Here is a 131,479-nt window from a genome sequence, read left to right as displayed (position 1 = left end):
ACAAAAAGCAATGGTCTTACAAGTACATACTGCCATGCTCCTGCACAATAAAATCCTGATTGTCAGTTTAATTCTTAGAGTTAAATTAACACTCAGGATTTTGCAGTGTGCCATTTGAGTCTTTTTTGGGTGTGTTCTTCTACCTACGTTACAGTATGTGTCATTGGGCGATTATTACCATCGCTGTTCTTACTTTACATCAACAAATATGGGCAATGTGGCAAATATAGGTTTACATGCCATTTTACAACTGACATAAATAAATTACAAGTATATTGTCAATAACAACGTTTCTTATGTCAACTTCCTCAGACATCCCTGACAAAATGAAGCCAATTAAAATGGTAGAATCCAGGAATTTGATCATGAAGTTTCCTACTTCAAATACCCTGCAGAGCAGAAAACCTAAGATACCTTGTCTTCTTGACCTGCATACCCATGCACGTAAAGCATTGGGTCACTGAGAGTCAGAGAGAGAAAAAAGGGGAAGCAAAAACATGGATGACTCACCTCCACAATCAGCACATTCTGTTGATAGCAAGTTGGAGAGAGAAGAGAGGGAGGATATCAAACAATTAATCTAAGCTTAGGAATGTGTAACAAGCAGTCTCTAATCAACACACAATACCAAGATAAAACATACAGAAATCCTCTACTGGGACTGTTGTGCAGAACTGAAATACTGAAGGGATTATACACTACAGCTAGACTTAAATTGTAGAATGTTATCCACTAATATAAATCTCCCCCATGCTAACCTGTTCTGTACAGTAAATAAGCATATTAATTGCATTGATGACATCAACTACTGGATGTCCCAAAACAGCTGAACAGAGACAATACTGAGATCCTAGTAGTACCGGTAGGTGCTAAGGGTCACCTACACCCAGAGAGCAAGACAGAAAACTGACAGAAACTTCTGGTCTCTGTCCAACTCTGGAAAAAAGGTCCATTCATTTCTAACAGGTTAGATTACTGTAATGCCCTCTTCACTGGACTCCCCCAAAATACTCCATAGGGTAGGTAGTCAATCTCGTAATATTGAATCAAAGTACAACTTATTGTTTACAAGGCTCTAAGTGGTTTTGCTCCAGAATACATCTCTGATATTCTAACTGATCTCCTGTGCCTAGAATGAAGTCTAATAAACCTGGTGAATGTGCACTTAGTCATTATGGTCCTACCCTCTTGAACAAACTGCATGATGACCTTGTGATCGGCCACCACAGTGTTTTAAGACCTTCATATTTTCTCAGGCTTTTTGCCAACTGTGTGTGTGTGTGTGTGTGCGTGCGTGCGTGCGTGCGTGCGTGCGTGCGTGCGTGCGTGCGTGCGTGCGTGCGTACGTGCGTGCGCGCGTGCGTACGTGCGTGCGTGCGTGTGCGCGCGCGTGCAGACGCAACACGTCTATATGCATGCATGCGTGGGTACGTGTTGTTTCGAATTGAGTAGAGAATAGAGAAATTAGAAATTAGAATAGAGAAGTATGTACTTTCTTCCTTTTTTAAGTTGTTCTTTAACATGAAGTACATTTATTTACTCTACTGTGTATAAATTATCCTATATGAATACATTTGACTGGACTTTACGATTAAAATTTGCCAGGCAATTTATACTATAAAAGGACAAAGGGATATTTGAAAGATGGAACAGCTTTCCGTCCTGTGCAGCAACATGTAACCAATTGAAAAACAACGAAACAAAACAAAAAAAGAAACATTACATCTGAGTGAGAATTTTATCATCTGTAATGGATTTACAAAACTTCAGATGGAAGTGTTTTGAAAGGGCTGAAAACTGAGTCATACATAGCTGTGATCCACCTCCCAAGTTCATTAATGGAAAAAACATGTTTGTCAGTGAGGCACAAGGAAATGGCACAAGGAAATGAAAGCCTCGTACCTCATTTGAATAGGTGCAATGTGTGTGTAATCATTCCAAAACAACTGGGCAGTTAAAGGATCTGAAGCCTAACCCTAAACTCAAACCTAGAAAAACAATATTTAAATTGACCAATTCACTCTGGGGTCACTTCTTTTCAAACAATGCATGCTTCCAGGCATGAGGTCATAAGATATGCCTTGTCTAGTCCTCATTATCATTCCTGAGTATCCATTAGATTAGAGTACAGTATCTCTGTCTACATACATTACTTTGGAATGAGCAATTTAGTGTCCACACACTGTAACTATAACTATATGTGAAGAACTCCATGGGCGTAGGCCTCAACCTTGTGTGATGTTTTCCACTTCACTCAATATGCTCACTTCTCAGACTGCACTGTGACATCCAGTTACCAGTGGATGACTACATTAGTAGTACATTACAGGAAGGAAGCCAGCCTTAAAATACTCAGTGAGAAAAGCAACGGGCAATGAGTCAGACATACCTCATAACTCAGAAATAAATCTATGCCACGCCTGACTACAGAGTGTATCAGTTTGTCAGCAACTGCATATGACTAAGCGTAATCACATCAGCTGATTGATAGAACTCTTCCTATTGACCAATGAGAAGTGAGTAGTATGCCCCTGCAGAGCATACATGTATGTATCCATGCGCGTGTGTGACGTTCACACACGCGCGTGCGCGACGTTCACACACGCGAGCGCGCAACGTTCACACACACACACACACACACACACACACACACACACACACACACACACACACACACACACACACACACACACACACACACACACACACACACACACACACAGACCTTGGAGGCCTTGGACACATAATTAATTCGATTTATATATTTAATAATAGAAAGCTGATTCTTAATTGCTTTAGTATTTACAATGGTATATACAGTAATGAATTCTTACAATGACCATTTTGTTTACTTGTCAGATGATAAAAGGATATGCTATTGCTATAGCTATAACTGTACTGTAAGTTGTACAATCAAAATGTGTTTTCCCTTGGCTTGGATCATGATCATCCATAAACAGCCCTAACCAGTTAGTTAGCTTGGTCAATAACCAATAACTTTATACTCTGACTTCTGCTGCACGAGTAGTGAAACAATTCCTCAAGAATGAGGGGCGTGTATTGTTTTGTTTTATTGCTTGATGTTGTTTCTTCATTGTATGCATTTACCGTGAGCCAGAGGATATTGTTGTTGTTGTTGTGCTGTCTATTAGAAAAAACTTTAACCAAAAAAACAAGGAATGAGCAGTGTGAATGAGTCTGGAAACGTCAGAGGAGCATGTCAAATTCTAAGAAAGGCTGCCCTCTTGAGGACGATATTAGACATTACATGACAGTTTGCTCCACCTATTTACATAAAAATCTTTTTTTAAATAAACATTGAACAAGACTTCATAACATCAGCTCATTCTCCTCAGATATTGTCACTTCTTGGTCATAAAAAAACAATGATTCAATTATTCTTTGAATTGATAATTATTAATCATTACCTTTCCACCCAAAAAAGACAAGTCCTCAGCTCCAACAATTTGGAGATCCTCTGTTGATTGGTCATTCTGCAAGAAACAGAAGAGAGAGCAAAGACAGTTTGTATATGTCAGAATAAATAAATAAATACGGTACACATATTCGTACCATTGGTATGAGTGAACACTGACAGTGACAATTCTGATATGTTTCACTCTCTCTGTTATCTCCCACCTACACTACAGACAGTTGTAGAATTCTGTACTAAATCTAATCTAAAAACTAAAATCTTCTCTTACTGGGGCCTTTAGTACAACATATTTTCAAATGGGGGACAGCGGCCTAATACGTATTAATTTGGGGGTCCATCGTAGCCATAGGAGAGGGCATAGTTAAAGCCACAAGGGTCATGTTGTGATATTACAACAGCTCCAATTCAAGTCTCAATCCTCAGTCTTGTGACTGAACCACTATGGATGATAATCAAGCAGTGAAACGAATTTGTCTCGCATCGGTCAGTCAGCCGTGAAGTCTGTTCAGTAGCCAGCGTCTCACCAGGTAGCTCTTGAGTCGTATGAAGTGAACCCTCATGGGGATGGATTGGTTGGAATTGCGGCTCAGTGCCTTGATCCCCTCCACCAGGTCAGCGCAGAACTGGTAGCCTCCTTTTAGCACGCACAGCACCACTATGTCATGATCACCCAGGTCAGCCATGATATTCCTAGCAAGACGTTCAGTCCTGCAAATAATAGGGTGTGAGAAAATATCGACACACTTGAATATCATGATATTATTATTATGTTATGTGATAGGCCAACTGTATTTATTTATTTTTAAACACATGGATGGCACTCAGTTTGCACACATATTTGCACTCAAAGGACCAAAATGAAAATAAGCTCTCAAGCTTTCTTTTGACAAATATGTACAAATATATGGTCATGTATGTATACTCTTGTCAATACAAATGTCAATCAATCAAATTCATCAATCAACCAATCAATAAATAAATAAATCAATCAAATATGTTCATGTCACCCCTGACCATCTAAACATATTTAGAGCCATGGATCCCATAGATTTAGGTTGTTGAAATGTTTCAAAAATATTTTAAAGTTGTCATCTGAAATCAAAACATTGCTTGGGGTGAGATCTGCTATTTTCAAATAGCTGATGCAGCCAGTAGGGTAGCTGATTCTGATTTTGCTGAGGACTCAGTGCACAGTCTGCACACCAGTACTGAAACCCCACTCAAAGACGCGTGTTCTCTGCAAGAGAAGAACGTAGTAGTAGCAGGCTACAGGTAGTCTACCTGTCCATTATGACTCCATGAGGGATGTAGACACACTCTAGATCCCCAGCGTAGTGAGCAGGATAGTTGAACAGGTCTAAACAGTAGCCTGGCCAGTCATCTTTGATCTGGGAGGAAAGGATGTAAATGTTATAACTTTGATGATTATGAATGCAAATATGCTCTAGCTGCACGCATTCAACGTCGCATCGATGTAATAAACCAGACGATCCGAAGTTCTTGTTGCAACAACATGCAGAATGCAGATGCATGCACATGCACTGGTTGACAACGTGGGCGAAACTTTGTGCATGAATGAATACGTTTTCGCAACTTTTCTTGCGTGTTGGACACGCTTCTACGGCTACGTCGCCCACCAGCCACCACCACCTACCACAACTCCATCGCCTCTTCCCACGGACTGGACGGCGTTGTCTTCCATGTTGTTTTTTTCCAGGACAAGGGGTCTTTAGTTAGACGACCACCAGCTTCTTTTCTTTTTCTCTCGTAAAGTAGTGGCAGGCAGTCAATGAGGAGAGAGTAGGAGGAGCATAGTGTACAAGAATGTAGCTAGGTCTGCAGTGACTGCCTACAGAATCTGAGTTTTGTCAAACTGATCTGCAAACGTGTAAATTCAAAACTATTTAAGCTCATTAATAATATATTTTACCCCCTTCTTTTAAACATAAAACGCATGCAGTCATGTAATTAGGCAACAAATCAGATTGTTAATTATGGGATGGGATGCCGCCTGGTAGCTGGTGAACGCGAGTGTCGGTTCTTCTACAGAAACATCTTATCTCTCTCACAAGTTTCTATTCTATTCTCTTGGTTTCCTGTCTCTCTAGTCTTTAATATCTGAAATTGCTTAAAGCCTACAAATGCCACAAATATCTCTTTGTATTGAATTAATTAATATCAGATAATAATACACTACTAACTAAAGTCCCCATGGCTGTTATACGAAATGTGTCCCATCGTTGCCATCTTGTGGCAAAGTAGGTCTAATCGTTGCGAATAGGAATGGCCCATCTTGTGCAGAATCAAAACTCTCCTGTCTTTAATTTATTAAAGAACATTGCAAAGAAGCCCTGGCTATATCATCACTGCTATGTTAAGATATATTCAGAGAGAACGGTAGGCCTACTTATGTTTATCATTAAGGCAGCATCTTATTTTAGAACTAACTCTGTTCCCCTAGGGGGCAGCCTTATCTCTTCACAACAATCACCTCCTCTACATTCTTATTATAAAATGAGGCCAAGATGGGAAGATTTCTCTGTAATCTCTCATGGTTCTGATATTTAGCCATTCCTGAAAGGAGACAGGAAAGTGATTTGGGATGAGCAGGTCAAATGATGCAGGAATCAAAGCCAGGACTTAATTAGTTTCCACCTATAGGCTACTTGGTCTATTCTATCATCAGTTTGAGGCACCAGGGCTTCCTGAGATTTGAAATGTACTACCAGAAGACACATCTAACCAGTAAACAATCCAAAGGTTTTACATGCTATGATCTGACTGCAGTTAGTTTAGCACCACCAGCCAGGGTACACCCTGAGATCATGTCAGTGTGGCTCCACATCAGGGCCATCTACTGGGGGCTTCCTAAGAGGGTTGGACAAGGTGTCTGGACCACCCACCGGAGCCCATCCACAGCAGCTGTAATTAAACAGGGGTGCGATGACAGCTGGGGAGCCAGATGTCAACAGGAACATTAGATTTCCATCAGACAGCAAGGGCCACCTCTGAGGAATGAAGAGGTGCAACCTCCTTTTCACGCAGTTTCAGACAATTGAGCTTGGGATCGCAAGAATCTGTTCAAATTAGACTGTCTCTGCAGTATGTTTATTTTGTATAGAAGTGATGACATTTTCTGTGCTACGGTTAGGGTTTGTATGTCTGCAACAGGGTCAATTATGCAGGATGTGGATGTAAGTCAGAGCTATTCACAAACATGGTTTATCATTTGTCGTATGACGTTGTCACGTGGCAAAAATAGCCTAACAAAATGTTGTCTATAGTGGCCTATATCATCAAGGGATGCCTAGTTTAAAGTGGTTAATGAGAACCCTGTGCTGGGTACACCATGGGTAATATTGTTGAAGGGAGACGGTTTGGGTCAATGACGAAGACTCTTCAAATTGTTTTGATGCCTGAGCTGTTGGCTAGAGCAGGCCTGTTTGTTGTCTGCCCTCGGGCCAGGGAGCAGTCCATCTATGGTGTTTCACCATCACTCAGCAGTCAAGGCCTGTGACCATCTACAGCTTTTATACTCGCTGAGCCTCACCCCTATATTTGGGCAATTATAAATATTCAGTTGTTATGAACATAATTTTGGCAGACATGCCACTGTCCAGCCAGATAATGTCAGGGCTGCTGTTTGCAGCTTTTTGGAAGAGAGTATCTCACAAGGACATGGCCATTCCTCTCCCTTCCAGTCAGCTTTTCATACTGTATACTGTGACAACAAAAATAAATGATCGTCCAGATGACCTAAATTATGGATAGCGCACTGAACGTCTTACTGTCTGGGTCTCTTTCTCCAACAAATACACACATACACACACACACGTGTACCATTGTGTGTCTTTTGCATCAAGCATTTAAGATGAATTTGTTGACTCACTAGATACCGTATGTGCAGCTGCGTGCATACGCGTGTGTTTGCGTGTGTGTGTGTGTGTGTGTGTGTGTGTGTGTGCGTGCGTGTGTGCGTGCGTACGTGCGTGTGTGTGTGTGTGTGTGTGCGTGCGTGCGTGTGTGTGTGAAACTAAGTGAATACAGTATACACTACAGTAAGGTCTTGGATAGGTGCCATTACAGAGAGAATGACCTTCAGTCAGAGCAGATGTGACTGTGACAGTAGCATCTTCCAATGATGGCAACTACCCACCCCACTCATAAATGCAACAATACAAATGTTGATGAATTATATAGCAGTATTACATAGCATTTTTAATGTGTTTAAAACTTTTTTTTTTTCAACAGAGCAAGTCAAGCACAATGGTGCACATAAACAGATGTTGAAAGTTCGTCAGCTAATTCACATGAGAATTGGAAAACAAAAGGAAACAGCCTACTTCATTAAGCACACCATTTAAAAAATAAAAAAAGAGCAAACATATAGTCCACGCAACATAAAATGCCTACAGATTATTAGACCATTCAGACGAAATAAAAACAAAAACATTAATCATTATCTGTGATAAGTTGTCCCTTCTCAAGATGTTTATGGTTAACATTTACCTTTAAAATTCGTGAAATCTTCATATCGAAACAAGTCAATGAAATAGTGTTGAGAGATGCATGAATTCAAATGTCTAGGACTAGGTTTTGGTATCAATTCTACAGTTACTGAACCAGAGACAGCAGAGAAACCTAGTATGTGGAATGCATACAGAAAAGGTGAGTATTCAGTCTAGTAGAACATAATAAAATGGCCCAGTGTTCATTTATACACCGATCTTACTGTGTCGTGATATGATTGGCTCTATTCTGAAATGACCCTCAGCAGCAACTAGAAAGCACAGTTGCACCTCTTCAGTATTTCCTAAAAAACATGTAACAGTATTATTCTGTTATACAGATTTAAGGGTATTTGCTACCTGCTTCAACCAGGGCAAGGGTTTGCCGTAAGCATGTCAAAATTCTATTAACATAATGACTTCCTTGTTTAAGTGGATTCTGATTCAATGTGCTCAAAAATAAACTCAGTTATGCCATCTGTGACATACCTTTTCTCAGTAGAAATTGCATTGAGTATTGGACTTCTAAGCATTCTTTTCCCTCCTTTCACAGATACATCCTTATTCCCCACTTTATTTTTCATGTCTGATTGTAGCACCAGGATTAAGACAGAAATACAGCTCTATATTATTTGTCCTGAAAGAAATAATGCAAGTATAATTATGTACTATATATAGTCAGAGCCTATTGGAATGATATATTAAGTAGCAACAACAGTAGTAGCATGATGAAAACTTTGTCTTGATGTGTTTTGGTTTAACAGCAGTATTTTGGCAATATCAAAATGTTATCACTGTACGGGCAACATCTGAAGAGGAAACCCCAAAGTTGAGCTGATAAAATAGCAAATAATAATACATATCTGTATGTATACAGTATCTGATTCAAAAATTAACACTAATTCCTGCTTTTGTTGTAGTGCTGTTTCTGTCACTCCACTTACACACAATGCTGTCACTCTAAAGGGTGATTAAAATGTAGTTGCGTGTACAAATACACACTCACAATGTGCCGAGCTTATAGATCTGCTTTTTGGCGTGCAGCAATGTATAACTCAGGCTTAAACCACAGGTTGTTTTGTCGTATGAAACCCACAACGGATGACCAGTGACTAGATTGTGAGTGAGTATCCTTACTTTAATGAATAATGTCAATCAAAGTTGTCTGAGTTGACGACAAGTATTTGTTTTACGGATAACATATTTCACAGGGTTGGTTTACCTTAGAGGTATCGCCAACAGAATTGTGTTTTGACTTGTCAGAGATAGAGGGTAAGATGAACATACTTTATCAAGCACACATTGTAAACAACTGAGCAATATTTAAGTTTAAATGGCGTACCATAGAATAGGTGAGAGACAACAAAACATAAGTAAGAAGATGTGCCTCTTGCTTGCAAAGACAAAAAATCTCATTTTTACAAAACAAATAATGGTCACTGACATTTTTTTACCTACTTATTTAGTTGCCGAGAGGTAGAATGAAGCGTTTTCAATCAAAATTTATGGGTTGATTTATTTATCTTATCATCAATATCATAATATCATCAATATGAGTGAAAACATCACAAGTGAATAAAGTAACCCCAGCCCTCTGAATATAATGTGAAATCTGTACAAACATCTCCATTCCTTGTAGTATTGTTTTTCGTTTTCATTCTGATACTTTTAGTTGGTATCTCAAATGTCCAAGAGCAGAGCAGAGGAAAGTTTCTTTTTGTTTCTTCTTTTTCTTTTCTTTTTTTACATTTTCTCTAGTTAGGATTTCACAGCACCCCTCCAAACTATGGGACAGTGAATCCATTTTACTCTTAATACTGTGAATGGCACGGCCAGTTCATGTTTTTGTGGATATGGTGAGGAGATTGGAATATTCAGTTGGAGGTATCCGAATGAACACTTCCGGGTCCTTCCGTGGGGGAGGTCACTGACGATGGGGTTGGGGCATCCTGCCAGCCTCCATTTGTCTGCAGAGATAAAGAAAAAAGGTTTAAGCTTAATTATCTCATGGAAAATTAATTATTATTTATCTTTTGGCACATGAAAACCATAATCATATACATGTTATCAATAGCTTAGCAAAACCCTGTCCTCTTTTTTGTTTTGACTGGGTTTTAGAGGCAATTAGGGTCATATATTAATTAGTGTTACTTGAATGGAAAGTATCAAGTAAACTTTCAGTTCATGTCAAAACATAACAAAACCGGATTGACAATGCTGATGATAGTCTAATACACTGAAAGCCTAACAGATATCGCCTTATTGACAGATACAGTATTGCCAAGAATATTCTGGATCACTTCCATCTACCTGTCTTTCCAAAATGGCTGCCATGATACAAGACAAACGACGGCGACGCTACACAGAACAAACAGACCTTTCATAAACCTTCCAAGATGGCCCTGAGGTGGTTGATGAAGGAATCAATTATAGCAAATTATCACACTGGCTATTGGGGAAAAATATAATGGCTTTGTAAAATGGAAGCCTTCTTCAATCCCGGAGATAGGTCGACTAAAGACCATTAGGGACATTAATGGCAATTTCCGTGCCATCAGTTGAAAGCTGAAAATGGGCTTTGGCACCCTCTTATTTTCAAACCCTGTTATTTCACATAGAAGCCGTCTATCAGCCTATTCAGAACCACAAGAGAGAAGAAAGAAATAGAGTGTGATTTCCCCCCCTCTTTTTTTTAAAGCAACACCCACCATCAATTTCAAGGGTGTAATTATTGTTAAAGGAGAAAGGAGTAGAGCTGCACCACACAAATTCTCTCTTCTGACTCAGTACAGGCTTTTTTTCCCCTTCTACTTTTTAGAATATAAAAATGAGACAATATTGTTTGGCTTAAATAACAATGTGCCAACACTGCATCCAAAACTCCCATTGCTGTGTCTTTTCAACAGCTTTGAAAAGGGGGTCTCTCTGCAAGGTTTTTATTTTAATTTTGTTTTTTTCACTTAAAGTTTTCTATTCAAGAATAACAAATCACATAGACATACAAACCCCACAAGACATACTGTACAGTAAACAAAAAAGTAACAAAATGACACATACACAACTATAAATAAAATAAAATACAATAAAATAAAATAAAATAAAAGGTGTCAACTGTTCACATTGCAGTTCTTAAAGGAGTAGTTCACCCCCAAAATGACTTGATTACTCACGGCACGCCATGGAGATTTGCATTCAATAATACTTTTTGTTTAATGCCGCATTCCTAAGACAAAACATTTATTACAATACATGTTATTACCCCCATTGATTCCGGAAAGGGACCCAGATGCATTCGGGTCCCCCATCCCTCTTCAAGTCTCTGTGGTGTGAGTAATCAATAGAAAAAATGACATTTTGGGGTTGAACTACTCCTTTAATTCACATATATTCCATGGTACTCGACCCAGGCTCTTCCCTTGTTTCAAGTGTTGCAAGGTATGTTTAAGAATGAACTTTGTCCTCTTATTAATTATTTTCACTATAAAGGGCATCATTATAATTTTTGATTATTGGCTTTCATATGATCCTATATCAAATAATACAGTAATACAGCAATATAATACATAATTCACTGAAACAAATACAAAACAAAATAAGCTATTTGTTTTCCCCTATATCCCAAAGCCTGAAAGTAGATATAAGTGCTGTAGCAATACATATATTTAGCTAATTTCCATTCCGGTGTGCGGACTGGACAGGAAGTTGATGGCTCTAATGTAGGCTTTGCCAATATTCTTATTTTCAGTGGTTTAAAATAACTACTTTTACTTACGTAATGTACTTAAGTACAATTTTGAGATATTTGTACTTTACTTGAGTATTTCCTATTTCCAATACTCTTAAGGGCTTTGCAGACAGGTGCGATTTTTCGTACGTAAAAAACGGACGATTTTTTTTTTTAAGAAACCAATGATTCTCTATGTCCACATGCACACCTGCTCTGAATTTGCCGTGCGGCAAGTGGCTGCGGCAGTGCGTATTTCTTTTTTTTTTGTTGATTTGTGCGTCCTTTCGCATGCGGTAAAAATTCAATGACTCCTTTTATGACTTTTTGGATCCGCAGTGAGGATTCCACACTACATTGCACACCAAATCCAATGCGTTTTAATCATGCAGCAAAAAAAAAAAAAAAAAAACGCAACAGGCCTGTGTGCAAAGCCCTTGACTTCTACTCCATTACATTTTGGATCCAAATATTGTACTTACTCTAGTACATTTATTTGAAAACGTTAGTTACTAGTTACTTTGCAGATAAACATACATAAACCACTTTAGCCCTATTTTATACCGTAGCTATTTGAAAATAGCTGATATACAAGCTCACAATGCGTCGACCTGATATTTTCAAATATTCTGTACTTTTACTTTTGGTACGTTAAGTACATTTTGATGCCAACACTTTCGTACTTTTACTCAAGTATATAGAATATGAGAGCACTTTTTGCACCACTGCTTATTTTAGCATGAAGGGGTGTTCCAGGCCTGGCTGTCAGTGTCACTGCAACAGTGGACGGATGATCTGACCAATGTGCTTAGACTGCTTGCCCAAAGCCCCACTCATTCTGCCCGCGTGACTGTCGTATTGATTCCGCTCAGTCCCGCGCGGCCTGTCGCTACGGATCGACATGCAAACGCACCGCCTCCAGTGTTCCCTGCTATGCCTGGCCTAGCCTGAGAAGACCCATGAAAAATGGGAGCATGCGCTCACACACCGGCTAGCTAGAGTTATTTTAAGAAGGAGCAACTGGGACTTTTTTTTTCTTTTCTTGAAGCCAATTTCGGGCGGGGACAAGGATGCATGTTTTGTCTTCGGGTGCCAATGTGAGAGGAACGCTGGGAGGGAGGATGACACCTGTGTCCTTGTTCCTGTCGGCTGCAGGTGCCTCGCTAACACTAATGTCCTCCGACAGGCTAGGAGCGTGTCCAGCCACTCAGCCGCTGGCCGCTGCCTCATTGCCTGCCACCCAGGGCATGACTGGAGCAGAGGAGCAAATGCCTGGACAACAGCCCAACCCCAACAGACTCTGCTAAGTGGCATCCCGATACCACTCCCACCCACACCATCCTAGCCCTTAACCACTTCTTTCAACCTGGCGTCCCTATTTTGGGCATGGCATTATAGGCCATAAGACTTTTCAAACATTTCTAAACATAAACATTTTCTTTGTTTTACTTTAGCGAAAATAGCTGATATACAAGCTCACAGCACTTTGCGATGCAACTCTTTACGAGCTTGCAGAGCTGCTATTTTTGACTATTTTCGATCAGCTATATTTGCCTTTCAATGCAGTATACACACACACACACACACACACACACTTGCACACACTTGCACGCATGCACATACACACGCACGCACGCACGCACACACACACGCACACACACACACACACACACACACACACACACACACACACACACACACACACACACACACAGTACAATCCTCAGTGAAAAACTTAACTCGGGGTCCGAGAGTTTACTACAAAATATACATTTGTACACTCTCAGAGTTAAATTAATCCTCAGGATTGTGAGCAGAACACGAATACCAAAAAAACTAACAACAACAAAAACAAACATTGAGAAGGACAGAAGAAGGTTGTTTACAGGTCTTACGTTGATGCCCTGTGGACTGTACATCTGGCTGGCTGCGAGGCTGTCACTGTATCCGCCGGTCTGGCTGATAACATGGCGAAGGGTATCCACCTGCAACAGCCAGGACACAAACACAGAGACAAAGGCAGCTGGTCAGACAACGGCTCCGGGTGACAAAGAACGTCATGCACAGGGAAAGGTCAGACTGATAATAAAAGGGTACCATGCGTTGGAAAAGGTTACAAAGTGTGAATTAAAATGATTTGGCTGCTAATGGAGACTTGATAAGACATCTCAGTATAGGACAAAGATACACAGATGCTAACAAATTGAAAAAAATAATGTATAAATGTATTTGAAGGCAATATGGAAACCACAACAAGGGCAAACTTAAAAATGATATTTTACTGCAACACATGTCTACATAATATTGTATTTTATATGGAAAAGTAACACTGGTTTGTGCTCTGTAACTGTAAGATATAGTATGGAACAACATTTCAGAATCCGATGATCTTTTGCATTTGTTATTATGAGGGCACTTTGAAATTCTCAGGCAAAAGACCATTGAGGAGGACAGTAGTTTCAATTAAATATCAATATAGGATACATTCTAGCTGATTTTAAACAGAAAGTGTGTGCGTGCGTGTGTGTGTGTGTGTGTGTGTGTGTGTGTGTGTGTGTGTGTGTGTGTGTGTGTGTGTGTGTGTGTGTGTGTGTGTGCACGCGTGCGTGCGTGTGTGTGCGTGCGTGTGCAAAGAATCACGCCCAATTGCCCAAAGCACTGATATCAACTGAGAATGCTGCTATAGCTCCCTAGTCCATGGTGAGAGTTGTAACACTCCTTGTACACTTGAACAAGGTCAGAGTGCTAGACTCCACCGGTGGCTATGAGAACCCTTGTCAGGGAAGTGCTGATGAGTGTTGCACCATTTTCAAAACTGTCTGCATTCGTCTAGTCATTTGTGCGCTGACAATGGGCTCCACATTAGTACAGTGCTTAAGGCCAAGTGTGACCTCTGTCTCTCCAACTAGGTCAAAGGAGAAGCATCTATGCTCCTGTACGTGGTCAGACAGGCTCAACGACATCAATAGAAAGCAACTGTGAGTCAGAGGTTTGCAATGTTCCAATCACGCCAGACAACTAAGTCTGGAGAGGCGCCTACCTGGGACTGTATGTTGGCCCCAACCTGACCCCCCTGGTACGAGTCCCCATTGAGGGATTGCACACTCATGAACAAGTCTCCGGAGTTTGACATGTTAAAAGAACCAGCAGAACCTGAGAGGACAGTCAGGGAAGGAGGGAGAGAGGGAGGGAGGGAGGGAGGGGGAGAGAGAGAGAGAGAGAGAGAGAGAGAGAGAGAGAGAGAGAGAGAGAGAGAGAGAGAGAGAGAGAGAGAGAGAGAGGAAAAACAGCAAAAATAGGACAGTGCCAGGTAGAAAGAAAGAAAGAAAGAAGAACAGGGAAGGGAGAAGGGAAGGAAGGAGAGAGGGAAGGAAAGAGTAGTTAAAATGACCATGCAACTGCAAAAGTGCAATAAGTGAGTTAGTGGAGCAGGGCAGCAGACATATCATTGCTGTAGGGCAGAGAAACCATGTACAGTGTGTCCAAACGTATAACTTTTCAGGGAAAAAAAATAACCTGTGTTTCATTGGATCCAATGTAGTTATAATTTGGTCACAAGCTCTTGTTAATACTTTTTATTTGTTAAATATCTATAAACCCCACAGGCTTATTTAACCACTTTCAACCTGGCGTCCCTATTTTGGGCATGTCATCATAGGTGAAAAGTAAGAAAGAAATCATAAAAAAAATACACACAAACACAAAAACAAATTAGCAGATCTACAAGCATGTGTAAGCTTGTAGGTTGGCTATTTCCGCTACTTTTGAACACTGTCATATGATGAAGTATAAAATAGGGCAATTATAAAACATGTAGCTCGCTGGCATCCTTCAAAACCGCCCTGAAAACTCACCTATCAGGAGGCCAGAGAAGGAGGTACTCTCCCATAGAGGCGAGAAGTGAGCACCCCCCCCCCCCCTTAGCCCCACCCCATTGTTTCCCCTATCATGTACATAGTGTTTTTATAACAATATTATAGCAATATTATTGACTGTTTTCTTGCTTGCTATTTATGTCCATGAATTAAATACAGAGGGCTTCCAACGTAAAAAAGACTGAGGTCTTATTTGGTATGTTCCTTTTAGGCAGGGTGTATAACTGTACTTGTACTGTACTACATTTCAATTGTATTGACTATACTCCTACTGTTCTCCATTTTTGTCTAATAAAATAATCAATCAATCAATTCATTTATGAAAAACACAAAAAAGATGATGAAATATGGAGATACAAGGTTTCTGCCCAACAGCAACAATATGCAAAAGAACAAGTATCAACAAGCCATAATGAACAAAAACAAATGCAAAACTGCATACATCAAGAACCATAAATTGCATTATAATCATAAACTCACAATTACTAAAGTTCACGGACAAAGACAGATGGACGTTGAAGTTGCTTGCTACCGGTGGTTCATTAAGGAAGTGCTAAATGACCCACAGGAAGACCCAAAGAATCCTCTTTGTCCTTTAATGGACCCAAACTCCCCAGATGTAAAGAGAGCACAGCGTAACTTGATTTCAACACCCGGTCCTAATCCAATACAGTTGGGAAGTCACTATGTGACAAAAGGCTTGGCTTGCCCTCTGAACAGCTTAATGGCATGCATGAGGTCAATCGGACAAGAGGCAGGATGAATTAACATCCGTAAGACCAAGGGGTCAATATGGGAGAGAGAGAGAGAGAGAGAGAGAGAGAGAGAGAGAGAGAGAGAGAGAGAGAGATGAAACGGTGCAGGAAGAAAAGGAGAAAGCCATATCATATTATCGGGTTAGTCAAGGAAAGGTACAGTACACTCAGGTTTTGAGTTATTTGGGAGCCTGTGAAGCTGATAGCCCTTAAGGAGGGGCCTGAGCTATCATGAAAGCATACATCTGTGGGGGTCGCTAATACATTAAAAACAACAATTATTTTATTCAGAAAGTTTCCCCTTTTTTTCAGAGTAATTTACAGCAATGAGATAAACAGGCAAAAAGTTCTTCAAGAATAACTATTTAACTAACCATATTCTCTTGTGAATGACACAATGAATGCACATCACCACAAATATACCGTGAAGCGCAGTAGAAAATTGCACAAACTAATATGCTGGCTGGAAAAGATGTCTGGATTAATGGGACCTAGCTGTGCTCAAAAGCAGTTGCGCAAAATGCTCATTTTATTTAAGGAGACAGTTAGCACATTCAAGGCAGCCTATGTGCTCGCTAAAGAAAGTAGGTAGCCTCATACAAAATTGAATCCCATTATTAAATATAATTACATAAATGGTGCGAGAGCCGGCCCTGCTCACCGATCCAATCATTCAAGTGCCCAGATTTTACAGCACATTGCAGAAGAGATGAAAAATAAATTCATTTCTAATGTCAAATCGCTTGATTCCCGTATTAGCATAAGATAGATGAAAGTACAGCTCTCAGGCAGTTTCGGGTTGTTGAATGTACTTGATACAAATCTTTGCAAGTGGTGGGATGCTATGTGTGTGGGTGTGTGCATGTGTACATGCATGCGCACGCACACATGCACGTTTGTGTGTGCGTGCATGGCATGTGTTCGTTCATTCGTGCGTGAGTGTGTTTGAAAGTGTTGGACCACGTAATGAACAGTGAAGTGTCTCTCTCTCACAGAAAGCCCAGATGTTGGGCTATTATTTATTTATTTACCTCTGCCCGTAACGTTAGTTATTGTCGAGACCTCCACAAAGTTCAGAACCCTGACTGCCAAATGAAACTGTACCAGTGCGCCTGAGACCAAATCCTTGAGTTGAGGTATAACCAAATAATTTACAGAGGTTCAAGAGGACTCACCTGCTGAGTTGGGAGTGGACGGGGAGTTTGCCTGGCTGCCGTGAGCTGACACACTGGTTGCGGTGACTGCCGTCTTTGCGGCATACATGTTGGCTTCTTCTTGGAACTTTCCAATGTTTTTCTTGTATCGGATTCTCTTGTTTCCAAACCAGTTTGATACCTGTGCAAACAGCAGAGATGTCATAAACAGCAGAGATGTCATAAACAGACATGTAGTTTTATTAGTAAAGGATATGGCTGCCAGTAAGCCTAGAAGCAAATGGCAATTTATCAATTAGTATTTTTAACATCAGCATTCCTGTTAGCATTCCCATCTCAAAATGCATAGAGTAGGTATACTGTGAATAAATCCTATTCACCAGGGCTGTTTAAAAGTGAGATTCCAGGCCTGGTTAACCACTTGAGCCCTATATACTTCATTAAAGGACAGATAAAGAAATAGCCAATCTACAAGCTCACTGCAATGTATTGTGACTGAAATCTTCAAAAAGTTTAGCCTATACAGTAATTCCCAAAACAGGGACAACAAATTGAAAGTGGTTAAAGGACAAATTTTCGTTCTTTTTTTTTACACACCCGCGCGACCTCTCATGAGCTTACAGTCATCAAACAAGGTAAAAGAACGGCCGTTCGTGTTGGCAACACGCAGCCGCCAGAATTGGGACGAATGTTTCGAAGCGGTAAAAGAGTAAAGAGTAGTCAAATATGGTGGATCCGGAAGATCCCAATTTTAGCCACTAGAGGCGAAATTGTACAAAAATGGCATACAAATGGTTGGTGAAGTCTGGTGGCAGCTCTCATGAACGTCCTACGTTTACTGTGGCTAAATCTCGTGAGAGTGTGTTGCTGGGACAGACAAAAGTCAATAACAGAGTTGGGTTTCTCCTTTTTTTGTGTCAGAATGTTAGGAAGATTGTGTGGCCTGTGGTGATTGGATCTAATATTTAGTTCAGTGACCAGTGATCAGCTACATCATGCAGATATGGAAGTAAACTGGAGATGGCGGGTCTTGCTTTGTCTTGGGAGTGGGGTTGTAGATAGAGGCATGGGCGTCACAAGGGGGTGTAAAGTGGGGCTGGGTTACTAGGGCCCAAGGTGGGGGGGGGGCTGGAAATATTTTATACTTTAGCTATTGAAAAATAGCAGATATACAAGCTCACAGCACGGCACTCAGTGCCGCGCTGCGAGCTTGTAGATCTTTGTTTTAAGTCGTGAAAATGTGCGCAAGTCTTTGCCAAATACATATCATTTTGGGGGTCCTTCACATGAAAATGTTTGAGCACCACTGACACAGAAACGTAGGTTTTTCAAAAAACCTTAGAAGGATTTGAAATATTCAAAGACTTGTAGATCTTGTATATCTGCTATTTTTCCAGTACCCAGGGCCCAGAATTTGGAGCAACACCCCTGGAAAGAGGGTAAGTGATGTCATATTGCTGGGCTTGTAATGTTGTATTGAATAAATGACTGACATCGGTTGTGTACTCAAAGAGAGTACAATTCTGCAATTCCTACGGTAGAATACTTTTGTTTGTGTTGGTACCTGTGACACTGTGATGCTGCATTTCTTGCCCAGTTCTTCTTTGGCCTCCTCACTGGGATATGGGTTACTGAGATGGGAGTAGAAGTACTCATTTAGGATCTCTGTCGCCTGTTTGTTGAAGTTCCTCCTCTTTCGTCTGTCGGGAAGGAAAGTAGGTAGATGCGGAGAATAGCAGAACAAAATAAAATCAAACACCAGTTTCACTACAATGAGACATAATAATACAAATGCACACATTAATTAACCACAGTAACCCTTAAACTTAAAAAGAAAAACGAAATAAAACAAAGAGCAAGGATATTTTTGCCTATGACAAAGTATAAGGCCTAAATGTTTAATGAATAAATATGCATTCACCAACACACGCAGCCATACAGACCTGGCATCAAGGAAGCGTGAGCGCAGGATCATGACAGCCTCGCAGGTGCTCTGCTTGAGCTGCATCTGGATGGAACTGAACTTGCGGTGGATAATGTTCACCATGCGTTCGATCTCCTTGGGCGAGATGGGCCGCGTTCGAGACTGCTCCCGCAGCAGGTTCATCACATGGGTGGTGAACTCGTTGCACGCCTGCACACAAAGACAGAACACATTAAACAAATGGGCCTCAGAGTGGCCTGACAGCCTCACACCCCACAGTACCGAGCAAACAGCGGAAACAAAATTGCGTGCTCCAGGAGCAGAGCCTTTGCTGAAAGGGCGACAGGGATAGAAGCAGCACTGATTGACAGCGTTACAGATGCCGTACTAATAGGGACGGTGTGAATTGTAGTAGCAGACGTAGTGACGGGTTACGCCCGCGTTTTGCGGGGAATAAAGGGATGCTGCGATGAGGAAGCAGCAAAACTCACGGCATTTTGAATATTAAAAAGCCTTTTCTTCAACAGACGAAAGAAGTGATGTGACAAGTGAAGAGAAACACAAAATGACAGAAAGCGTTCAGTCTTGTTCACGTTCAGGAGGTTTAAACTCTCATTCTCCTTCTCTCTCTCTCTCTCTGTTTAAGCCCTTTCTGTCTGTCTTTTCACTCCATCTTTCAGTCTACCTTGTTCACTATGTCTGCATCAGTCACTGGATATGACTGCATTCAGAGTCAAGGTGTCTGTTTCTTGTCAGCACCAGGGTTACGTCAGTCAAAATGATGCACGGCGCCAGCCGTTCTGCTCGCGAACACATGCCAGACGCCACTCACTCACATGCTCGGAAGGTGTGTGTGTGTGGCGTTGTGACACGTAAATGCTCAGGTGTATATTCACAGTGACAGTTAGCAATGACTAGCCTCACTGGAAGAAGATGACAAACCCACAAGCGCTTTGACATCGGCGAGCATGGCAACACATTGCAGTTCCTTGGAAGAGTGCCGGTGTGTGACTGATTCAATGGATGCTTTGCCTGCTGAAGACATCACAATTCAACGCCCGGCTTCTCATGGCTTTGACCTTTTAGGAGAGCCTTTTTTTGTGAAGTAAAATCTAAGTTATGAATTCAGAAGGCTTTTGTTTTAATAAAGAATTGGTTTGGTGGGGGGGGGCACTAAGTACTGCACTAACTTCAGGCATCTACAGGCCCATGCATACTCCACTTTTAGGTGATAAGGTTATCTATCACCTTTTAGGTGAAAACCTTATCACCTAAACAGTCATTTTGACTCAAAATCACAGTGTAGGGGAGCTAACAGTTGTGTGTTTACCGGTACCTGCTCGTACTTCTCCAGTTCTGTGTGGTAGATCTGTCTGATCTGGGACAGCTTGGCCCGGTAGTCGGAGTGCTCCGCTGAGTTGTCAGGGCCGACGCCCCCCGCTGCGGCGGCGGCGGCGGCCGCTGCCGCCGACCCTCCTCCCTTCTCCGGGCCTGACACTCCCTCCGCCAGCAGCATGTTGTCCAATCGCATGAGCTGGGCATCGGGAGGCTCCTCCTCGTGGGCACCGCGAATACTGAGCACTGTGGGCGTGACGGGAGAGAGGGGCGTACAACGTCACCAAGCAGTCCCATTTAGTTCATTTAAAAAAAAAGAATACACTTTTTAACCCATTCAGAACGGGTACACATTATTGTGTATCATTATTGTATGCTTTAACTATTGAAAAATAGCAGATAATAGCAGACAAGCTCACAGCGTGGCACCGAGTGCCGCGCTGCGAGCTTGTAGATCTGCTATTTTTTTTAAATCGTGAAAATTAGAATTTTGACCCGATTCTATAAGTGTATTTTGAATCCTTCTAAGGTTTTTTGAAATACCCATGTTTCTATGTCAGCAATCTGGCTAGCCATCGTCAAAGAAAAGGTCCTTTTCACTTAACTGGAGCTCAGTTAGTCTGTTCTTGAGAGACTACTATGTCAGTGGTTCTCAAACCTTTTCACGTGAAGGACCCCCAAAATGATATATGTATTTGGCCACGGACCCCCATCTCAAAATATCTAGTTCCAGGGACCACCCAGAAGCAAAATTTGAGTTACAAACGTTTGCTTTGAAAATACATATATTCAAAGATTTGCACACATTTTCACAACCTTTTCAAAAATAGCAGATCTACAAGCTTGCAGTGAGCTTGTATATCTGCTATTTTTCAATAGTTAAAGCATTCAATAATCCTAGGCCTAAATGGGAGGCAAAATTGTCTATTATCCTAAAAAAGAAGAAGAGACAATCGGAGTGGGAAAGAATGATTTAATTGCAAACATGCACAGTAAATTCAGTTAACTGTTTACACTCTGAGACTTAAATGAACACTAGAATTTTACTTCAAAGCAGTCCTAAATAGTGAGCCTAGAGTATTTTAATACCATGAATGACGAGACTAAACTACTTCATCCAGTAAAATCTACCAAGTGAACTGTTTGAAATACGGCCATCCCTTTAATAGCTCTGTGCCATAAAAACATGCAGCCTCGCAGAGTCTGGCAGCTAAGCAAGATAATAAAACTATCATTTTCATCGATTTTGAATATCATTCCAAATAATTAACACAGCCTTCCGCCAGAGTTCATTTTTCTTTGCTCTTCTTATGAGCAGGCTATGGTATTTCCTTCATAGTGGCTTCAAACAAAATATCCTCTCATCAAAATGTTATCTTCAAGATAATACAAGATAATACCACAGGCATATGATCATATTAATGCCAAGATACTTGTTATACAAATTATATGGTTTATATTTGTCAGCAAACTTACAAACAAGCCACACTTGAAATTATATAAATATCTATAATTCAAACATAAGATACCAGTGCACCTGTTTCCTACAATGCTGTGTACAGCAACACACATGCACGCACTCACACACACGCTCGTACACAAACCACAATCACTACTAACAGTGCCTCCACCTCTACCATCAATATGTACAAAAGAAATACATGACATTGCACAAGAAATCCACTGCTGACTCCATTAACCATTACTGAACATTGCAGACACATTGCAGGAAGGGGACATAAAACAATTTCTTTGCGGAGCTCTGTTTCCTCATAAAACCTTTTATGTCAGCCATATTGCCGTCCCTCTGTTTACCACTAGGAGGCTCCCTAGGTAAAGGAGCGAGCTGTCTTTTTGTCTCGGGGGAACTGAAAACAACCAAGCATCCAACCAGGTGTAGCCTTCCATTCCATCCACGCTGTCTTCAAGGACAAAAGACAAGCTGCACTGGCAGTACTGTGCCCATTTCTTACACAGAATCTAATTCATGTTCCAGTCAAAAAGCTCCAGGAAGACCATCTAACCTCATGTCTGTTGCGTCTGTGTATAACGACCGCAGACAATGACAGTAAATGACAGAGTGGGGGGCCGAGGGTATAGGCTGGGTGTCAGTGGGAGTGGTGGAGAGAAGAACCAGGTCATATTGTACCCCACACGGATTGGTCTACGGGTCTTTTGTAATGAGAATGTAAGGTTGAGTCGCCCTATGACCTTTCTGGCGAGTGTAGGGCTGAAGATGGATTCTTGGGGCATAGTGTGCGTGTGTGAGTGTGTGTGTGTGCGTGTGCGTGTGTGCGCGTGCGCGTGTGTGTGTGGCGGGGCATCTACCTCTCTCTCTTGCTCTTGTTTTTTCACCCTTTCTTTTCTTTTTATCTTCCAGCGCTAACATCATCACTACCCATCAGCCTCTGCACGTGAGCGCGCTCAGCTCAGGAGGCAAATGTCAATGGCTATCAGACAGCTAGAAAAGGTCAGCAGTTCAGATGGCGAGCAGGCATATTGTGTGCATATATATATATATATGTACAATATATATATATATATATATACTGTATACCAGGGGTCTTCAACGTTTTCAGGCCAAGGACCCCTTAGTTGAGAGAGAGATGAAGCAGGGACCCCCACAACCTTGTCATAGATTCCATATCGTTTCATTGTTTGACAGCACAGTCATCAGTGTATTATGGATTCATGTCAATTTGTGTTCTCATATATTTAACCACTTGAACTGTCAATACTTCTCCCCTCTACACCAAACCTCTTTGTCGAAAATAGCCGATCTAGCCGATCCACTAGATCGGCTATTTTTGGCTAAAGTTCTCAGAATCTGGTTAAGAAGCTGGCTAAAAAGGAGATTTTATTTTCAGAGGATGAATATGTAAACATTTTTTCATGTGACTCACACCAGTGGGGAATTATAAAGCTCACCAATTCAATTCTGACAAAAATAGTGGCATCCCAACTAGAGGGGAGAATCTAATGAGCCTAAGACTGATTTATTCACAACTCCCCCCAAGTCCTCCAGTGCACAACTAAAAGCACAAAATGGATTAAATTAATACAATTAATAAGGATAATCAAACAACTCACGGTGCTGTGGCATAATTACCCTAACCAAAGCCATCAGCTTTATTTATTTCTCTTCAGTAATAGCGATGGAATCGATTAGACCTCAATGCCGGTCAGACTTCTCGTCGTGAACTCTGTCGCCCCGGACCATACATTATCATAATCACCTGGCAGTAGGGAAGTGGTCCTCATTACAATATATCATGCAAATACTCCCCGCACCTTCATAATAATACCACCATGTCTGGTCTCGCAAGAAAAGCAACGGGATGACGGCGCTCTGTGATTCCCTCGTCCCAGAGACAAGCACAGAGTGGTATCTATAAAAAGGAAGATGGCCATCATTTCATCTTGATCATTACAGACAGACTTAATTGAACAATGAGAGGACACAACCCCCCTCTCTTCCTCCCTCCCTCCCTCCCCTCTCCCTTTGTGTCTGCTATTGTATAATTCAACTGTTCTCCCTCTCTCCCTCTCTCTCTCTCTCTCTCTCTCTCTCTCTCTCTCTCTCTCTCTCTCTCTCTCTCTCTCTGAGCTGTGGGGCAAAGGCAAAATATAAAACATGAATATGTATCATAAACATTATTCCAGGCATTATCTGAATAATGGAATAGAAGCTGTATTTTGTTATTGACAAATGTAATTAAATGTTTTAGTTATTTAAGAGCTGGCTCACTGCCCTACTGTCTGACAATTTATAGTCTACCGTACGATAGAGTCATTAGTCCAAAAATAGCCAGATCTACAAGTCCACAGCGCATCGTGGCATCGTGAGTCGCGACACATTGTGATCTTGTATATTGGCTATTCAGCTGCGGACTCCAGCGTTCAACCATGTCAAACTACAAATTATAAACTGGACTAATGCCAGTGTAAATAAACATGACGATTAAGCCACCCACCCAAACAGTAACACCCGCTAAGATGCTTACGCATGAACGTGTGCGCACGCACACGCATACACATAAACACACACACACAAATAAATAATACACATCTACCGGTATGCATATTGGCGGAATACCCATAGCACCTCGGCTGGTGCCCTGCGAGCGCGTTTTAAATGAAAGCATGTTTAATTAATGATGTTGAAGTATTCTGTCACAATTAGGAAGATGTACGGTCAAACAAGCCAGCAGTGATGTCCCTGACAGTCATGATGAAAGTTTACCCTCCTTGCCCCTGACTGGCAGCTAGCAGCCAATGTTGGACCAGATCCATTTCCCGTCAATACAGTAACACGATACACTCTGCAGTGATGTGGCACTGTGTGTGTGTGTGTGTGTGTGTGTGTGTGTGTGTGTGTGTGTGTGTGTGTGTGTGTGTGTGTGTGTGTGTGTGTGTGTGTGTGTGTGTGTGCTTCTATTACTGTACTTGTGAGGGCTCAAATGTCCCCACAAGCACAGTATAGTAGAATTTCGTCACTGTCGGGCAGAAACCTTGTATCTCCAAGTTTCAAATTTGTATGCTTTTTTTGCAAAGTATAAAGCCCTGCTTCATCATATCAGACTGTTGCACAAAACTAGTGAAAATAGCAGATCTACAAGCACACAACGCTTAGGTGTTGTATGGTATGTCCAAAATGAACGGTTTTGGACATTAAGGTTTCCACCCGACAATGACGATTTGAGAAAGGGACGTTGTGAGGACAATTGTTCCTGGTCCTCACAAGAGAAACGGTTATGGTGAAATTCAAGTTGGGGTTAGGATTAGGGTTAGACATTTAGAGGTCAGGTTTGGCTTTAGAGTTTTCCCTATTTTCTATTTAGTGGTGTGGCGTACCGGTACACGCAGGAGAATAGCCGATCTACAAGCGAACGTGTCGCAGCGTTGCACGCTGTGAGCTTCTGAAAATGCTTATGTCCTCGAAAGTATTGTAATACAAACACGCGTGCGTATGCGTATGTGCTTGTGTGCATGTGCGTGTGCGTGTGTGGGTGGGTGTCCTTCGCTTCCTAGCTCTCATAGACGTCACATGGTCCAGACAGGGCCAGGCAGTGGCTGTGCTCTCTATTGATTGTGTGGGCACACGTTATCTAGGGTTTCAGCAGTTAATAAATCAGGCCTGTTCCTGACATAGTCGTGTGTGCGTGTGCGCGCGCGCGTGTGTGTGTGTGTGTGTGTGTGTGTGTGTGTGTGTGTGTGTGTGTGTGTGTGTGGTGTGTGTGTGTGTGGGCCTGTCAGTGACGAGTCAGCGGGAGTGAAAGCGACAGCCACATGATAATGTAACATCACCACCATTCATCCCTGCCACACAGCATTCTGGGACAAAACAACAAGAACCTGGGAACCTGAAGAGGGGAAAAAAAAGCAGTGTGATTTACAGCAGACATGACAAGTATCACAAGTATCACTAATACAACCCCACCGCCCCCCACTCCTCAAAGGGCTGTGACATCCAGCATTCATCTGCTTGTAATGGAAGCTCGGCCTGCAAAAGACACAATATAATGTCACTGTCACTCAGTATTAGCAAAGACGGCCGATCTACACGCTCACAACGCATGGGATTGCGATGCATTATGAGCTTGTAGATCTGTCTGCTCATAGAACTTGTGGATCTGTCACCATTTTAAAGAGCTAAGCAACACCATGATGATTCGTGAGCACATGAAATGCCTGTGTATATCCGTTTAAATGGTCATTTCAGCTTCCAGCTGCTGCCGAACCAATGCTAAAAATGTGCAGCGAAATTGCAAACTATTTTAAAACACAATAAAGACCAAGCCGCTATTATCAGATTTTGTCATGTGCTTGGCAACTGCAATATCCGTAACATTTTCTGTACTGTAACTAGAAGGCCAGACTCATGGGAAACTTTCGCAGACCCAAAATGTTCTCTCCATCACCAGATAATGGGAAGCAGTACAGCCTCAGTACACAAGGGCACAGTCATAAAGCACCTCTAAAACAGCTTTATGTTTTATCAGCCATCTCTAGTGTCATGTGCAGAAGAAGGGGGGGGGGGGGGGCAGAGTCGGGAGTGTTGTTCAGTCTGAACGCGTGCAGGGGCGGTGGTGGGTGGGTGGGTAGGTTGGTGGTGGGTGGGTGGGTGGGTGGGTGAGGATAACAAGGACAAGGAGAGACGGAAGGAACACTGGAGGGACAGAGGAGGACAAGAAGATGTGGATGGCAGTGGTGGGGGGGAGGAGGAGGAGGGGGAGGAGGAGGGGGGCTTGGAGTGATGGTGGGAGAATGAAAGGCGAAAAATAGAAATGGAATAGGAAAGCGAGGTGTCAATTAAAAAAATGAACCCCAGTGCATTTGGGAGGTGACAGCTGGTGGGAGACGAGCTGACAGGCGTCACATTAGTCGGATTTGGTGGCCGCTCCCCTTATCCTTCTCCTTTCTCTCTCTCTCTTTCTCTCTCTCTCTCTCTCTCTCTCTCGCTCTCTCTTTTTTGCTTTCTCCACTGGCGACCGGTAGTTTCTCATGCAGCAGTATAGTGGCGGCGAGCTAGCGAGGCAGGCAGGCAGGCAGGCAGGCACTCAGCTTGGTGTTTTTCAGAACAAGTTCCCCCTGCAGCTACTCCTAATAACGGTAATTATCGTCGTCATCTGAGGCTTAAGCAGGCCAGGCTGAGGCCTGAGGGGCCGGCCTGATAACGAGGCAGCCAGCGCCAGAGGAGAAGACCATTCACAACGCACACAGCCCCACTCCCATACCACCAACGCACAGCGCTCCCATTTAAAAAAGGCCTTCATTAAAATAATTCATTATTCAAAATAGGCAACACATCAGCCCCCCGGCGGTCCCGTCTTTCTTAAGGTGTCTTAAAAATATACGTCTCCTTGATCGAATCAAGCCCGCGCTTGGCCCGTTGCTATTCATTTTTCCCGTTTTTTTTCCCCCTCCTTCCTTCTTCTCATAATGGCTCCTCCGGGCTACAGTGGGAAACCCACGGCGACGGAATAGCTGTGGAGGAGTCATGAGCTTGGTGGTGCAGGGAGCAGCTCGGATGGCAAAGCAAACAAGCAGGGAGACAAAGACGTGGCTATATGGAGGGAGCGCCCCCTCCAGCCCCCCCTTCAAGGCCTGCTGTTGGTGGAACATGTACAGTGAAACACACAACAGAGCAACAGCATGACTGATAACATTTACTGTTTGATAGAGCTCGGTTCACTGAAGCTCTGTCAGGGTGTTTCACATCACGCATCACAGGGGGTGGTGGTGATGGTTGTGTGTGGGGGGGGGGGGGGGGAGTATACTGTAGTCTCTGTAGTCATCATGTCGTGGACTTTTGTGTGGACTTTTTTTTCTTCTCCTTTCTACTAGCGGGGTTTGCGGTGTGTTTCTGAGGATGTGCAGTGCTGGTTTTGCCCAGGAAAGCAGGTCATTCATTCACTGGGAGAAGAACAGCATGGGGTGTCTTCAGTACCTTCACTAAGCATGCAGCTCCATGTGGCCATCCATCCTTAGCTCCGCCTAGCCTAATTATAACAGACATACTCCCTAGTGTTAGTATGGAACTTGGATTATTGTGATTGCTTTTGCCGACACAGGCCTATTCATTATGAAAATTTAAATAAATACATAAATATGCAACAGAATTTCACCTAATTTCTACAAAGCATTAAAGGACAACTCCGCCCTAAATCACTTCTAGGCTCATTTTCCTACTTATATTGAAACAATAAGACTGTCCATGGGGTCTATTAGGCTGAAACGCCCCTGTTGTCCAGTTTCCCCAACAGAACCCAGCAGCTCTCATAGCATAGCGTGGAGCCTATAAGCCTATCGCTTTTACACTATTTGTTGTGGTCAAATGTGTTTTTATTTTTCAGGAATGTGGTACTAGTTGTCATTACAAACACATCCATGTCATCGTTGTCCCACAAAAGCCATCACACTCTGCTAAACAGACGTTATGCTTTTATGTGTTTTGCCAAGTCCCGGAAAAGATGCCCTGTGATTGGCCAGTATAGTCACTTTGATTGGCACTTGTGCCGAATGCTTAGCCCAAAACATTATTTATGAGATTGTGGTAGCTTGTGTGGGACAACCAAAGCATGGATGTGTGGATGTGTTAGTAATGACAAATAGTAAAACATTCATGAAAAAGAAAATCACTTTTGAACACAACAAATAGAGTAAAAGTGATAGGCTTATAGGCTCCACTCTATGCTATGACAGCTGCTGCGTTCTGCTGGGGAAACTGAACAACAGGAGCATTTCTGGCTAATAGACCCCATGGACAGTCTTTTTGGTTCAATATAAGTAGGAAAATGAGCCTAGAAGTGATTTAGGGCGGAGTTGTCCTTTAAGGCCCTTGCAATGCGTTTCTTACTGGTAAATCAGTTTTTAACTCAAATGATTCAAACTTGGGTCGTTTGAAGAAATGACGCACCATCGCAGCCACTAGTCAGACGACAATTTTGGAGTAAGTGTGCATGAGGTCAGAGAGTTTTTCTTTACATTACTGTTGTCTGTCTTCTTTCCATTCTTTCTTTGTTTTAATGCCGCTGTAAGACGGTGTCCCATGCCAAAAATAGCAGAGCTACAAGCTCGTAGATCTTGTAGAGCTGCTATTTTTGGCATGTTACAACAAGGAACGACAAGGAAGTATAAATCAAGCTTAAGCGTTGAATGAAGTGACATGCAGTGTAGTGAAACTGTCCCGTGCAGGCAGCATTTTGAGCAGAATGATAGAAGGTATGCGGGTGGGGTTGATGAACCAAGAGAGAGTACCCCTGCCCTATCTGCTGCCCTACAAGCCCCCCTATGCTTCGGGACAAGACACGAAACAAGAGGTCCAATAACATGCTCCTTCTGAGGTCTCCGCAGTGTGTGTTTCTGTGTATGGCACATTTCATAAGGCTCCGCTCTTTGACTGGTGATGAGTTTATGCGAAGGTAATTAACAGTAATTAATCCTTAATTACAGTAATTAGCCGAGTCGCAGTAAATTAAGCCACATCTGGAGGCAGGGAATGGGACTCGACAAGCGGGGGCGGGCTTTTTGACAAGGGGGAGACGCTGAGCCCATCTGACTGCGATCGGTTAGGTCTACCTGGGACATAAGCTCTCATGACGGCCTTCCGGGCACTCGGTAAGACCTGGGTCACGTCCCTCTGATGTGGACCGGAGGGGGAAGGGACAGGGTCTGATGAGCAGGGAGGCCAGAGAAGTAAAGTTCATTTTTGAACATCATTGTTTCATCTCAGGGGGAAAGTCTCTGTTAAACCAGCAGCACAAGGACACCCGCCATATGGCCACTCATAAACATAGATAATAGTGCCTGTGGTGCCTCCCCCTCTAACATGTGAACACATATGTGACACAATGTCATTGGAGAGACACATGTCCCCAACAGTTTGCTTCGTGATAAAGCTAAATTTATACTCCATTGCGGGGACGAGTTGCTTGCCAAACGTTACAGAAAACAGATCTACAAGACATGTTGTTAGCTTGTATATCTATTCTTTTTGGCAAGCGGCACCTTTTTGGCTTAAGGCTCCAACAAGTATTTACAAGGTTTAGCAAATGGCAAATGTACAGTATGCTTATAGAGAAAAAGGAACACAAATTCCCATATTGGGCAGAGTTCCTGATCATGATTTAATTCTAATTATCCTTACAGATTAAAAAGCATTTACAATCACTACTCTCAAAAATCCCCTTTGTATCACGATATTTTTTTTCTCCAACACCAGCAAGGGTCTTCCAGCAATGATAATGTTCTGAAACACATGCCACAAATAGTAACACAGTGAATATAATGATAGCCATACACCAAAGCCTTCTACAGTATATAAATAAATGTAAGGCTTAAGCATATATCTTATATTAATATTCTGTAATGTAATTAATGTCATGTCTTCAATATGAATCAATAGCCTATATTAGTACTGTAGCATTCTCTCCAGACAGAGTCTGTAGCCACAAAGGAAGAGGGACAGACCGAGTAGGCGTTCCCTTTTCTTTGACGATGGCTAGCCAGATTGGTACTGTAGTAATAAGCGTTGATACTGTACTAGATTTTTAAATATTTTATTGACTATTTAAAAGAGTATTACAAATTCTAACTATCCTACACAAAACTAAGTATTCTTTGAATGTACACTTATTTTTTGGGGGGGAATTGGAAACAGAAGAATCAAGGAGGATTATTTATCATTACTGCACACTGGTACAAGCAGCACAATGCAGTAATGGTAAGGTCCTCATGAACATAACAATAATAAAGATAAACATACTGTAAATAAGCCTAGTCCTATACAGGAGCCTCAATGTGGGTGGGGATGGCTCAGTGTCGAGTGTGAGACACTTCACTTTATAAGATAGAAGTTTAATACATTCAAGCTCATGGGAGGAGAACTACATTAAACATTCAGGCTGGTGGTACAGTAGTTCTGGGGGAAAGCAGGGAGAGATCCTAGTTATATACGAAGATAAGAGAGAGCGTGCCTGTGTCACGAGACCAGGCTGTACCCAAAACAATAGATACCAGGCCTGTGCCATGCCATCTTGACTTTTATAATATGCAAAATGTCAGATCATATCATGAGGCAAAAAAATGAACAACACAACATAAGGCAAAAGTGAAGGTGAAGAAAGGTTATACTGTAATAATATCTTGTATAATTCTACCATAATTCTTCCTCAGTTTATAGACATACCCATATATTACAACAACACAGCATGACATAGTCTACTTCCTATAGAGGTGGCATCCCACATTCATATGACAGTACATTTTTAGATGTTTGTGTTACTTTTTGTGATATTTGTGACACTCCATGGAAAAGACAAAACGTGTACTAGGTGTCGAAGGTGACATCTCGTAACTGATGTACATTTGCCTCACACATACATGAGGTTCACACACAGACACTCTCCTCAACTGCCGAATATTGCTGCTGCACCAGTCGTCCACTGGTCATCACAACAGTCACATACCCTCCTGGCTTCAGCCTAAAGCTGCCATGTGGAGCCTGACAGGTCGACCCGTGAAGTCCAAATATTTGATATGGTATGAGGTGCCATTAATATTGCAAAGCTTGAGAGAGTCACTCCGGCAGGAAATATTGTCTCTCGCTGCATTTATCAGGGAGCTTCCCATCAAGGCAGAATAAGTCAAACAGGCTTTTTCTGCAGCGTGTGCATTTTGCTTGGCGACTGTCACAGCTACGGCAATCCCTCTGAGGTTTGCTGTTTTGCCAGGCCCGCGGTACAAAACGCTAGCCGCGCTAACTCTGCTCGTGGCCGTCATCGGGAGAAAAACAACAAGAGCCATCACAGTCCATTTCTAAGGCCAGATCCACTCCTCACAAGACTTGCTGCATTCACACTACAGATATATAGTTGAACGTTTTGCTTGCTTGGTCAATGTTATCTCAATGGAAACCAGCTTTAAAGATACAGGACACACACAGAACAAAGCTTTGAAAGCTTTAAAGCTGGTTTCCATTGAGATAACATTGACCAAGCAAGCAAAACGTTCAACTATATATCTGCAGTGTGAATGCAGCATTAGAGTAGGATTTGTAAATACGTATCTTGCATTTGGTGTTACTGATAGTGTACCAGATGGACAGTCTTTACGTCATGCAACACTGCATTTAGGAATGCTAGAATTTTTTATAATCACAGCCCAGGGGTTCACAATATTCCTGATGAGGTAATAATTGCGACCGTAGGTCGCACTTACTACAGAAAGCTGCTCGAGGTGTCCGTCCGTCCGTCCGTCACACACGTCACACGTCACACTTTTGCCCTGCTCATATCTCCGCAACCGTTGCCCCGATCCATGCCAGATTTTGCACACACACTCCTTACCTGCCAAACTACAACCTCCAAGGACCCCCGGAGCTCCAGGGACCCCCAGCTCCCTCGGGGACCCCCAAGTGTAAAAAATGAGCACATGTGCAAAAATTACCAAATGACCACCCCAACGGGGCTGCTCACGGGGCATTCCCGGGGACCACCCACTCCTGGTGCTCCAGAACGGATGCAAAAGTGGTGGCGCCCCCAGTGGAGGACCCCCTGCCACTGCAGCTCACATAAAATGCCGTAACTCGGGCTAGGAGCGACCGGGAGAGCCGGGGCCGGTACCTATTCGTCCGCCTTGGCGGCGCGGAGACCCCACCCCTCATTTCTCACATGGCCCTCTAGCGCCACCATGAGGCCGATTCAGATTTTGCCCTAAAATCACGAAAATCACTACACAGTATGTCTACACTCATGTCATCAACATGCTCAGGAAGATTTTGGAAAAACAAATTTTTGCTCTATTTGTGGAGATAAGTGACCTACGGTCGCTTATCTCCCGATTAGGGAGTCTTACTGGTGTATAAGAAAGAACTATTTGACACGTACATAATATGAGAAGCAGAGGTGAGAATAGACAATGCATGAACTTGAGTGTCATGTCTTCAATCTTGACTCTTCTCTGAGTGAAATAATTAGATATGATTCTGCCCAAATCTAATTATTACAAGCATCGGTGACCCTAACTTTCAAGATTTGTCCTCAAGTTTCCCTGTGCATGGTCACTGCCTCCAATAGCCGATTAGCAATCAACCTAATCACAGCAATTAGCTGCATGGATCCAGAGTGAGGAATCAGGATGTGCATTTGTGTGTGGGAGAGTTGGAGGTCTCCTCAGGACAAGAGTTTAGAGCAGGAGCAATGAATATGACAATGACATGACTTCTGGGAACAGCTAGAGGGTGGGAGAAGGAGAGAGACGGGGGGAGAGAGAGAGGCAGAGAAAGCAGGGGCGTAAATTGGGTATGGCAGGGGTATGCAGCTGCCATACCCTGGGTCCAGGGGGGAAAATAAAAGTTACTTTTAAATATAAATCCATGAATGTCTCTTTGTATATCTGTGCTGGTTATTATGTTAGTAAAATAACTACAAATGCAAACTTTTACAAAATGGTCACTTTAACAAGGTATTATAACCAGTAAGACTCCCTAATCGGGAGATAAGCGACCGTTGGTCGCTTATCTCCACAAATAGGCCAAAAGTTTGTTTTACCAATTATCAAGACATACGGGCAGTTGACAGTTTGTCATGGTTACTCATTGAAGTTGAATCTCCATATATGGAGATAACCTACGCATCACACTAAGTCTGACCTCACCAGCCCATATTTGGGCATGAGCAACTTATGTCTCCATATATGGAGATATGATGACATCACACAGTCCTCAGCCGATGATGTGGCGTGATGTCATACAATACACAAACGAGCCCTACAGTATAAAGGGGCAATTCTTGCCAGGAAAGAAGCATTTCTTCGACTCAGACCTTATCGCCAGGGTTGGCTTATAGCAGCTGTCGGTAGGACCATATATGGATTCTGTTAGTGTGGATCTCCTAACAGGGCATCATCTGGGATACAATCCCTTTTATGCCCATATATGGAGATCCATAACAGAATCCCTTTCATGCCCATATATGGAGATCCCTAACAGAATCCCTTTTATGCCCATATATGGAGATCCCTAACAGCATCCCTTTTATGCCCATATATGGAGATCACTAACAGCTAACAGAATCCCTTTTATGCCCATATATGGAGATCCCTAACAGAATCCCTTTTATGCCCATATATGGAGATCCCTAACAGAATCCCTTTTATGCCCATATATGGAGATCCCTAACACAATCCCTTTTATGCCCATATATGGAGATCCCTAACAGAATCCCTTTTATGCCCATATATGGAGATCCCTAACAGAATCCCTTGTATGCCCATATATGGAGATCCCTAACAGAATCCCTTTTATGCCCATATATGGAGATCCCTAACAGAATCCCTTTTATGCCCATATATTATGGAGAAATCCCTGCTCTGAGTATCTGACATCAGTGTGATGTCACCTGTTTATGCCCATATATGGAGATCCCTGCTCTGCGTATCTGGTTGCTATGGTAAACAGTTGGTTGCTAGGGTAAAAAAACATGGTTGCTATGGTAAACAGTTGGTTGCTAGGGTAAACAGTTGGTTGCTAGGGTAAAACCATGGTTGCTAAGGTGGTTGCTAACGTACACTAACAGACCAGCAACAACAGACTGTTCCCACAGCAACGTACACAAAGGTTTGTGTACACATGTGGTGTGATGTCATACTGATGCGGAGATATGAGCAGGGCAAAGGTGTGACGTGTGACGTGTGACCGACGGACGGACGGACGGACGGCCGGTGGAGGTTTTCATAGTAAACTGCTCCCTGACGGTCGCAATTATATTCTCCAAACTTGTATTCTCCCCATCTTGACAAAATGGTATATTCCCAGGTTTCGCAGGTCAGCTACACAGGTGCAATTGATTATTGTTAACTGTGGCATGTTTACTACACATGCCAAGTTTAGCTGCACTTGAACAACCATTCCAGGCTGCCATATCCAGCCCAAGCCGGGGGGAAAAAAATAAAATGTACTTCTTAAAATAAATGTACCATGCCTGTTGCTAAGGTATGGCAACATGACTGGTTCACGCGCGTGCAAGACACCAGTCATGTTGCCATACCTTAGCTTTTTCTGAACTGACGCCACTGAGAGAAAACATTAACAGCAGAGAGGTAGTGGTCCAGGCTGTCTAACTGGCCAGGCTGGCAAGCCTACCACACCACCAATGGATAAGGTCTAGTCATTAATCATAGGCCTCTAGGGTTGTCCCACAGTAGCACAATACTGGGTCAGGGGGAGCCCCTGCTGTCAATCAGCTGTGAAACCGTGCATGCGTGTGTGTGTGTGTGCATGCGTGCTTGCATGCGCGTGTGTGTGTGTGTGTGTGTGTGTGTGTGTGTGTGTGTGTGCGGGACAGCGTGTTTGTTTGTTTGTTTGTGGTGAGCTTGTGTGTGTGTGTTTTGATGACAATGTGTAATTTTGCCTCTGGCTACAAGGAGCATATACAGCACATTGGAATTAATACAATAATGCAAACCCACCAGCCTAAGTGGTAGATGTCACTTGAATGATAGACATTTCAACTCATCCACTGGAAAAGGGAGTCCTGTATCTGCAGTCAAACGTGAATTGTACCTGTCCACACTTACAGATAGATAGATAGATCAGGGGTTTTCAAAGTGGGTGACGGGGCACCCTGGGGTGCCGTGACGGCAGTCCAGGGGTGCCGCGAGATCATTTGATAATATTTGGAATTTATTTGGACACTTGAAGAAATATTTAGTATCATTTTAAACTTGAAGTACAAAGTAATTTTCAGTCATGCAGTTCTAACCAAAATGGCTATTATCTCAACACTTTCCTCACAACATAATCACTAAAATATCGTCACTGTCGGGCAGAAACCTCGTATCTCCAAGTTTCAAATGTGTACGTCTTTTGGTAAAGCAAAGCCCTGCTTCATCATACAAGACTGTCGCACAAAACTAGTGAAAACAGCCAATCTACAAGCACACGTGTGCTTGTAGATTGGCTGTTTTCACTAGTTTAGTACATTTTATAGATGATAAATACAAAACAAATGGTTTTGGACATACAAGGTTTCCACCCGACAACGACGATATGCTATAAATATAAGGTGCTGGGAGTGAAAATTATAATGTAGGGGTGCCTCGGATTAAAACAAATATTTATGGGGTGCCCTGAGACAAAAAACTTAGATAGATAGATAGATAGATAGATAGATAGATAGATAGATAGACAGACAGACAGACAGACAGACAGACAGACAGACAGACAGACAGACAGACAGATACGGTGGTCATCAGACGGGTACACTGAGCTCAGGCGTGACACTTTGCGGGTATCTTTAAGATGCAATGAGAAGATAGCAGCAGTCCTATTCTGTCGGCCAGTCTATACACACCTGCCTCCCCAGCTGGACCCCTAATCCCCCCCACCCCCCCAGTCTACAGTACACTACTCCCAGCTGCCTGGGCTATTTATAGGCCCTGTTTGATTTCCACACCTGCAGGGAGGCAGGGTTGTCACAGTGGGCCCTCAGCCCTCTCTGGAATACTGCATGGGAATGAAAATGCACTTTGCTGATGCAGGAACTAATTCATGTCACTCTCTCCCCCTGGAGTGGTGGCATGATACTGTTGTGTTGGGGACGTACAGTACAGTGCAAGCAGGGCACATGCATGGGGAAGAGATAAAACATACATACTGTACAGGGAACCCAAGTAAGGATTTTTAAACAACGGTAACACTTGCTATGCATCCCATGCCTATAATGCTTTATAACAGGGGTCTTCAACGTTTTCAGGCCAAGGACCCCTTAGTTGAGAGAGAGATGAAGCAGGGACCCCCACAACCTTTTCATAGATTCCATATAGTTTCATTGTTTGACAGCACAATCATCAGTGTATTTTGGATCCATGTCAATTTGTGTTTTCAGATATTTAACCACTTGAACCGTCAATAAAACTTGACCTTTCACTCTGTACTTAGTCTGCTCTTTTTCCCCTCTACACCAAACCTCTTTGCGAGGCGTTGTGAGCTTGTAGATCTGCTATTTTTGGCTAAAGTTCTCACAATATGGGCGCTAGGGTTCAAGTGGTTAATATAAAAAAGGAGAAAAAGGTTTCTATCACACAAAGATTTGGAGGACCCCCTGTTGAAGACCTCTGCTTTATAAACATACTTATGAGTTCTTCTTATAACTCATTTACTGCCCGAGTTATTCCCGATGTCTTTGCGTGCCAGGCCCCAGTTTCCCGAGCTATTCATTAATTAGATTTGATTAAAAACAATTACAATCCACACCAGGGGGTTACTGAATAACCTAGAGATAGTGCTTCTGCTCTGGGCCCAGAAGCGGAACCGGATATGCATTTTTGGGGGGCGGGACAACACGTTTCTCTGTGGCCACTTTCTGCTGTTGTTTACTTGTTACACAGCACTGCTGCTGCTGGCCGGTGATACCCACGTTGAAAGGTAAGCAAATCGCGGCATATCGTTGTATAATGAGTTAATTATGCAGTGTTATAAGCAGATTATAATGCACTATAAGTATGTTTATAGGCATAGTAGCAAGTGTTACCACTGAGGGTGGACACAGGCATACAGTACATACACACGTGCACGTACACTCGCACACACAAACACGCACGCACACAGACACTAAACAGATACACCTGCTTGGCATCAATATCCCCTATAGAAGACATTGGCTCCTCTAACTCCATGCAACCTTTCCACATTTGTGCAATGGAACCCGTAAGTCTAATAACATGCAGTGCAACAACACATGAAAAGTTCCCATTTTCTCCCTGCAATATTTCCACTTTCTTTCTTTTTTTTTCACCCTGTCATGCTTTTCTCTCCGGATGTATTGGGTTGAGGATCCAGTCAGCGGATTACATTATCAGTCTGACCTAGTTGCCTGCTCCCTCCTGAGACCTGAGGAGCCAGGCTTTCTGCACAGCCGCTGCTACAACACGCACACTGTGTAACTTTAATCAATTCAGAACGGGTACACTATATTGTGTATCATTATTTTATGCTTTAACTATTGAAAAACAGCAGATATACAAGCTCACAGCGCGGCACCGAGTGCCGCGCTGCGAGCTTGTAGATCTGCTATTTTTGAAAAATCGTGAAAATTAGAATTTTGACCCGATTCTATAAGTGTCTTTTGAATCCTTCTAAAAAAAATTAAAAACCTATGTCAGCAATCTGGCTAGCCATTGTCAAAGAAAAGGTCCTTTTCACTTAACTGGAGCTCAGTTAGTCTGTTCTTGAGAGATTACTATGTCAGTGGTGCTCAAACCTTTTCATGTGAAGGACCCCCAAAATGATATTTATCTGGCCACAGACCCGCATCTCAAAATATCTAGTTCCAGGGACCACCCAGAAGCAAAATTTGAGTTACAAACGTTTGCTTTGAAAATACATATACCGGTATTCAAAGATTTGCACACATTTTCACGACTTTTTCAAAAATAGCAGATCTACAAGCTCACTGGTTAAAGCATTCAATAATTCTAGGCCTAAATGGGTTAATTTATCGGGTGGGGGGGGGGGGGGGGGTTTGTGGCAGGGGTGGGGTTGGATGACAGGTTGACAGTTCTCTTCTCCTGCCATTCTGAATGCTCCCCTCACCGTGGCAGCGCTGGTTACGGGTCCTTCGCCACAGAGCAGCCATGCTACAGGCGGGTGACTTTTATTCAGCATGCAGGAAGCTAATCCCCGCTGTTCCTTCTCATTAACACCGATAGTGCAAGTCAGACGGAGAATTATGGGATTTTCTTTTCATGGCCAAATAGGGATGGGGACTTTTGGATTGAATTTCAATACATCTTCTTATGAAGTGGAATTGAGCCTGGTTGTGGATGTAATGTCACAGACGTGGTTTAACTCTACATTGTTAGAGACCCATGTTAAAAGCATGACAGGTCTAACTATACTGCACTCTGTCGAGGTGCCAACTTGCTCCTTGTGCACTCTAATTAACGTTGTTTCCCTCTGAAAGTGCGGCCAGCAGTACCGTACGTAGTAGGGTGATGATAACTGTCTGTGGGCAACCTTGTATCAGGTCGCACTTGTTGGTTAGTGGTGACGTCACCCTGAACACTGCTTCCTCATTGGCTAAAGACCCAGCCAACATGATAAGGCCACATACATACATACCTACCCACATACCCACAGACAGCTATCATCGCCCTACTTGCACGCTCTGCTGGTGCATGTAATAAAACTAGACCAGGTCAACCTGGTTGTGCCAGACCCCCTGTCTGTCATCATCATTTATGACATCATGCCTTTTATAGGCATGTCATCATCATGTCATCATCATATATACCCTTTATATAGAAAACCCGGACAGACCGACATTTGCTTATGTAGGCCTACCCATTTCATGGGTCTGGCAATAACAATAAATGACAGTCCTTTTATACCAGCTTGCGCCTTGTGGACTATCCTTGTGGAGAAGTTTAGTGGCATTGGGGAATCCACTGGGAACTGAATTCCGTCTTACCATTTATATTATAAAAATCGCACCAAAACACATGCATATCTCCTTGTACAGGCCGTTCTGTCCGTGACATATGCTATTATGTGCTAATACACACACTCATATGGACGGATTCTGACGTCATATTGACTAGCTTTGCAAGCTGGTAAAAAAAAAAGTAGATATAAAAGTTCTTTAATGACAAGTCTTGCTTAACTGATCCACAGTATAGGATTTGTGGAGCATTTGTTTTTAGTGTCTCAAGAAAATGCTTCTATTGCTGTTCAATCAAACCCTAGTTTGAACACACTCCCGCCACACCACCACATGTGTGCCAACTCCCCACTGTTGGAATACAAATAACGCAAGCCTCTTATATTCACCTGACAGTGAGGAGTTACACTGGGAGTTTCTCTCCCTGCACAGCAAGCACACCGAACAACCTGTAGGAGTTGCACACTGTAACGCAGTGACAGTGATCACACTGTTGGCTTCTTAAGAACACGGTCAATTGTGTTTGTTGAAGAGCCCCCCACACAAGCTTAAGACACAGTGAAGGAATCGAAACCCAGTCTCCATGCTGGTGGGCAGGAACTTTACCCCTTAGTGCTTTTCTGCATTGTTCAGTCAAAGTAAATTAGCATAGCAAGGGTATCATTTTGATTGCGTCAAAGGGAGATATTTTTTTCTTTTATTTGAAACACCTATTTGAAAAAACACAAAGGACTTAAAATCATAAAGCAGTTGGCAGTAAAATAATGTAAATTATGACTCACTCAATCATGTCAAAGAATCTATAATAACTATGTTCTGGGAACAAAATACAAAACTAATCGGCAATGGAAGTGAAAGATGAAAATGTAATTAGCAAAAGAAGAGAATTTGAATTCACAAAGACAAAGTAGGCACAACACTGGCTGAATAAAGCTCAACAACCTTGAAACGGGAAAGTGGACTGAATATTTTGGAAGCTGCATTTTTTTTCTCCCAAATATGTGTTTACAATAGAATGCCAACACAGGTCAGTAAAAAAAACTAAAAACTAAAAACCGAAAGAAAGAATTCTTCACAGAATTGATACTCTACACCTGTCAACATTTGATTACCATAACACAACCATGCCCTGTGACACAACATTAGAATGTCAACATTTAATGCAGGAGCATCTGTACAGAAGGAGACTGGCAGGGGTGGGCAACTTTGATGATGGAGAGGGCCACTATATTTTCACACTCACTCCAGATTTTCACACTCACTCCAGAGGGCCACAATGCATATACAATCAGAAATAGCAAAAATGCTTGTAGATCTGCTATTTTTTAATTGGAATCCTGAAAAGTAACTATATGTTCTTCCTATGTTAACTTTGTGAACTTAAATACAAATATATTGGACATAATACTTGTATAGTCAATAAGCTACTAATATAGACTTAAGTAATTAAAGCGAGTTATGTTTGCATGGTTGGAAATGGAATTGTAACAGCTGAAAACAATAATATGTCAGTATTCTGCTAATAACCTGTGGGCCGCATTAAGTGTTGCCCATGTATGCTGTGTAGGATGTGAAATCTTTTTTCTTTCTTTTTTGTTACTCTTTCCTCAGTTGTGACAAAGTAGCCAATATGTTTTTTTTCTGTGAGAATTTTGGTGGTGGAGGTGGGGAGAGATGTGCTGCTGCCAGATTAGGCTGCCGTCTGTGCCAAGGTTATAAACAGGCTGTTATCAGCCTTCCAAACAGAATAATCCTCGCTGTATCAGGGCCCAAACATATGGGGCCACACAAAGCAGCAGCCACCCCTGACAGACACCCCCCTTTTAATTACACATCGAAGGGGGCCAGGACCTCGATCTCTCTCTGTCTCTCTCTTTTTCTCTATCTGTCTCTCTTTCTCTGTGCCTGCCTCTTTTTCCTTCCATCTTTATGACACAAATGGGATCCCCCCTCCCCCCTTTGCATCTGTGGAATCAAGCGGGGCTCACTTCCTTCGTATCACAGCAGTACACCTAGACACCTTCCTATCACATGGACGTTTGAAATACCTCATGTTTAAAATTATAACATTTAAGGAAGGATTTGTTGAAATCCTGACCCAAAGGCAGACAGGATTATCCGACACAACAGAGGGGAATGCAGAGTATAGAGCCCCACCGATGTCTGTCTGGCTGTCTGGCCGATATATCGTTCATTATTTGAGTTCGGTATCGGCAGTTGTGCAGCCCACGTGTCTCGATGTTTTACCACTTCAAACCCTTCTGTCCCTATACCGTACTTTGCATAGGTCATTCTTGGCGAAAACGTTCAAAAGTTTTCAAAACATATTTCAGTATTGCAAAAATAGTGAGCTTTTAGAGCGACTATTTTGGACTATTTTATTTATATAGGGCTTAAGTGTTTAAATAAAACAAATTCTAGTTAAATGTTCTCAAATAGTAACTTAAATCCAATCTACGTTTTGGAATTGATTAGAAAATGTTGCACATTTTGACAAAATATATGTCAAAATCAGGAATCGGTAGGGCTCTCCAAAAATGCAGAGATCTTGCAAACGCACTCGCATGCTTTAATAAACGGCTTGGCCTAACAAGGAGACACTAAACGATGCCAAGCTGTTTCAGTCAGGTCTCAACTGTCAGAGACATCTGAAAGAAATAAATTCCTCAATCTTTATATACTGCCTACACGTTTTAAAGTCATGTTCAATAAAGTTTAAAATGTCACAGAGGTGTAATAACAGGGATCATATAAACGCTAGGCCTGGAAAAGCTATGCAAAAATGATGGTGTCCCTTTCCACTCATGCAATAAAGTTTTATTTGGCTGAATCGGCCAATAAAAAAGGGCTTTGAAGGTTGTCAATGGGGAATAATTGGTCTGTTTTATTGGTGGGATCATATTTCTTGCAGCCTTTACTAATACAGTGTGTACTGGTCTTGACAGGGACACTAGGAGACTCTTCAAACTGTGCCCGGGATATGACTCTCTAGCCCAGTATGGTTCTCAAACTGTTTTATGTCAAGGACCCCCCAAATTGATCTGTATTTGTCCATGGATTCCCATGTCTGAAGATAATTCAGAATGCGTCGGCACGGCACAGAATGAGCTTGTAGATCGTAGAAGTATAAAATAGGATTAAAGTGGTTAAACTGATTGTGATGCTATAATTATCACATTTAGCTGGGGGGCCCCGGCCTGAGAGCCCCTCAAGGACCCCTGGGGGTCCCTGGACCCCACCTTTTAGAACCACTGCTTTAGCCAACCGCCACACATTCCAATTAAAACAAACTAGAACCAGAAAGATGCAATTCAGGGAAATTGCAACTTGCAAGTGTGGTTGCCATGGCGCGAGTCCGCTGGGAAATTAATTCTGTCTTACAATTTATTGCATCTTTCCATATCTCTGTCTGTCTGTCTAGAACGCCTGACACTGTGGTTCCCCTGACACATCACAGGTGATATCACAGGTGACATCACCTATGAAAAAGTCCATATATGGGTATACCCCAGAATCGCTTTTATGCCCATATATGAAGATCCACAATGTCAGTGATATACATCACTGGCCAGATGGCCAAGACATGGCCCATATCTGTGTGGCTGGTTCAGATAGGGATCTCCATGTATGGGCATAAAAGGGATTGTATGTTGTGACTTGTGATGTCATGGGAACCACTCTAACAGAATCCCTTTTATGCCCATATATGGAGATCCCTGATGTCATCAATATTACGCCCATATCTAACAAGACTTCATATGGGGATGCCCATAGATGGAGGAAGACAGCCCATATCTGTGTGGCTGGTTCAGACAGGGATCTCCATAAAGGTTATGTACCATATACAGTACATGGATCTCCAAATATGGGTACCAGGGGTCTCCATATATGGGTAACTGGTCCGATATACATCACTGGCCAGATGGCCAAGAATTGGCGCAACCTTGCCCTTTAGGTTGCATGTTGCCCTGAGGCGTCTTACTAGTATTATATATTGTGATGTCAAGTGAAGCATGACCAAAAGCTTCACTTTTCTGTTGTGCAGCCGCCCAACCCGGATATATTACTCAGAAAGTTTACAAAACACTTTCACTTTGCTGGGGGAAAAGGTCTCGGATCGAATACAATAGTGTGTTGCCTAAAGCAACCACACTAATAAGTTAACAAAGCAAACAAATGCAACACAGGCACATAGGGGTCTATGTGGCCTCCTTTTGAGATTCCAGATGTACAATGGAGATACATAATAACAGTCAGTGCTTTTAGCAGCAGCAGCAGAGCCCATTTCACACACCCCAGACAGCGGACAGAGTGTAGGCTTTAATGACGTCCAATCTTCTCTGTCACGGAGGGCTGGAAGCTCACCGCGGCAAAAATCGACCGGCAGCTCAAAAGTGCTGTTAACCAGTCGTAAGGATCCTTTGCTGGTGCACACAAGTACACCTTTATTTCTAACATGGGTAAAATAAATATTAAATAATAATACAATTTTAAAAAGTATTTAGGAATATTTATATTATATCGTTGCTGTTTCATCTGTTTATGTTTATTTATGAATTAATGCCATCAATTTCTACATTTTATACTTCATTGTATGACATGATGGGTATGATCTGAACCTCACAACACATTGTGATGCGATGTGAAGTGAGCTTATAAATCTGCTATTTTCACTACTTTTGAAAATCTAAACTTAAATCTAAGTTTCTAAATCTAAAAATCTATAAACTTTCACTTATAATAACGTGGTTATGTCTGGTCTGTCAGTGAGAATATTTAACCAATGAAAATTGTTGTAGATAAATACACCCATCAATCAATCAATCAATCAATCAATCAATCAATCAATCGATAAAGCAAAAATAATAACTACATTGGATCCAGCATTGGAACAGAAAAGTAATGCTTTTGAAAATACAAGGTTTCTGCACAGAGGCCATATTCAACTAGGGCTGGGATGTGTAACAGACCTAGAACCTAGGATAATTCCTCTATGCCATCTTAGTTGTAACTACTTGGCTGTAAAGCTCTTAAAGTGTATCAATAATAGTGGAAGTATATCCTAATATCAAGACAAATGATTTATATTCAACTCTATGTATATTCTTTTTTCTTTTATATAAATACCGATAACCATGAAAAACAATAATCTACTCTGCAAAAGAACAATCATTTAGCAATTCCAGAGTCTGTCTCTATGTAAAACAATGACCCTATAGGTCATCCAATGGCATCCTGAAATATATACAATCAAATGAAAAGCAGGGCAGAGTTCCTGCACACATATGGTAAAATTGCATGAGATCAACCAGAGCTAACCTCAACTCAATTCAATTTTCAACTCACACCACATGACCAGCAGGAAAGATCTGTGTGGAGGAATGTGCGCTCCTTTAATAGTGCTACCACACAATTCGCATAATTGTACATCAGGGGTGTCGCACCAAATTCGGTGCCCTGGGTACAAGGATTCACTGCGGGCCCCCCATGAATGTTCTTCATAGGGGGAGAGGGTTTGACCCATTTAGACTGGGAACGCATTATTATGCAGTATTTTGTGCTTTAACTATTGAAAAATAGCAGATATACAAACTCACAGCTGCAAGCTTGTAGATCTGCTATTTATGAAAAATGAAGATGAAGATTTCAAAGGTATTTGAAAAATCTATGTTTCTATGTCAGTGGTGCTCAAACCTTTTCATGTGAAGGACCTCCAAAATGATATGAATTATTTGGCCACGGACCCCCATGTCAAAATATTTAGTTCCAGGGACCCCCAGAAGCTGAATTTGAGTTCCAAATGTTTGCTTAATACATATATTCAAAGATTTGCCCACATTTTCATGACTTTTCAAAAATAGCAGATCTACAAGCTCGCAGGAGCTAATAGCTAAAATATAAAATAATTAAGGCCCCTCCACCTTGGGCCCTAGTAACTCAGTCCCACTCCCCCCTCCCCTTGTGACGCCCCCTGACTGCACATACCTTTTAGAGAACACTGTACCCGGTAAGGTATTTGCATCTGTCTACATTTGAGTGTATAGCTACTAGCCAGACCAAGCGGGTGTATCTCGCTCCCAGTGAGGGAGGTCCCACATCTCATTATATCGCTATCACCTCCTTGGAGCACCACCACTGTACCAGTGTCCGTCTGCTATAGTAAGGCTACTACACAAACACTGTGTGTGTCTCCTCGTCCCCGCCCTGATGGGGGCCCGCTGGCAGCGGCAGGGTAAACGGACAGCACGGTGCGGCGGCGCGGCAGCCCCTAATGATCTCCCCTCTGTTTCAGCGGGGCTGAGAAAAGCCATTACCTCCCGCCACATTACCCTTCCATCCCTCACATGGTGGATGGCTCCTCTCTCTCTCTCGCTCTCTCCCATGAGCACCTTGCTTCAGTCACGGCTGGTGGTGCTCACCTCCTTACCGCCTACTCCGCCCCTCCCCCCTCTGAAACCCCCAGCTCTATACATCACATTTAACACTTTGACACTAACAGTCTATAATGTTTCTATTCTACAAAATCACTCTGCCAACTCCGGGATAGCAGGGCAGAGTCTGAGGAAAATAAATACCACTCTCAGCCATCGGCAGTAAATTCTAAAGGAAAAAAGAAGAGGACGAGGGCGAGGGGGAGGCTCTTACACTCTCTGCCTTTGCGTCTGGCCTCTGAGAGCTCCTCGGCTGCGGTGTAAATGAGGGATAATTTCAATCGATACGCATAACAGCTCATACTGACACACACAGCTCACACTTACACGGAGGATTGTCTCGACCATATGAAAAAGCCATATAGCCATATTTTCCTCAACTCAGCCCTCTTGGCGAGCACTTTATAGTGGCATAAAAGAAACATTTGACTGCATTAAATTATTAAATATGAAAAGTGGCATGAATAAATAAAAGTAGCCTGAATAAGTGATGTGACAAGGCAGACTTGAGGCATGACCTTTTGAAAGTGTCTCAATGTGTCAGTGGCACCAAACAAGGAAAGGGGTGTGCATTAAATATGTAGGTTAAAAAAAGACTAGAAAAAAAGAAATCCACATACAGTACTATATACTATGTAAAGTGTGTGTGTGTGTGTGTGTGTGTGTGTGTGTGTGTGTGTTTGTGTTTGTGTGTGTGTGTGTGTGTGTGTGTGCGCGCGTGAATTGACCATTATGGTCATTATAACTGACCATGAAATGCATAAGAGAACAATGAACAGTGAAAGAAAAAAGCACATAGAATAAACCTATAAATAAAACATGGCACAAAAGATTACCCCCCCCCCCCCCCCCCCCCCCCCCCGAAAAGATACACATAAGTAGCAAAAGCGCACACCTCATTGCTCTACAATTTGTTTTTCTCTGTAATATAAGTGTTTACTTTGGAGAAATCCAATCATTTCATTCTCTCCAAGTGTATTTCATGTGTATAAACAAACATTTGTTCGACCTCACCGGAGTATTAGCTTTAATGTATCGTCAGCAAGCCTGGCTTTGAGAGGGCATTAATTTCAATTCGGCGATTTAAACACTTCAGTTTGTCGCAATCCTTCATAGCAGCGTGCCACCAAGTCAACACACACAATGGGCCTATTTTTCAATCTAATGGCGGGGCTTACTTGCCATTAGCGGGGGAAAAAGTATTTCGCCTTTGAACGAGCCACTCAAAATGTAACTTGCATTTCAAAATGAATTTGAATAATTAATTACAAGTTAAAATAGACATGAACTCAAGAAAGGGGATGGGAGCCGTGGAAATATATATTTGCCCCCAGGCCAGAGGGTCCCTCATCTTAGCAAGCTAGGCAACCCAGTCTTTGAGGATAGAGTGTGTAATCTCCAGTGAATCTAATGAAACAAAGTAAAAGATAACGCCACATTTCATCACGTCAGAGACAAGAGTGCTTCCTCTGACTTGCCCTTGAGGTGGCAGGAATCCATAATCTGAGGAAATCATTCTTTTTATGTAGCTGAGGTATAGCAACCCTGCGTCTCACCTGACACTCGAGGAAACTGATTTATGGCCAGATCCAAGACTCTAAGCCAAAAAGTCTCCACCTCATCCGCAAATGATTTATATTTCCAACAAGGGTTTCTGGAAAAATTATCCACAGAGGCAACCTTTGTCAAATATACCCCTTTCCCTTTACCTCATTAAATTGCTGAATATTTAATACATCCCATGATTTAATAGTTAACCTCTCTCTGATATACCGTAAAACAAAATGCAGACACATACAGACAAACACAGCATACAGAAGGCGATCCAATCGGTATAGACATGGATCTATAAGCATCCGATGAGTTAACCCCCAATGTATCTTTGAAAATGCATAAAATATTCATAGCATCAACAAAGGTTATTGCAACGTGGCACGCTTACAGCCTTGCATTCTCATTTGATAAAATACAGTGTTTGGCAAAGCCACCTTCCCTCCTGACTTGTCCTTGTCCCATTCCTTTGCAGAGAGGCTTGTCTTTATTATTTAATTAAGCCGCTACGGCCGTTACATTAATAATTGAGTGTGAGAGGAGACCCGGGGCAGCCGCAGGCTCCAGCGCATTGGGCTTCCTGGTGAGGAGTGTATTAAAAATGTGTGTGTTTATGTCCCCAGGGCGTCTGTTCTGGCTGCATAAAATTGAATTGGTTATATCTAATATATCATCCCCTAAGGGTGGGTGTGTGGGGAGGAGGAGGAGGAGGGAGGAGGAGGTGGGAGGGGTGGAGGTGGTGGTGGGGGGATCTGGGATGGTCGCATCCTGCCATCAGGGAATGAGAGCTTGTCCTGGGCTCGGGGATTCAAGAGAGATGCATGAGGCCTTGACATTAATGTCCCCCGGAATCAAATCGATGGCCGTCCCGAATTCTCAATGCGCATGGCCTTAAGCTAGCAACAGCAAACAAGCCCAGAACCAGATTAAACCCACTCGTTACCGTGGTCTTTGTTCACTCCTGGTGTCTGGGCTGGCCCCGAAATGCATTCTGCAAACGGGCGATGGAGGATTCCTCACGAAAACGGATTACAACCAGCTATCCAACGCAGGCAATGGAAAGCTTATGGCATTCATATACAGATACTAAGAGGATGAATGTTGGTGACAATGTGAGCGTATGAATGTAGAAGCGGGGAAAACATCACTCATGAACCCCCACCCCCCCCCACCCCTTTCACCGACTGAGGCGTTGACTGCAAAATGCACTCTCTTTTCTCCACCTCTCCTCTCCTCTTCTCTTATCTGTTTCCCCACCATCCCCCACACACCACCTCCTGCTCCCGCCAGCTCCTTGGGTTTATCCAACTCTGCACCTTTAAGGCCTCCAGACTCCCGAAGAATGAGCATTTTAACATCACCATTAAGGTCAGGGCCTAAATTATTGATCTGCCACCTCCATCAGCATAACAGTCACGTAGCCAGTATCACAATCTAACCCTGCCGCCCTCGGCCAGCTCACCACCGCTCCTTCAATTAGAGAGGGGATTCTCATTACTGAGAGAGAGAGAGTGAAATGGAGAGAGTGAGAGGGGGCAGGAGAAAGGGAAAAAAGGAAGGAGAGGTCCATTTCAGTGGAGAGAAAAAAAGACGAGAGAGGGGGGAGGGGGGGGGGGGGGGGGGTTCAGCAGTTTTCTTTTATTTTCTTTTTTTCTACTACCTCACCCCCACCCCCACCCTCACCCGCCTTGAAGACTCCCGTCAGCTCCCCAGTCCAAACCCAAAGATGACAGGTCTCATCCACGCCAAAATAGAGGCGATAAGGCAGCTGTAAAAGAATAATAAAAGAATAATGCATGGAGGATGAAAGAGGAGGGGAGCCAGAGATACAGAGAGAGAGAGAGAGGGAGAGAGAGAGAGAGAGAGAGAGCAGGGTAGAGAGGCAGACCGACAAGGCAGCAGCAGCAGCAGCATAAATAAAGATGTGGTGCAGTTGGGCTGGATCTCCTAATGAATTCGGAAGGTCCGGGATCAATAACATCAGCGCACTGACGACACATCACAAATGCCAAAGGAGCCCTCCTCCCTATGCCTCTACGCTGAGTCTAGCCCAGAGAGAGAGAGAGATATGAGAGAGAGACTCAGAAAACATACAAACATATACTGAGCTCAGTATAATATAAAACAGAGCCCGACCGATGTATCGGTCTAACCAATATATGGGCTTTTTTTTATGACATCGGCATTGGTTGTTCTGCCACTGATGTGGCCAGATGTTTTTTATCACCATTAATTTACCCTAGACTTGTCCGTTTAGTTAGAACTAGCCCTTACCCGTTCAAAGATATGAGCTCCGAAATGATGTGCAGTGTGTGGGTTATGGGATGTGCACTGTGCACACAGTATATGAGGGATGGAAAGTAACTTTAACTGGTCCTTGCATGCTAATATGTAGGAGCATCAATGTAAGAAATACCCGTTCCATTTAACAGCTACAGAGATACTGTGTACCGATCTGCATGATTTTTGGACAACATCTGTAATAGATGTTGGAACTGCCATTTACTGGAACTACCCAGTAGACGTATAACTGCGTAGCAGCTCTCGCTCATCCATTGATTGCCAGTGGCCCGCATGTATGCACATGCACATCAAATGAAACAGTACATAACACAACCGGACGTTTGATCAACAACTAAATATAAATGAATAAATGTGGAAAAAATAAAGCAAAATCCCCAACAATATGAGAGTCTGTCCAGCAAGCAATAGAAATTAATAACAGCCAACAAATTCAAAGTTTAGGCTATCAAAATCATACAAAAGAAGAGAGAAGAAGCAACCGCACTTCTCCGACCGATGAAAAATGAATAATCCTTTTGCAAGCAAATATCCATGTTCTGTTCGTTTGTCAACAATAATCCCAATGGGAAGTTTAATTCAGCAGCCAGAATCTTGACAGTTTGACATTGTTCGAGTCCATGTGCACATTTCATTGAACTGAATTCATTTAAACAAAACAAATATCCTGCGTTTCACTTCATGTACACCTACATGCCCACATCATCTCTGATTTCTAGAGGCATGGTGAGCTTATAGAACTTCAGCTTTTGGTGCACACTCACAAATTTCCTTGTTGAAGTTCATTGTGTTCACTGGTTGTGCTGCTGTGCACAAGCATTTCTCCCACTATGCATGGAATAAAATAAGGATATATGAGGCCTAAATAGTAGTAGATCTGCTATTTTCGTTCGAATGTTTAGTTTGCACATTATGACATGTCCAAAATAGGGACGCTACGGTTCATAACTCTGAGAGGGTACAAATGGAACCAAATGGACCCGTAAGCTGTATTCGAGCACAGCACAGGTAAAAATCGATAAGTTAACCCTGAGGATTTTAAAGTGTACAATGTTAGTGTGTCACAATTTACAGAAAGAACTCTCTGATGAGTCAACACGGTGGTCAAAACCAAATTAGGCTATCAAAACAGTGATCTTTGCAGATGTATTGGTTGAGTTAGCGGTTCGTGAGCGTTGTTGATGCCTCTCCTGTCTATGCAGAGGACCTGCAGCAGGAAACAGGATGCAGCGTTGATGATTTCCACCTAGGAGATTCCACGATAGTAGCCATGTCGCCAGCGTTATTAGTGACAGTGATGACAGATGGCCTCTTCTTCTTTAGAGCTTCTTTTTTTTAGAGCTGTCAGAAAGAAAAGTATATCGCTGCTGTCGGGTAGAAACCTTTACCGTTACTTTTCAGAAAATGTACAAAAAGGAAAAGCTCTAGTTAACAAATTGTATTGGTTTAAAATTGATACAATCGCCCAAAAATAGGTGATTTACAAGTTCACAACACGCCACGTTGCAATATGTTATGATCTTGTATATCTGCTATTTTAGCTACTTTTGTGTGACACTGTGGTATAACGAAGTAGGACATTAATTTATGAAATAAGTTGAAATACGGACGTAGGAGATTTCTGCTCGACAGCAACGATATTGACTATACTGTCACCCTGTGAAAATAGCCTGAAATTATATCGCATCACTTACAGGAGTGGGCTGGGTTCCAATGGCAAAAAAGAAAAAAAAATAGGCCGATTCATTTTATAGAAGCAGAAAACGCTTAGGTAAATATTCTCCTGGAAAATGGATTAAGCAGACACAGCGTTTGCATTGACTTGGGTCTCTGAAAACGTGCCCTCTCTCCCCAATCGCTCATACAGAATCATGGCCTAATGGCATTCCATTAACATAATTGCCAACACAACTAGTGTTCCGTGTCTGAGAGCCATTCCCCATCCACAACCAGGAAAAAAGACAGCGGAGAAGAGATGAAATTAAGCCAAACTGGGACCATCCCAACAACATATTGTGAGAGCGCTCACTCTGGATCCCCCCGCCTTCTTCAAAGCTAGCAAGCTTTGTTGTGAGGACCCCCTGGGAGGTCTCTGGCATCTCATGGAATGTATCTGTGTGCGCGCGTGTGTGTGTGTGGCTGTGTGCGTATGAGAGAAAGAGAGAGGGGTTTGCACATGCATGTCTGTATGCAGCAGAGATAGCGTGTGGGAGAGCGGCGCTTCCTTCATATTTTGGTAACAGCCTCGCAGTGCTCAAAGACTGGGCCAGACGCTCGCTCCGCACCAAACACAACCTGCCAGGCGAAATGAAATTCCCATTATTTTTAATTAATCCCTAATTAAAATATATTACTCCACAGATTCCGCAAATCTCTCTTAATATGCAAATACGGCCAATTCAAGGATATTTACATATCATTAATTAAGGCAGGCACATTCTTTTAGTCTAATGAGCTGTGGCCCCGGTCTGCCAAGGCAAACTAAACGGCAGGCTCAGGAGTGAGTAAGCACAGCCATGGGGGAAGCCGGCTCCGTGTTGAGTCAGGAGTATATCAGCCATCAAAGTCGGATTGAAGTAGACACCAAAACCTCAGGTTGGCTACACCGCACCTTCACAGCACGCACCGCTGCAATATTAACATTGATTAGGTGGTTCATTCTTTCCCACCCCCCAGCAGCAAGAGATGTAGCCGGTTCCCTGATCATTAAAGTGAGTGGGCGCTGAGCGAGCGTGCATATGTGACTCGGCTTAAATTAGATCCTGTCGCTATTAGCATAGTGGTTACATGGGAAACTATTCATGAATATCGTGGCGCATTAGGTGCATCTGAAGGAGATTGGGGAAGAATTAGGTGAGGGTGGGACCGATGCACCTTGCAGATCTCCTTGCTCTCTCCTTCTCCAGCTGCTCTAATTTGACACCTTGAGCACTGGAGGGGGTAGGGTTAACTAGGTGGGGAGGTGTGAAGATGCAGTGGAATTCATTAAGTATGGAGCCCCCTTCCCGCTCCCTTCAACCTCCTTCCTTTGCTAATGATTTCAGAGGTTAGGAGAGAGGATGGGAAGTGTGGTGCGGGAGAATGAAAGCAGAAGGCAAGAACTAAAAGAGCACAGGGAGGTAGTAGGAAATGGGAAATATGAAAGAAAAGAAAAAACAATGTTCAAACGGAGTGAATAAGAAGTGAATAATGTGCGATACGGCTCTGGCAAAGAATTCAGATGTGAGTTCCCCAAAGGCCTTGTTTGCCTGTGGCCCTGTCCAAGTATATTTCTGCATCCTCCAAGCATTCACATTCCTTTTATAAGAGGTTGTAAATTGAAATGCCGTCACTCCACTTCTGACAGTTCTAATGCACTGTGATAAGACATCACAAAGTCCCTACTGTGCACATTTGAAGACCTATTTATGCTGCACTCGTATCTTGGAGGAAGATGGTCTGTAACCAAACTGTTTCGCAGCATTACGATTGCCCAGCCAGGCACTGTAATCGGCAATCTGCATGCCCAGCCAGACACTGTAATCGTCAATCTGCATCCAGAAGAAGGGTCAGCTAATGTTGGTTTCACACCAGCCATTTATAGGAACCCTAGGAACCTACAACACAATGACCCAACAGGTAAAGTGGTACTTGGGACATGGCGATCATATGTTAAAACCCCCAAATACTGACCTTAAATGAACAATTCATGCACAAACACTTGTATGCACGCACACACACACACACACACACACACACACACACACACACACACACACACACACATAAAAACACAGTCACACAGTCAGTCACACACACACACACACACACACACACACACACACACACACACACACACACACACACACACACACACACACACACACACACACACACACACACACACACACACACACACTGCTTATGGCTGTCCATCGATTTCGATGATGACGTGGTTGCTCCAAGAGAGGGTTTCGTTTGTGCCATTCCATGTGGCTATGCAGGCCGATGCGTGACATGCATGGTTTGCCACATGTGGGGCAGATAAAATCCACGCACCTTAGGCGTTCTCATCAGGAGACAATTATTTATTTGAGTGCTTAGTAGATCTATTGACTGCACCTTCAGCACCATGGATAGTGGTCAGGTAATAAGAACATGATAAACATCTGTGTAAGAGCTGGTGCAACATGTTTAATAATAATACAGTATATATTCGTTTTTTTTATTGTAGTGAGAACCAGGGAAATTCACCGTTTGTCAGCCTTCTGATTGGTCCCTGAGACTCCCTGACTGGCCAGTGGCCAACCAGAAAAAATCATTCACTTTTGCTACCGGGGGTGGAGTTATGCAGTGGGACAAAGTCCTTTCGTTCTTTCACCGTGGTGCGGTGAAGTGGAGCACGGCCGGGGCACAGTACGGCGCTGCGCGGTCATAGCGATTTCGGTAATTATAATGAACTAGCCCTTACCCGTTCAAAGATATGAGCTCCGAAATGATGTGCAGTGTGTGGATTATGGGATGTGCACTGTGCACACAGTATATGAGGGATGGAAAATAACTTTAACTGGTGCTTGCATGCTAATATGTAGGAGCATCAATGTAAGAAATACCCGTTCCATTTAACGGCTACAGAGATACTGTGTACCGATCTGCATGATTTTGGACAACATCTTTAACAGGGCCAGAACCCCCCCGCCCCCCCCCCCTCCCCGCCCGCCTGCCCGCACCACACTCCCCCCCCCCCCCCCCCCCCCCCCCCCGTGTGTGTGTGTGTGTGTGTGGGTTTGTGTGTGATTGTGCATGGCCTGAACAACAGCGCCCCTCCCTTAACATGTGTGGTCACAAAAGGTACTGTAGGCTAAATAGATATAGATACACCATAAAAATGCTATTATACAGCATACGATTTGTGAAAGTGACAAACGGGCTTCACAGTTATGTCAGGTGTGTTCATATGCTAATGGTGATGCGATTTCAGATCAATTGCTCCAGCCACTGAGGAGAAACGCTGAGACAGACAGACAGACACTCACTCACTCAGACATTCGCAAAATTATAGTATAGATAAGCTTCAACAAACTACTTCACATGAACGATAATGATGTAACTATTCGATTGGGTAAATATATTTTAAATGGGCAGAATTACAATTAAAATACATTTTATGTTGACAGCCAGCCTATAATTCCACAACTTCCTACCCAAGATGCACTGCGCTCTCTCTCTCTCTCTCTGTCCTCTACCTGTTTCAGAGGATTAAACTAATTAAAACATGTATCTTCGGGGGAAAATCCCTGTTTTGCAATGTAACTAATGTACTTTTTTGTTCCTTTTTTATTAATATCACGTAGATGTTTTTCTTTTGGTACTTAAGATAGCAATACTGAGGCTATGAAAAATCTTTTTCCCCCCATTCACTTCCATTATAAAAACAATCTGCCCTGGCTTTTTTGTCCCACCTAGTGACAGAGCAAAATGGGCGGGATTTGACAAAGAGTGGATGTGTTACTGAATGTTGAAAAGCAGGACAGTTGAGTGTTTTATAGTATTTGTCTGGACTCTAGACACCCAGTTTGAATCTGGGACAATCGTGGATAAACCGGGACGTCTGGTCACCGTAAGTTAGGAGATTTTTATTGAAATGGCTAATGCCACCACCAGGAAGGTAAGCCTTTACAAAAAGTGTTGAAAACTGATTTCTTCCTAGCAGAAGGATCCAGGAGACATCAGCTCAGTGTGTGCATCAAGCAGCTTTATTTTTGCAGCCACTTAAAACATCAAACACTTTCCTTTTCTTTGGAGCCTCTCTGAAGCTAGTGCCTGCATTCGGAGCTATAGAAGAAAGACTGAAAGACAAGTTGTAGAAAATAGCTTAGGTGAATGATCAAAAATCCTTTCCGAGACGTTGCTCCTGGGGCTTTCAAATACTCGTTTTCATCTATCCATACTCTCTGGCAAACTATCTGACTCATAAATCCCATTCAAGCCTATTACTGGAGAACTTTTAAAGCTATCCTTCATTAATGTTAATGTTTTTTTTTAGTGGAGGCCAGTGGTGGTTAGGACTACATGGCTGCTTTCCCAAGCTTGTTTAACAGGGTCCAGACAGAGATGGATGCTTCTTGCAGCCTGATAGGCTCTCGCAGCCATCTATCACCCAGAGGACCCACCCACAGAGCTGGCGTTCCATAACAAAGGGCAAGCAGGAAAGCCCTTGATTGACAGCTTTATGTGTACAGCCAGCGGACAGTCGAACGGAAGATACTAGATGTGGTTTGTGTTTCTGGCCTTAGCGTTGGCCCCCTCTCTGAAAATGAGTTGTGAAGAAGAGGAGAACAAAATAACGAGTGAGAGAGGGGATAAATCAATATGCCAGCACATGAGATAAATGAAAGAATCAAACGCACAAAAAAACAACAACAACAACAACCCCAAATGCTGCTTGCTGCTGAGCATGAACACCAGCAATCAGGCAAATTAAGAAACCAGAGTAATGTAAAATATGAATGGAATACAGTCAGTGTTTAGGCATAAAAGGTTATTATCACAAAGATTATTACCCTTGCACCACCACGCTAACCAGTTAGCTCAATAAACAGTCATATTCTAAAACGGATGGCTGTAGCACGCCGTAAAACATGTAATTGCAAAAATGGCAACACAAGAATATACACACCGTATATATACACAGACACACACACACACACACACACACATATACACGCACACACGCAAGCATGCATGCACACGCACACGCACACACACACATGCACGCACACACGCGCAGACACACACACACGCACGCACGCACACACACACACACACACACACACACACACACACACACACACACACACACACTGCACGCACCTGTAAATACATTAACAGTCTGTCAAAGTGCCCTTCCACAAAATGCCACACCAAAATTCCGGTTCACATTTACGTTCACATTTAGTTCACAAAATCTATAACAATACAGCATGTGCACAAGGACATGCGAGAATAAACTGCTTTATATGGCAGTAATGATTTTTTATGAGAGGCCACAGCTAAGCTCCTAACTGGGCTGTATATATTCTTGAAACGCAGACAAAAAAGGAAGAGAGAGAGAGAGAGAGGGAGAGAGAGTGTGAGAGGGGGTAGAGGATGTTTCAGAAGAGACACACTAAATTTGGACAGTAAGTAGTATCACCCCGGCAGCGCGGTACACCGCACATTCGCAACGCCCCATTTAACCGCACACGGCGCTTCCCTCCACTGCTTTCATTTGCATACTTCAGCGGGGCCCTGACGGATGAAGACGGATGGGGCCAAATCAGCCTCACTGAAACAACTGTTTTATCAAGGTTAAACTATCCAAGACGCTCTTAACCCCGGCTGCCTTTATCACACACAGGCTCTCCCAATATCAATCTATCAATATGATCTTATCGGCGGGGAGGGGGCGAGGAACGCTCACCATAAACTGAAGTAATGGGAGCATAAAGGAAGTTTATGTGTTTAGGGGAGGAGACGGCTAAACACGGTGTCGAAGGACGTGTCCAATAAAATAGGCTACAAGGGTGCTGCATGGGAGCCAAGGGGAAATAAAACATAACAGAAGAAGTGCTCCTCGCTGCTAAAGTAAAAGGACACGCATCCTCGGCGCAATACTTACAAAACAACATACTGGGTGCAAGCAACGGTAGAAATCTCCAATTCATTCATAAAAAGCGCGAAAAAGCTATAATGTGTGCTAGTTACTGCAGATTTAACGTGCATTCCCTCCTACTTGTTTTTGAGTAGCGATGGCCACGTGCCAAATTGTTTTAATTAATGGCATGCTATCATGTGGCTTCACTTAATTTAAAATGAAAGTCCTTTTCCCCTCCATCTAAATTTACACCCCTGGTTTCCTGGTGCACGCAGTAGTTGGACAAGCCTCGGTATGACCACACCATTTATTTGTGGCCCTTCTGTCGTAAAACAGCCAAGTGTACCACCAACATAGTAGGGACGTGTGTGTGTGTGTGTGTGTGTGTGTGTGTGTGTGTGTGTGCGTGCGTGCGCGCGTGCGTGCGTGTGCAGGGGTGTCACAAGGGGGGGAAAAGTGGGACTGCGTTACTAGAGCCCAAGGTGAAGGGGACTTAATTATTTTACTTTAGCTATTGAAACATAGCAGATATACAAGCTCACAGCACAGCACCGAGTGCCGCACTGCGAGCTGGTAGATCTGGTATTTTTGAAAAGTCGTGAAAATGTGTGCAAATCTTTGAATATATACTTTTTTAAGCGAACATTTGTAACTCAAATTTTGCTTCTGGTGTGTGTGTGTGTGTGTGCGCGCGTGTGCGTGCTGTTGCTTGTGAATCTGCGTTGTTGATCAATCACAGATGTTGGGACTACTATACATAGTCCCACAGAAATCAGCCAGACAAATGTCAGCCTTAAACTTTACACACGTTCATGTAGGTGTTGTGGGAGGTTCTACCTGTAACGCACATACCGGTATACAGCGTCTGCTGTCGGAAATAAAAATATGAATAGCATCTGCCCTCGTGAACCTTTCAAAGTAGCGTATTTGATAGGCATTATGCACTGGCGTATGCCCTGGCCACACGAAAAAAGTCTAGAACACACCACTGGAAGTGGGAAATACGGTATATGCATCAACTCTCACATCCAATTTTTATATCAGGATGCTGTGCTCTGGTTCCCCTGAAACACACACATATACTGTACAATACGAACACTTTTCAATATGGCGCAACATCAGAAACCCCACTGAAATTAAACAGGACTGCCTGTGGCAGAACACATTTTGGCAAGGCTACCAGTCTGTTTCTCTTAATGTTAGTGATTAAATGTATAATAAGGCCAATGTCTTATTACCTGGCTTGGCATGAAATCATGCCATTGATTTATGGATTATGTTACCCAGCTTTACTTAGTCATATCACATTAATGGCTGGAACTGATATCATGATGTATGTCTGCCACTGAGAGTTTTGTTTTTGTGTAATAAGAGATTTTTACATGCTGACATATATATCCCAAACCCCTAACATACACACACACACACACACACACATGCCCCAGCGCATACGGTAACGCGCACGCACGCATACGCAAGTGCACGTACACACAAACAGCCAGGCATAACCATCAACATAAAACACATGACTACATGACTATTTCCTAACTTATGATGACGGCTGAAGGGTAAAAGCTCTGTTAAAAGTAGCCTAATAATAAATGAACAGAAGTACATAATTTGCTGATTATGCTCAAGTAGAAAAAAAGAAAAGAAAATGACAGCAATTAACATAATATCAGTGGGAGTTAACTGTCCAGAACTAACACTGCCAAAGGCAAGCTGGCAGACAGCAGACACAGGGGAAAGCAGTGCGTTTCACTCTTTGGGGGTAGAATCCACATATCCACAAACAGCAAGACCTCTCTGAAAAGCTCCCCTCTCTCCAGGCCAGCTACATTCTATTATTATTTTATTTTAACCACTTTGGACTTTTGGATCTGTCACAGTACACAATAGAAACAGCACACGGTACGTTTTGATATACAGTAGGTTTATATGAACAATCTCATCTTTAAATCTCATCAAATGGGGGTCCGTGAGGCTAATGTGAACTAAATTAGGGCCCCTAAAATGAAAAAGGTTGAGAACCACTCCACTGTATAGGCTACTTCATGGCTTAGCCTAAAGATGATCTTTCCGGTGAATGGCTGCGAGGCAGCCAGGCCAAGTGCTGACCTCTGCTAACAGTTGTGCTCTCAGCCTCTCACCCTGCAGTGCTAAACGCTACCTGTGATGTCACGTCTGCCCTGGGAAGCGGTCCAACGCGTCAACAGCCCGTCTTCGTGTCGGCTACTACAGAATTAGTAGCAACACTCCTGCCTGCCCATTTCTACCCCTCCCATTCCCACTACACACACACACACACACACACACACACACACACACACACACACACACACACACACACACACACACACACACACACACGTGCGCGCACGCAGAGACACGCACGCACACACACAGGAGTAAACACCACACACCAATTCCACACTGAAGAATGCCAGTGTGAGGCCGTTTGATTTTGCACTGCAGCCACAAAAACAACTCTAAATTTATCATGTCTCTCGCTCCCTACCACGAGTATGTCTCTTCCATTCCTCGCTACTCAATATCTTTTCTCTTTTTGTGCGTCTGCATTGTTCTTTGTCTGTGCCTCTCCTTCCAGTGAAGGTGCCGAGGTTACAGAGACTCATCTGTGGCCCCTTTGTCTCTCACGGCAACAGCAAGGTTTATTAACATAAATTAGAATAGCTCGCCGAGAGAGTACCTCGTCGCCATGCGTTACCCACGGCAACCTCTCCTCCACTCTTTATCCACCTGAGTGTGTGTGTGTGTGTGTGTGTGTGTGTGGGTGGGTGTGCGTGTGAGAAAAGATTGAGGGAAAAAAGAAGGAAAGAAAGAATGAAAGAAAGAAAGGAGTGAAAATGGGGGAGAGCATTCCATGCGTAAATGTGAAAGTACTCTGCATTGAGGGAGACACATCCACACCCATCGCTACCCCGTCCTGATTAAAATGAATGGTGCTATCTGCACTGCATGACTCACTACACCACGGCATTACTATCAGTAATTGAAACATCCAATCACTACCGTGCCATCAGCCTCACTGCTCTTCCCCATCTGACTTTGTGGCACCTGATTGAACATTCCACTGTATGGAAGTAATACAAGATATGCCCGCCCGTTTGTATGGAGAAACTGCCGATTTCCAAACGGAACACAAATGCTGTGAGGCCTCTGCAATAGTGTGATTCATGCAGTTTGGTTTTAGTTATTTGTTTGTGACATAGTATAATTTAAGTGCATGTAGGAGTGTCTCTGTCTGTGCAAACGAACAGGCATAAATACATTTCTTGCACTATATTGTATGTTTATGTGCGTACATGCATGCATGCATGTACGCATGCGTGTACTGTATGCGTATGTTAACATGCATTCACAAATATGTATGTGCATGTGTGCATGCATATGTCTATGTGTGTGCGCGCGCGTGTGTGTGCGTGCGTGCATGTGTGTGTGTGTGTGTGTAGTCCACACAACATCCTGAAGATATCCAGGGAGAGTGGGGGAGCCTCATTGATTGGTGTTGATTCCATCTGGGCAGCGAGCAGCAACTGACAGTGCATCTAAGCCGCCGCGAAAGGCAGCCATTAATCTTGGTCTGGTTTAAGTAGCGTGTATTAATTTATGTCATTTTTACTAAGTCAGGCAGGGAAAGGCTCTTGCCATTTCATGTTTGACTGTTCACGGCAGTCAGAGGGGTTCCTTTGTCCAGCCCCAGCATGCGACCAACGCGCTGCTTACATCATGGCAGCAGGGCACTGGAGAAATGATATCCCACACCCTGAATTAAAGGTCATCAACTGCCAGGGCAGCCCACCATCATCAGCGTGTCAAAGAAAATCTGAATGCATGGCTTACTTGCTTGATGTGTATCCACTTAAGCCTGAAATATACAGTATTCTATGATAGTGTAATGTGGCAAATATAGCTGATCTACAAGCTCACAACAGGGCATTGTGAGCTTGTGACTATAAAATAAGTAGGGCTGTCCTCGACTAAAGACATTGGGCCTCATTCACCAATAAGTTCTTAACTTTCTTCTTAACTTGTTCTTACATTTCTTCCTAAGTGAATTCCTAAGTGAAGTCCAGTCACATTCATGAAACGTTCTTAGGAAGGCAAAATTGTTCTTAACTATGTTCTTATCATGATGAATGCCAATCCTCGTAACTTGAAGGGGTGTGCCAGGTAATCCTAATTATCATAGGTAGACGCCCCACATATCCCAATTTGCATCCCCATTACCATAGGGAGCCACCCACAAATCCCCATATAAGGCACGACTTCATGACACTCTCTGCATTCACACCTGTGTTTGATTGCTGTACACAGAAATCACAAGAAATCACTCGCATAAAGTTGAGAGAATGAAGTCAAGAATCCCTAAAGTGTAAAGATGGTGGAACACTAGACTCCAAACATTAAAAAGATATATATCAATACTTCTGTGGAGGTACTTCTGAAGTGAACAGCTAATTATTTGTATTTAATGAATGAATGTATTTTATTATTTCACTATAGACATCAAGGTAAATTTGCTGAAATTAGAATGTTATCCATATTTCATGTTTGGAAATCGCATTATTAGTGGATATAAAACATTGTATTACTGAAAGCTGGTGGGTGGGTATAGAGAGGCTTTAAGTTAGCAGCTGCTTGGTATGTAATGGGGTGAAGTAGGGCAGGGTGTGGTTGGGATATGGTGCAAGGGGGGCTTTCAGGTAGGAAGGGGACAGGAAAATGGGCGTGTGGCAGCTGTTGGGATATGGGGGTGAGGGTGTAGGGAGTTGGGTTATGGGGGGGGGGGTGAAGGGTTTGGGGGGGGGGGGGGGGGGGGGGGGTTGGGATGCAATTTCAGACCTGTTGAAAACTAGTCTAAAGCAGTGGTTCTAAACATTTTCATGTCAAGGACCACCACATTCTGCAGACCCCCACCTGAAAATATTTTCTGCCTGGGAAGATTTTTCAAGATTTATCATAGTGTTTAAAAAATATCCGATCTACAAGCTCAAAATGGGCTGTAATGGTAATGCCTTGTGAGCTTGTAGATCGGCTATTTTCAAACAAAGTTTAAAACTGGGTTAAAATGGTAAAACTCTTCCTCGTTTTACAGTGGACCCCCTGGAACTTCCTAAAGGATCCCTGGGGGTCCCCAAACCACACTTTGAGAACCACTGCTCTAAAGATATGATACAAATATTTTGGTGATTTAAATCATATTATTATACAACTGTAGAATTGAAGAAACTTAAAGAATAAATTATTTTTGCACAACATGTCACACTTAAGAACTAAAAGGCTGCCCTAAGAGTGCTCTACAGTATGCGTAGATTTCTTCTTAACATAAGAACAAATCACAGCTAAGAAAACATTGGTGTATGCCAAATCTTCTTAAAAAACTTCTTAAAAGGGTCTAAGAAGAAATTTCTTCGTAAGAACGTTCGTAAGTAGGTTGGTGAATCAGGCCCATTCTTAGTTGAATAATATACTGTAGTCGTAGGAATGTGTTGACTAATATCCATTAGTTGATTTAAACTGCATTTTCAGGTTGATGAGGATGAGAACCACACATTATAATGTTGATTTCTAAAGGGCTATTGAAGGGATATAGCTAGTCTAATTTAAAGGGTAAAATGTTCAAGAAATAATTAATTCATCTGGGGGAGAGAAAACCATAAAACAACTAATCAACTAAAAAGGTCTTGATAGACAAAGATTAAACTACTACTTTAGGCTTTTTTGGGGGTGAATTTTCACTTATGACATGCCCAAAATATGGATGCTGTTGTTGAGAAACTTGTTTGGAATCACAGAAGGGAATACTGAGGTGAAGAATGAAGCAAGCATTAAGCATTTACGTATAACAAATGGCAGGAGATCCAGAGGTAGGGGAAAATTTGTTGCGCTTAGGAGACAATCGTATGCAGGTGGCACTCATCAAAACACGTCGCTAATAACATTTGCAGCATTTATTTCTACTGCAACAACATGAAGATATACACCTCAACTGGTCTTACAGCGTTAGGCAATTCCGCAAGACTGCGGAAAATCCAATCAAATCCAAACAGTACCTATAAGAAAAACAATGGCTGAGGCAATTGCGACTGCAATAATGTCACCGGAGCTGTTTTGTAGACACTAAAAGCTACTCCAGAGACAAACATCAGATAAAAAAGGAACTCCGCTCTGCCGTAGAGCAAATTTCCTCTCTAAAGCAATTTTATATTCGATAAGTGGGAAGGCATTCTTAGCGTAATGGATCTGAATATGATCTCTGTCAGAAAACTAAGAACAAAGGCTTTTATAAAAGCCCCTGTTTGCAGAATGGTCACTGCTGCAGCATCAGATAACCAAATTGAGAAGTGCGGTAAGCGGAGGCTATAGATAGAGATGCAATACATTCATATTTTTTGTTGAATACAAAAATATAGACAACTGAAAGACGACGCTATCGGTGACCTAGTTGTTGTTTCTTTGGAGCAAAGATGTTTTTAAGCTTTGGGTGAAGCTGGTCACACACCTACAGTACGTATATATAGACACAAATGCATGACACACCCCAACAAAGATTTGGAAGTTGAACCCAGGTCAGTTAGTGACTTTTATTAAAATAAACCTAAAATTAGATTATAAACAACACGTACGATCATAATGGAGAAACATGCATCACATGCATGCTAGCGTGTATGCACCCATGTATGCATATTAGTGGCATGTGCACATTGCGTGCGAGTGTGTTCACGTGCATACACACAGACACACACAGACACACACACACACACACACACACACACACACACACACACACACACACACACACACACACACACACACAATATGACCATTTCACAGCCAGACCTGTTATCATCACAGCTAATTACTACTCCCACCTCAGATATACAGGGCTGTAATTAGCCTCTTAAAACATGATTAACATGTCTCAATTAAGCCACTCAACATTTGCATAATTTATTAGCTATCCTAATTGCAAGTGAGTTTATATCAGAGGACAGGGAACAGCAAAAATAAAGGCTGCATCATGTTTCTGGAGTGTGTTTGCTTGCACTGTCAGCGTGGCGGTATAAAGTCTTTAAATATGCAGCAGGCAAGAGGGAAATCTTCAGGAAGACCTAAAAAGGCTTTAGTGTTTTCCCAACTGAACAAGCGAGGCCAGTCTATTTCTGCACAACACATTTCTATTTATTTATTTATTTCCCACAATTATTTGCATTATTTGTTATTACTTTTTTTCTTTTTACTTTAGTAATGCCCTGTCACTGCTCACCCCTACGGGTAGGTCTTAGTAGGGAGGGAGTGTAGACAACCACGTCTCCTCCATACACATCATGAGTGAAAAGACCAGCAGCTTCTTTTTTTTTTGTGTGTGGAGGTCTGGAGGAACACGCTGTCCTTCTACGTTCAGCTCCCTGCTGAACATGCACATAACCAACTTGTAGGATTTGCTAGTGCAACAACAGAGATCAGTCAGATCACCCTCCCCACCTGCACACGCACAGTTGTGTTTGTTGGAATGCCCCAACAAGACGGATGCACACATGAAAATAACTTCAATCACTGCCATCGCTGCTCCTTACTTTGCATTATGAAGAAAAGGATATGTTAATTTTCATTATTTGCCAACGCTTAACAGTGGTGGAGACCTATAAAAGGACTTTCCTCCAAACTGGCCATTTTAGAGGAGCAACATCACTTCAGAAAAACTTCAAACGTTGTTTGGAAACTTGGTTATTTACGAGAGAACAGAGCGGGTCCTGTTCAGCCTTATTTTCCGTGGAAACTAAAACATGAGGGGGGGTGGGGGGGGATAAACTGCTGCTTCGGCACTTCCAAGCCAGGGACAGATATACAGTCTCCCGGCTAACGCGGGGAAACCAAGGACATAGCCATTAGTTTCAGGACAGCGCCACATTGGAGACTAATGCCTCCATCTGTCACTGGAGATGAGAGCAGGGTAACAAAGAGAGGCAACACTAACCCCTGAACTCATCATGGACAGCCATGTCAATTAAACACTGAAAAACAGCAGCACTGGGAGCCATAGTGGCCAGTCTATCCACCACTTGGTGGTAGTTCAGCTACATTCGCTACCTAGCTTGATACTATAGAGAAGAAATACTGTCATTTGGCCTCATTCACCTTCATGTCTGGTTTAACAACTTTTAACCTGACATCCCCATTATGGGAATGTCATCATACACATTATACAAAAAAAGAAATCATAATTTGGAAAAATATTTTAAAACTAGATAATATCGTTCCTGAAGAAACAATGTGGGCTTACTTCAAGCCAATAAATAAATGAATAAATACATAAATAAATAATTATATATATATAGGCCTATATATATATATATATATATATATATATATATATGTGTGTGTGTGTGTGTGTTGTGTGTTACAGTGTTTTTGAGGTACCAGTGAGATTGGGACCAGAGCGCTTGTTTTAGTTCACCTTATGGGCAGTCCACGGAAGGAGGAGTGGTAGAGCATTTGACTGCATTGGTCCGACTTCTCATTGTTCCTCCATTGTTCCCATTAGTCCGACGCTGGTGAATGTTAACCTGGTGAATGCTACTATGCCTAAACCTAACACTAATCCTAACCCTAAACTCGGTAAAACTATGCCTAAACCTAACATGGTGAATGCTAACCTGCCGACGCTGGTGAATGTTAACCTGGTGAATGTTAACCTGCTGAATGATAACCCTAATCTCAGTAAAACTATGCCTAAACCTAGCATGGTGAATGCTAACCTGCCGACGCTGGTGAATGTTAACCTGGTAAATGCTACTATGCCTAAACCTAACCCTAATCCTAACCCTAACCTCAGTACAACTATGCCTAAACCTAACCCAGTTGGACTAATTATGGGCAGTCCCCCAAAGGAGGCACTGCTTGCTCCACCTCGTGCCCAAAAACGAGCGCTCCTGGTCTCAATCTCACTGAATCTCAAAAACACTGTGTGGGAGGTGGGGTGGCGATGGAGTATAGGGTGTGTGTGTGTGTGTGTGTGTGTGTGTGTGTGTGTGTGTGTGTGTGTGTGTGTGTGTGTGTGTGTGTGTGTGTGTGTGTGTGTGTAATAAACCTTGAGTCCAGTACCAAATTAAAATTACTAAAATGTTCAATGACTGACAGGCCAGACATCGGCAAGTGCGCTAATTGCTAGAGTGCAGAGGGACATGGGTTGATATTAATGGTCTTAACTCAAAATGTATACATCACACAGCTTAGATTTAAAAAGAATATCTGTAGTGTAGAAATTGTAGCTGCAGTGCCTTAACGAAAACATGGGTCCTCCTGTGTCCTTCTCTCTCCCCACTAGCAAAACCCATTGAAAATACATTGGGTGTTTAAAGGTAAATATTTAGAAAACGGCATTGTGAAATTGTGAAAACGGCAAAAATCTCAGCTGTGCATGTCCACAGTAAAGTGACATTTTTTAACTGTGAATCAAGTTTCTACTATAGGTGAAAGTATAAAGGAATAGGAAGAGTCCAATGTTTTATAAATAAAGTTTTAAAAGTTAAATATCTAGAAAACTACAAAACATGTCAAGAAATCTTATACACTTGCACGATTCCACCGTAAGCTGAACATGTTAAAGTTTCAATGGTGTTTCTAGGTGTAAGTATGTAGGTGCCAAAGTTTAGAGGAGAATATTGTCTATAAATAGTGAGAACAACTATGGTGGGCTTGCTGCAGCAAGCCCTCAAATAGCCGATCTGCAAGATCACTCTGTGATTGTCTATTTTCGCTATTTGTTGTGCAAACAAGTATACATTACTTAAGTCCACTGACATGTCATTTCAAGTGCAGGCATTCAAGTGATTATCACAGTACAGTGCCTGTGGATAGGGAATATCTGTAAGCCTTAAATCATTGGACGTCACTTCTACAAGGCTGTGGAATGAATCCAAACCTGTGTATTTTGGTGAGGGGGAGTCCCATCAGCAATGCAAGCCAGAGGTCACAGGTCAGGGGGACCCACAGACTCAGTATATCTCAAGCTTTGATTAGATCTACCAATGCAATATATTATTACGTCGGTCATGAAGGGGCTCTCCGTCTGACCCGAGTCTGATGGGAGTAATGTGAGACTGTTGACACAGACTGGCCTCAAAAACAGTCCCAGACCCACGGGGGGAACCAAACAGAGAAAGAGAGAGAGAGAGAGAGAGAGAGAGAGAGAGAGAGAGAGAGAGAGAGAGAGAGAGAGAAGAGACAGAGACAGAGGTTGAGAAAGAGAGAGAAAGAGAGAAATAGAGAAAGGGGGAAGTATAGCAAATGACAGAGAGAGGAAGAGCGAGCCCGGGCCTGAAATCTGACACCCAGAAACGTTGACTTGGTGTCTGGCTGCTCTTACTCAAGTCAACCTGTACGTGCCAGCTCCACTTGCCTTAATGGTTCTACACAAACAGACACTCTCTCCCACTCTCAGTCAAAAGGCAACACACACACACTCACACACACACACACACACACACACACACACACACACACACAGACACACACACACACACACACACACGCACACGCGCACACGCACACACACAGACAGGAAAACACAACGCCAAAGTGCACTCAGGAACTTTTGGAAACAATGATGGTTCTTGGGTGAAGTCACCAAGGTACGTGGGGTCGGTAAACAGCCTGACAGCGTTCTAGTGAAACGCAACCCGAGCGGCCCAAAAGCACAGCGCGGCTGAAAGTGGTAACATAAGCCTCTACCTCTAGAGTCGATAAGCAACCCTGCGCTTGTTTAAGCTTGCTAAATACCCTCCGCCGTGACATGGGGCCGACCCCAGTGCAAATATATGGAGGGGGGAGGGTCAGGAGTTAAGACCTCCTCTGTCTGCTGCTGGCATGTACCCCTGCCTTGGTTGTCAGCTGCTTGCCAAAGGAAGCCTCGTCGTTGCAACGTCCCATATTGCTGCTGTCAACACGCACCTACCATTAACATGCCAATGAGAGGCAGAACCAAGGAGTAGAACAACTGAGACAGAGACACATCATGCTCCGCTACAGTGTTCCTTGTTTCAGACGAACCATCCTCATATAAGGCTTAAGTGGTGGGATCCAAGGGAGTGCGTGGTACAAGTCGGTGTCACATCTGTGACCTCTTGTACTAGTCTACTCTGCCTTGCAATTCTTCTGAGAGGCCCCGGCTGCAACAATGTAAAAGTGAGGAGAAGCTGACTCTTTATAAAGAATATAAAAAAGACCTGACAAATTACAGGCTGTTCTCCGCTCGCATACACTGCACTCAGCACATTTGGCTGTAAATGCCATGGTGAAGGTTTGAGTCATTTTCACTGTCACGGCAGTGAAAGGATTTTCAGTTTCGTCTGCACAAAGCTCCTGTGGGTGAAGATGAGCTGGAGCTCGACACTTTCAAATGTAGACAGCAGTAATGTAATGTTAAGATACGCGTTCAGCCATTTAATCTGGATTCACACAGGATATCTCTAACTGCAGGTATCAGATCATTTACATACTACTGTATTTTTGTAATAGCAATGTAATTATTTTCAACTTGGGGTCTCATATGATTTTTTACAACTGTTGATAACGCCAATATTTAAAACAGCCCATTTGTTTAGCTTTACTAAAAGGAAAACGTAACTGAAAAAGTCAAATCTAAACTGTTTTGACATAATTTCCTATGGCAAGTTTCCTAAACTGAGAAGGGGAGTGTGTGCAGCCCGAGGGGAGTCTCTCTAGTCAGAAGCGCTCTGGGTGCTGGTTGCCAATAACGGCGGGAAGAGAAAAGAGAGGCAGGAGAAAAGCCAGGAAAAGGTCCAAGTCACTTTGTTCTTCTTTTTGGAAACGAACTCTGGTTGAACCCAGAGAGACGCCAGACAGTTTACAAAGAGCCAGGCATTACTCTCCCACTTTCCTAAAGCATGCTATTTCCAAAGAGGGCCCCAACTTAGTGCAGCTTCCTTCTCACAGCCTGGATTGTTTTTCTATATAAATTTAGTGTCCACTTTTTTTCTTCTTCTTCTTCTATTTTTTTACCTGAACCAGTATGAGCCATGGACAAAAGTCACTGAATAATACTTCACAATTTAGGGCTGTGGTAGGGATGGGACGATACGCGATATTATCCATTATCATGATAAAGAACACTCACGATAATCGTATGGTGGAGATTTAATTTATCGTGATATCGTCCTCCGTCATGCACTGAGTCGAGCTGCATATCCGGTACCACTTAAACCCTCTATAATTGGTAAAAGCTACTTATAATATACATACTTTTTTCCCTCTCTATTAATGTCTTTGCCAAAAAATAGCTGATCTACAAGCTCACATAGATCTGCTATTTTTTGGCAAATGTTCGGCCCCAGAATAATGGATTTTGATTATCGCGATAATATCATAAATCTTTTGTCACAATAATCGCGATATGACATTTTCCTATCGTCCCATCCCTAGGCTGTGGTATAGTCTCCTTTCCCAACCGTCTGGTGTCAGACTGTACTGGAGCTGCATGGTACATGCAACAGAAAGCCCTTCACACTGGCAGACAAAGTGACAGGCTCTCTCAATAACCTTAACGGCAGCTTCAAAGCCATGTTCACAGATAAGGCTATATTAGAGATGTTGTTTTATTTCCTCTCTTGAAAAGCTATCTCTCAAAGCAGCAATTCTCGCATCCTCGCTCAGAGAATATTCAACAGCCCTTTCATCAACATGAGCACATCTCTCCTTTAATCTGCCGCTAAAGTGCATAATAATTCCTTTTCATGACTTTGACCCTCGTTGTACACCTAAACAGAACTGACTGACCTCTGACCGTTTTTACACTTGGAGCTAAAACGAACACTCATGGGTTTTACGTGGTGCCGCTGTGTGTTAAACACCTCACTAAACAAACACATCAGACAAGCCAAGGAAAACATCAGAAAGAAGGTTGAGAAAGACCAGTCCTCAGCAGTAAAATCCTCAGTGTTATTTCAACTCAGAGACTAATATACAAGTGTAACCAAACGGACCCTAAAATGCTTGGTTACATACAGTATGTACACACACGTCTTACAACTGGATTTCACTGTATGGAAAGACCTAAACGCTTACACTTCTCTTCACTGACAGCACCTAGTTTACAACCAGACACATTCAAATAGCTGCTCTGTCACCTTCACCTGGATGCATGACACTAAATATTTTTGGGTGTCAAACAAATGCATCAGTACGCTGAAGAGCTCTGCCATTTTGCCTGTGTACAATCTAAATTGAGCAATATACAAAAGGAGTAATACTGTAATATTATTTAGATTATAGCTGCAGTTGTCATTTGGAAAGATTGTTGAATTGCAAATCAGTTGCATCACCATTTAGGTTCAGTTTGCAGTGCAGGTAAAAGGGTTAAATGAGGTGTTTGTTGTAAACAATTTAAAAGTTCTAAAGTCTTACCTGTTTTTTCTTTTATTTCACACAAGACATTGAAGAGAGCGGGAGAGCGGCCCAGGTTTTTACCTGGGCCCCTGTGCTTTAACTATTGAAAAATAGCAGATATACAAGCTCACAGCGCGGCACCGAGTGCCGCGCTGCGAGCTTGTAGATCTGCTATTTTTGAAAAATCGTGGAAAATCTTTGAATATTTAAAATCCTTTTCAGGTTCTTACCTGTTTTTTCTTTTATTTCACACAAGACATTGAAGAGAGCGGGTTTCATTCTGTGACAATTCAGTGCATGTTTCCTGGGCGAACAAGCAAAAGACAAAAAAAGACAGCAGCTTACAAATCTGTCATATTCAAACAAGTGGCAATGCAGCGCCACTAAAAAGTTAACCCATTTAGGCCTAGAATTAGAAGGATTCAAAAGACACTTATAGAATCAGGTCAAAATTCTAATGTTCACGACTTTTCAAAAATAGCAGATCTACAAGCTCGCAGCGCGGCACTCGGTGCCGCGCTGTGAGCTTGTATATCTGCTATTTTTCAATAGTTAAAGCATAAAATAATGATACACAAAATGTGTACCCGTTCTAATCTATGACACAAATCCAGAGATAGACTTATAATACAAGATACCTGAACATCTAGGTCTCTAGGGTTGTAAATCATCAATACTATCACCCTTTTAACTATTGTGTCTATGAAGTAAGAAGTAAGTAGTAAGTAATTGTGTAAGTAAGTAATGGCTATTTTAAATAATAATAATAATAATAATTAAATGCCTAACATATCAATTCCAAATTAAAAGACTAAATAGCCTAAGTAAAACATATTATTACAAGTAAGACTGGGACAGTATTATGCAATCAAATGAATAAAAACGTGTTTTTCTCCAATTAACAACAACTATAGGGTGTTATTTCAGATGATAAAGTATGATGGTAAGTATGATGATAGCTATTAATTGTCAAATATGGCGCAATCCACAGCAATCACAGTCCACATGGTATCATCACAGTCCAGCATGTCCCAATGCGTTATGCTATTTATTTTTCATTTAATAGGAAGAGTGCAAGCTGTGTCAAAACTGCTCCCCTAAAAAGGAAAACTACTCTGCAGTTCAATCAGTTATCTTGTGATAATTAATTATTTTTGATAACCTCATTAAACCCAAAGTTGTTTCAGAGAATAAAGTATGATGGTAGTTAGTTTATAAGCGCTCTATATCTAATCCATTACACGTAGTAGTTATGGCACTGGGGTAGGCGTAATTGTTGTCATTTAGAGGCTATAGTGTAACCGTCCAAACCACATTGTTACAATGTATTTATTCTCCCCACAACTATAAATGAAAGACCGCCTGTATATTCCCAGTGTGTCGGAAATAGAACTCTTTGGTATCAAAGCTCACCTGGCCTGCGCTTCATCTAGGCTTTGGTCTGTGATGGTCATGATCTGCTGTAATATGTCTCCGATGTCCTGCTTTCTTCCGTCGCCGTCCGTCCCTCCCGTGCCATCCTGCATATGCTGCGCCAGGCCGGGGTGTCCGGCCATGCCTACTCCTCCGTGGGAGTGCATCAACCGAGGCTGCTCGTCCATCCTTGACCACGGTCTCTGCTGCTGCTGCCGCTGCTGCTCTGTGTCGCTCCCAACTGACAAACACTTTTCTCTCTCTCTCTATAACAGCAAAAGAAGAAAATATCCTCGGAAATTCCTCTGGATTCCTCTGCGTCTCTCTCACACACACCCCACACTCTCGCTTTTCCTTGGTAAGCTTTTCTGGATTTGGGAGGAGGGAGAGCGACAAACCCTCTCGCTGATCGTTCTCTTCTCTCTCTCTCTGTCTCTCTCTGTCTCTCCCAGCTGGTTTAGGTGAAACCTGATCTGAATAGCTGCTTCTTTTGGCTTTGGCCACTCCTGCACCGCTACTGTAGAAAAAAATAAAGAGGATTCAACATTAAAGGTTCGTAATCTGATTAAAAGTGCAGCGCGCAGCGCCCCCATATAACGAAAAATCCCCCAGTGTCCTCGAAAGCTTAAGTACCAAAACACGTAAATCACTCGGCTTTAGCTTGGATGTACAAAGTAACAGCAACTGTTATTGTTTCGTTTATGTCTAGCAACTGACTCATAACCGGAGTATCTAGATAAAAAAGCCTCCGCCCCTCAAGCAACGATTGGAGAAGAAGAGCGCATTAGTCCCACCTCGGTCTCCTTATAGCCAGTGGTGTAAAGTAACTAAGTACATTTACTTAAGTACTGTACTTCAGTACAGTTTTGAGGTACTTTTACTTTACTGGAGTATTTCCAATTTCCAATACCTTTTACTTTCTACTAGTCAAATATTGTAGGCCTACTTTTACTCCAAATACAATTACAATCACAAAGCGTTGAGTTGTGAGCTTGTAGATCTGCTATTTTCAAAATATATTAATTTTTATAGATTTGAAAACTTGAAATGGGAAATTCTGCACAGTTAGTAGGCCTACTTTTACTTTTGGTAGGCCTACTTTAAGTAGCCTACATTTTGATGCCAATAAATAATTTTGTACTTTTACTCAAGTAGGCCTACATTGTGAATCCCTGACTTTAACTTTTAACAGTATTTCTGCATGGCAGTATGTATCGATACCTTTACTTTAAGTAAAACATGTAAGTCGTTTTTTTCCACCACTGCCTTTAGCAGCGTCAATCATCTTCCTCTGGAAGGTGGGACACGGCAATAAACATAAAGAGATGTGACCGTTAACACGGGGACCGGACCGGGTGGCAATATAGTGATGGATAGAGAGTGAATATGTAGTCTAATAAATAATTGTGACTGGCACTGAAGCTTTGACCCAATAGCACAGCATGGTGGTGCTTGGAAAAGACACCCCCGTCCACTGACATAATATATTTTCCTGCTGAATATTTATATCCATATAATCAATCAGAAACCATAATAAATCATACTATCCAACAGCACTGTTATAATATATGGCCTTTCATGGGCAGATAACAGTAATATATTTATTAGGCCTACGTCAGTCCAATAGTGCTCTGGCCGGTATAGCAATGTAATTGCTATAACAACTGATTCTGGAAGTGTGTCCTAAATACACTTCATCATGCACTTTATCTCTGACACTATATGACATGGTGTCAATGATAAAGTCTTCTTCTCTTCTTCAATCCTCTCTGATCTACGCCTCCTTCAAAAAACCCAATGTCACTACAATTCACGTAGTTGCAATTGTGTGTGTGTGGTACCTGAGTTGGCCTGTGCTATACCCAAATGCTGCCTTCCTTTCTTTTAATGGCCAGAGCAAAAATCGATCAGTCGGTTTTTCTCATTACGTGTTGAATAGAAGGCGAGTCAGTAATTGTCACAAGGGGCAGGGTGAGGTTGTGTGTGACTGTGTGTATGCGCGTGTGTGTGTGTGTGTGCAGGCGTGCGTGCGTGTGTGTGTGTGTGTGCGTGCGTGTGAGTGTGTGCGTGCGCGTGCATGTGGGGGGGGGGGGGGGGGTTGGGGGGGGTCTACACTACAGGAGTGCTGAGCCCATGCCCTTACCCTGACATTAAAGCCTGCAGTCGAGCAGGCATTCTTTTATTCCTGTGTTATTTGAATGGATTAAAATGTGATCGATGTTTGCTTTGTAACACCTGCAAATGAGTTGATGCTGGCGCTGTGAACTCTAAATCTATTCAGGAAAAACGTGCATCAGACTGGCAGACATGACATTTTGTCCCAGAAAGACAAAATACTTGCTTTTTTTGTTGCATTTCATTTTTGCAATAGGGTAACAGCTTTTTTTGCCAGTAATGTTATTAGTATACGCAATTAGTATTTTGCTATACCACATTTACATTTAATTTCTGACCTGTGTAGCTCTCCTTGTAATGGCAGCAGAGTAATCATAAGTGTTCATTTAACTCAGGGAGTTATGGACCCATTGTTACACTTTCAGTGTTCAAAATAACCGATCTACAAGACATCAACGCCTAGCAGCGGGGGGCATTGAGAGCTTGTAGATCTGCTTTTGGCTAAAGTTCTCCTCAGAATAGGGATGCGAGTTGTTAATTTAAAATCACAAAGATTTGGCGGCCCCCCTGTAGTAACTCTGAGGACTCCCTAGGGTGCTGGACCCCCTGTTGAAGACCCCTGGTGTACGGTATACGCTCCACTTTTTTGGAGTCCCATTGAGACAGACCTGGTGTTTGATATGAGTGAAACATCCAAGGTCCCCCTGTTGGTATGGCTAATATAGCTCATTCTTTCTGGATTCAAATTCCCATTCTATGGACACAGCTGACCTTTGTGCTGAGATACATTTTGGGGAACCTGAAACCTGAACAGAATAAGCAAAAACCTGTTTGCAACCCTGCTTGCATAATTCATAAAAAACAAACAAACAGCATTACAGCCTTAATGAAAGAAATTAGGAAAACCATCCGAGATTGCACATTCGCCCAGCAAGAGCGATCTCACCTCCATTAAAACCGAATGTGTTCTTGAAGAATTTATAATCTTTCCCTAAAAAAAAGAGCCAGTGGGATTTGATTTGAATTGCAAATTAATCTGCTGGGAGAAAAAAAAACATTCTTATAAATAGTGGATGTTTTCTCACATAAATGGAGGGGTTGTTTTCTAAGTCTAAAAATGTCCACTTCAAGCATTTCTACATTCCCACCCTATGTGAATTTGTTGCCTAATATTACCACCATCCAGAGAGAGAGAGAGAGAGGGCAATGTTAAAAATAGACGAGGACGGAATATAGATCATATGTACTGTATTGTAGCTGGAACTCCTCAGCATCCTCCTGTGTAGCAGCCTGTCAGTTTCAGCGGTACACGTTCCACGTGGACCGCGCATACTAAAAACTATGGTAATGTAAGGTGCAGTTGGATAGAAAAGTATCCCTCTACTGGCATCGCAAGCAAAACCATGAAGATGTGAAGCTCCACAACAAAATGCACTGTGGTCTGGTGTCTTCTAAACAGGGCCAGAGTCAAACTACTCTGTACATAGAGAGCTGCAGGTCAGGGCAGGTTATGTTATGTGCTACACGGTATTTCATCATTTGTAACTCCGAGTGTACAAATGTAACCAGGGTACAAGGTCCATTTAGTTACATTTGTACACTCTCAGAGTTAAATTGAACCTCTGGATTTGACAGTGTGGAAAAGCAGCTACTGCATGGCACATCTCTCCAGGAAGTAACCTTGATGAAAAATTCAGTTGTTTTCAGCTCCCAGCATCCCTCAGGCATGAATAAAGTGCGACCCAGACAGAGAGAAAAGACCTGGGCTCAGCTTGAAACTACTCACCGAGCACTGCTGAGAGACACACAGCTGCACACAGTGGCCAGCATTAGGAGATGGGCACGAATTAAACTTTAATCAAGCCTCAAATAGATTAAGGGACAGGAGTCGACTCAGCAGATCCTCCACTGACCACTATAGGACTACTGTGGATGGCCAGAAGTTCTACCCTCTCTCTAGGACTATACTGTAGGGACCACATACTGTACACCTTGAAGTTCCACCTTCCCTAAGATAACCGTATAGCCTCAGACGAGAACGAGAGACTCCTTTGTTGATTTTGAGATTTGCATTATCTTATTATTATTATCCATACTAATTACTGTATATCGTCGTTGTCGGGTGAAAACCTTGTATGTCCAAAACCGTTAGTTTTGCATTTATCATTTTAAAAATGATTTAAACTAGTGAAAACAGCCGATCTACAAGCACACAACGCCTCGCACCGCGAGGCGTTGTGTGCGTTACTTTTGTGTGACGACCTTGTATGATGAAGCAGGGCTTTACTTTGCGAAAGAAGAAAGTACAAACGAGGTTTCCAGCCGACAACGACGATATACTGCAGATGCTGTAATATTCTGCAGATATTCTCAAATTTAAAATGTAAAGTGCTTAACTTCAAGCTACCGGTGTTACCGGTCGAATCGGTAGCAGTTTCTGAAATATTCGATAAAGAAGAGCTTTTTTTTTTTTTAAGATTAGTTTTTGGGCTTTTTATGCCTTTATTTGATAGGATAGTAGACTGACAGGAAATGGGGAGAGAGATGGGGAATGACATGTGGCAAAGGTCATCCGGATCGGGAATCGAACCGGCGACGCCAGCAGACATCATAGCCTAGTATGTGGTATGCGCCTTGACCACTAGGCCAGCGGGCACCCAATAAAGAAGAGCTTTGATCCCATCTGTGACTGAATTTCACTGTACTTCTTTGTTTCCAATGCTATAGGCACACATAAGAGAAATGTCTATGGTATTTAAGCTTCGATGAAAATAAAAGATAATGTGACATCCTGCAAGATACATTTCTAGCAGTCACCTCTCACATGTTATGCTTTAACCCAGCAAAGCCCATGTAATATGAATAAACACTTTATTCCCAAATACACTATGAAACAGCTTATTTATCTCTGAGGGCTGCTGGTGCTGGGTCAGGCTGAATGAGGATTGATATGAAAGGGGTGACCTGTCACAAAGTATCTGACTTGCTATTCCTGGAACAGGATGAAAGGAAAGCCAAATGTCAAGCGATGCAACTAGTGCAAGCACATGCGCTGTGAAGCACAAGCACACACACACACACACACACACACACACACACACACACACACACACACACACACACACGCGCGCGTGCGCGCACACACCTGCGCGCGTGTGCACGTGCATGCACATACTGTACACAAACACACACACACACACACACAAACACACGCATGCACGCACGCACGCACACACTCATATTTTGTATACAAACCATTCCAGCAATGAATGCTGTTGTTGCCATGTATATTAAAAAAAGAGCTTAGCATTTTGTAAGAGAGAAACATACACCAGTGGCACACGCGCGCGCACGCACGCACGCACGCACGCACGCACGCACGCACACACACACACACACACACACACGCACACACACACACACACACACACACACACACACACACATGTGTGTCAGCCACAGGATTTCTATGCCCTTTTACTGTTCCCTGTGAGTGTGTATGCTTAGGGCCCCTGTAAGACCTCTTGGCAAAGCGTGGGTTGTGTCTTGCGGGTGTAAGGGGTCGTGGTGGTGGTTGTGGTGGTGGTGGTGGTATGTGTGTATGTGTAGGGGGTGGGGGGGTATGGGGGTTGACGGAAGCCGGAGCCTCGGAGCCCCGCTAGCTGCTCTGTGAATTTTCCCAGACTCATTTGCATTCATAAAGAGCCTACTCCTTGTCACAGAGTGTTTTCTTTTTTTCTTTTTTTTTAAGCCTGCCTCCAAAATCCCGGGCGACTCCTGGTGGGAGTGCGCCGGGAAAATCCGACTGTCAAAGACGACAAGACGAATGAATCCCAGTGTCAGACGCGTGTGGCTTCAACGATGACAGATGGAGGAGAGCTGTCCCTCTGTCGACCGGCATGCTTCGTTTTGGAATAAATAAATCTGAGCCCCCCCACCCCACACCTCCCTTATAACAAGTGTTGCTTTATTTGACAGCTTTACTCTGTGTGTTTGCTGGTGTGGGTGTGTGTGATGGGCGGAGGGAAGGACCGGCAGACAACTTGATTCAATTGCACCTGGGTATCAGACACGTTGGCGTGTTTAGGTGTTTGCATTTATGTCTTTGTGCGTGTGGAGATCTTGTGTGTGCGCGCGCGTGTGTTTGCGTGGTGAGCGTTCCCTTTTTTTTTACCCTCACAGTCCACCTGTGATCATTTATCCAGCCGCTGCCTGAGGATAAAACATTAAACCTCACCAGCGTGGTTGATGCCAGGTGTAACGTGTTGCTGTTTCCAAAGAGCATGGTATGTCAAGCACAAACAACAACAATAGTATAAGCACCACCAGCACTGAACCGAGCAGGAGTTCTTTCCAGGATATTAACCCGCAATATATGAATAAATATCACTCATTAATAAAGCAGGTGGGATTGACTTCGTGAAAATGTGCTCCTTTTCTCAGGGAACAGCAGGAAGATGGGGAAAGTTGAAACATCGACAACAACCGCTTCCTGAAACCTCAAAGAACACAGTGCAGGAGGAGCATGATAAAACAGAAGAACATCTGGCAAACCGAGTGTGGTGCCAGGACAAGACAAAGCCATGTGTCTGGGTATAGAAAAACCAGTGTGCGCACACACATGCGCGCGCGCGCACACACACAAACACACACACACATACACACACACACACACACGCGCACACACACACACGCACACACACACACACGCACACACACACACACACGCACACACACCTATGCGTGCATGCATGCTCAAACAAGCCTGCGCGCCACAAACAAACAAGCGGAAAAACATCCCACACGCCCACTCGTAGACACGCACACATGCACACATTCATACCCACACTCATACACAGCAGGATGTAGTAAACAAACAACGAGAAAGCAAAAGCGAAATGTGTTTGGAGAGTCCACTGTTCAGACAAGACTAATCTGCATACTCAGTGGCTTGTATGTGAATATGCATGAGAGAATAAAACAATATGCCTTCAAGCAGACCACCCGCTCTCGGAGGATTACTGTGCCCACCTCTGAGCCTTTTATCTTCTTGTTGGCATGCAACCAAGCTGATTTACACTAGTGTATTAGTGTGTACGTACTGCTTGATGATTTCACACAATACGTTCAGCTTGAGGGTTAACCTGTTGACAAAAACCTCACGCTCACAAAAAGCCACAAAATATCTTTTGGGGCAGGCTACACTGAATGTTAATTGTGGGCTCGCCTGGAAGGCGAGCACACGTATGTTATCTTCATTATTGTGGGCTCGCCTGGAAGGCGAGCACACGTATGTTATCTTCATTATTTATCTATCAGTCAGTCAGTCAGTATCCTCAAAACTTTGGCGCGATTCATCTCCTAAACGCTTACACCTTTAAACACCATTCAAATTTTTATGTGTTCAGCTTACTGAGGACACGTGTGCTTGTACTTTTGGTTTTGAAATGTTTTGTAGTTTAATTATAAAAAAATAAAAATGTTTAACTTTAAGCACCCAATGCATTTTCAATGGGTTTAGTGAGTGGGGAGAGAGTGAGACAGGGGAAAGGGACCCATGTTTATATTAAGTCGCTGTGGCTGCAATATTCACACTTCAGATATGCTATTCATATCAATGTGTTCACACAGGTCTGCTGTCTGATTTGATCCAAATGTCTAAGCTGTGTGATGTATAAAACTATAGTTATAGTTAAAACTATAAATAAATGTCCCTCTACACTCTACTGATTGACACAGCTGTGATTAAAGGCTTGGCTGTCATTGGCTGTTCTGTGGTGATGTAGCCTTACATAAGTCGGCCCTGCAGTGACAATGCGAAAGTCTCGGCAGAGACGTCTTAATGTAAGGCTAGTGGTGCTGCAAAGTAACCAAGTACATTTACTCAAGTATATACAAGTACTTGTACCTACAGTACAATTTTGAGGTACTTTTATTCTACTTTCCATTTTTGTTACATATACTCTACTATAAATACAGCATTTGACAGCTTCAGTTACTTGTTATTTTGCAGATTTTATTATTAATAAAAAAACATAGATGGACCACTTAATACTGCTATGAAGTTGATCTACAATGTGCACGCACACGCACGCACGCACGCACGCACGCACGCACGCACGCACGCACGCACGCACGCACGCACGCACGCACGCACACACACACACACACACACACACACACACACACACACACACACACACACACAAACAACTGTTACTGTGGAGACGTTTGCTTGTATTTGTCTTTGAGACATGTTTTGTAGTGTTTTAGAAATTTTACTTAAAAAGAATAAGGGATTATTCTAAGTTATAGTTTTGCTTAGGCTTGCACCCCAATTGTTTGGCTACAAATCGGGAAAAATGGTCTACATTTTTTGTGCTGGATGTGCTCTAATTTGTGCAGTTGAAATCATCAATTGTGCTTTTATATATATTTATATATATAAATATTTATATGGTTATGAATTAGCAGATTTAGCAGCAGTATACTGATTGCCGGTGCAGCAGTATTTCATTGTAGAAGATAGCAGCAGAACAGTGGTGTCGTGTAGAATATCTCAATAATGATAGCAGCACAAATTATAAAATTTACGGCACAATTCAGCACTAAAGAATGACACCATTTTTATTATGTTTTCATCATATCTTACTTTCCATTTTTGTTACTTATACTCCACTACAATTACAGTATTTGACTGCTTCAGTTACTTGTTACTTTGCAGATTTTAGAATTAATACAAAACATAGGGAAACCTGGAGGTCCTTGAGGGTCCATTGCTGGTTCCCAAAGTGTGGTTCGGTTACCCCCGAGGGTCCCTGAAAGGTTTCCAGGGGGTCCATGGCTGGTTGCCAAAGTGTGGTTCGGGGACCTCTGGTGGGTCCCTGAGCTGTTTCCAGGGGGAGCATTGCGAATTCCCAAATGGCCGGGCTTTAAAGAGCCATAACTTCAGTTCTCAACATGCTACTGGTCTCGAACTTGTTTGTTTACCCGTCCACATTGTTTTTATTGTTATCTTAATTATTTCTTTATTTATCTATCATAGTAGTATCTCCTGCAGATTGTATTAATACAAAACATACAGTAACCACACACTGTGCATCTGACATACAATGTGACACGTTATGAGCTTGTAGATGTGCTATTTTCAGAAAATGAGAATAAATTTTATTCGGTAAGTTAAGTAAACCTTGCTGAGCATGTGCCTCCTGCTTGGCACTTAACATGGTAGTATCCCACACGTTTCCAACGTCCCATCGTGCATTGTGCAGGTGGTGTGAGGTTGTATGTCTGCTGTTCTCCGGATGTGTCCCACACATAATGCTACAGTAAATTCTCGCGGAAACAGGTGGATATTTTCATGCTACCCCCCCCCCCCCCCCCCCCCCCATACCGTTAAAGGACCAGGTCACCTCTGGGACAACAACCAGATCTTATTTTATTGTTGTGTGGGACACGATCAACACAATCCTGTAATTTCTTGTGTTCAATCTGTGTTTTTAGATATTTTAGTATTTCAGCATGCTACAACTGGTCATATGATGCTTTGTAGCATGATATTGCATCATCTCATGCATCATATGATGCAAAATGCATCATATGACCAGTTGTAGCATACTGAAATACTAAAATATCTAAAAACACAGATTGAACACAAAAAATAACTCAACATTGTGTTGATCGTGTCCCCACACAACAATAAAATAAGATCTGGTTGTCCCAAAGGTGACCTGGTCCTTTAAGTTCATGTAATAACACTGCTTGTCTACATTGTATTTGCATTACCATTTTACGTCAGTAAAATGAAAGAGAGCATTGCCTGGGAACTTGACACTTTTACTATTATTGTTTTGGGTTGGAATCGAGCCCACACTGTTTCGAAGGAACAGTATTTCTAGTTGTGGGCTCGCCTGGAAGGCGAGCACACGTATGTTATCTTCATTATTTATTTATAGCTATATGTGTATCTCCTCAAAACTTTGGCGCGCTTCATCTCTTAAACGCATACACCTTTCAACACCATTCAAATTTTTATGTGTTCAGCTTACTGAGGACACGTGTGCTTGTATTTTTCGTTTTGAAATGTTTTGTAGAATAATTATAAAAAAATAAAAATGTTTAACTTTAAGCACCCAATGCATTCCCAATGAGTGGAGAGAAGGATAATAGACCCATGTTTATGTTAAGGCGCTGTGGCTGCAGTGTTCACACTTCAGATATGCTATCTATATCATTGCGTTCACACAGGTCTGCTCTCTGATTTGATCCAAATGTCTAAGCTGTGTGATGTATAAAACTATAGTTATAGTTAAAACTATAAATAAATGTCCCTCTCCACTCTACTGATTACACAGCTGTGATCAAGAATCAAGTCCGGGCGATGGGATGTAAATCCCATAGCCATATATCCTAGAGCCCGCAGGGACAGTCAGCCATATTAGTGGTTGTTGTTGGTTGTCAGGGAGATATCAAAACCAATGCATTTCCAAGTCAGATCCACAAACACAATAAAAGCCATGCTCCACTCCTCAGTCTGGAGTGGCCACATAGAAGAACGCCTTGGTTATAGACATAGTGGAGGACAGATGTGATCTGGGATTGTTAGCCTACAGTATATGCACTCAATATACTCCACTACAGTTGGAGTCCATTTGACAGTTGCTGGTTCCCAAACACAGAATCAAAAATGTAGATCTAGAACACATAGAATATGTACAGTACAGTAAGGTTCAGTAGAGTACAGTAAAAGTACAGTAAGGTTCAGTAGAGTACAGTAAAGTACAGTAAGGTACAGAAAGGTACAGTACAGAAAGGTACAGTAGAGTACAGTACAGTAAGGTACAGTAAAGTACAATACAGTACAGTAAGGTACAGTAGAGTACAGTAAAGTACAATAAAGTACAGTAAAGTAGAATAAAGTACAGTAAGGTACAGTGGAGTACAGTAAAGTACAGTAGAGTACAGTAAAGTACAGTATAGTAAGGTACAGTAGAGTACAGTACAGTAAGGTACAGTACGGTACAGTAGAGTACAGTATAGTATAGTACAGTAAGGTACAGTACAGTACAGTAAGGTACAGTAGAGTACAGTACAGTAAGGTACAGTAGAGTACAGTAAAGTACAGTAAGTTACAGTACAGTACAGTACAGTACAGTACAGTACAGTACAGTACAGTAAGGTGCAGTACAGTATAGTAAGGTACAGTACAATACTGTAAGGTACTGTACCTTACAGTACCTTAAAGTATCCTATTTGTTGGGTTGGAATCGAGCCCACACTGTTTCGAAGGAACAGTATTTCTAGTTTATATACTAGTCAGTATCTCCTCAAAACTTTGGCGCGCTTCATCTCTTAAACGCTTACACCTTTCAACACCATTCAAATTTTTATGTGTTCAGCTTACTGAGGACACGTGTGCTTGTATTTTTGGTTTTGAAATGTTTTGTAGTATAAATATAAAAAAATAAAATGTTTAACTTTAAGCACCCAATGCATTTCCAATGGGTTTAGTGAGTGGGGACAGAGTGGAGAGAAGGATAATAGACCCATGTTTATGTTAAGGCGCTGTGGCTGCAGTGTTCACACTTCAGATATGCTATCTATATCATTGCGTTCACACAGGTCTGCTCTCTGATTTGATCCAAATATCTAAGCTTTGTGATGTATATATTCTGAGTTAAAACTACAAATATCTATAAATGTCCCTCTCCACTCTACTGATTGAGACAGCTGTGATTAAAGGCCTGTCTGTCATTGGCTGTTCTGTGGTGCTGCAAAGTAACTAAGTACATTTACTCAAGTATATACAAGTACTTGTACCTACAGTACAATTTTGAGGTACTTTTACTCTACTTTCCATTTTTGTTACATATACTCTACTATAAATACAGCATTTGACAGCCTCAGTTACTTGTTACTTTGCAGATTTTATTATTAATAAAAAACATAGATGGACCACTTAATACTGCTATGAAGTTGATCTACAATGTGCACACGCACGCACGCACGCACGCACGCACGCACGCACGCACGCACGCACGCACGCACGCACGCACGCACACACACACACACACACACACACACACACACACACACACACACAAACAACTGTTACTGTGTTACTGTGAAGACGTTTGCTTGTATTTGTCTTTGAGACATGTTTTGTAGTGTTTTAGAAATTGTTCTTAAAAAGAATAAGGTTTTAGGATCCCGGGCAATGGGATTTACAGTATATATCCTAGAACCCGCAGGGACAATCAGCCGTATTAGTGGTTGTTGTTGGTTTTCAGGGAGATATCACAACCGATGCATTTTCAAATCAGATCCACAAACACAATAAAAGTCATGCTCCACTCCTCAGTCTGGAGTGGCCACATAGAAGAACGCCTTGGTTATAGACATAGTGGAGGACAGATGTGATCTGGGATTGTTAACCTACAGTATATGCACTCAATATACACCTCTAGAACACATAGAATATGTACAGTAAGGTTCAGTAGAGTACAGTAAAAGTACAGTTAGGTTCAGTAGAGTACAGTAAAGTACAGTAAGGTACAGTAAAGTACAATAAAGTACAGTAAAGTACAATAAAGTACAGTAAGGTACAGTGGAGTACAGTAAAGTACAGTAGAGTAACGTAAATTACAGTAGAGTACAGTAAAGTACAGTATAGTAAGGTACAGTAGAGTACAGTACAGTAAGGTACAGTACGGTACAGTAGAGTACAGTATAGTATAGTACAGTAAGGTACACTACAGTAAGGTACAGTAGAGTACAGTAAAGTACAGTACAGTAAGGTACAGTACAGTAGGGTACAGTAGAGTACAGTAAAGTACAGTAAGGTACAGTACAGTAGAGTACAGTAAAGTACAGTAAGTTACAGTAGAGTACAGTAAAGTACAGTAAGGTACAGTAAAGTACAAAACAATACAGTAAGGTACAGTAGAGTACAGTAAAGTACAGTAGAGTACAGTAAAGTACAATAAAGTACAGTAAAGTAGAATAAAGTACAGTAAGGTACAGTGGAGTACAGTAAAGTACAGTAGAGTACATAAAGTACAGTACAGTATAGTAAGGTACAGTAGAGTACAGTACAGTAAGGTACAGTACGGTACAGTAGAGTACAGTATGGTATAGTACAGTAAGGTAGAGTACAGTACAGTAAGGTACAGTAAAGTACAGTAAGGTACAGTACAGTAGAGTACAGTACAGTACAGTACAGTACAGTAAGGTACAGTACAATACTGTAGGGTACTGTACCTTACAGTACCTTAAAGTATCCTATTTGTTGGGTTGGAATCGAGCCCACACTGTTTCGAAGGAACAGTATTTCTAGTTTAACTCTGAGATTTTACTCTGAATGTAACAAAAAGGAACCGTAAGTAGTGCCTATCCATTTGGTATAATGTTTTATACGCTCAGAGTTATAAATGGATGAATTAACACTGAGGATTCTACAGAGTATAATCACAATTTTCACCAATGCAAAGAATGTACACTGTTGTTGTTGAAACGTAGGATGAATAAGAAGAGGTTCAACAGGAAGGACAGAATGAATGAACATCTGGTACTGTACGTAGGTAGAGGACCAAATGAAGAGTATTAGACACAGGGCGCTGATCAAATATGACCCATCAAATATTGAAGATATGTCTGCTGGAACCACGAATTCACATTTCAAACATACTTCCTCATTGACTGTCCTCCTCGAACCCACAAATTAATATTTCATTTCAGAAAATAGAGTGGCCCTGTAGGCACCATTACCAAAACCTAATGTAAGGGGAAGAACATTCTTGGCCCCGCATTCAGTTTGAAAGTTTAGGGGGGGCAGGGGGGAATGATGATGACCGTCGAAGCATAACAACGTCTGATGGAGTAAAAGGCATTGGCATCACATTAGGACAAGTGTGTGTTTGACTGTGTCTCATTGTGTACGGTTGCTCCACGGACACCTAAAGAACCAGAACGCCGGGGACTCGACGCTTTTCAATTGAGCGGCTCATGAATTGCTCAGTGGGTGAAATTGACCAAAGGAGAGTCCTGGCTGCTGAAGCTCTGGCGCTCCTATACGTGCAGACTGTGACATGCACACTGTGAGTGAAGATGACCGACAGGCTGGACACGTAGGACCAGAGGTGGAGTCCTTTGAGCATCTTGGATCAAAATATCCCTTCATCTTCCACCTCAAAGTATTTTATCTGTACAGAATCACAGAGAGAGAGAAAGAGGGATGGAGAGAGAGAGAGTGTATGTGTGTGTGTGTGTGTGTGTGTGTGTGTGTACGTGCGTGCGTGCGTGCGTGCGTGCGTGCGTGCGTGCGTGTGTGTGTGTGTGCATGTGTGTGTGTGCGTGTGTGTGTGAGAGAGAGAGAGAGACAGAGAGACAGAGAGAGAGAAAGAGAGTGAGACAGAGAGAGACAGAGAGAGATACAGAGAGAGAGAGAGACAGAGAGAGAGAAAGAGAGTGAGACAGAGAGAGACAGAGAGAGATACAGAGACAGAGAGAGAGAGAGAGAGAGAGAGAAAGAGTGAGACAGAGAGAGACACAGAGAGAGACAGAGAGAGACACAGAGAGAGAGAGAGATGTCTGTGGTGGAGAAACAGTTAAAGCCATAAAGATATACAGTACCTCAGCCCTGACCCCATGCCCTCCTAGGTATCCCCCTGCGCAGAATTCTTATTCCCCACCAAACTGACAAAGTGTTTTTAATCTTTTCTTTCCCTCTCTCCTGGAGATTGGGGAAACAAAAATCAATAGCTGCTGGCAGGCGATCTAGCAGGCCGGTGAATTACAGGGTCCGCGCCGCGACCAGAGCCCTGCATCACAGAGGCCTTGGAGTGAGAGACCTTGGGAGAAGCGTCAGAGACATGGAGGTTGCGGGGTCACTCTGGGTCCGCGGTCTGAGGAGCCTGGTATTTACTGCCTTGGCCAGCGCGACGCAATGAAAAATAACGGCTGCACAACACGGAAAGAGGGAGGCCGAGAGAGCAAAACAGACAGAGAGAGAGAGAGAGACCGAAAGAGAGAGAAGACATTTTACACAAAAAGAGAGCAATAGAGATAGAGGATGAGAGAGAGAAAGAGTTTTGAGGAGGAAGATGTCTAGAGTTTGGGCAGTGACTATGATCAGGCTTCACTCATGTCATAAGCTATGTGCAATACAGGTATGATGTCAAACAGAAGAGTAATGTTCTCCCCTCCCTCTCTCCAGAACTGGAAATGATTCATTAGCGTTTGGTGATTTAGAACGTGGCAGTGCCGGCCAATCAATATGCACAGGCCCATCTGTCAATACTTGATTTCTGCTGGTAATTAGCTGATGTGGACCAGTGGTTGGGAATATTGCCTGGCAACTGACAGCCTGGTTATTTTTGTCATCACTGACTGAGGGCTGCACAGGTGGTAATGGCTCACTGCAAGCCTATAGAATACCATATAATTCAAGACCAGGGACTGCTTTTCTAGTCAAATCAGGTCTACTGTGATAGCTTGCGTATTACAGCGTCATTTCTTTAAATTTGATGTGAAAGGATGCTGTGATTTTTGCTCCCTTAAACAACCAAGTAATTCAGTCGTGAAGGATAAATAAATAGAACATCTGACACAAAATAAATAAAGAAATAGAACCGCAGTTAATTGTGCATTGTCATTTGTGTAAACATACAACCACTCTGGAGGTGGAGGTTGTTTTTTTTAAAACAATACTGTGGAAATGTGTCAGATCACTCAATTATCACAACTCTCGACAGCTGGCAGCCAGGCAATTAGGACTGGGAAAATGATAATGGTGATTATGATGAACAAAATTCTTAATTGCTTTGTTTTCGAAGCAAGCACGGATGTACACAGGCGTGTGCACAAACTCGACTGATCCTGGCTTTAGTGGCTTAATTTAATTTTAGTCACAGTTCAACATTATTGCCAGAAGTTAAATTTAGGTAAATCTAGCACAGAGGAGCATGATGTTCACATAGAAAGGGAGCAGGCCATATTATACTATAGGTCACACAACAAGTAACTCTGCATAAACCACTAAAATGTATATACATGTATCATATAGACTGCTATTTATCCAGTGTATTATCCACATTTAGTGTAACCTATTATCCATATCTTGTGGATTTGTAATTTCATGTCAATGTTTGAATGAATGAATGAATGAATGAATGACCTTTATTTATACAGCACACTTCACAGCACAGTCAAAAAGTAAGTAAGCTCTACAGTTGCAGAGAAAACACCAATCAATAAAAGAAAATAAATTAAAAACACCAATCAGTTGAATATAGGAGAACATCTCCCAAACACTAATTGTGACCCTACTTTGTATTCTATTCTTGCATTTATCAGAATAGAGGTTATGCGCGTGACATCATCATCATACCCGGAAGTTATGCGCGAACGCCTACTGAGTGTCAAAAAACTACTTTCTGGCCTTGACAGCCCATACATCCAAACAGAAAACGACGCTAAACAACATTAAACTCACTTTGCCACTCACTTTGCCACTCGATTTGCCATTCACTTTATGCATGCGCATACCCTCTATACTAATAATATTACATTGAATAGATTCTGACAGGATGACATTCACCCCCCCCCCCCACACACACACACATACACACACACAGACAGACACACAATTGTTTTCTTTCTTTTTTACACTCTTTGCGCTTCTATGTCAAAGTTAGTTTGAGTTCTAAAAGGGTGTCTATTGAATTAGACAGAAAACCCTAACAACATGCAGAATTCTAAATTCCATATAAATGCCTGCAGAAGGATGCCTTTCTGTCTCTCAATGGCATTTGCATATTAGAGTGTTTTCTGGGGAAAATGAGCTGTAGAAATTAATTCAGGATTAATTGGTGCCTTTATCTCGTTAGGACAATCTAATTTAGGGGATGATGGAATTGTTTAGACTCCCTTTTGCATAATTGGATTGCGGTGAATGGCTGTCATTACCGTCTTTTTAGCATCGTCTGCGGGCCCTCTCTCTCTCTCTCTCTCTTCCTGGCCCCAGCCTCATAAAGAGCGATCATGTGTTACGCTCGTGTTTTGCTAACCCCTGGAACACACCACTATGTAGCGGCAGGCGAGCATGTGGCTAACCGCGCAGCAGTGATTAACTCTCTTTTAAAGCCATTAGCATGTAGCTAACAGCACGCAGCTGAGGAGATCTCATATAAACACATTAGCATGTGGCTAACAACGCAGCGATGATCGACTGTTTAGAGACAGCAATTAGCTTACAGTCTGAGCCGCTGTCATGCTGTCTGTCAGTCTCCGCGTGACAATGCTGACAGCTTTACATGACCTTCAGTGGCATGATGGGACCCGCCATCTCTGACACTCTCAAGGCTTTCTGGAGAGCCAGACAGTTCTTTGACATATTTCACCCCCCCTCATTACATGCACAATATATCCAGGATGGTTTGCAATAGCCGTTATATTTTATTTATTTATTATTATTTTTTTGTGAGGGATGAAAATCAATAGAAGAGAAGCCAGTGCATGTAAGGGATCACTCACTGGAATACCTGATCCTCTCAATTCAACAACATTGATGTAACTATGGAAACACATTCTCAAGATGAGGAGGGATATGCCTACTATATACTGACAAAAGGCTTCTCTACATCTCTCCCAGCCACTTATCCCACCATTTTGCCATAGCAGTTATACTTCATCATATCAACAGTGTTGCGTGGTGAAAATAGCCAATATACAAGCTCACAGCGCATCACATCGGTGACTCGCGAGCTTATAGATCTGCTATTTCCGTTGCGCGGCGCCACTGTACGACGGGAGTAAATTAAGCACACTGTATACCGTACCTCAGCACAGCAGAGCCTTACATCTACACTTCCTCTCTATGATACCATCATCATTTTTCTGAAAGCACAAATTGTATAGATATTATTCTGTGGGCCCCTCTCTGGTAAACAAGGCCGAGTGAAATCTAATCTATGGTGCTGATACTGAGCCTGTGCCCGGCTAATTGAGTTGATGTAGTCCGTCCCTGGAGGAGCTGGACATACAGTAAGGACAGACTCTATTAAGTCATATGGCTCATATACAGTAGTTTACTGGAAATGAAAGGCTGGTGTTTGTATTGTCACACTGATTTCCACTGTCCACGTTACAGTGCAGTGCCCTGCACACTGTAGCGTCTGCAAAATGCTCTGTCGCTTTATTCACATGGTCTTCTTTATCAAGGTCACCAGCTAGTACACTGTAAAATCCTGGGTCTTAATGGACCCTAAGTCCATTTGCACAGTCTCAGAGTTAAATTGACACTCGGGAGTTTACTGTGTAACAAATACAGAACTGTGAAAAATAAACCAAAGGTTTATGAGCAATGATTTGGTCAGCATGGGCAGTTTGTAATTGGGCACTCTATCTCAGCGATATTCATTATATACACGCACATGTGTGCACACACATAAAACACACACACACACACACACACACACACACACACACACACACACACACACACACACACACACACACACACACACACACACACACACACACACACACACACACACACACAAACACAAACACGCACACACCCCAAAAGCCATTTTCATTCTTCTTTTTGCATACATGCATTCTACCAGTATTAAGTATTCATGTGTTTTGGTGAAGGCGGTGCCTGTCCTTCTAGGTAAGTGTCAGGCCTGTGTGTGCCGCACAGAGAAAGCCCTGGGGAGAGGAGAACATTAGGATCCATCAGCCTGACAGACAAATCATTCTCTCATGTAAACATAAATATGAGGGTATGTTTCCACCGCCATCCCACTATCTGTTGCTAGGCTACGTTGCATTAAGCAGTGTAGCTGTCCCTGTTCATCTTGCTCCAGGGACTCCGGCAATACCATCATATAACCTGCTGAGTCTTAATGAGAAGGCCTGCTCATAGGAGTGGATATAACACCGCGATGTGCTGATATTCATTCAAAACATGGGAATTCAGCTGTCTGTCAATGTAGCAGCGTGGAAATGTTCATGGATTTGAGCCGCTGAGATACTTGAGGCAAACGCTCTTCATTTCCGTCCAGCGAAGACAAAGACCATTTCAGATCGACAGCGCACGCGGATGGATGGATGCACTCTCTTTCTCTCTCTCTCTCTCTCTCTCTCACACACACACACGCAACACACACGTATGCTCATGTGTAGACACGCATAGGCATGCATGGATTCTCAGTTGCACACATACCGGTACATGCACTATACCGCATCTTTATACTGTAAAAACTGACCTATACTATCAACCACTTTAAACCTGGCAGACCTATTTTGAGCACGTCTTTATAGACTATGTTCAAACAATTTCAAAAACTTTACATATAGCCAATCTATGCGGCTTAAATTGGCTAGTGGTTAAATTAACATTCAGAATTTCACTGAGTAGGTGTACACACACACACGCACGCGCACACACGTACACACGTACGCACGCACGCACGCCCACACACACACACACACACACACACACACACACACACACACACACACACACACGCACAGGAAAAACAATGTGATTCAGAGTGCCATAAAGGTCATTTGCTGTTGAGAAATCACTGATCCCCAAATGCATTAACAAAGTCAATTAACTATTCTCCAACAAAAGAAGAAAGGATTCCATCTCCAATAAAGGAAGAGAACCACGAAGCATCCAAACACACCCACAATTGCAACAACTGTGCTTCCCGAGATAATTATGTGAGCTGTAAACGGGGAGAGAAAGACGGCAATGGTCACCGAGAAGAAAGAGGCGGGAGATGAGAGAACCGAGCGCCAACAGCTGGTTTGAATAGATTGCGTGTGGGATGAATTAAAAAGTTGAACCTTTCCCTGGCCGTATTCAGATGTCTGCCGGTGGGTGATTAATCACGGCCGTCAGGACCTGTAATCCTTTTCAATGGGAAACAAATGCAGCCACTGTCCTCTCCTTTCCACAGCACCCAGGGCCCAGGGCCGCCAGCCCGCTCGCCTGCTCTCAGGGGTGTCACAAGGGGGGGAAAGTGGGACTGAGTTACCAGGGCCCAAGGTGGAGGGGCCTTCATCATTTAGCTATTGAAAAATAGCAGATCGAGGCGTCCGGTGGCCTACTGGTCAAGGCGCATACCACATAGGCACCGCCACATAGGCATGGTTGCCACGGCGTCGCCGGTTAGATTCCCGATCCGGACTTGCCGCTTGTCACTCCCCATCTCTCTCTCTCCCCATTTCCTGTCAGTCTACTGTGCTATCAATAAAGGCATAAAAGCCCCCAAAAAAAAAGAAAAAAAAAAAAGGATCTGCAAGCTCACAGCGCAGCACCGAGTGCCTTCACATGAAAGAGTTTGAGCACCACTGGCATAGAAACATAGGGTTTTCAAAAAACCTTAGAAGGATTTGAAATATTCAAAGACTTGCACAAATGTTCACAATTTTTCAAAAATAGCAGATCTACAAGCTCGCAGCTGTGAGCTTGTATATCTGCTATTTTTCAATCGTTAAAGCACAAAAGAATGCGTTCCCAGGCTAAATGGGTTCCTATGAAGAACATTCATGGGGGGCCCGCAGTGAAACCTTGTACCCAGGGCCCAGAATTTGGTGGGACGCCCCTGGCTGCTCTACAATACCTGAACCACATAGAAGGGACCCCGGGGAGAGAGGCAGTGTGGACACACTGTAATCTGCTCCAAACATGATGGGACGAACAAAAAGGCTGGGTTTCAACAAAATTGTATAGCACCCTTTATTGGTTTTGTGCATCGCTTTTTGTATCACAAGAGTCAATAGTTGAGGCAGGTGGCAGAGCAGCAGACCAGACTGGGCCAATGGGTGCAACAACAGAAAGGGCTTGCCATTATGAGAGATCACTCTGAGAGATGTCTTATGGGATTTATACTTATGCTCATGAATGATATCGAGACATGTGACTGCATTTCAGATGACAGAGGCGCTTTTCATTCTTTCTCTCTAGCTCTCCCTCACTGAAATCAGTCTTCTCCTTGGAGGAGCTTTAGTCGGTGAACTTCATGTCACGTTTCTACATGGTGGTAAAGAGCTGATCTAGTTTAGAAAGACAGTGAGAAAGTCAAGAGCCAGCAACATAGAGAGCCCGGGAGGAGAAAGTGTGTCATCAGCATAAAAATAGAAGCCTGCTAACGAATTCCTAATCATATCCCCCAATCCCTCAAGGGGCTGTGCTAAAGAGGTTAGAACACCGGGCCTTAGATGAGAATTTGTGGCACATTAGCTCTTGAGATTATTTCTTGCCATTCCAAATGCTCTCAGTGTTATTGATTGCTAAATTTGCCATTTTCTCCCCCAGAACTACAAAACATAGCTTTTCTCTACGCAATATATCCCGTCTGCAAATGTTAAAAGCATAATAATGGAGAGCCATTCCATGTCTATTTCTGACATAATGGCAAAAGTAACAGGGGTATTTTGCGCCTACTTTGTCGATCAATCAATTGAAAATAATATCTTAAAAGCCAAATATATCACCAGGACATCAAATGCGATGCAAAGGCATCAATGTTGATTTAAGCCTGACTGAATCAAATGACGCCTGTAGCTTTTACAAGGGAATGAATAGACCGCCCCTCAATAAAAAGCCCCCACACTGATCCTAACTTTGAAAATGATCTGGGGAACTTTTCATATATTGTCCCACAGAGTAATCAACTGAAAGGGGACATAGTATTAAAATATCTTTTGTATTGAACAAAAGGCAAATGTCAGTGTCCCCACAGAGTGAAAGAGTTGCCTTTATATGTGTAAAAGGTTGTGAGGCCAGTAATTCAGCAGGGCTACAGAAGGTAGTGTATGTTGGCAGCATGGCAGACTGTGGAGAATGGGCCATTCCCAGAGCCTTTGTGTGTCTCTGTTTGACCAGGCGTCTCCTGGTCCACAGGAGCACAGCTTCAACACATCTAGCAGAGGAACAAAGCGGGTATTATCAGCCCCATCTCATCCCCACCCTGCCTCGACTTACTGACACCCAGGGACAAACACCGACAGGGCCGGGCCGTTTAGCTGCGCTGGGGGACTCTGACGTGGACAGTGAAGCAAAATGGGAGGTCCATTAAACACACAGGCGACACCTTAGCTGTGGACAAACACCCGACACAATAGCATGCAACAGCGGTCACCACGGAGATGGAAGAAAACAGAACACAGCGCCAACGGTGACAAAGAAAGGAGCGGGTCAGGCGCCATGGGCCACTGGCAACTGAAAAGCCTCTGTAAAGTACCCTGAGGTATCCCTCAGTGCCAAGCAACCACAGTCCTTCTGCTGTCTGTCTCACACACACACACGCACACGCACACGCACGCACGCACGCACGAACGCGCACACACACACACACACACACACACACACACACACACACACACACACACACACACACACACACACACACACACACACACACACACACACGTCCACGCACACACGCACACAAACTGAATATATACTGAACTGTACAGATCCATCCACAATGAAGGGATTTCAGAATTGAAGTGATTATAGTTCAACAAAAAGATTTGACAATGATTACTAAGCTTACTTAGTTAATGCCATAGGACAGCTAAACCATATAATTGATGTCTTGTTGGAATGTTTTTTGAAAATGCTATAGATTATATAATACTACTTTAATATAATATATAAACTAGGGTTTGTGTACTTACCTATGTGTGTATGTATGCAAGTCTTGGATGTAACTGTGGAATATCTTTGAGTGTTTGTTTGTTTATTCATTACAATCATTGCAACTGCTCTCGGTTAAACAGAATTAGAATTAAGTGTATCAAAATAAAACAGTCAACAGGCAACACACCTTTACTCATCGCTATATCATTCTATGATACAGATAATGGACATTGTACAGATTGTAACTAAAGGCTTTACATCAAGCACCAACCTGAACAATGTCAACCAGATGTTAGGTATTGCATGGCCTCAATTACTGAGAGAGGTGCAGTGTCTCAAAATGTCAGATTTCATGTACACTGAATAATTAAATTTTCTTGCTGGGGATGTTGAAGTTAATGTACTCTCTGCACCCTGGGTATGCCAATCACAAAATGTATTTACAAATGCTGGAAATTATGGTTGCTGCAGGTTTTTTGCCTGTTGACCATATTTCCATGTGTAAATCAAATTCAAAAGTACGGGGAGCTAATTAAATTGAAAGAGCGAGCTGAGGGTGCAGATATGCTGGAATTTATAGAGGGTGATCTGAAAACTGGCCTCTCATATCCCACAGCTATTCCTGCACAGTAAAACCTGGAGCATTAATTTAACACTCGGAGAGTAAAATGGAACCTCTCAGAGTTAAATGAAGACCAATAACGCTCTATGATTTAGCCGCGTGCCTTGATTTGGTCTTCAGTCAGGTTGCACTACAAAGCTATTCTGCAAGGGGAGTTTTGCTGTTCTATTGCTTCAATAATTTTTCATCTGTTTTCTGTCTAGTTTTCACTTATGGCTCAAAGCAAATAAAATTCATCAATATACTCAGCCCCCTTGACCTCTGAATTCGACAATGTGTCTGCCAAACAGTTAACAAAGAAGGCTGAAAGAGGCAAACCAGTTTTATGCTTCTCTCTCAGTTTACTCTCACCCTCTCTTTCTCTCTCTCTGTGTCTCCCTCTCCTCCTTTTCTCCCTGTACTGTAGCTAGTGCACACAGGGGTGTCACACCAAATTCTGGGCCCTGGGTACAAGGATTCACTAACATTTTGTGCTTTAACTATTGAAAAATAGCAGATATACAAGCTCACTGCGTGGCACCGAGTGCCGTGCTGCGAGCTTGTAGATCTGCTATTTTTGAAAGAAAATCTAAAGTCTTTGAATATTTCAAATCCTTCTAAGGTTTTTTGAAAAACCTATGTTTCTATGTCAGTGGTGCTCAAACTTTTTGATGTGAAGGACCCCCAAAATGATATGTATTTGGCCACGGACCCCCATCTCAAAATATTCTACAAGCTTGCAGCGCGGCACTCGTTGCCGCACAGTGAGCTTATATATCTGCTATTTTTCTTTTTTTTTTAATAGTTAAAGTATAAAATAATTAAGGCCCCTCCACCTTGGGCCCTAGTAACTCAGTCCCACTTTTCCCCCCCTTGTGACGCCCCCGACTGTAGCTAGTGCACACAGCACTCCTTCTCCACCTGCCTAAGCTGCTGTGGCCTTGTCTGGATCCTGTGAATTCCCAGTCCACTGCAGCGTAGCCGGCTGGAAACACCACAGATGCCAGCGCTTGGTAAGGTGTGAAAACAAGGGAAGCGATAGGATGAAGATGTCAGCTATGGCAAATGGAACTCTGTCACACTCCTGTTACATCTCTGTCACTGATTATCAAAGCGGAGAGTCATACACTACACTTGTCTGTCTGATGAACAGGAGAACAACAACCGAAGCAGCAGAGCTCTACAAAAACAAAACATAGTTTCAAAACTGCATGGCCTCCCAATCTGATTCTTAGCTATGAACATAAAGTTACTATGTGTGCAGTTTGTCAACCAAGCTGCACAAATCTAAATGTGGTATTCAGATGGCAAAACTGCAATAAACAGGAGGATTTGGGATGGCTTCGCCCCTGTATTATGCATGTCGACAAGTGTCGGACAACATTAGTCGACACTCTCCTTTTGCCAAGTGGAAATTATGATCTTTAGAAATACTTCACATACAGTATACAGTAAGTAGTACACATGTGCTTCACAATAACAATGTAGTGTAACAAAGATCATTTTTTACATGCTTCATAAGTTTCACTTTGGCATTTCCTTATCGCACAGACTGCGTTCATGTATGATCAGAGGCTATGTGTATACTTGTGTATACGTTTAAGGGGAGACTATACAGATGTATATTATACAGCATGTATACAAATAGGCTACAGACAGCATATCTTTGCTGTCTGGCCGAAACCTCCTAACTCCAAAATGTTCATTTACGGGAAAATGAGCTCAAGTGGAGTTAGGAGGTTTTGACCGAAGGGCTTTTTACTACTTTTCATTGTTTCGATATTATTTTAACCAACACACAGACGTAAAGGGTGTTCAATAGCACATATTTATGAAAAAAAGAGAGGGCCAATCGGGTGGAGTTAGCTGGTTTGGCAGAAAGTGTGGAGTTAGGAGGTTTTGTCCCAAGCACTTTTTACTTTCCATTAGTTCAATATTATTTTAAACCAACGCTCAGCTGTAAAGGGTGTTCAATAGCCCTGATTTATGCCAAACAAGAATTGACACACAGTCAATATAAAATCTGTGGATTGGTGTGTTGACGTTAGTGTAAAAAAAGTTTGAAAAAAAAAAAAAAAAAAGTTTGAAAAAAAAAAATTAGAAAAAAAAAAGTTTAGGTCCAAAAATGTGTTAAAAAATCGACCTGATGGTGGCGCTATATGGGACAGATCCATGTCGATGAGATAAGTGTAGACATACTGTGTAGCGATTTGTGTGATTTTAGGGCAAAAACTGTAGGAGCACTGGAGCAGTATTCAAAAATGTGTTTTAAAAAATTTGGCGGGGGTCCCTGGAGCTGCGGGGGTTCCTGGAAGGGTGGAGGTTGTGGATTGGCAGACAAGGATTGTGTGTGGAAAATTTCACATGGATAGGGGCAAAAAAGTGTGATGTGACGTGACAGACAGACTGACGGACAGACAGGCGGTGGAGGTTTTCATAGTAACTGTGACCTGACGGTCACAATTATAATCATTAGTATTGTTTATTTTAATTATTATTATTAAGGAACTCTAGAAATCTCAGTTGGAACTGTTACCCCAGTGACCCGATGCTGGATAAGCGGTTGAAGATGGATGGATGGATGGATGGATGGATTATTTTAGAGTAAGCTACTTTATTTACCATTATTGTGTACTCCGCCACATGGGGAGCAATCTTCAATTCAATCTTCAATTCAAAGAAGCTTTATTGGCATGAGAACACAAACGTTTACACAGTGGTGGAAAAAGTACCTACATTTTTATAATTAAGTAAAAGTATCAATTCTGCAATGTAGAATCACTCTGTTACAAGTAAAAGTCCAGAATTAAAAATGTACTTGAGTAAAAGTACAAAAGTATTGGTATCCAAATGTACTTAAAGTACCAAAAGTAAAAGTACAAAATGTTTGAAAATAGCAGATCTACAAGCTCACAACGCGTCGCACCGCAATGCGTTGTGAGCTTGTAGATCGGCTATTTTCAAAAAGCCTTGGTATAACATAGGGCTAAAGTGGTTTATGTATGTTTTAAACTTTAGTTAAAGTTAGATAAAGTACTATGTTCTATCCGTCTGTCTTTCTTTTCAAATCTTTTTTATTATTAAGGTACAATGTCACAATGAGGCAGGTACACACATAGTGATGGCACCCCAAATCACATTCCAATCACAATAATCATTGGTACAAAATAACACAAGATCTGAGGCGATCACGGTACGTACACATTCAGTTGTAAGGAAGAGAAACCCTGCCCTTAAGAGATAATAAAAGAAAACATTTTTTCCCTCCATATACCCAATTTAGTGTCAAGCCAATTCCCCCATCCCCATACTCTACGTTAAAGGAGTAGTTCACCCCCAAAATGACTTTTTTTCTATTGATTACTCATGCCATGGCGAGTAGAGTTCAATAATATTTTTTGGTTTTTGTCACATTCCTAAGACAAAAATTTGATTTGAGTAAATTTACCCCCATTGATTCCGGATGGTGACCCGTTTCGAAACGGGTCACCATCCGAAATGAATGGGGGTAAATTTATTGTTATCACATTTATGTCTTAGGAATGTGACAAAAAACTAAAAATATTATTGAACTCTACTCTCCATGGCATGAGTAATCAATAGAAAAAAAGTCATTTTGGGGGTGAACTACTCCTTTAAGACCTATCCCTGCTAATCCCCACAGTAGTCATTGGGAGGGTAAAGACAACAACGGGTCTCCTCCGATACCCGATCCGTCATGCCACCATCTTCTTTTCACCTGACATTAAGGAGCTTCACCAGGGGGGCGTAACGCATGTGGAGGTACACGCTATCCTCCCCGGTTCCACCCCTCTCTGAACAGGCACCCTGACCACTGTGGGAACCGTTAATGCAGAGACAAAATCTGTTCCTCCTCCCCAATCGACTTCCCTCCAACGAACACAGCCAATTGTGCTCGTTGGAGCGCCCGGCCAAGCCGAATGCACCATGAAGGTAGTGCTCCATGGTGGTGGACAGGAAGTTTAACCTGCCCACCCAGACGCCCCAATACTGGACTGCCACCGGGTCCCAAAAGGCAGCCCCCAGACATCAGAAATTTAAAAAAACAAAACAAAAACATAATAGGTTATATAATCCCAGAGGGAAGGTGCTATGTGGCGACATATTTATCTAAAAGGTAAAAAAAGAAAAAAAAAACTAATGTCCATGAGTCAGTTGTAAAATAAAGTAAGGCCTGCCAGTCGAGAGAGGCTGCTGTTACAACCAAAAAAGAAAAAGTAACAAAAATAGTAGTGATACCACCTCCCAGCCGGCAGAGGCAGCGTAGAACCATTAATTGTCGAGCGCATAGGTCGAGTGTGGTTCAGAGTTCACAGTTTGGTCCATCCTGTCAGAGGCACACAATGGCGGCCACCGACCAAAAACAAACAACCAACTCAGGCTATCAGCATATTAGAGCCACATCGTAAGAAGATGAAGTATAAAAACAACGAAAACATGTCGAGAAGTCTCGACTACAATCATGTCATCATAAAGTGCAAAGCATTCGATCGCTCTCTAACACTTAACTAAACCGCCGTAACGTAATCGTCATGTACGGAGAGAAAGAAACAGCGCATATTAGCATACCACAGGCGCAATAGAATTCGCCGTAAACAAAATACCCAATTGAGTAAACAAGTGGTTCGCATTAACCGTTGGAACGGACATGTCTACATACGCCGTTTGATCATATAATATCAGTCAAAAAAGGGTTGCGTATTTTCGTCAGAAAAGGAAATAGAAAAATTAAAGAAAGAAAAAAACCCTGTTAGCATGTACTAGCTAGTTAGCCAACCCCACACACTATCGACCATTCCCGTCTGTCTTTCAATGTTATATGAGATACTTAAAGTGTGGTTCCTGTGGAAATAAGCCTCGGCTTTCTAGGATCTCTAGTTGACCTTGTACCAGTGATTTGTACTGTCATGAAACTGTACTTTTTTCTATTGCAAACTTCTAATAAATTCTTCAATCAATCAATCAGTTATTGCTTTGTAGATTAGCATTATTGGGCTAAATGTAAAGACGCTACGCTGCGCCAACCGTGAATTCAACACAATCTGCTGTTGAGCAGTTTAACAAATTTGCTACGTACGTCTACACAAACGGTCAGATTACAAAGATAAATTGCTTAGTGAAGGCTCACGGATGTCACCATAGGGTACGCTCCAGCAGAATGTCCCGTAATGATCGTATTATTTAAAGAGGAGCATTTTAATCCGATCGGTCGTCGTTTCCTTAAAAAGGTATTAATGTATCTAAGTGCAGTACACCTCGCAACCGATGGGGTCGCATGGCTGAAAAACAACAGAAAATGACGTGTGATCGGATTAAAATGCTGTTTATTAAACAATACGAAAGATACAGGTAATTCTGCTTGAGCGTACCATACTGTGACATCTGTGAGACTTCAGTAAGCACTTTATCTTTGAAATATGAACGTTTTTGTAGACGTACGTAGCAAATAGGTTTAACTGCTCAACACGAGGTTGAAGTGAATTTAATACACACCGTGACTCGTGCGTTAGCCTGCAGCTAGCGCTAGCTAGCGTTAGCCTGCAGCTAGCGCTAGCTAACGTTAGCGTTAGCCGTTAGCCACACATCCAGAATAGTCTAAGTCAATTTTCCAACGGCGAGTGAACGATTGCATTCCGAGTTGGGTCGCCGTTTTATTCCATGAGTAATTGTGTATAACATGCCTGCGTTAGCCTGCAGCTAGCGCTAGCTAGCGTTAGCCTGCAGCTAGCGCTAGCTAACGTTAGCGTTAGCCGTTAGCCACACATCCAGAATAGTCTAATATATGTCAATTTTCCAACGGCGAGTGAACGATTGCATTCCGTGTCCTTCATGGATTTTTTCCCCCCTGGCTGTCAATGTTTTTATTGTTCAAAAAGAAAACGTTCTGAACGTTAAAACTAGATAGTTTTACGATCATAACAATGTGACAAACGGAACGGATCCTTTTTTTCCAAACTCGAGAAGAAGAACAGCGCAAGGCCGCTCCCAGAGCCCTAGAATGGAGAGTTGCGTGTCCGCGGTGACACCACTCTCTGATTATACTGCTCTGGCCGCTCCCAATCATGAAACTAGCTTGGTTACCATGTGACATGTGACAGCCAATCGGCAAATAGGTCGCCTAGGTAGCCTAGGTAGCCTGAATGTCTCAGGACAATCGCACGTCTTTAATGTAATCTGTTTCACAGATTTAAAAATCCCCAAACTCAAAAATGGAGTTAAGAGGTCTTGGCCAGACAGTATGCTTTGGCCATGCTACTCCATAAAAATGGTGGTAGTGCATACAGCAGGTTTGAAAGTTAAAGTTGTACCATGTAACTTTTTTTATAAAACAAATCTTAAAATTGTCCTAACTGTTAAATCGCTAAAGTTTTAGAACACCCACTCCGTTATTTTCAGCTTCTGAAGCCTTCTCTTTATATGTTTTCTATGATCCTGGCCGTGGACCGGATTTCGCGCCAAAATGACGTAATCTGCATCATCTGTATACGTTGTGTATACGTTGCCCAATCACATCGCCGATCATGCACACATGGTACACTACCGGCCAATCACAGCTTATCTGCTCTGGTCTCCAGGAAGCGCCTCCGCTTGGCTACAGTGTTTACCATGGTGAAGGATTTTAACCTCTTAATCCACAAATCCTGGCCAGAAAATTACGTTCTACCATGCGTTCTACCCCTCCACGGATTACTATCGGTCGCGGTGGTTTGCGGCGCCGCTCCGGTGGTCCGCGGCGGTGGTCCGCGACGACTCCGGCCGAAAAACGGCCGAAAAAAGCAATACCGCTACTGACCACTAGTTGAACTTACACAGTATAGCTTTAATAGGTCAAAGGTATAAGATAGGTCATCATACATACCGGTACTACTGTATACAAAACACAGTTCGTGTCAAACCAAAAATGAACTTCACACTGATTCCACATCAATTTAATTTCTGTCAAGACAAGCTCAGAGTTATTCTCAGTCAGGAGGGGAGGGTTAGAGAAAGCACAAGCTCTTAGGTTGTTTTCCAAGTGTCCTCTGGGGTGGAGTGGAGGATCAAGGGGTGAGGAGTCAAAGGGAGGACAAGGTGACAGATTGAGTTGAGGCACTGGGTCAACACTGGGCAGCCCAATCAAACTCAGCCAAAGGCAATTCCCCTCCAAAGCAACTAGGATCAAATAGATCATCTGACTCTGTCAACACATCTGTCCACCTGGATGCAAGCAACACGTGTATTACTAACATATGTGCATATGGACCAGAGGGGAGGATTCAGAGGAAGTTCACGGTTACACACTTTAAACACTTCCAACTCTGCATCCCTATTTTAGACATGCCATTATTATGAGTGAAAAGAAGGAGTTTGCCGGGCTGATTATTTAGACGATAACGCATCACTATGAGACAGTTACCAGGCTAGTAATGGCCTGGTTATTGTGAGGGTGAATTTCTTTATTCATGATTTGGATCCTTATTAGCTTCCGCTGTCGCAGCCACTAGTCTTCCTGGGGTCCACATAAAACAACATACTGTACAATATTTATACGAACAACTGACACTCGACAGTCTAAATCTAAATAAAACTAGAACTGCACTCTGTTGAGGTGCCAACTTGCGTCTTGTGCCATACATGGCCTTGTGTGCCAGCAGAGTGCGCCATGAGGTGCGCTCACCACTGGCATCACCACTGGCGATGCCAGTGACATCACCACTGGCATCACCAGGAATGCTGGTCCCTGATTGGGCTACAGGCTTAAACACGGGCAGACACCGACATACGTACATACGCAGCCGAACGCAGTACTTGCACGCTCTGCTGGCGTAAGTAATAATGATATACCGTAGGCTCTTTCTTTCCCTCCCCCACCCTCTTGTTCTCTCTCTGGGTGAGCTCATAGTTTGAGTCTCCCTCACCACTCTCTCTCTCCCCCTCATCGAGCTTTGGTCTGATGTCAACTACAACATAAAGCGTTTCCTAAGTAACAACACTGATTTGCACTTCCCACAGACAACACAAACTTTATAGCCTACAAACAGAAAACGTGTGTGTGTGTGTGTGTGTGTGTGTGTGTGTGTGTGTGTGTGTGTGTGTGTGTGTGTGTGTGTGTGTGTGTGTTAAAATAGCAGATCTACAAGCTCACAATGAGTTGTGATACGACACATTATTGTGAGCTTCTGGTCCTCCTTTAAGCCATTTTTTATAAATAAGACATTTGAAATAGGTTAATAGAGGTTTTAATTACAGTACCAGTAGTAAATGTACCTAGTTACTAACCACCAATGGTCACCTACGATGTCAGTATTGTGAAATCAGGCATGTCCATATTTGGGCATAATCCTGGCACTGATTTGCGATGGCGTTGAGGAGTTCCACATACCGGTATGGGCATAAAACTGTTGCCTAACATTGCACTGACACAGGGATATACAGTATCTGTATATGACACACAGACAGACCCCCCTGGTATCTCCATATATGGGCATGTGATGTGCAGATTGACCCTGATGTCAGATATATCCACATCTGCCTGTCCTTGCTGGGGTATTGCGTTGACAACACGTTGCAAATTGTCCTGTCCTTATATGGGCATATCTGGTCACCTCTACAGCAGACTTGAACCTTATATTGGTTCGACCATAGGTCACAGTTTACTATCAGAACCGTCACGTCCGGAAGGGTAACGCCTGACACTGTGGTTCCCCTGATACATCACTGCGACATCACAGTGATGTCAGATACTCAGAGCAGGGATCTCCATGTATGGGCTTAAACAGGTGACATCATAGTGATGTCAGATACTCAGAGCAGGATCTCCATATATGAGCATAAAAGGGATTCTGTTAGGGATCTCCATATATGGGCATAAAAGGGATTGTATCCAGATGATGCCCCTGTTAGGAGAACAAAACAGAATCCATGGCCAAGACAGATGGCCAAGACATACCGGTATGGCGCGACCTCGCCCTTTAAGGCGAGGTCGCTTTTCGCCCTTGGGCGTCTTACTGGTAGATAGTGGATACCATATCTACAAGTGCACAACACATTGCATTGCATTGCATTGTGAGCTGTTGATCATCTATTTTCGCTATACAACAAAGTAAATAGTGCCTAAGTTACTGTAATACACAGAAGAGCACCAGCGAAAGCAGCATGCTTGGGCAGAAGAATATATGAATGAAATCAATCTGTTCCTTTGAAACTTGAACCATGTGCAATGTGGTATATCTGTTGGAGTAACATGAGGGTATAGTGTCACCAACAAGTCCACACAATACAAGTCTAATTCAAAGCGGAAGGCACAATGGGGATAGATTTAACATTCAAAGGATGTGTGCAATGCACATTATTCCACTAATGAATGCAGAGTCATTTTCACCAGTCACAATTATTTAATCTACACCAATCAGTATGTTTCAAAGAAATCTAATACAAAGTCCACAATTCAAGGCCTCTTTCCAATATTCCTCTAACATTCATCCACAATACTTTCATTACAAAATTCAATTACGCGGAACACCTGAACAAACAATATCTCACAGCCAATTATTCAGTGCCTAGGAAACCATTGGCAAACAAATTAGCAATGTTAATGTGTGAGTGTGACTTGATATTTTTGGCTGCGTACGCCTACAAAGGCAGCAGCACAACCCCCACTCTCTAGTTATGGCCCATTGTTAGCTGATGAATTAAACAGTTCGGAGTTGATTTGGGAATCAAATGGAAAATTTCCAGTGCGAGGCTACTCCCTGTGTCTCTGCTCTCTCTCCCTCAAGCCTAATTTATAGTCTGTAGTATGATGGTGTCGTACAATGGGGTATAAACTAAGCTTCAGCCTAGTCATCTCCTGGAGACAATTGATGTTTCCAAGCTCATTAATGTCAGAGCCATCTACATGGTGAAAAATGTGTTTTTGGACTACAGACATCCATATTTCAGCTCCACTTCAGAGCAGTGCTATTTTGCTTGACATTTCAGCTTCTAGACAGAACAATGAAAAGCTACCATGAGATATCTTGGCAAGGCTATTGCCCTGTATATTGATTGGGCAATGGGCCCAACATCCCCTCACTAAAAAGAGATTAAAATATCGGACTTGCCGAAGACATTTATGGAGTCTGTGACCTCTGCCAATGTTAAAGTGGAGTACATACATCATAGTCCATCTCTGTAAGCTACACTGAGTTTCAGACAGGGCCGGCAGGGAGAGGAGTGTAGTGGTAGAGTCAACTCTGTCTGTGCCTCCATGGGCTCACACAGAAGGGATTAATCTAGGCTAGGAGATAATCTTTCTGCACAGGTATGTGGGTGTGAATTAATAAAGGTGACATTTCTTTAACAACTAATGCTATATACACAAACATTTGAATGCAAAATCTCATTTCCACAACACAACACAACACAACACCCCACACACGCGCACACACACACACACACACACACGCACACGCACACGCACACACACACACACACACACACACACACACACACACACACACACACACACACACACACACACACACACCTTTTGTGTTCACGTGGGTGACATAGATTGTATGAGAGAGACAGACACAGAGAGCATGCGGATCATGTGCATATCCATTCGCGGCTGCAGAGGACTTCCATTATGGAGTAAGTAGGTCCTGCCAACATCTTTCATTACGTGGTCCCATACATTCACCCCTGGTGTCCGAATGGTCCGCTCTGAAGCTTGACAAGAAAAGGCACTCCCGGAAAAGCCCTCCAATCTTCCTAACCCCCTACCCCCGCCCTCCCTCCCTCCTTCCCTCCAGTTGCCATGCCTGATTCCAACCTGCAAGGCGGGAGAGAGGCCAGGCAGAAAGGGAGGAATCGTGTTTGCCATCAACAGCTCAAGAGAGTAGCGTGGCAGCAAGATTGATGACACCCTCCCTGAAAGTAACAAAAGAACTCCCGTGCACGAGGGCCCGCTTATGGGGCTTGATAGACTTGTCATCCTCTTAATAAACAGCTCAGATATGTCAGCAGCAATGGCAGCAGGGACCGCACCACACTCACCCTCCAACCCAACGGGCAGGACCACCAACTGGCAAAAGCAGCCGTCAGATACCCTCTCCATATGGAATTCCCAATAGGCGTTGGTGGGGCAGTGCCAGGGGAGGAGTAAATCATGGAGAACTAGAAGCAGTGCTCTTCCGAGCACAGGTCTCCACCAGGCCACACAAATCGGCCTGTTATAGCGCCACCATGAGGCTGATTTAAAAAATGTGGGGCAGAGGTTCTGAATTAGCATCCAGGGAGTGTGTGTGCTCAGTTTGGCAGCGATCGGGCCAACGGCGCCGGAGATTAGCTGGTAACAACCAGGCCACACAAATCGGCCTGTTATAGCGCCACCATGAGGCCGATTTGAAAAATGTGGGGCAGAGGTTCTAGATTGGCATCCAGGGAGTGTGTGTGCTCAGTTTGGCAGCGATCGGGCCAACGGTGACTGAGATTAGCTGTTCACAAACTGCGAGGACGCACGGACGGACGGACGCACGGACGGACGGACGGACGGACGGACGGACGGAGGGGAAAACATACTCTCCCTCAGCCTTCGGCTGGTGGAGACAAAAATACACCTGCCTATTGATTCACGTGTGCAGGTTAAATGATACAGCACTCAGCAAACACTGTCAAGGATTCGGTCTGGTTTTGTTGTGTGAGCTTAGAAGTACATGTAAAGTAGTCAGTTAACCTACTGTACAGTATGTGTTATAAACAGACATCATGCTTGATGAATACTGTACATGAGTAAATCATTCCAGAGTGACAGACTTGCAACAATTGCCAACCTTGAAATAATTAGTACAGTATGATCAGCTATCAAACAAGTTAATGACTACAATTATAGCAGTAACCTAAAACACCCCTCAGTGCCAAATAGAACGGTCAACTGTGGCCTTTGTGAATCTGTTCAAACTGAAGTGATGCTTAAGTGTCACTACAGTATATGCAGAGCAACTGAAAGCTGCATAATGTATTAGTATACCATTTTACTTTAGGCTGTGGATGGGGTCATTATTCAAGGGCAAGGAAATACAAAAATTACAGATTATAATCAAGATTTCATAATCTTGTAAAAGAATATACAAGCGCAAGAATACTATATAATAATTATGTTTAATAGTGCTCTCCTGTTTATTGCACCAGTGAAACTCATCTATAAAAACTAAGGCTGGGACTTTAACTGATTAATTGCGATTAATTAATTACAGAAAATTAACGCGATTAAAAAAATTAACGCATTTTAATCGCACTTAGTTTTTGCACCACAGAACCTTCAGTTTTGGGCATACCGATCATAGCGATGCACAAATCAAGAAGAGACAACAAACGCAAAGGGAGAAGTAGCCGATCAGAGCGCTTTGCTTGGCCCAGTGGATGTGAAATTTAGATTTAAAAAACTCACTCGTTGATTCACTCGTACAACAAAATGTGTTTTACTTGAAAAAAAATGCTTCTCAGGTCAAATATCGATGTGCGATTAAAATGTGATTAATTGCGATTAATTAATCACAGAGCCTGTAATTAATTAGATTAAAATTTTTAATCGCATCCCAGCCCTATTAAAAACATATATTACCACTATAAACAATATAACATATTGCTGGTTGAGGGAGCAGTATTTTATCAGGTCTAGAAATCCCATATGGATATAAGAGACCAGAATGGCAAACAAAAAAAATCACGGCAAGAAAAGGGAGCAAAAAAAAAAAAATCATTTTATATAGTCTGCCATTTACAATATTCACTTATTTTTCACCAGAAACGATGTTGTCTCTGTCACGATTCAATCTACAGCACACTCCCCACACGCTGTATAATACCTAGTTAAAGCCAGCAGGGTGTGAAATGGTGTTTGGAAATAAATGAAACCGACTATGAAACAGTGGAGTTGGGAGATATTGCCGTGTCAAGCTGACAGACAAGTCCTGGAATGGAGCAAAAAAGTTATTATCCCAAAGAAGAGCAATGCTGGATTAAATAAAACCCATGATGCCTCACATTGCACTGCCGGCACCACCTCTGATATTGGAAAAAACGTATATACACAAAATCGCGGGAAGGCAAATTGCATGGTCCCTGTATGTCTAAAAACAGAGCACTTCTTATACATGTCATACACAGATGCTGCCATCACATGTTCGTTGTATGTGGGCACAGCCAGCATCAGAAGCAGGTTAAACCACTTAAACCCTCAATTCTTAGTGTTTGTTTTTAAATCACTGAATGGGTTGGCACCCCAGAATCTCTCAGAACTTTTAGAGGTTTATGATCCCCCTAGGACTGTGGTCCATTGGCCAGTTAAAAGTGGATTGGATTGGATTGGAAACTGACCTACGGTAAGTTGCAACTGTACTTGGACTGCTCTTGTTTCCTTATACACAAGCGCTTTGCCAGAAAAATAAGATCTAGTTCTGTTGGGGGGAGGTTAGCCGGGCTATTTGTACCTGGATGTACTCCTACGGGCTGGGGCGGCACCTGTCAGCAGGGAGTGTTGAATGGGATGTGTAGGACCGAGGCTCATCTACGTCCTCCCGGTGGGGGCTCCTCACTGGCAGGTGAGCAAGTAGGATACAACAGCAGTGAAAACACACAGAAACCCCTCCCTCCTCTGGTCGTATTTTGATATGTGAGTTTTGCTTTTTCTAATGTAAATACTTTTGTTTGTGTGTGTATTCTATATTTTCTTTATTGAGAAGTGATACTTGCATACCCTTGAGCTAGTGCTGCCTTTCATGTGCTCCGCGTATGTGATCTTTCCCTAAGCATTGCACTTGAGAGAATTCCGGAGTACACAGGAAGGACAGCATGGAACAAGGGGGGGGATGGGGAAAAAGGGAAAAATGTGAGATGTATGATGGTATTGTGCTCAATAAAACAAATATTTTCAAAAAAAGAAAACACACAGAAATGTGTGTGGGGAGGAATCAATTGGCATAACGACAAAAGATTGTGGAGAAAAGGGGGTAAAATGCCAATAAACTAAAAATAAATAATAACAAGCAGTTACCTTGGACTATGACAACAATGCTTGCATGTGGCCCAGATAGGTGGTGTTCCTGCTGACTTTTAATGGGACAGTCAATGCTGTTCCTTGCTGCCACATCAACAAGTGTAATTGCAAGGCCTTTGGTTATTGATGCATCAAATCAAGTTTTTAGACGGAGTGTTCGAAAAACACCATCCCTTCAGGCCCCTCCTAGTTTGATTTACAGCTGGCCTGATGAGTCACAAAGGACATGCTGGTCACTGGCAGAGTGACAAGCACATTGCGAGCCTTATTAATTTTTAAAGTAGACTGTTGCCCTGTGACTTGGTGGGACCACAGGACTATGGACATGATGCTATATGTGAACCAAGGGACAGCATACATCAAGACCTTAATTGTCAGAAAGATGAGTAGGGTGAAAGGGGTACAAGGTGTGGAGAATCATTCATAGACTCTAAAGGGAGTTGGCAAATAAGGATGGCTCTAAATTCTGGAGTTAATGTTGCTGTGCCATTTAAAATAAAAAACATAAAATGTAATTCTCTTGTCATATAAAGCAACATAATTTAATTGTGTTTCTATACTATCTTATCCTGACGAATTCTGCCAATAATGCTGCTTGATATTGAAAAAAGAAAAGAAAAGAAAATATTCTCTCTGTCTCTGTTTGCCATTTCAATCTACTCTATAGAGCTCCCAAATTATATTTTGACAAGCCAGTTTACATTACATTGTGCAAGACATGAATGGATTTTGACATGTTATAATTTTCATCTAAGTGATTGAGGTGACATTGTATGAGGGATTCTATGATGAGATAAAATCCAAGTGCATCGTTGCAAGGGATTTGTGTAACACCATTTAGCTCTCATATTCTCTAATACTGAATAGATTGGTGATGAAATAACCCAAACTCTCTAAGCTAATGTGACATTGGCTGGTGGCTGTTCATTGTCCTTTCAGGCCACAGACTCCAGTTAAGAACCAAGACAGACAGATTGCTATGTTGTTAGGTGCTGCCCCCTGCTGGGGGGTTGCTCTCCCAACAAAGGACTCTCCAGAGTAACTCTAAAACAGTTTGCCCAAAGAAAATGGCTTTACTACATTGATATTTGTGATCTAAAAAGGAGCAAATAGCATTGGGTAGCCTGGCCTAAAAGGTTAATTCATTATGTGATGTTTAACCTTGTTGTGCTGAATTCAGTAAATGGAACTTACCTTTTTTGTGACGACCAGCTGGAAATATTTAGCTATTTCCCCCGTTCCTCCAGTTGTCCACACCATCACATTATTAATGTAGTGAAAATGTGTTTAGTTGACACTTATTTCCTGCAACAAAACAAAACAAAACAAAACAAAACAAAACAAAACAAAACAAAGCAACTTCTTTGTTAGCCTTAAAGCAGCACTATATAACTTTCTTTAATGAATAAATTGTAATTTTGTCCAATCTATAGGGTACTTTACTTACTTACACCTACTACCCCTTCTGGGGCATAGGCCGTCAACAAGCGATCTCCAGGCATCTCTATCTTGAGCTGTTCTCTCCAGCTGGCTCATTCATGGTCTTGGTGTCTGCCTCCAGGTCCCCGCAACAGCTGTTTCATGGATGACCCCTTTTCCGCTTGCCCTGTGTGGGTTCCATGTTAGGGCGTGTCCTAATGATGGTAATTGCGGAATTTCGCAGGGTGTGGCCTATCCAGCGCCATCTGCATTTCTTTATTTCTTCTATGGTAGAGAATCTGTATGGTAGAGTATGTTAATACAATATAACTTAAGATACTGTATATACAATATCATTTGGGTGGTTGTATTGTGTCTCCCTACTCTGCTATCGAGACATTTAGATTGTGTTAAAGGTCATGTCTCACCAAGACACAGGATCTGACAAGAATTTACAAGATTCAGTCAAACACAAAGTCCTGGAGGTGCTGAAGCGGTCTCCTTTGCTTCCCAGGCCCCGGAGGCTCGGGTGTTCCAGTGTGAGAGTTGTTCGGTGTAGGGGGTGTCTCTGAGATTGGATCCAGCCGCGTTCATTCTGTGCTGGCGAGGGGCCAGCTTCTTTCTTGATGAGTTGCATACCCATGCTCTCCCACGCAATGGGAATCTTAGTTCTGCCTTAGGCGCTGCCCCAAACATGACATACACTACAGACTACAGTACTCCCACAGGCCCCAAGGGTCAAGTGGAGGTCAGACTCTCTCTCCTAGCCTTCAGAGAGAATGGCAGGTTGGTGGCCAGGGTGTGGTTAAACTACTCTACCAGTCTGTCACTCTGGGAGTGTAGAGTAGTGGTTCTCAACCTTTTCAGGCCGTGACCCCCAAAATAATCATATCTTAACTGGGGTTACGATTTCTGCCTCTAATATTTGACAATTTGGTAAATGTTTAATTTGTCATTTTAGAGGTATTAAAACTTCCTTAAATTGACACTTTAGAAATATACACTTCATGTTGGTTTGTTTACTGTTGTGTGAGAAAACAATGTTGCACATTAAGTTAATCATCTGGGGACACCCAAAAATAATTAGGGGACCCACAGGTTGAGAACCACTGGTGTAGAGGGGTTATCTTCTTCCCTCCTTCTTCCCAGACCTCCTGAAACATCTGTGCCTCAAAGTTACATTCCATTTAATTTAACATCTTCTACGTCATGGTAGCAGTTGTTGATGAATATAGGTGAGACAAGTTGGTGTCCCAGTTGGCACAAAACAAATATTGCTAAATGGTTGAAAGAGTTGTGCATATTCTTATCTTAGAAATGATCACATATATTCTGTTAAGCACAATGGTGTTTTAAAAAGATATGTGGACCCATTATTACTATTTAGAAAGCATTGATTTGGAGAGGACATTGGGTCAGTGGAGCGATTCTGGAGAGGATTGACGTGCTTCTGATGGATACAGGTTGAAGATTGTATAGAAATGGATATTGTAATTAATAGCTAATAAAGCAACAATAAAATCCAAAAAAGAACAACAGATTTGTATTGTGGCTGTATGTTGTTTGGGTATGTGTATGTTGTATGCTGTGATTTAAGTGTTTTTTTGCCTGTTTATTTAAAAGATTCTTGTATAATGTATATTCATACAATTGTATGTATTCCTAACAGTGTTTGGCCTGGTGGTTTACAATACTTTGTGTTTCTTTTTGTGTTACTTTGTGTTTCTTTCTTGCATGGGTAATTAATTTGTCCAATGTATTGTCCAATGCCTGGACCGGCAGTAGTACAGTATATGCGTATACATCAATATAAGTTTGTACACATATCTGTCGAAGGGAAAATAATTGAGAGCTTATTTCCATTCCATTATTGAGCATAATATTATGGTATTATTAAACTATTTATTTATTGACAATTTAGCAATTACATAAGCATATCAGAAAACATAGATATCATTTAACATTTCACAGTAACAACAACAACAGCACTCCACCAAACCTCCTAAATCTATCCCGCCCCTGTTGGTCTATGTAATAAGAAAAAGAAAGGCGCCATTACATACAGCAAATGACACAAAAGTATGTTAAAAAGAAAAAACAACTAACATTGGGTATAGGTGATCATCAAAGTATAAGGGCATAAGTTATAAGACGTGTATAATTATAATTATTGCATTGTGTCAAAGTGTCCCTGAGCAAGACACGGAGCATTAGCTTGTGATGGTAATTGATGAAAATAGGTTTTTCCAATTTAAGAAGGGACATACGTAAGGTCAGCCAGCCAAATTGACAGTTCAAGACTAAAAACATTTTTGTTGGGTAATCCATTGTAGTTTGCACCAAGTATAGTTACTATAAGACAAGGTTTGTCAAAATCCAGAGCCTCAGATATTACTCTGAAGAACTTTATCCAACACTTTGGCATCTTTGAATTGGTTAAATTAACAGGCAGGGACATGTTGGTTCTTGGTTGTGTACTTATCTGGGACTATCTATAGTACAGTATGTTGCCAGGCATGTTTTACACAGGTGCATTGGCTGTTGCACTTGGGCTGTGCAAGATTGAGTCAGGCACAGGAGGATGAGTAACTGGCCAGAGAAATGCAGCCCTAAACAATATATCTATCTGGCACAACCTCATTCATTACTCTGGCATTAGACTGAGAGTGTACTCTATCTGGTTACTAAAGTTAGTGTGTCAGATTGCTTCAGTAGGTCCCCACTCTCAGAAATTCCCAACAGATTGGTGAAGCAGCTTGCACAGTTCACAGTAAACTCCTCAGTGTTCATTAAACAAAATGGATCCAAATAGACCTAAGATCCGACCCTGAGTGCATGTACTGTCGGCAAGTGCAATAATGGACAACTTAACAGTTTTTCTTTGAGAACAGTTCACCCAACAGGATCTATGATTTCAGCAATCCCTGGGGAAATGTCTTGAACATTGAGAACCTATAATTTAGTGGTGCTCCATGCACAGCTGTGTAGCCTGGGGGTGCCAGTTAATGCAGGAAAGGCAATGTGGAATCAAACTTGAGACATCCAACACACTCAAGATAACTCACCAGTAACTGTAACTCACGTTCCAGTAACTGTAACTCACGTTCTAATAACTGTAATTCACATTCCAATAACTGCAGTTAAGTTCACCTAATAGCTGAAACAGCAATTTGCCCAAGAAGAGGCATCCGCATTAGATGCCAAAATCACCTTAACTGGCTTTTTTCAAAGTAAAGTAGCAGTGGCTCTACTACTCCGAGATATGAAACCATATTCATACTAAAACTGTAATAGATAAAGGTGAATTTACATGTTGGCTGTACTAGAAGTGAAAGACTCACCCACCACCGTAGAGGCCAGATTTCTTTTCCAGCAGCGATGCCTGGCACTCCAATGAATACAGTTGGCAGTGTTCACAGGTGGGAAGCCAGCAGGAGATTGTGTCCTTGTCGGACTCCTACTGGTTGGCCCGGGGCACCTGTTCAACAGGGAGGGGAGTTGTGGAGACAACATGAAACCTTTGTGTCAGGTGAAAATAAGCCACGTTTAGTGATCGTAGTTAGTCTACCTGCTCTTCTATTGACAAATGTGTATCATGTGGTCCGGTACCATTACTTATGTTCAGAGATGAGCGAAAATACAAAAATACAAAATACAAATACTGCATCAAAAAATCAAACCTCGGTTCGAAGTGAAGCGGTGAATTTTTATTCTATGTGTTCTAGAGCTATGAAATCTGTGTTCTAGATCTATACATTCTGTGTTCTAGATCTATACTTTCTATGTGCTTTAGTTCTATATTTTTATGAATTCTGAATGAATGAATGAATGATTTTGTCTGGAGGGCCAAATTGTCATGTGAAGCTTGACCAATCCTCAATTCTGCATGCACGGGACATGTACGGGACAGACAAAGCCACTCCTTGGAAGCGGCTTTCACCGCTTCAAAAATGTATCATACTGGTCTGAGAAATGTATTTGAGATACAAATACGGTACGTATTTTGTTTTGAGGGACGGAATTACTAGGGCCCAAGTTTGGGGGGCCTTGAACCCCACCCCATTAAGAACAAATCAAAGGGGTCCCCACAGTGAATCCTTATACCCCTGACCATATATGAGCATAGCAGTTGACTCTGTGGTTCAAGACAATCGGATGTCTGTATGTGTCCATCCTTGTTCCTTATAATATAATCAGTGAAACCTTGCACGCACACTAACCGTAGGCCAAGGATGAACCTCCACTCCAAATCTTTCATGGTGGCGCTACAACAGCACACTTAACATTTTGGCCAATAACCGTAGCTTGTACAATAAATATATTTTCCCCTGACCAATCCGCCTGGGAAAAAAACTTGCCCTTGGCGAATATGGGTCTGGCCCAAGCCCCGAGGACAGAGGGGGAGCTTTGAAGCAAAATGGACATTGTGGCCGTTTGAGGTACTGCAGTTGGGGCTTCTATTCATGAACCTCATGAACGCGCATCTAGGCTTCTTTGTATTGACGCGCGTTCATACCGGAAGTGCTCGTTCATGAATTAGAGCCCCAGCGCGTCCATGAACACAAACTATGACGCAAAACGTGCCACAGAAGCAAAATAGAAGCCCCACTACGTCACGTTTCTGATGCGTTTCAAACGCGGAAGTACGCTTCATGCGCTGGGTGAGCAACTCAATGCAAGTGGACGGGCGGGGATATCCGGTGTCCTCTCTATTCTTATTATAATTCTATGGTCTGGCCCCGCTCAGTTGTGAATCCATTTCCTCTCCCCCAAAATTTGAGGGACCAATCAGAGCTCAGCATTGGTCTGGTCTAACCAATCGAGTCCAGACTAATATTCGATACGCAGTGAGGAATTAGTATGAGCAACACCACATGTACCAGATTACATTCTGCCATTTTGTGTTTTTTCAAAAAACAAGTGTTCCACCACTCAAGGCTACAAGGGTTACGTTACATGCACCAAAAGCGCCTAACCCGACCCCCATCCACAAGAGGACCCCCTACCAGAGGTCCCAAGAGGGAAGCAGGACTCTTGCAAGAAAGGAGAGGGCCGAAGGACCAACAGGTCCCAGCACCAAACCTTCCCACAAGAACAACCACACCGTTCCCCCACAAACACTCTTGAACGAATCATCCTGACAACTCTTGTCCAAGAGAAGAAACCAACCACCGGAACAACCGTTCAGCGTGGCCTTATCCTCCCCGGTTCCTTAACAAGAAGGTCTACCCGTCCACAGGACCAAGACCCAAACCCAGCCTTCCCTCCAAGCAAGGAGGAAAGAAAAGGTCAGGACGCCAAGGCCTGACTCTCTTCACCACAGCCCTGGAGACCAGGCAACAACACTATACGAACAGGCAGAGAAAAGACCCAAGCAACCCAGAAAGATAGAAGGACCAGAGGGCCAAGATCTCTCCTTGACCACTGTCAGGTGTCCCAGGGGGAACACTGAGTCCAGGAAGCAGCAAACCGAGCTTCCCAAAAACGACCGGAACCCTATCCAGGATCCGTCGGTCACCAACCGAAGACCAAGGCCAGACGAAGGTCAGCCGACAGGTCACACCTTTTAGCCTCCAGCCCATCCAACCAAACACCACAGGCGATTGAACAGGACCTCAACGAGCCATAGCCATACCAGCGGTAGGGCCCCCAGGACCAAAGGGAAACTTCTAGAACAGAAGATCCGCCCATCGTCCCCGCCTCGCCCTGGAGGAAGCCAGGGCCCAGACAAGGTAGGCCTCAGAGGTGGGACTGGCAGAACCCAGACCCTCCTCCAAGACAAATCTGCAACCAAACCCTCAGACCTCAACGTGTAGAAGAAGCTTCTGCCGCCAGAGGGGCGGAAAAGACAACAAACAGCTGAAGAGACGGTTGGAGACCGTCCACCCTTCCTGACCCTGAGCTAGACCCAGCAGTCCAGCGCCAAAGGCCGGAGGCTAAGGTCTCAAACCCAGCCGCGTCAGGGGCACAAGCCACACTCAGCCAAGAAGAAACGAAGGAGACCTTGTTCCACTGTAGACCGAACAAGGGCATCAGCGAGGGCCGGACCAAGCCTAGGCCCGAGGCGCCTCCAACAGATCGAAGAAATCGATCCTACTCCGATGACACCCCGCCTGGACGACAAAACACACACCCAGATCAAGGCACCAGAGGGGCGGTGGTCCCGACCGCTGAAAAGCAGCCGACCATGACCCAAGCACCAGGACACCAAGCCACCCTGGGCTCTCTCTCGCCCCTTCTGAGAAACATCGGTCCAACAACCGGTGTGGCAACGACCCAGCCTGTAGAGGAGGGTCAACCAAATCAAGTCGTCCGTTAAGCAGGAGGTCTACTCTGAGGAAGTGGCCGGAAGTCAAACAAGACAACCTCTCAGACCGAGACAAAAGTCGAAGGTCCCAGGGAAGCAGTGTGCCAGACTCCAGGGAGCTGAGGACGCACACTAACCGGCAGAGAAACCGAGTCGTCGGCAAGGGGAAGAAATCCCAACCCGACCAGGGACAAATCCGTCCCTCTGGTCAAGGCAGAGGGACAAGACCCAGAATTCTATGACCGAACCCCCAAAAGAGAGGGGGAAAGGGTGTGAGGCACCCGGCCAAAACACTGGCTGAAGGCCCACCGTGAGCTCTCACTAGCCGTCCTTGGTCAGAAGCAGCGAGCTAGGAGCGCTCGGATCATAACCCGAGCAATAAGGCTTCCTCGGGAGCCGGGGAAGCCGTCACCATATCACCCCCCCCCCCCCCCTCTTTTTTGGGGGCACCGGAGTCGGAGGGGGGAGACCCCGAACCAGTCGGCCTCATCAACTTCCGCGGCGGCCTCTCCAGCACAGAGGAGAGCCTGCCCGTATCATCACCTAGCACACAAGGTACCAACCACCGGCGGTGTAAGGGCACTGTGTGGGGGGAAAAGGCGGGGGGGGGGGGGGGGGGGGGGGCTAGCGAGACGCAGTCAGCGACCCCGCCGAGGGTGTGATGTGACAAGACACACTGGGAAACCTCCCCCAACGCAAGGTGATGTAGAGAAGGTACGCAAGGAAAGCAAGCACTTGGCCGACGTGCCGCTGTGCGATCCCAACGCACCGCGGAAGAAGCCTTCGGGGGGCATCGAGCCGTAGCCCGTAGTAATATGGCGAACCTATCCCGTTGCAAGGAGGCGTCGGTGACAACTTGCAACACCGTAGGGTGCGGGTGGGACAATGAGAAGTCCAGCACCGCCCGAGCAGGAGCGCTGTCACCGTCGTAAGATGGCGCCAGCCCAGAGGGCTCATTGTCAGTGTCTTAACCTTAGCAGATGGACCCGTGAACATCACAAGGGACAGAGGACCAGAGTTAAACCGAGGCTGCCCTCTCGTGGAGGGAGAGGCACATTACACATTAGTGATTAGCAGAGAGTGGGGGGAACCTGATAAGGCAGAGAAACACAACCCTTGTGGCCACCGTGTGTGTATGAAAATAACCAGAGATAAGAACAGGGCCTAAAGAGGCCGAACACTTAAAAGGAAACCAGTGGCCAGTTCGACTCCGGTCTGTTCCGCCTCTCTCCTGGCCGTATCGTGTGCCAGGATGAGCTGAAGCGCTCCGGGAATAAGTTCCGTCCCCACATGGGGCAAACCGAAGAAAAATCTCCTGTCCGGACCGTCCTTTGACCAATCGATGAAATCCAGCCAGTGGCAGACCTCCAAAGTCATAATGTGGTCCATGGCTTTGCCAGCCCAGGCCACTGCGTATGAGGTCAGGAAAGACAGGACATCCATGGCCGCTCGGAGCTCGGCCTGGATGTCGAGGTTAGGCGGCGGGTTTGGACCCTGCAGGACCTTGATGTAGTCCGCTAGGAGCGCCACCGCGTTGAGGGCCCGGACCGAATGCCCCGACGATCTGTAGGACTCCCTGCAGGCCTTGGAGACCTGTCTCCGTCTGGGATCCCTGAGGAGGGGATGGACGCCCGTCAGGATGAAGGGGCTCCTCACGCCTGGCTGCTGCGCCGCAAAGCGCGAGTGGAGGGAGGAAGCCAGAGCGGGGTGGAGGTGAGGGATCCCCATCTCTTGGGCCCCCTCGAATTCCGTGGAACAGCCGAGTGGAGCCGGGTCACGGTGGGAGGCCCAGGGGCCTTGGACCCAGTTCTGTAGCCCCGCCATGGCGGGGAGGCACGCCATCGCTGCCGGTGGTGGAGGAACATGGTCCTCCGCTCCTCCCGGCTGGCCGCCTGCTCCCGTACGGGGACGGGGAGGCCCTGCAGCCTGGTAGCCCTATCCAGGATTGCCCAGGGCTCCATGGAGAGGCCAACGGGGGTGGTGGCGGTGACGGCAGCTCCGCTTCAGGTGGCAAATGCGGGCCGTCTTCGTTCGGCAGGGCAAGCCCTGCAGGCGCGCTGCTGGCGTTGGTCGGGAGCCTGCCTCAGTCCCCGAGCACGCTGCCGATGGGCCGGGTTGGGCCAACTCAGGGGGGGCAGACAGGCCTGCCGCTGAAGTCCCGGGAGTGGCAGGGGGCCCGTCCTCCGCCTCCATGGACAGGGCCATGGCAGGTAGCGGGGAGACGGAGGGAGATGGAGTCGATGAAAGGGGGAGGGGAGGTGGTCACAGGGGACCCAGGCTCCGCCTGAGCGGCGTTCGATGGCTGCAGAGCCGGGACGAAGTGCCGCTTTGGGAAATAGAAGTAATCGTACCCGATGTCGTCGTCCTCTTCCTCGCTCGTCGAGGACTCCGAAGAGGAAGAATCAAGGCCTCGGGGCCAGGCGGGGGGACGGTGGTCGAGGCCTGGGCCGAGGGGCCCGGCTTCTCGTCATTGTGGGAGTCCAGGGTCTCCGTGGAGTCCGTGCACTTGTATGGGAGGCCGGAGAGGAGGCACGCCATGTAGAAACGGCCGTTCCGTTGGGACGTCGACATCCCACGGCAAAGCCTGCACGCAGGGTCGTCTTTTAAGCCGTCCTCTGCATGCCTCCAGCCGAGGCAGACGATACACCTTGGGTGGGGGTCGTCCGCGTCTAGCTTGAGTTTGCATCCTTTCGTGACGCAGTGTGGAAGGGAGGCAGCAGTCGCCATAACCACGGTCAATTCTTCGCCGAAAAGCACAAGGGCTATGAGGCGGGGAGCAAACAAACAAGCAGAGGGTAAGCAGGCAGCAGTACAATGTCTGGTAAACGAAAGTTAGTCGAGCTAGCCACAACAAAGGGGAATGCGGAGCTAGCAACAAGTTAGCACAACAGGGCTGCAAAGTTAGCAAGGCTACAAGGGGCGGCTAAAGCTAGGCTATGCTAGGCTAGGCTAAGGCTAAGCTAGCACAACAAAGAATTACCAAACAGTGAAGTGATCGCTGGAAGAGAAGAACAGAGAAGAAAAGTGCCGAAGCCGTCGGACTCGTCCTAATACGTCGCTATCGGCTAAATTTTAGCACGTTTACAACTTCTCTGTGAAGAAAGCAAGTGAAGAAATACTTACGTTGAAATGAGGAGCTGTGAGAAACATGTCTGTACGCTTGGAGCAGAAAGACGAAAAGAGACCTACGGAAGGAAGTCACGGGTCTTATTGGGGGAGGTCCCCCGTGTCCCGAGACTTGATTGACATCCCCTCGTGCCAATGGGACATTGTCCTACGGGAGCTGACGTAATTTTTTCTGTACTTTGGTGTCATCTGACGATTCCCCATAGAAGGGAGTTCCGACCGGAAGACCGCTAATAAACACAATTTTTGCTACTACCAGTACAGGGGGTCTGGGGTCATGTGATGTCAGATCCCATCCCAAGTGGCTTAAAGTTTTCGGGCCTTGGTAGGCAACACGGCCTGGCGGAGACCTCTGCTCCGAAGGGCAAATTTATTTGTTGTGTAATGGAAAATGTAGATATTTTTATGTGGTGTGGTGTGGTGTGGTGTGGTGTGGTGTGGTGTAGTGTAGTGGGGACTAAAGCTGCAGTCGAAAAGGGGCTTTAGGCTATTAGGGCTTAGGGCATGTCTCCTGGATGTGATTTGTAATTGGAATTTAAATGCAAAGTGGACTTAAATGATCTTTTGATAACCCTCATTGTGTTTTATTTACTGCTATTACACTGCTTGTGCTTATACTATTGAATGAAATGTGTTCTATTACTGAGGCTTTACTGGTGTGGACAATTAATATTGTTGCTTTTCAGTTTCTTTTGAAACCTGATGTTATTTCTGAATCATATCTCTAAAGGGGCGGTCAATTCGGTCAAAGGACAGGGGGTGTAATTTTGTTTGCAAACCCCTTTGTCACTGTAACTGCGATTATACAAATACATTTCACTTGACTTCCAGCATCCGCCATTTATTTTCACATAGAAAGTTTGGCCATGGGTAACCTTGCCCTTCCTTTAGTAAAGTGAACGCAGCAACCTTATGGTATTTGTGAGTCATAGTTCTAATATCGGGGAGGTCAACTCGGCCCAAGAGTTCAAAACATTTAATCCCTGCAGGCCTGGAATCTTGTCATTTTAGAAGCAGGGCCACTTGGCCTTTGGTGTTGCACCTTTTAACAAGAACATTTTCTCAACATAGTATGATAATTGCGCCTTTGGATAGCGGGTAAAATGAAAGGAAAGCATCAATGGGGTTACTGACAGGCTCATCAGGAAAATGCTGCAGGGTAGACTATAAACAATGCTTGATCTGTAGATATCTGTAAAAGTGTGTTCTGGGTAGTTCATACTTTTCTGAGGCCTATGAGGTGTTCTATGAACAGATCCTTGAATCAAATAATATCTTTAACACCCAAAGTCCAAATCTGATCCACTCGATTAAGGATTAAAATTGTTAAATTCTTGTGCCCTGGGAATATAATTTAGATATTTTTATCTATCCTTTTTACCTGCTGCATTTGAGCGCTGCGTCCACCAGGTGGCAGTGAAACCCCACACTTCTCTTTGCCCACAGACCTGAAAGGGAGTTAAGAAGAATCTTCATATGCAGTGACATTTCAGTTGTTTGAAACAGTAGAAGATATTTTTCTGATATGATTATCGTATGAAATGTATGCATGATGATATTATAGGGACATAATGCCAATTACTGATCTGCAAGCTAATTAAGTGTCTGCCTAATCTGAGTTCCCAGAAGTTCTCAGTGTCTGCCCAGGCCAGTACCCACTGATCAAAAATGCATAACAAATTTCCCAACAGGTCAATGAAAATGAGGAAAAGTGTAATTTAGCTATGTTTTGTTTGGGAACATGTCTCCATTCAGACATATCTCCATTCCGACAGTGACTTCTTGTGAATCCAGGCCATCCCATTACCATAAGGTACAATAAGGAGCAGATGAGATGCATGATGATGGTGCTTTAGAAAGTTAACAATGTATGACTCTTCTTCAGTCCAACAGTATCACCATTCTGTACCTGTCTGGAGTCTGGACCAAAACCTGACACGCTGCCAACAGTGATAAGCGGAAGGTTGTGGCTGCTGCCTGCACCCAGTGTGAACTGTAGGATGTTGTGTACCTGGAGGACACGTGTGTCCAAAATTAAACAGGCCTACCTCTGCCAAGTGTACATGAACCTACCTGTTTACAACCCATTGATAGAATTGTGTAATCTGGCAAACAGCCCACGTCCTCATTTCCACCACGTGGTGGCGCCCCAGGTTGCATACAATCGATGGATGTGTTTACTCAGCAAACATATCTGTCAATTTCATTGTCTTTTCCAGTGAGTAAAATAACAACAATTGCTAGCAAATATTGTTCTCAATCATAAGACAACTGTAATTCTCTTGTTGTTTTCTATCACACAACACGTTTGTTTTTTTGCTTTTAGGACAAGCTAGCTTCAATTAAGCCTACATTATTCCACGCTTGTTCTCCTTTTTATTTTATATTAGAATCCGCACTGCTAAACTCCTGAAAACAGCAGATCTACAAGCACACACCGCGTCGAAGCGCGACGCCTTGTGAGCTTGTAGATCTGCTGTTTTCGTGCCTCCTGATAGGCGAGCCAGTCAATGGTCACACGTACAAGCAGGGGGCGTAGCCCTTGAGTTGCTTTGAAGCCCGTCCAATGAGCATGCAGCAAGTGCCTTCCATCACCTTGGAATAAACCTATGAACAGACTCAGTGGTGTAAAAAGTACTCACATTTTATACTGAAGTAAAAGTATCTATCGTAGTGTAGACAATACTGTTACAAGTAAAGTAAGTAGCCTAAGTAAAGTAATTCAAATTGTAGCTACTTGAGTACAAACGTATTGGTATCAACATGTACTTAAAGTGCCAAAAGTAGAAAGGCCTACTCATTGTACAGAATGTCCCATTTCAAGTTTTCAAATGTGTATAAATATTTTTGAAAATAGATCATCTACAAGCTCACAATACGTTGTGAAGCGAAGCATTGTGAGCTATTTTCAAAAGGCCGAAATCCTTAAGTCATTTTTGTAATAATAATCCAAATCTAAGTTAACCTAGTTGTGGAGTAAAAGTACAAATGTAATTGCCTCTGAGATTTAGTGGAGTAGAAGTAAGAGTACGGGAAATTGGAAATACTCAAGTAAAGTACAAATACCCAAAAAAAAAACTTTACACCACTGCCTATGAATAAACACTAGCCTACTGTCTGACCAATCAGCGGAGAGCGTCCGGGTCCACAGTCTTATAAATGTGCTTGCATGCGGAGCTGTGCTATAGAGGATGAGAGGACGACTATCGAGACGTCTGACAACAATACACTGGACCCGCACGTCCTTTAGGTTTTATTTTGATTATTCAGGTAATTTCTTTTTCCTTTTCTTTTTTTTGTACAGGCTGTAATGGGCGACATTACAACCACGTTGTTGTTAATTAATAGGCTATAGTATAGCTTAGCCTACTTACTGGGATAGACTATTGATAAAATATCTTAAGGGTGTGATTAAATATGTGTAAGCTTTTCACACTTGGGCTTCCGGATAGTGTTTTTTTAACGTTTTCTTCCGACAACAACGGCCATGATGTAACCCTGCCTCATTACCGCAGTCTAGCTAGTAACCATGACTACAACTGCCCTGGAAACGCCAGGATGTTGTTGGCTCATACAACGTGGCGTGTTGTTTCCTACCTATTTGGGCTTATAGGGAGATAGCTTGGTTAATTGTTGTTCGATTTGCCTATTAATTGAATGGGAGATTTTACATTAGGAGGTTATCATTCTTGTGCTTTTGTGTTCTTTCATTGCTTGCTTATGGAATCAGGAAAAACGTGTTTGGCACATGTTCGTGCTGATATGGGACATCATGTGCTTAAATGGATAGAGCACACAGCGACTTACAGTAATAACATGTCTCCTTCCTTCTCGCCCCCAGGTGTTTTATAGTAGGAATTAAGATGGCTACTTCCGCCAGTTCCGTGTTGAGTAAAGCAGTCAAACAGCAGTACATGGCTCTTCCTCAGGGAGATAAAGTACAAGCCATGTACATTTGGATTGATGGGACCGGAGAGGGACTCCGATGCAAAACAAGAACACTTGATTCTGAACCCAAAAGCGTTGAAGGTAAAACACCTCACCTCTTATGTTGACTATTTGTTGTACATTTGTATTGCCAAAGACTCTGTGCTCTAATAGGATTATAACATATTCGTTTAACAGATCTGCCCGAATGGAACTTTGATGGTTCCAGCACATACCAGTCCGAGGGATCCAACAGTGATATGTATCTGATTCCTTCTGCAATCTTCCGTGATCCGTTCCGTAAAGATCCCAACAAGCTTGTCCTGTGTGAAGTGACGAAGTACAACCACAAGCCTGCAGGTAACATTCACTCTCTAGCTCTCTTGTACAAACTCTTATTTGTCAGTGTTTTATTTTTTCTAATATGAAATTCTTACACACAGAAACCAACTTACGCAGGACATGTAAAAAGATCATGGATATGGTGTCAGATCAGCATCCCTGGTTTGGCATGGAGCAGGAGTACACCATCCTGGGCACAGATGGACACCCTTTTGGCTGGCCATCTAATGGCTTCCCTGGACCACAAGGTATGGCGCTTACAGCACAAAAAATACAAAATGAATACTTTTTCCCCCCTGTATGTTGTCAACTTGTCTCAAAACTGTGGCTGAATTGTCTTATTACATCTTGTTTACAGGTCCCTACTACTGTGGTGTTGGGGCAGACAAAGCCTACGGTAGAGATATCGTAGAGGCCCACTACAAAGCCTGCCTGTACGCTGGAGTTGACATTTGTGGTACAAATGCAGAAGTTATGCCTGCACAGGTAATCTTAAAATACTTAGTGCCTGTTGGGGCTGTCAACATGTTTTTGTGGCTTAACCAGTCGTCGAAACAACCAGTTGTGACTCAAGTGGGCTTAAAATCTGTCTTTTGTCATCAGTGGGAGTTTCAGGTCGGGCCTACTGAAGGTATCAACATGGGTGATCATCTCTGGATGGCACGCTTCATCCTACATCGTGTCTGTGAGGACTTTGGTGTGGTGGCCTCATTTGACCCCAAGCCAATCTCTGGGAACTGGAACGGTGCCGGCTGTCATACAAATTTCAGCACAAAAGAGATGAGGGAAGAAGGTGGATTGAAGTGAGTGTTTGAACTGTCTTGTTGTGAGTCGTGACATTTAGCTGACAGCTAGCTACACAGTCAAATCATTTGTACATGTTATATTTGTACACTCAGTGTTAATTTATCATTTGCAACTGTGTACAAATGTAACCAAATGGACCCTTAGGGAATATTGGTTACACTTGTACAGCCTTCACAGGGTGTCAGATATCTTGTTGCATTGAATGATTCAGACGGTTAACGCTAACTTTCCCCTTCAGATCCATTGAGGAGTCCATTGAGAAGCTGGCAAAGAGGCACAACTATCACATCCGCGCCTATGATCCCAAAGGGGGGCTTGACAACGCTCGCCGCCTCACCGGCCACCACGAGACCTCCAACATCCATGAGTTCTCCGCTGGCGTAGCCAACCGTGGCGCCAGCATCCGCATCCCCCGCTCTGTTGGCCAGGAGAAGAAGGGCTACTTTGAGGACCGCCGTCCATCCGCCAACTGTGACCCCTACGCTGTGACAGAGGCCCTGATACGCACCTGTTTGCTGTCAGAGGAGGGAGAAGAACCAACGGAATATTAGAGCATCTTTCTGAACTGAACCCTCGTGTCCCTCTTCTCCACACCCCCCTTAGCTCTCTTCTTTAAATGGCTGAAAGTTGAACTAGTACTGTACTGTCTTTACTTCTTTTTCCTCCACTGAAATGATTCTAACCTGCGTTTTAAAAATAGATTAAAGTTGACTGGTCAACTTACCATGACAAGGTAACTTATCCTTGGTAGTTTAATACATGGTATTGCAGGGTATGACAGCTCATTGTATGTGTTTAGAAGGGATTGGCTTGAATAACAAGTCAGTTTTATGATGTACCATTCCCTTAATCTGTTAATGACAAAAATGAACTAAAGCACATGGACACTGAACAGTAGAGCTGCTAAGGATTAGCCGCATGTGTAATTGATGAATACAATTATGGCTATTTGTGTAATGATGATATATGTTGACCTACAAGTCTTCAATGTTACTAATTCTTTGAAGTGTTTTTATTTTTTAAGTGGCAACGTGTTGTCTTCAGATTCTGACACTTTTGAGTTATTATCTTAGAGATGTAGATGTCAGTACCCAGATGTTTGTTGTCTAAACACGTGGTGGGTCCATATGCCATTTGTAGAATTCTTGTAAGACTAAGAAGAGGAGTTTTATCCTTTTGTCAAGTGTGCTTATACTGTTATGCACCCGATTTGGTAAGAGCTTGTGTACTGAACCTGGTGTTTTTTATTGATGCATTTAAAACATTTATTTTTACCATGACTTGCCTGCTTGGTTCTTGACAGATTTGCAATCTATTAATGTTATAGGGGAGGTGATGTACTGTAAGAAAACTGAATTTCAGCCCAACTCAAAGGTCTTGCCTTCCACTAGATTTGATACACAGAGCAGCACAGGCTGTTGCTTCAGTGGTTATGATTAAGATCAGATAAAAATGCTACTCACTCAACAAGATCCTGGTCTAACTGATCTACACCTTACCTTTTTGACAGTATGATTAGCACCCTGCCGCAGGCAGGCAGCCAGCTACACATACTGTATGTTCTTGTTCTGGCACTGCTGTTGTGTGTGAGGTCATCTAAAAACAATTGGCACGTGCTGTACTCACTAGAATAGATGTTATGCTGTCTTGAACACTTGACAGTGGGTGAAATTCCTAGAATGAAGTGTACAACATTTCTATGAATATTACCAAATATTGGAGACAGGTGTGTGTGTGTGTGTGTGTGTGTGTGTGTGTGTGTGCGCGCGCGCGCGCGCGTGTGTGTGTGTTAACTGCATAGTTTAAATAGCAAAGTTAACTAAATCTGTTTATGAAGTTAAGATCATGGTACAAACAGTATGTGTCAACTGAGCACTCAGCTGAAGGTGTATTTTATTTTTTAAAGAATTAAAGCAGATCTTTAGGACTGGGATACAAGTCAAGTTTAGCAGACAGACAACACATGGACACGTTATTTGAGTACTTTTTAAGAGGAAAAAGGGTTAGGGTTGACACATTTCAAATCACATTTAACTGGAAACAGAACATTGTAGCTTCATGGAACATAAATATTTACTTGGTGTCCTCCCTTTTGACAGAGGGGGAAGGGCAGCAAGTTTGTGAGACCTTTTGCCCAGATTCCTACAACAGAAAAGTGACTGTCATTGATTGGCCTGGTGAGGAGCAAGTTAGCCAATCATATTAATGCTAAGGGCCGGTTCTATCCTGTTCTAAGCACTGCATTTGTACTGCTGCTTTTTGTTTGGCTGCTTTCCTCAAAGTAACTCCTCCCATTAAAGTATGCCCTGTGACTCTGCAAGTGCATGGGCTTTGGATGAAATCCAATTTTGTCTAGTCAGTCATACCTTTTTAACCTGAAAGAGTTCAGAGGGTGCAGAGGAAAACAAAAAGAGAATCTTGCTTTACTAGCTAATTTCCGCTAGAGAAAATCAATAAGATAAACAACACAAACAACAACAACAACAGTAAAACAGAGGTCGGTGTTAAAGCACATGACAGACAATTATCTTAATGGGGTCACAAAGACAGGATCATGTTCCCAAAAGCATCTAGTTCTACAAGGAAGCTCCTCACTTTTTTCTATTAGTAATGTAGCTTTTGTCTTTACTGTTGCTAAAATGAAATTACACTGATGAAGGCTTTAGGATTAAAAGCATTTTAGAATCCTTCTACACACTTTAATAAATAATCTGAAAGGCTACATTCGTTAGTGCTGAAAATAGTTTGTAACATGACCCCAATGAAATGCACATACAAATACTACAAACTTAAGCCAAAGGGGAAATTAACAGGGCATTCTGTTTCAGTCAATCATGCTATCTAGGTTTCCACTATTGACATATGGTACCCATATGGTGAAGTCTCAATGTATTCCCTCCATGCCCAAGGGTTGCCTAGTCATTATGCTCTCCCTGTTACTTAACTGTGTTTGTATTCAAGATATTGTAACTTGTAACAAAAAAAAAGAGAAGGTGGGGACTGCATAAGCACACTGTGTACCACATCACAAGGATGGAAAGCATCCTGTCTATCGCTGCTTGGGAGCTCAATTAGGAGGCAAAGTAGCACACAGAATCCAAATAGCCTCAGCCTGGGAAGCATGAACGATGGGGAGACAGTGGACAATGGATTGGGAGGGATGCTGCTCTGTTGCTATGACAACCACCGGAATGTACAGGCTCGACCGAGTTGGTTCTCGTATTGAGTGGGAGAGCAGGGAGAGAGAACCTCACCCATGTTACATAAGGAGAAAAATATGAAATCACATCTTATATATGGAGCTGCACAATAACCCCCATCCCCCATCCCTCAAGGCAAAACATAGTCACTGCCATCATGCGTGTGTTTATCCTTTAAATGAACAACACACAGTATGATGATGTATTGCACATATCCATCAAAAACAATCAGTCAACAGTTTTCCCTCTGTTGCATGCAAGTCTCCGAAATTGTGTTTAAGGTTGCGTAACTCGAATTAAACCAGTTCAAGCCAGTACTTGTTCTCATTCAGAATATGAAATTAACTGTAACTCTACTCGTGGGGGAAAAGAATACATACAAATACAGAGAAGGAGCGCATAACCTTGTTCACATGAGTTCACTGTGAAAGCATGCATAGAGGTAGAGAAAAACACATGCATATTGAGGCAGAGGGTATACTGTGTGTGACTGGCTACACCGTTATATATGACACAGTGACACAGTTTTGACAATGCGGCAGCCATTCCTGAGACATCCATAACCGTTCACAAACAGCATTTCTCTAATGTTCAGATGTCATGTCCAAATTTGATTGATTGATTGAATACTTTATTAACATGCTTATTAACAGTACAGGTAGTACAGACAAGGGTAAAAGGATAACAACAAAAAACCCAGCGGCTTCTTTCCATTGTGGTTCTTTGCAGGCACGTGCACACATAGACATGATCAACTTCTTGGTACTATATAATACAACATATACTGCAAAACAACATGGAATAAAGCTACCTAGAATCATAAGGTATAATTACAGAGAAAGTAGGGGAGGGGGCGGGTATCAGCAAGGGGATTCTACTAAGGTGTTCAAGGAGTTAAAGACCAGGCCCATAGAGAGGTGTTGCACTCTGTCTTCTACATTGATCAATCCTAGGCTAGCAAAGTGAGCTGTGAGAAGACAAGTCCTGGGGGAGATGCCTAGAAGTAGTCTTATTATTGTTTGTTTTGAGAGGTCTGCAGTTTTGCTTTTAGTGATATTCAGGTGTTAGTGAACCATGAGGTGCAAGCAGTGAACAGACAGTTGACAGGGTTGACAAGATACTAGTCAGATCCCTGAGCCGTCCAGTTGCCCAATTTCTCATCTCAACAGGATATCATTTCAAGGCTTTGGCACTTGAAGAGCTGCACTTTGTGAGCACTTGAAACTCATCCTGTGAGTGTTGGCTAATAAGTTGCCAACAAAGTGAGTGCTTTGGCTAGGCTAGGACATTGTGGTATGGATTGAACACCTTGTTCTCTTGAAAGATCTTAATGTTGTTTGTCAGCGAATACTGTATGAGGAAGTCTGTCCATCCCATTCCTACGATATCTTTCTGGCCAACACAAAGAGAGACGCTTCTCACTCCTGGATACTGTGACCTCACCCTTCTGTCGCGATTGCAGATGCACCAGCCTTATTTCTTTATATCAGTTGTTGCCTATTTATGCTTTTCCACTTCTTAGTACCAGCTCAACTCAACTTGACCTGACTCTACTTGCCTTTTTTATTTGGTTTCACACCAGGCAATGTTGTAGATCTGAACTTTTTTAGAATAACCTCTTGTGATATCCAGAGAGAGACCGAAATCTGATGTGAAAATACTGCATACTAATAATGACTGATCAGCAAGAACTTTGACAGTGACCTCAATACTACGCATCTGCTTGGCCTGATTCTCACTTAAAATGTTATCAGAAACTATTCATAGTTGGACTATATACAGTAGGTGAAATAAAGATAGTTTCCAGATAAGTCACCATCGTTGTTTTAGGAATAATTACCTTGTACCAAAAGCAAGAAGAGCTGGGTCAACTTCATTCGACTCAACTCGATATCATGCAGGGGTAAAACATTATAGAAGGATGCTGAATGTCTTATGTATGCTGTTTAAGTGGTAAATGGTGCATTTACAGTATATGGCATCTTTTATCTAAAGCGATCTACAATTTGCATTAAGTAAGCCTTGATGAGCCATGAGGGCCATAGGGCAGAAGCCTATCTCCTGTTTCTGTAGCGTAATGCAGCTTGATGTACAAAGAACACCCCCTGGACATGTCATGACGCTAGTATGTCACAGGGATTTACCCCCAATCTAACCCTCAATGCTGAGCGCCAAGCAGGGAGGCATTTTCTTTTCTTTTAAAGATTTGTTTTAGGCTTTTCTGCCTTTATTGATAGTGTTAAGTGAAGATGGACAGGAAAGAGGGAGAGAGTAGACGGGGAGAGACACGCAGCAAAGGTCATTGGGATCGGGACTCGAACCCCCGACTCACTGTCAGGCTGAATTAGAGCCTAAGTACCCGGACCGCTAGTCCACGCTCTGGGTGGGAGGAATTTTCAGTATGACCTCAGGTCAGGGATTGAATCCTGACACCAAACTCAGAGCAGACACTTTAACAGCAAGGCCACTGAACTGGTTTGTACAATGTGCATTACATTCACCCAATTCACACATCAACAGCGGAGGAAACCATACTAG

General features: G+C 43.1%; 3 protein-coding genes across 6 annotated transcripts in view; 1 reads left to right on the top strand and 2 right to left on the bottom strand.

Moving 5' to 3' along the window:
- Positions 1–5,199, bottom strand: part of LOC308285559 (hypoxanthine-guanine phosphoribosyltransferase-like) — a gene marked incomplete at its 3' end in the record, with an annotated part of 6,203 nt that extends 1,004 nt beyond the window's left edge. Inside the window, exons 1-5 of the mRNA XM_080726347.1 lie at positions 5,091–5,199; positions 4,718–4,824; positions 3,961–4,144; positions 3,429–3,494; positions 511–528 (exon numbers count right to left, since the gene is read on the bottom strand). Coding sequence (XP_080582473.1) covers positions 511–528; positions 3,429–3,494; positions 3,961–4,144; positions 4,718–4,824; positions 5,091–5,138 — 423 coding nt within the window. The 5' untranslated portion in view covers positions 5,139–5,199. The remainder of the gene's footprint in view (positions 1–510; positions 529–3,428; positions 3,495–3,960; positions 4,145–4,717; positions 4,825–5,090) is intronic.
- A 4,619-nt stretch (positions 5,200–9,818) lies between these two features.
- Positions 9,819–72,582, bottom strand: pbx1a (pre-B-cell leukemia homeobox 1a; the record flags this gene model as incomplete). 4 transcript variants are annotated; one of them, XM_080726335.1, is made up of 9 exons in its annotated part: positions 9,819–9,911; positions 13,564–13,653; positions 14,709–14,821; positions 17,474–17,633; positions 18,972–19,152; positions 19,396–19,586; positions 20,713–20,957; positions 71,212–71,285; positions 72,395–72,582. In XM_080726335.1, 9 exons carry the CDS (start codon positions 72,580–72,582, stop codon positions 9,819–9,821), a joined length of 1,335 nt encoding a protein of 444 aa, XP_080582461.1. The 4 variants fall into 4 exon arrangements, with proteins under 4 accessions (XP_080582461.1, XP_080582462.1, XP_080582463.1 ...); XM_080726336.1 differs by having other exon boundaries at positions 13,555–13,653; positions 19,017–19,152; XM_080726337.1 differs by having other exon boundaries at positions 19,017–19,152.
- A 51,272-nt stretch (positions 72,583–123,854) lies between these two features.
- glula (glutamate-ammonia ligase (glutamine synthase) a) lies at positions 123,855–127,021 on the top strand. Its single transcript, XM_080726340.1, has 7 exons — positions 123,855–123,935; positions 124,507–124,694; positions 124,791–124,952; positions 125,036–125,182; positions 125,293–125,420; positions 125,538–125,737; positions 125,980–127,021. The coding sequence occupies exons 2-7, from the start codon at positions 124,529–124,531 to the stop codon at positions 126,290–126,292; spliced, it is 1,116 nt and encodes a 371-aa protein (XP_080582466.1). The 5' UTR covers positions 123,855–123,935; positions 124,507–124,528; the 3' UTR covers positions 126,293–127,021.
- Positions 127,022–131,479: the final 4,458 nt, after the last annotated feature.

Source organism: Nannobrachium achirus (assembly GCF_963921795.1).
Source record: "Nannobrachium achirus genome assembly, chromosome: 5".
In the NCBI taxonomy this organism is placed as follows: Eukaryota; Metazoa; Chordata; class Actinopteri; order Myctophiformes; family Myctophidae; genus Nannobrachium; species Nannobrachium achirus.
The sequence above is the reverse complement of the archived record's forward strand: the minus strand, read 5'-3'. Positions and strand labels throughout refer to the sequence as shown.

Coding starts and splice junctions, on each gene's coding strand:
- glula (XM_080726340.1), top strand. CDS start 124,529: ATGGCTACTTCCGCCAGTTCCGTGTTGAGTAAAGCAGTCAAACAGCAG. Junction 125,183..125,292: donor TGGCTTCCCTGGACCACAAG/GTATGGCGCTTA, acceptor TCTTGTTTACAG/GTCCCTACTACTGTGGTGTT. Junction 125,421..125,537: donor CAGAAGTTATGCCTGCACAG/GTAATCTTAAAA, acceptor TTTTGTCATCAG/TGGGAGTTTCAGGTCGGGCC.